Source organism: Thamnophis elegans, chromosome 12 (genome assembly GCF_009769535.1).
Source record: "Thamnophis elegans isolate rThaEle1 chromosome 12, rThaEle1.pri, whole genome shotgun sequence".
Lineage (NCBI taxonomy): Eukaryota > Metazoa > Chordata > Lepidosauria > Squamata > Colubridae > Thamnophis > Thamnophis elegans.
In genome coordinates, this window is record NC_045552.1 from 10,207,410 (window position 1) to 10,347,644 (window position 140,235).

The following is a 140,235-nucleotide window of genomic DNA, read 5'->3' on the forward strand; positions in this document are numbered from 1 at the left end:
CACTTGTCCAGAGAACAGCCATTATGAAGTCTGCTCCACAGCTTGCCCTGCCAGCTGTCTGGATTCCACCGCTCCCGCTTTTCTGCTCTAAGCCTTGCCGAGAGGGCTGCTCTTGTGACAAAGGCTACATTCTCAGTGGAGGTGCATGCGTGCCTCTGAGCCATTGTGGCTGCACACTAAACAACCAGTATTATGAAGTGAGCAGTGAGGAGATCCTGACAGATTCCTGCAGCAAGAAATGCTTCTGTAGGCAGCCTTCTCACCCTATGGAATGCCAAGAGCATGCGTGCAGGGCTCAGGAAACCTGTAGAGTGGTGGATGGCGTCTTGGGATGCCACGCTGAGGAAGTTGGCAATTCCTGGGTGTTTGGAGATCCCCATTATATCACCTTTGACGGAGTGGCATTTGATTATGAAGGGACATGCACGTACACATTGAGCAGGTACTGTGGCCCTTTGAACAAGTTACCGAGTTTTACTGTCAAAGTGCAGAATGAACATCGGACCTCGTTGGCAGCATCCTGGATCTACCAGGTGGAGGTCGAGGTCTACGGGCAGCAGATTGTTATGATGGCGGATCAGTATGACAAAATACAGGTAAGGTCCTTGTTTAACCACTACTCACTTAGCTACTCCCCGTAATTGAAAATGTGTTCAGCATAAACAGCAAAAGTGCCTGTTGTTTTTGGCCTGTGCCTGCAGAACACAATTCCTTGGCTGAGTTTTGTTTTTGTGTTTTGCTGTGGTTATTATTCAATATCTTCTTCTCACTCTTTGTGGTTTCACCGCAAATGTACCACCAAGTCTCCTTGACAAAACTGCAGACCGTTTTCAAAAAGGGAAGCCACATCAGTAAATATTTATTGAAGGTATAAAAATGTTCATTCCTGAAATAGCTTTGACCAAATCCAAGAATAGCTATAGAAGCTGGAACAGAAAAAAAAAAAATCACCAATCTTGCGTCATATAGAGGCCACATGCTTGAAGTTCGTAGGGTCAGGACGAAACCCTGCATTTAAATTTAATCTAAAGCCATGAAATACATATATATATTCACTCATCATCTGTTTGGCGATATTTAGCCATTCCAACTATAATTGCAATTACTTCTGGTGATTATGAAAGTCTCAAGCCAATCCATTTCAAAGAGTGCCATATTGACAATAGCAATAGCACGTAGATTTATATATGGCTCTATAATGCTTTATAGCCCTTTCTGGCAGTTTACAATGTCAGCATTATTTGCATATGGCTCCCAACAATCTGTCTCCTCATTTTATCGATCTCAGAAGGATGGAAGACTGAGTCAACCCCATCAGGATCGAACTCCAGGCTGTGGGCAGAGTTAGCAGCCTGCCATTGTTGCATTCTAATCATTCTTCTTCTTCTCTTCTTTCTTTCTTCTTCTTCTTTCTTTTCTTCTTCTTCTCTTCTTCTTCTTCTTCTTCTTCTTCTTCTTCTTCTTCTTCCTCTTCCTCTTCCTCTTCCTCTTCCTCCTCCTCCTCCTCCTCCTCTTCTTCTTCTTTCTCCTCCCCCCCTCCCCCTCCTTTTAATTCTTCTTCTTTTTTCCTAGTGTATTCCTGCAGGTGAAGGGTCTGCTTTTCAGATCATTGAACACCACTTTGCATGGTCCAGGGCACAGAGTCCACAGCTTCCATATCTTTGTTGATGGTGTCTTGCCATCTCTGTTTTGGATGCCCGCAAGGTCACTAGCCGTTGACTTCTAGTTGGCAGGCAGTCTTGGCCATGGTGGAAGGTCCTGCTCTCTGGACATATCCATATCAGTGAAGTTGGACTTCTCCCATCTTCTCTATAATTGGTGCCACACCAAAATGTTGTCGAATTCTAATCACTGTGCCCTCAGTGGAAAAGGTATTGCGGTTTATTGTGAATGATAAACAATGCTGCCTTGATTTCTCTTCTCCTTTCCACCTCAGGTGAATGGTCTTCTGGTCAACCTGCCATTTGTTCTTCCAGCAGAAAAGCTCTCTGTTTACTACCATGGCTTTTCCGTGCACGTTCAGACCAATTTTGGTCTCTCTGTCTCTTACGACTGGTCCTACTCCGTATCGATGTCTGTCCCCAAGAGCTATTCTGGGTTGCTTTGTGGTCTGAGCGGGAACTTCAACGGGAATCAGAAGGACGACTTCCAAAACCCCAATGGCGGACTTCTTTTCAGCCCTACCGCTTTCAGCAACAGCTGGAGAGAACCGAATTCCCCTTTCCACTGCACAGTTGTTGGGCTTCCACCCTCCTGTGATGAATCTCAGTACTGGCCTTTGCATTCTTGTGGGATCATCCGTGATCCAAGTGGGCCATTTCAGCTATGCGGTGACCCTGCTACTGCTCGAATCCACTTTGAGAACTGTGTGAAGGACATGTGTGTCACCTCTGGCAGCAGCCTATGCAAAACCCTGGGAGCATATGCTCAGCAGTGCCAAAGCCGTGGAATTGCCCTTCAGCCCTGGAGGGAGAAGACTGGGTGTGGTAAGCTGGTGCAGATTTACAACCCTGGTGTCACAGTAATTGTCAACGTCTAGCTCGAGAATCAGTGGTGGATTCAGCAGTTTGCACCTATTCGGGAGAACCGGTTGGTAACTTTCTAAGCAGTTCGGAGAACCGGTTGTTGGATGAAATCTTTTGTTTTTTCCCACTTTACAAGGCTAATCCTGTAAGGAAGGCAGGAAGGAAACATTCTGGTGTTGTTTCTAGCCTAATCTTTATTGCCCTGCTTACAGAAACTGCCTCTCCGGTTCACCCTTATTACCATTGTAACAACTAAGGCAAAGTGCCCATCAACCTGAGTGACATTGACTTGGCCACGCCCACATGAACACATGACCACCGAGCCCCACCTACCCAGCTGGTCATTAGGGCAGAGAACTGGTTGGTAAATTATTTGAATCCCACCACCCTCGAGAATCCAAATAAAACTCTAGATAGGATCATTCCTTTTTTAAAATAGTTTTTATTAAACATTTTTACCTTAAGCACCCACAAAAGAAAAAAAAACAAGACAAACATAACAATATAAAATAGTTATACCGTCTTCTGTATCGGCATTCACATTTAGCCTTTGTAGTTCTCCATTCTCCATTTCCTTCCTTAAGTAGGATCATTCCATCCCACAAAATCTTACTGTTTGTTGAATACACCGCATAGTAATGTCGAGGCAAAACTAACTCTGAGCTTCCTCAAATACCAGCTCCTAGAATTAAACAATAATTTTCCCAGCCGAACCCCCCAGCCTATCATGTAGTCCATTAAAACAAGTTTTCTTTGTTATGGGAACCGCTGGCTTCAACTCTACACCTGTTACGATGTCCTTGAAAGTGTTTCAGGCTCTCATGGTCTCCAGCAGAATCGTAGAAGTTTCATTTCTCCATCTAACCTATTTGGAAGCAACACCTCCCCCCCCCATTATTCTAATGACAAGTAGAAATGAAGGGGGGCACATAGCTGCCCAAAGTTTCACATTGGACAGTAATATATGCATACTCATGCATAAGGTGGTGCAGTGGTTAGGGTGCAGTACTGCAGGCCACTTCAGCTGACTGTTATCTGCAGTTCAGCGGTTCTAATCTCACCAGCTCAAGGTTGACTCAGCCTGCCATCCTTCCGAGGTGGGTGAAATGAGGATCCAGACTGTGCGAGCGATATGCTGACTCTGTAAACCGCTTAGAGAGGGCTGAAAGCCCTATGAAGCGGTATATAAGTCTAACTGCTATTGCTATTGCTATTGTTATAGAACAGCCTTACTTACCTGGTCACCTTCCAGAAATGTGGGACTGCACCTTTCAATAGCTGCAACCACAGATAAACCCAGAGCATCAGTTAAATACAAATTACTTATGCCCATAGAGGCACAAGGGTATCAAACTCATGACCCGGAGGCCAGATCCGGCCTGTGTGGTGCTTAGATCTGGCCTGTGGGGATGTCCTGGAAACAGCAAAGGACCAGCCTCTGCCAGTGAAAATGGAGCGCGGGAGGGTCGTGTGCAGCACACTCAAGCTCCGTTTTTACCAGCAGAGGGTTGCAGGAGGCCGTCGCAGCTGAAAACGGAGCTCAGGAGCCCATTTTTGCTGGCAGAGCACTTGGGCTGCCACAGGAGCCCCCGACACGAATGACATTGAACTGGCATGCCCAGTCTGCCCCCACCCCAAAAGTCAAACACGCCTGATGCAGCCCTCAATGAAATTGAGTCTGACACCCCTGACATAGACTGTCTCATCAATACTTACAAATATCCCTTAACTCACTAGTTCTCAAGCTTTTCTTCACCACAGACCCCCTTCATTTTTCTTAATTGCTCCTCAGGTTGTCTTCCTCTTCCCTTCGGTAAAGCAATAAGACAGGATTTCTACTTCGGCATTCTCAAATGTTGATATGTGTCCATTTTTTCCCTTCCTCCCCAGAGTTGTTGTGTCCTGCTAACAGCTTTTATGATCTCTGTGGACCTCCTTGCTCGTCCTCTTGTGCCTCCTTAGCCACACCTTCCAACTGTCCGACTGGTTGCGTGGAAGGATGCCACTGCAACCCTGGGTTTGTGCGGAGCGGCGTGGAGTGTGTGGACCAAGATCAATGCGGCTGCACTTACGATGGGAGATACTACCTGGCTGGGGAAAGTTTCTGGCCGGGAGGGATTGCAGGAGCTTCTGTAGTTGTAACAGCACCAGCCATGCTGTGGAATGTGTCAACTCCACCTGCGGTCCCGGAGAGTTCTGCGGCACCTGGAAAGGCACTCATGGGTGCCACAAGCTCTCAGATGGTCTTTGTCAGGTGTCAGGGTATCTTCACTACACCACCTTTGATGGGCAACAGTTTGGATTCCAGGGGACGTGCAAATACGTCTTTGCAGAACTATGTGGAAGCACTGCAGGCTTGCCCTTCTTTAGAGTCGAGGTGAAGAATGAGAAGCGAAGTAACCAGCTGTTGCCCATGACATCAGAAGTGTTTGTTCAAGTGAAGGCCCACCAGATACATCTGCAGAGAGATTTCTGGGGAAACATCAAGGTAAAGATCTTGGGCAAGAGCAGCTTTTTCCGGCTAGGTACCTGTGGGACTAAAACACCCAGAACTCCCTATCCCTGTGATCCAATTTGTAGTCCCTACATACCACCCAGGGTGGGTTGCTCCCAGCGTTACTGCCGGTTCGGTGCACACAAAAATTTTGTGCACGTGCGCTTGCTTCACTCGCGCGCATGCCAGATACGCACTCTAGATGTGGGCGCATTTGCACAAAAATAGGTCTGTGCATGCGTAAAACATTAAAAAAGAAAAAAACATTTGTGCAACTGAAATTGTTCTGCACATGCGCAGAACTGAAAATCAAGATGGCGGCCCTGTAGGGGAGCTGGGTCAGGGACCCAAGCCTGGGTTGCTCCCAGTTCCAGAGACCAGGATGCCAAATCACTACCAGTTTGGCCAAATTAGTCTGAACTAGTAGGAACTGTTAGGTAAGCTCCCCATTGGGAGAGCGAGTGCGTTCAGAGAAGCGTTGTAGAGTTGTGTTGGAGAACATACAAACCAGCATACAGAGACACTGCAGTTTAAGTAGGCTTTTACTTTCGTGGAAATAGAGGTATCAGAGTCCATCAAACAGTCCAAGTCATACACGGATGAGACAGTCAGTCATCAATGTCTTTCAGTTAAGGGATAATCCAAATAATATAGCCCAGTATCATACAAACAGTCTGGTACTCAAAGTTTGCTAGCAGTTGCAAAACTTACAATAGCTCACGGCACTTTCTAACAGCCAGCTTCCAAAACACTCAGAACAGATCAGCCCAGCATCTAACAGACAGAGAGCTAACAGTCATTCTGGCTCCCTCTTATGGCCGATTGAGGAAAACAGCAACCAATCACATTTTACAGTATGATTTAAAGATACAGGTATAGCATGGTTACATGATTTATATATTGCCAACCCAACCATTAGATTTATTCCTAACAGGAACCCACCTCTGATGCCACCATGTTGGGCACCAAGAGGGCACCAAGTTGGAGAGAACTCTTCTAGATATGTCTATGGAGTTTCTCAAATCATCCAGGTCATGGTTGTCCCAGAGGTGCTTCTTCCAAAGACAACTGGATTTTCTTGGTTTTTCCCCCCCTTGAAAACATGTTGCTTCTCATCCAAGAAGCTTCTTCAGTTCTTTAGTCCACTAATTCAGAGAAATAAGAAAATAAGTTGAAAATGAAAATGTAGAGAAAATAGAAAAATACAATGACCTCTTTTGCTTTTGAGAGGTTATCCCAATCTTGTCTGTTTAGTTCAGTGTTTGTTTTCAACAGAAGAAACACACAAGCAGGACATCTAAGGAACAACTTTCTTTGTAGCTTGAGGTCTCAGAGAAACACACACTCCAAATAAGGTTGTTCGATATAAACGCCATAAGCTGAAAGCTGTTGAGCAACCTGACCTGTTGATAAAGTTAACGTTGTAGAAAGCCACCTAAAACACTAGCTGGCACCATGACACGTTCCACAAGAAAACTGTTTTCTTTTTTCTTTTGTGGTAGTCGGCATGAGGACCTGAAATTTTAGACTCTCTCTTGACCTTGGAAGGCCAACGGGCTGGTGGGGCTGGGGCTGGTGGGGCTGGGGAGGCATGGCCATGGTGGGTGTGACATGGGGCTCATGTTGGGGGCACCTGTGGTGGCCAAGTGCTAAGGTAGGTCTTCCCTGAGACTCTCCTTCCTTCCTTCCTTCCTTCCTTCCTTCCTTCCTTCCTTCCTTCTCCTTCCTTCCTTCCTTCCTTCCTTCCTCCCTCCTCCCTCCCTCCCTCCTTCCTTCCTTCCTTCCCTTTCTTCTTTTTTGTTCTCTCTTCCTTCTCCTTCCTTCTTCCTTCCCCTCTTTCCTTATTTTCTTTGTCTTTCCTCTTTCCCTTTCTCCTTTCCTGTCCCTTCTTGGATGCTCAAATGCAAAAGGGGAAACACTGAGTTTGTTTGGCTAGCACTTTGCCAGCAAAACCGGAGCTCGGGAAGGCTGCATATGTGCCGGCCTCCTGCAGCCCTTTGCCAGCAAAAACAGAGCTCAGTTTGTGTGGTGTGGTGTGTGTGCACGCACGTGTGCACACCCCCAAGTTCCATTTTTGCTAGCAGAGGCACTGCGGGCCAGTCCTTTGCTATTTCCAGGCAGGCTCCACTGGCCGGATCTAAGCACCCCGTGGGCTGGATCTGGCCTACAGGCCTTCAGTTTGACACACCTGGCTTAAAACCTGCTTAAAAACCTGCTCACTTGAAACAACCAAATAACAACTGAGATTTACTAAGCTTACAAGCGCTTACAGTGAGCATCAGCCTCCCAAGAAATCATTGGCAGTTTGTTGAGCAATCCTAAGCAAAGATAGACCACAACTTATATACCTTTGGCCTACTACATTTCAAAGAAGAAGACAAAGGACAAGGCCAGACATGGTGTCAATTGCAGCATGACATTGGAATGCTTTTGATAAACCTATTTGAATGGCCTTCTCATTATTTGTCCATTCCTACTAGGTCAGCATGCTAGCTATACTATTGATTTCTTTTAATGGAAGTGATACACAATCAAGGGGAAAATAATCCATAAGGACATAGAAGTGGCTGACAGGCTGGTTTTCTACCACAGTGTGGTGCAAGTGGAGAAGGGCAAAAGAAAGGGTGGATTGGTGAATGAAAGAGGGCAGCACAAAAACAAAGGAGAGAGAAAGGGAAGGTTCTCCCGCGGAGAAGCATCTTAACCTTTAAAGCTTCTTCGGATGAGTAAAAATAGATGTTTGTTCTTGGGGGGACTTCCAAATTAACCAGCCTTTCTGTCTTTCATCTTTGCTTCTTCAAATCAGGTCAACGGAGCAACTGTCAATCTCCCAGTGAACCTCAATCAAGGAGAGACCGTCATTTTCCAGCATGGAGCGTATGTCATTCTGAAAACAACATTCAACCTGGTTGTGAGCTACGATCTGATGCAAAACCTCTTCGTCGTCCTTCCTCCCCAATACATGGGACAAACCTGTGGGCTCTGTGGGAATTTCAACCGGGTTGCCCACGATGACTTTGCGATGCCCAACGGCTCGTTAGCAATGGATGGCTTCCATTTTGCGGCCAGCTGGAATTCCGAGAGTAGCTGTAAGGATGTCTCTCCTCCTGGTTCTTACTCAGAATGTTTGGAGAAGGAACAGCTCCTCCAGGCGAAATACAAATGCTGGATCATTCAAAATCCCCAGGGCCCTTTGCTTCTTGTCATTCCCAGGTTACTCCAGAGCCCTACATGCGTGACTGCATGTTGGACCTTTGCATCTCTGCCTTGGAACACAGTGTATGCCACTCCATTCAGAACTACGCAGCAGCCTGCCAACGACAAAATGTAAACATTTCTGCCTGGAGGAACGAGAGTTTCTGCTGTATGTATCTCATCCCTTCATCCTACATGCCATTTTGTTTTCGTACTACTGTATGAGATCTAGGAAGACTAGATATAGATAATGCTCCCCTTCAGGAGATAAATACACTTTTTAGAAAAACGTGCTTTCTGAATCTAGCACCAGACCTCCCATGAAGACCCATCTTATCATGTTCTGGTAACGGTCCCCTACTGTTGTCATCTAGAGCTTGGGTGGACCATATGTAGCTTTCCAAATGTTGTTGCATTGCAGGCGGTGGGCTTGGGCCTGTTTGGCTTGAATTGTGAGCAATAAGCACCATTTCAGGATCAGTGGTGGGATTCCAAATCTTTTCCCACTGGTTCTATGAGAGTGCGCTTTGCGTGTGTGCACAGCACTCAAAGAATCACCCTCGGTGTCAGCGCTGGTGGGCTGAGCTGTGTTTTAGCTCAGCTCAGGTGTGGCAATGCGCAAATCAACTAAGCTAAAAAACAAGGGAATATAGGACAGGGAATGACGCAGGTGGGAGGGCCCAACCAGAGGTGGTATTTGCCAGTTCTTGGAACTACTCAAAGTTTCAGCGATCGGTTCTCCCAAACCGGTCCAAACCGGCTGAATACCACCTCTGTTCAGGATCCTGTACATCTTATTAATCTGGAGGCTTCAGATAACAACTTTCTTTAGCCTAATTTACTGTTGTAGGAATGGCCAAAACCAGTATCTCCTACTCTTTCTAGCACACGTTCACTCTTCTCTCCCCCCTCTCCCTACTTAAAAAAAAAAACAGATCTGGACTTCTACTCATAGGTTCTCCCAACTGATATCTGGAAATTGCTGCTTCTCAGATTATCCCATTCTTTCCCCCTCTAGATTTTCAGTGCTCAGAACGTAGTCACTACAAGCTCTGCAAGAACTCTGTGGATAAAGAATGTTCTGCTAGTTGGCTTCAGGATATCCAAGGTACCGCTTGCTCCGAAGGATGTGTCTGTGATGATGGGTACTATCAGAGTGTCGACAAGTGTGTCCAGCTGGAACAGTGCGGTTGCACGCATGATGGACGCTATTATAAAGTAAGTAGGATTCCTCATCAAAGCCAACATTTTGTAATGTGGTGGAACATATACTTTGCTTGCCGAAAACATTTTTGGGGAAATTAGGAGTGAAGAAGTTGAGGAGAAAATGCCCTAAATCAGATGCCATCTTCTCAGTAAGCCCTGCAGAACAATCTGGAAAGTTGAATAGAGCAAAGGAGACTCAATGAACATTAGAAAGGGGCAACATGAATGGAAGGTAGCCGTGACGATGTTTGTGATGCTGCTTTTCTTGTTTCCTTTTTTTCTTTAGTATTATGAGTTATATTCATCATGTGCAAAAAATAAATATAAAAATATTAATTTAATTAATTTGAGCTAAAGGTCAAGGTTATTTTTCATCCCAACATTCAGCACTTTGAATCCATCCTAATACAGGTTTATTTCAGCTTGTCCATAAAGATCCATTTGTTCAGTAACAATCATGTTCTTGCCTTTGTTCTCACCATTTGCTAATTTGACCACATCTAAATGTGTCATTTATCAATTAGCAAGATACGTCTTTTTTTCTGCGGAAGGACTAATAACTCCCTGGGCTATTATTAATGAAGAAATTATCCAGTAGATCTTACAAGACAGAATTCTAACACAATTCCTTTTGGCTAAAATTATGACTTATAGCCTTGTCAGACGCCTAATTTTCTCAATAGTTTGAATGGAGTATCTTTCCGATCTTTACACAACACAAAAAATATTGAAAAACACCCGCTCTGTTTTCACTGCATCTTCCATATTGACCTCTATGTTCTCCGTGCAGATTGGAGAGCACATCTGGCTGCCGGGTTGTGCTAAAAAATGCCATTGTGACCCCCGTGGCAATTTTCGCTGTTTCCCAGCTAGATGCAAGATGGATCAACAATGCACATTGAAGGGGGGGCAGTATGGCTGCCACAGTCTCCTGACCACCTGCGTCATCACAGGAGATCCTCATTATTTCACCTTTGATGGTGCACTGGTGCACTTCCAGGGTATCTGTGACTATGAGGTCTCTCACACTTGCAACTCCACTCTGGATTTCTCCTTCCGAGTTGTCATCGAAAACCGACACTTCCAGAATCCCAGAGTTTCCTTTGCTTACCGGGTGGAAATCTGGTTTCAGATGCACCAATCAAGTTTCCATGTTTTCCTTGAGCGAGGCAAAGCTGTCCATGTGAGTAGCGATAGACTCATTGACTTATGGACTCATAGAATCATAGGGCTGAAAGGGACCTTGGAAGTCTTCTAATCCAACTCCCTGGACAGGGATATCAAACTCAAAGCCCGGGGACCAGATCCGGCCTGTGGTGGCTTAGATCTGGCCCACGGGGCCACTCTGGAAACAGTGAAGGACCATGTGGCTCTGCCAATGAAAATGGAGCTTGGGAGGGTCGTGCATGGCCCTCCCAAGTTCCATTTTCACTGGCAGGGGTTGCAGGAGGTTATCACAGTCAAAAACGGAAGTTGGGAGCCACTTTTTTCTGGCACAGCGCTTTGGCCACCACCGCTCCCCCAACACAAGTGATGTCAAGCTGGTCATGCCCACCACGGCCATGCCCATCATGCCCCCCCAAGGTCAAATGCAACCCTGATGTGGCCTTCAATGAAATTGAGTTTGACACCCCTGCCCTAGGAGATCTTGTGTCATCCTGTACAAATGTCCAATCATTTCTTTCTAGAAAACCTGGAGCACCCACAATTCCAGGAAGCAAGATGTTCCATTGATTAAACAACTTTTGTTGTTATTGTGGGTCACATATTAATTTGGGGAAAGCAAACGAAGTGAGTTTACTTTAAAAAAAATCCAAATCCCAAACCAGTGCTTCCCAAAGGTATTACCTATTGGGTAAATTATCCAAAATTGGGTAAAAGTTTTTGACACACAAACCCATGACCCAATGACACCAGGTATAGGGATTTTGCATACTTTGGGTAAAAAGGACTTTCTGATGAGCAGTTTTGGGTCAATAAAGGAAAATATGGGAAGCACCATGCTAGAACATCTCTGCTTGGTTGCTGACAGGGTTGGGTCAACTCCTTGTTTAGCAACATAGCCAGTCATTCAGAGAAGACAAAGTTTTTTCCTTCTGTCCTGACCACTTTTTAGAGAGGCACGATTGAGAGTGTTTTAACAAACTGCATCTCTATTTGGTTGGGTGGCAGCAGCGCCTCAGATAGAAAGGCCATACAGAGAGTGGTGAGGACAGTCGAGAAGATTATAGGAAGCTCACTTCCTGTTATTCAGGATACTGCTTATAAGCATTGTTAGAGACCACATATACCCACTTTATGGTCTTTTTCTATTGCTCCCCTCTGTGACGAGATTTCTAAGTATCTATAGCAGGACTGCCAGAGTCTATAACAGCTTTATTTCCTAGGCCATCCATCTGGCAAACTCACAGGATTCTTTCTTTTCGCCATGTACATGTATGCATCCGATCTAGACTGTGTTGTTTCTCTGTTTCACATAATATATGTGGGTACATGCATAATTTTGTATTTATTTACTTTGTTATGGTTTATGTATTTATTGGAGCTGGTGACCCTTTGAGAGCTGTATGCAACAAAATGTCATTTTTTTTAAATTGAAAATTTTGAAAAAAAAAACTTTTACAAATATTTACCTCCCTTCCCCTACCCTCCCCCCACCCCACCCCCCAACCTTCCCCCCTCCAGGCTTTCCAGAACCAATACAGGGTATAAATCTTTAACAAAGATATTCTAAGATAAACTTTAAAAAAAAGTTAGTATCATCTTTCATTTGAGCTTTAACTCCTCTTTGCTAGGCTAGCTCTAAACAGATTATATCATTCATTGTTTAGTCATAAACTATCTGGAATTTCTTAGTCCCATATTTATTTTGAGTATAGTCAATTCATCTTCTCCACTCCAGTTTATAGCTCTCATTTGGTCATATACTGATATTTTAGCCATCTCTGCTAGGTTTGTTACTTTTAATGTCCATTCTTGAATAGTAGGCAAATGTCATTTTAATGTATGCCGATTATTGCACATTCAAAATGATAATAAAGTTATTCTGAGTCTTAACTTAGCACTGCAGGAACTTTTACAGTATTTCTTTTATCAAAGGTTAATGGCAAAAGAACCCAACTACCGGCCAATGTAGGGTCCATTGCTCGGATCCTGAGAGTGAGGAATATGTTGACCGTGAGAACCAAAGCTAATGTGGAAATCCAGTTCAACGGGCAAGTAGTGTCTTCATACGTGTGGGTCCAGAGTATCAGAATCAGCTGTGTGGCATGTGCGGCAACTTCAACGGTGATGCTTCGGATGATAAACTTTTACCCTGGAGACAAAGCCCTGAGTGATGCCCAGTTTGGAAATGCTTGGATATCCAACACCAGCTCTGTACGGTAGGATGAGCCTTTTTCTCTCCCCATCTGAAAAGCTAGAGCGCCCTGGAATCGGAAGAGCCAGAAATTCTGATGGTCCCAATAGATTGCGGGATATCAGGACAACAGCATTTGAGAAGAACAGTGTTTCAAAAAGAGTAATTAAAACGTTTTAATCAAATAGATCAGCTAGTCCTTTACCGACAGCTCAGTCTCTTGGGTGATGAGTAATGATGCTGTCAACCCTGAAGCTGATCTGATTGAAGCCATTTTGAACTGCTTTAAGTGTTGCAACACTGGAGTCGAGGGATAGACAGGGGGGAATTGAGATTGAGAGGAATCTGTAGCCAAAACAATATTTTCTCTTGGGAACCAAGGACATTCTCACACCTGGTCAGAGGAAGGTGGGGTGATGCTACCCGGTTGCCAGTCTACACCGTAATGGGACCATGTGACTGATTATTTTGAGAAAGTAGAAAAACTTTTACTTTTCATTAGGTGAAAACCATGGGGGGCTTCAGAGTCGGTTTTCACCAGATATATGCCAATATGATAACTTTTAGAGTTGGTTTTCCACCAGCTGTGTTGATATAATGTATCCAATAGACATTTTCTTTGAGGAATCTACCTGCCTCGGAGTTTTGCTTGGTATGGATTTATTATTTGGAACTCTGACCTATACCTTTGTAACTCTTTTCTTTGTCTATCTTTTTCAGCTGTAAGAACGACACCAAAGACCTTATTCCTTGTCCAAATCAACACAAGTACAGACAAATGTGTGCGATCTTAATTAACAGCTCAGGGCCTTTCTCCGAATGTCACTGGCTCAATAACCCAGACTTGTATTATGAATCCTGCGTCTATGATTTATGTCAGTACGGATTGGGCAATCGCATGTTCTGCATGGCCATTGAAGCTTATGATGAAATGTGCACCATTACTGGGGTGAAGGTGATGGACTGGCGACAGGCAACAGGATGCAGTAAGCAAAATAAGAAGGGTGGTTTTCCATTAGGAAAATGTCTGTAGATGTATTTGAAAGTCAAGGTGCGACCACTGTATATAACATCTGCCCTTGGAAATGATGGTTATCACGAATGACAGCAAGTGACCATATCTGATCATTCGATATACTGTACGATATTAAACTATCATACAAATTGTCAAGTTTGTACTATCCCACTTAGTTTTTATTGTCAGGCAAAAGCAATAGCAATAGCAGTTAGACTTATATACCGCTTCATAGGGCTTTCAGCCCTCTCTAAGCGGTTTACAGAGTCAGCATATTGCCCCCACAATCTGGGTCCTCATTTTACCCACCTCGGAAGGATGGAAAGCTGAGTCAACCCTGAGCTGGTGAGATTTGAACCGCCGAGCTGCAGAACTAGCAGTCAGCTGAAGTGGTACTGCACCCTAACCACTGCACCACTCGGTTCCAGCAACTGGAACTAGTCTCAACCATAAACTTTATATGAAAAGTTTGAATATACTTTATTTCTGAATTAGTCTCAGCCAGAAACTTTATTGTTAGTCGCCTGTTTTACAAGAATCTCACCAGACTGACTGTATTCCCCTGGGAACGGTCAGATAAGATTTCAGGGATTCTGGGGTGAAGTCACTGTGTCACTTTCTCCAGCGAAAAGACTCTAAACTCAACCCCCTCTTAACACCACCTTCCAGTCTAGCCGGAGATTCTACCCGATATATGTTACAAAAATATGTTGGGCGCATTGTTTTGCCTGATGGCTGGTGCACTCCCAAACCCATTGGATCTTGTTTTTTCAGGCATCACCTGTCCAGTTAACAAGTACTACGACTTTTGCGGCCCAGCTTGTCCTGCCACATGTGCCAACCTCCAGGCCCCTGCCCTTTGCAAAAAACCTTGCGTCCCGGGCTGCATCTGCAGGGAAGGCTATGTCCTGAATGCCGGCGTCTGCATACCTCTGAAACTCTGTGGCTGCACGCTGAATGGCCGCTATTACCAGCTGGGAGAACGAGTGATCCTGGGGGACGCTTGTAACCAAAGATGCATCTGCGTGCAAGCTGCTCACCCGATGGAATGTCAGGAACTAGCCTGCAAAGCTCAGGAAATGTGCAAAGTTGTGGATGATGTACGGGGTTGTTACCCAATGACATTTGGCCTGATGCAACTATATGGCCCTTCAAACTACGTCACTTTTGATGGTGTTCCTTTTAGTTTTCAAGGGGCCTGCAAATACACCCTCGTTTCATACTGTGGCCCTGCAGGAAAGCTTCCCAGCTTCAACATTCAAGTATTAAATATGCATAAGGAGTCTGTCTTGGTATCCTGGATAAAACAGTTGGAACTTGAAATCTATGGGGAGAAAATAATTGTAGCAAAAGGGCAGCATGGCTTAATAAAGGTAAGAGTACTGTAAATTCTAACTAGTTGGTTTGGTTTGGTTTGGTTTAATTTTATTTGTATGCCGCCCTTTTCCCTGAAGGGACTCAGGGCGGCTCACAACTCAAAAAGGGAGGGAAATACAAATACAAATAGAATAACAAAAACATAAAAACCATACATAGTTAAAAGCACAACAATCATACCATTCGAAGTGGGGCAGCGAGTCTTTAGCCCCAGGCCTGTCGGAACAGCCAGGTTTTAAGGGCTTTGCGGAAGGCCTGGAGGGTGGTGAGGGTATGAATCTCCACAGGGAGTTCGTTCCAGAGGGTCGGCAGCCACAGAGAAGGCTCTCCTCCGGATAGTCGCCAGTCGACACTGGCTGGCTGATGGAATTCGGGAGGCCTAGTCTGTGGGATCTAATTGGTCTAGTGGAGGTAATTGGCAGTAGGCGGTCTCTCAAGTATCCAGGTCCAATACCATGAAGGGCTTTGTAGGTGACGACTAGCACCTTGAAGCGTACCCGGAGATCAACAGGTAGCCAGTGCAGCTCGCGGATATAGGTGTTACGTGGGTGAACCGAGGCGCACCCACGATCGCTCGCGCGGCTGCATTCTGGACAAGCTGAAGTCGCCGAATACTCTTCAAGGGCTGCCCCATGTAGAGCACGTTGCAGTAATCCAGTCTGGAGGTCACAAGGGCACGAGTGACTGTTGTGAGAGCCTCCCGGTTCAGGTAGGGGCGCAACTGGTGCACCAGGCGAACCTGGGCAAATGCCCCCTGGTCACAGCTGACAAATGTTTCCATAGGGATAACTGTAGGGTCTAAACAACTGCCTTATAAAGAGTTTCATAGCAAAGCTATGAAATCTAATACTGCTTTTATTCAACATGGCTGCTGCATCTCTGTGCTGCACGCTTTATGGATGGGACTTAAAGGAAAGCGGTGGCTCACAGCTCCTAAATTGTACAAGAGACTCTTTCTGCCCAGGAAGAGCAGCAGCGGAGAGAATCAGCCGCTACCCTGGAGAGCAAAGATGGAGCGGAGGCTGCTCGGTCAACAGTTGCCGCGTGGCAAAAACTGCCCATGTGCGGAAGCTGTGAGCGTGCACATGTGCACACACCAGTGGTGGGTTCTGGATCCTGTCGCAACCAGTATGCTTCGATGTGGCTGGGTATCCACCTCGGGCATGTGTGCTGTGCATGCGTGCACATGCACATGGACCCATTGCCTGCGATATTCCAGATGCTCTGTGGAGGTCGCTCAGGTGCCGTACGCTGCGTGCATGTGCACAAATGGCCTGGTTGTCTTAAAAGCAGGTAAGGAACATGGGTGGGCCCACCAAAAACTGTTCCGGTACAGTGGCCGCTTCTCCCAGCTGCCACCAGTACGCCCGTACCGGGCATTCCGGCCGGAACCCACCCATGCGTTCACATTTTTGGCAAACCGGTTGTTAAGTGGGTTGAATCCCACCACTGCATTTACCCAAGAAGAAGGGTAATTTTCCATCCAGTGATACATCTATCTTGTCACTGAAGATGGAAGGTGTATAGATTAATGAAATGAACCTATCTATGAATTTGACAAGGATATTTTTCCCCTGGCTTTGTCTTAGGTGAATGGCCTCCTAATGAATCTGCCCATCACCCTTGCGATGGGAAAACTCTATGCCTATTCTACTACTGCCTTCCTCACTATTGAGACCGATACGGGCCTCTCTGTTTCCTATGATTGGTCTCACCACGTGTCAGTTTCAGTTCCTGAAATTTACTCGAGGTCCCTCTGTGGCCTTGGCGGAGATTTCAACCAGAATTGCCACAACGACTTCAGGACTCCCAGAGGTTTGGTGGTTCAGGATCCAGAGACTTTGGCAACAGCTGGAAAGATTCTGGCTCCCCATTCCACTGCGCAGCTGTCGGGCCTTTACCAAATTGCAGTGAAACGGAATTGGCCCAATACCGATCTCTGGATTATTGTGGACTCATTCGTGATACGAATGGGCCATTTCAAGACTGTCATGACCTAATGGAGGCTCAGTCTTACACAGAGCATTGTGTCAAGATCCTATGCACAACACGGGGCAGCCACAAGATTCTGTGTGAAGTGCTATCTACGTATGCCCAGAGATGTCAAGCAAACCACATCAAGATTCAGCCATGGGGAAAGATCACAGGTGTGGTAAGTGATATTCATAGAAAGACTGGTTTTATAAACAGAAACATTTGTGCAGGTTTGCAGATGAAATATGGTGTCTGTTAGACATGGCATTCCACTGTCAGAGAATCTCGCTTCTCTTTCTGTAAAATAGTTTTTAAAGAAAAAGGAAGAAAGCGTGAGAGAGAGAGAAAGAAAAAAAAGAAAGAAAGTGGATGGATGACTATATCGTTTGTGTGTGAATCAGACCTTCACTCCTGTCAACCTGCACTGGAACAATGAACAAGCAAAATATTTGGAAGGAAGTGTGTAACAACATCACATAACAACAACTGTGTGTTTTAAATGAAAATCCTTTTTATGAATGAAAGCAAATATATGTGTCCCAGGATAATGTTGCAAGATCCAATCTGGGAATCAACTCTGAAGCGAACCTGCTGAAGCCATCTTTTGCTGCCTCATAGTTGTCACGAACCTTGAGAGGGGGAAGGGAAGGGGGAAATAGATAGACTGCGTAACGGTCAAAACGGAAAGTTTTCTCATGGGAACCAAGGTCATCTCAACAGGTGGCAATTGAAGGGGAGAGAATGACCAAGTAGCCGGCCAGCTACTTTCACTGGACACTGTGACTGGTGACATCTAGGAGGGGGAAACTCTTTTAATTAGGGAAAAACCACAGGAACTTTTAGAGTTGGTTTTCCACCAGCTGTGCTGATATAATGTATCCAATAAACATGTTCTTTGAGGAATCTACCTGCCTGAGAGTTTTGCTTTTGGCGGACACATTATTCGGCATGCTGACGTTGAATCAGTCACCAGGACCAGCTGTTTAATCTTCCAAACTTTTGGATTTGTGCTCGAGTCTGAAAACAAACCAATCAACCAACAGGAAGGTACCCAGTGGTGGGATTCAAAATTTAACAACCAGTTCTCTGCCCTAATGACCATCTGGGTAGGTGGGGCTCGGTGGTCATGTGACTGGGTGGGCAGGACAACTCAAGGTCACTCACGTCGATGGGTGCTTCGCCTTAGCTGTTACAATGTAGTAAGGGTTAACCAAGAGGCTGTTTCTGTAAGCAGGTCAATAAAGATTAGGCTAGAAGCAACACTAGAATGTTTCCTTCCTGCCTTCCTTACAGGATTAGCCCTGTAAAGTGGAAAAAAAAAAGGAGATTTCTTCCAACAATCGGTTCTCTGAACTACTTAGAAAGTTACCAACCGGTTCTCTCGAATCGGTGCGAACTGGCTGAGTCCCACCACTGAAGGTACCACATAAATACGAATAGCCCAGAGCACATATTCCAGTAGAGAGAAGTTCCCTGAAGATGGGCTCCAGCACAAGTTCAAAAGCTCGGAAGACCAAACCTCTGGTCTCAGCGACCGACGCAGATTGGATCTTGCAAAAATAATTTTCATTACTCTTCCTACTCCTTTGTCCCCATTATATTAATTCCAAAATCTGTCTTTGGCATTAAAACAAACCATTCAATCTTTTGCATTTAGAGTTGACTTGCCCGGAGAACAGCCGTTACGTCTTTTGCGGTTCTCCCTGCCCTGCCTCTTGCGCCCAACCCACTGGACCTCCAAACTGTTTCCAGAACACGTGCGTAGAAGGATGCCAGTGTGAAGCGGGGTTTGTGCTGAGTGGCACGGACTGCGTGCCGTGGGAACGGTGTGGCTGCACCTACAACGGACGGTATTACTTGAAAGGGGAAACCTTCTTCCTGGAAGGAGAAAACTGTAAAAAAAAGTATCGGTGTGATGGCGCCATCTCTGCCATTGAAGCTGATGGGTCCTTCTGCGGCCTGGAACAATTCTGTGGCACTCAGAAGGGAGTGTATGGTTGCCACACGTTGGCAGATGGCACATGTCAAATTTCTGGATTTCTTCACTACACCACCTTTGACGGACAACCGTACAGCTTCCAAGGCACCTCTATGTACGTCTTGGTGGAACTGTGCCCAATGTCCAAGATTTTACCCTCTTTCAGAGTTGAAGTGAAGAATGAGAAGACACCTAAGAGGCTTTCCCCTGAGATATCAATGGTACTGGTTCTAGTGGACAACACCCAGATATATCTGCAGAGAGGGCACCACGGGAGGGCCTTGGTAAGGACCATTTTACCTATTTGTGATCTCAAAGGATGGGGTGGTTTCAAGCGTGTTTTTCATTTATTGTTGTATTCCAAGCGGACACGTATTTTAAAAACAAGAGTGTTAAAAACATCCTCCTTTAGCCTCTGAGAGGGTAACCCAAGAACCATAGAATTTATTACTTTATAAGTCTGAGGTTTGAGCTTTAATTTTAGAGGAGAAATATCTCCGTCACTTCCAGCTTTGGAGGGCTATATGGGAAACTCTGATATTGAGAAGGCTAGCAAAAAAAAAAGTAAATAAGTTTACATTGCAATTCTATATATACCTTTGTCAAAGAAATGTCCGCTGATAAAATAGAAATTACATCTTTAGTTCCATAACATCGTGTTTTGACAATGATATTGCACAATAATATGAATTACTTGGATTCTTCAAATCATATGAATTGGCAAAGAAAGAAAGAAAGAAAATATCCTTCAAGCATGTTTCTGAGTTTTCTCTCTAAAAATGTGTTCAGGAAGGGTGTCTTCTTATTCTCTTAATATTAATGTCATATGTGGTAGCATTATTGGAACTAATAAAGTTTTCCCCCTCTCCATGATCTCAGGAGAACTGTCTATTCATGGTTCCTGTTTTAATTTATGTTCCTTTGAGAGAACATCTGCCACTTTTGGTTCTCCACTATTTAACTCTATGCTTCCTTGTTATTTTTGCCACACATGTAATATCCATTGATGTTGCAGAGTGAGTACATTTTGAAAGGTTTTCTCCTTCAGTTCAACTGCCATTACTTTTCATTAGGTGCCACAGCTTATTTTGACTAGAGCCATCATAGGAGGACAATCCTCTGCATGTCCACTTCAGGGCTTATGGGTCCACACTGTTTTGGAGTAAAGATCTATCATGAATGAGGTTGAGGGCCACTAGGAGAGGCTGTGAACCCTAAGGCTTCAGAGTCTCCAATATGCCACCATATTTGGAACGTGTTTATAATAGTAGATCTTTAAATTGTAAATAAGCTTAAAGGAGATATGCAAAAAGGCCTCTGAATCTTCATCCCTGAATCTATCTTTATCTATAAATGCTCCCTAATCAATGTAAGGATCTCCTCCTCCCTCCTCCTCCTCCTCCTCCTCCTCCTCCTCCTCCTCTCTCTCTCCTCCTCCTCTCTTACTCTCTTACACAGACAGACAGACAGACAGACAGACAGACAGACAGACAGACAGACAGACACAGACAAATACATGTCAGGGTTAGCCTCTGCAACTCCTGATGCCTTGACACAATATTAGGGGTATCTAAATTCCTTCTTTCTAAACTCCTTTAGTATCCCATAAAGTCAGTTTCCTAGCAATCTGATCACTGTTTTTCTTTCCCATCATGCCCCATATTGGCCCTGCACCAGAAATTACAGGGAATTAAAATATTGGCTTTGTACAATTGACTGCGATCATCCAGTTCTGAGTCAGGAAAAAAAACAACAGTTAAGTATCCAGAGTAGGCATCATCGGATGTTGGCATGAATAATTCAGTTGCAAAGGTCTTGAAGTCTTTAGGGTCATATTTCCTGCAAGTTAATGGCGATTAGGGTGTGTTCACCATGAAGCAAAGGAAGGTGTCATCATTGGCAAATGGTAATTGAGAAGAAGATGAGTTCTAATAGCAATAGACTTATATACCGCTTCATAGTTCTTTACTGCCCTCTCTAAGCAGTTTACAGAGTCAGCATGTTATCCCCAATGATCTGGTTCCTCATTTTATCGACCCTGGAAAGATGGAAGGCTGAGTCAACCTTGAGCCGGTCAGGATCAAACTCCTGACAGTGGGCAGAGTTATCTTGCAATACCGCATTCTAATCACTTTGCCATCTTTCTTCTTCTTCTTCTTCTTCTTCTTCTTCTTTTCTTCTTCTCTTCTTCTTCTTCTTCTTCTTCTTCTTCTTCTCTTCTTCTTCTTCTTCATATAGATCAATGGTGTAGCTGTGCGCCTTCCTGTCCGTTGAAAACCCAGAAGATTGCCATTTATCAACATGGATTTATGTTGTTTTAACAACTGACTTTGGTTTAACCGTGAGTTATGACCTGGCACACAGCCCTTTGTAACCCTTTCTCCTAAATACCAAGGGCAAGTATGTGGGATGTGTGGGAATTTCAAGAGAGCCAACGACAGCAATTCTAACGTGCAAATCAGCTCCGGAGCAAAAACCCTTGAACCTTGCCAGCTTCTGGAGTTCATCCACGATCACAGGTAGCTTCGTGCCTCCTAGATTGTTAAGGAACATCTCATCATGTCTAAATCCCTGTGCTGGATCATCCAGAATGCTGATGGGCCGTTTGCTTCTTGCCATTCTCTGGTCGATCCCGAACCCTATTTCACGAATTGCATTTTGGATCTTTATGCATCCGCTGGGGATCCGAAAGTCTTGTGCCTTTCCATTCAGACATATGTAGCAGCCTGCCAGAGAGCCAATGTCACCTCAGGCCTTGGAGAATTGGATCATTTTGTGGTAAGTCAATTAACAAAGTCATGAACACTTCTAGGACATTATTTAATATTTGGTTTATGAATAGGTGTGCGCATATAATACTTCACCTAACTTTAAGGTTAAAGAAAAGTCAAGCAAATGCATTCCCATAACATCATAGGTGGTATTCAGCCAGTTCGGACCGGATCATCTGAACCGGTAGCAGAAATCACAGGTAGCCCCCCCTCCCCCTCCCGGCTCTATGCCATCTTATTTAGGCACATTTTTGAGGGCGGGTGCATGCATGGAAGGCATGGCATGAGTAAAGCTCATGCACAGAAGGATGAGCGCCTGCGCGCAAGGGGCGTGCATGTGAAGGGAGCATGCACGTGCGCGGCAAACCAGGGGTATCAAAATTTAAAACCCACGACTGCGAACATGCTAAATTTGGTTACTGCAAATATTGGCTAGTTTGTTAGTGTGTGATGCGAAGCCAGCCTGTATCGTTTGCTTATGGTTCAAGATAATGGGTGAGCCCAGATAATGGATTAATTAAAATAAAAACATGTTTAAAAAAAGAGAGGGGAGGAAAGGGAAGAAGAGGGGAAGGGTAGAGGAGAGGAAGGGGAGGAGAGAAGGGAAGGAGGAGGAGGAGGAAGGAAGGAGAGAAGAAAGAGAAGAAAGGAAGGAAGGAGAAGGAAGAGGAGGAGAGAAGAAAGGAGGGAAGGAAGGGAAGAAGGAGAGAAGAGAGAAGAAGGAGGGAAGGAAGGAGGAAGGAAGGAGAGAAGGAAGAGAAGATGAAGGAGAGGAAGGAGAGAGAGAAGGAAGGAGGGAAGGAAGGAGGAAAGGAAGGAGAGAAGGAGAGAAGAAAGGAGGGAAGGAAGGAGGGAAGGAGAAGGAGAGAGAAGAAAGGAGGGAAGGAAGGAGGGAAGGAAGGAAGGAAGAAGAAGTAGGATTGTTGTAAGATAAGGTGGGTTTATGGGATGGTAAGAAAGCAATTTCAAGTATATTGTTAACTGTGGGTGGAGAAAAATTGTTACAAATACATATTATTAATAACAGTTATGAGATCATATAATTGCGAATGTATATATGAGAAATAAAAAAATTAAAAAATTAAAAAAAACATGTTTAAAAACAATACAGTTAATCAGCAATTTACCTAGGAGCTTTGGAAATCAAATCCATAGCTTTGGTGTGGGGTGCTGGCATTTTTTAAGGCTCCAGTTTGAAGCTTTCTTTTATGATATCCAAGGGAAGAGAACGACTGGTTGATTGGATGAAGGGAATATTCTAGGAAAAAAAACTTCCTCCCGAGCAGACTTGGGAATACTATAACATTTTGCTGCAACCTTGATCATTTTTACATATTTAATGTGAGTATTTGGAATGTTTTCCAGAAAAGAACTGTATTAGATTTATGGCTTTTTCATATGCAAAGGAAGAGCTAAATAAAGGCCACTATCAGGCCTGCAGTCATATTCCTTTTAGTATCTTTGGCCTGCCACACTCTCTTATTTTACTATGCTGTTCATTAGTGGGGAATTGGGAGGGGGGATAGTAAGGAGTAGAATGTGTGTTGTCAAAATAAAACATTCCTTTCTAGAAGCCCAAGGTCATTCATTGTCTCTGCACCTGACCAGAACTAGATGGATGGAAATGCCAGCGTGGCAGAGGAAGATTGGACCATGTGATGGACTTGTGGGTGTGGGGACAAGATCATGAACTTTCAACTGGGTGGAAACCCAGGAAGCTTTCAGATTCGGGTTTTCCACAGATGTACCAACATGTCTGTCTTATTAAATTGGAACTTTGATGAAGGTTATGTCTTGAACTCTGATTTAATTCTGGATGATATTTGGAACGCTGACAGCCACATCATTGTTGTTTAAAATAAAACCCACGAAAATGCATCAAATAGCATCGCCCCTGGTTTTGAAAGGCTGTCTTCTCCTGGATAGCATCACTAGCAAAATTACTGATTCCTCCCCCCCCCCACTTTCTCTTTAAAGATCCAGATTGCCCAGCCAACAGCCATTATGAACTCTGCCAGCCACCCTGCCAGGGTTTTTGTGCTGGGGCCACATTTATGCATCTCTGCAACCCCATGTGCGCTGAAGGATGCGTCTGTGATGCAGGATACTTATGGAGTGGGAACAAGTGCATTCGTCAAGAGCAGTGTGGCTGCGAACACAATGGCCGTTATTACAATGTAAGTTAAGTTCTCCCTTTGAACCAAAGGTCAGTGTGGTGAAATGGGGAAGTTTAAGAGACCCAGATACTACAGGTAGTTCTTGTCTTATGACCACAACTGAATCCAGAATTTCTGTTGCTAAGCAAGACAGTTCTTAAGTGAATCGCGGCACTTGTTAAGTGAAGTCATACGGTTGCTAAGTGAAGGCTCCCCACTGACTCTTCTTGTCAGAGGGGTGCAAGAAGTGATTACAGGACTCCAGGACACTGCCACCGTCATAAATACATACGTAATACATATTACATGCCAGTTGCCAAGCCCGCAAATTTTGATCATGAAACCATAGGGATATTGCCAGGGGTTCGCTGCTGGGGGTTTGCAAGGGTTCAGGAGAACCTCTAGCTAAGATTCTGTGCAGTTCGGCGAACTCCTAAATCCCACTCCTGGCTGGGCCCACCCACCCTGCCCCTCCCATCCCAGCATCCCCAGGTGGCCAGTTTTGGATGCAGGGCTCGGGGAGGCTCAAGGAAGGCAAAAATCGGGCCTACCAGAAGTTCAGGAAGGCTGAAAATGAGCCCATTTCTGGCCACCAGAGGGCCTCCGGAGCCTGGGGTTGTTTTTGCTCTCCCGGAGCCTCGAAGAAAACCTCTGGAGCCCAGGGAGGGCAACCCACCTGCTGTGGGGTAGGAGACCAACTAGGCCATGCCCACCATGGCTACACCCACCCAACAACTGGGCAGAGAACCCCTTGCTAAAAAAATTTGAAGCCCACCCATGGATATTGCAATGGTTGTAAGTATGATAAATGGTCCTAGGTCATGTTTTTCAGTGCCATTGTAACTTTAAATGGCCAATAAATGAATGGTTGTAAGTGGAGAACTACCTGTAGTCCACTTCAACAGTTGGAGCTCAGTCATGACTTTGGACCCACCTGTCAGGCCTGCAGTTATATCCCTTTTGGCCTCTTTGGCCTGCCACACTCTCTTTATTTCATTATGCTGTTTCATTAGTGTAGTAGTTGGGAGGGGGGAATAGAAAGGAGAGAATTGTGGAATGTGTTGTTGTCATTCTTTTCTAGAAGCCAAGGTCATATTTTGTCTCCGTGCCTCTGCACCTGACCAGAAGCAGCTGGATGGAGATGCCAGCGTGGAAGAATAGGATTGGATCATGTGTTAGATTTGTGGGTGTGGGGACAAGATCATGAACTTTCAACTGGGTGGGAATTGTAATTTCCAGAATTGGGATTCCACAGATGTGCTAAGATGTCTGATTTATTAAATTGGAACTTTAAGGATCATTTTGCCTTGGACTCTGATTTAATTCTACATGATACTTGGAACACTGACACCATCATTCTCTCTCAACCCAAAGCCAGTATGGTATAATGGGGAAGGTGCTAGAATAGAAGACACAGGTTCTTGTCCCCCCGTCAGCCTTAAAAGTTTGGTGATTGATTTAAACCAATGCTTTCTCTTTCAGCCCAGCCTGCCTCACAGGATGGCTGTTATAGCAATAGCACTTAGACTTATATACCGCTTCACAGTGCTTTTACAGCCTTCGCTAAGTGGTTTACAGAGTCAGCCTCTTGCTCCCAACAACCTGAGTCCTCATTTTACCCACCTCAGAAGAATGGAAGGCTGAGTCAACCTGGAGCTTGGTGAGACTCAAACTGCCAAACGTCACGCAGTCAGCAGAAGTAGCCTGCAATACTGTACTCTAACCACTGCGCCACCAGAGCTGATAGAGATAAAACGAAGGGAGAGTTTTAGAGATAAAATTACAGACATAGAGATAAAATGAAGGGAGATCTTGAATACACCCATTAAAATCACTTAAGAGCCTGATCTTAAGTACTTAAATCTCATGGGATCTGAAATGGTTCCCAAGAAAGAGTTCCCAAACTTCTCACGGGTCTTTTTCAAATTAGGAAACACGAGCAGCTACCGACGGTGATGAAAAGAGGTACTGTAGAGCCCAAAACAAGAGCAGAGTCAGGGGCAGCATTCTAAGATCAAACATATAAAAAAGAATAAATCCAGTCAGGTAGATTAAACAAAGCCTATTGTTAGCGTTCCAAATATCATCCAAAATTAAATCAGAGTCCAAGGCAGAACTTTCCTCAAACTTCCAATTTATTAAGAGAGACATGTTGGCACATCTGCGGGAAACCCGAATCTGAAAACTTCCTGGGGTTCCCACCCAGTTGAAAGTTCATGATCTTGTCCCCACACCCACAAGTCCATCACATGGTCCAATCTTCCACTGCCAGGCTGGCATTTCCACCCATCCACTTCTGGTCAGGTGCAGAGGTACAGAGACAAAGAATGACCTTGAGCTTCTAGAAAGGAATGTTTTATTTTGACAACAACACATTCTACCTTACTATTCCCCCTCCCAATTCCCCACTAATGAAACAGCATAGTAAAATAAGAGAGAGTGTGGTAGGCCAAAGATCCTAAAAGGAATATGACTGCAGGCCTGACACCTATTTTGCAAAGGTAGGGAACTGATCTGAATAAGATGGGCAGATTGGGGCATCGTGTTCAAGTCTCATCTTGATTAATTCACTGCTGATTTACTCCTCAGGTTGGAGACCTTCTCTGGCTTTCTGATTGCACAAAAAGGTGCAGCTGTGAGAATTCGTCGGCCTTTCACTGCGTCCCAGCCAGTTGCAATCCTGGCCAGCAATGTGCAGTTCAGGATGGAAAGCTGGGCTGTAAGAATCAGCTGACCACTTGCACAATTTCTGGAGACCCTCACTACTTCACATTTGATGGGGCCGTAGCCCATTTCCAAGGCAGTTGTGCTTATGAGATCTCGAAGACACCCAACTCCTCCTTGGATTTCTCCTTCCGGGTTGTGGCTACTAATAAGAATTTCCGGAATCCCCGAGTATCTTTTATTTACCGAGTGGACATTTGGCTTAGCTTCAAACAGTTCAGTTCTCACGTTGTTTTGGAACGAGGAAAAGCCGTGAAGGTGAGAACAACTTCTCGATCCATATCACAAAAAGTGGCATGGGGGGGAGGGGAAGCGTACAATAAACCACTCTCTTGGCCTTCCGAAAAGCCACTAAAACCTGGCTATTCCGGCAGGCCTGGGACTGTGATTCATGAATGAGGTCCAGCCCCACTCAGATGGAGTGTATGGTGTGTTGTTTTTAAACTGTTTCTTTTTAAACTTTTTTTTATTTTAACTCCCCTTTTTAACCTGCTTCTGTAAGCCGCCCGGAGTCCTAAGCGATTGGGCGGCATATAAATTTTATTAAAGTTAAAGTAAAAGTTAAACCAACATAATCAATGGCCCTTTAGAAAATATGGGATGATGATGCTGAGAATGATGTTGAGAAAGGTTTTAAGGAATAATATTTAGTTTGGGAATATCAGATAAGACCTGGCAGGTTGTGAGTATATGAGCAAAGATATGTTATTCTTGAGATGGTAGGATACCAGATTTTAACTGAATCTTATCAGACATTTTTAGTGATAAAAGAAGGTTTACAATGAAATTATCTAATGGGATGTTGACCTCAACTTTGTTGAAAGTCTTCAAGAAGAAGCTGAAATCCTATTTGTTGGGATGTCGTACTTTTCTATATCTGAGTAGGGAAGAGCACATAGAGATCCCTCCAATTCTTTATCTGCTATGATTTTGCATCAGTGAGGAATTTCAATAAAAAACCCCAAATAAATTAGTTAACTGTTCTGACTCCTCTTCTCCGTCCAGGAACAAAAGCCGAAACCAAATGTAAATAAGAATACTTTTAATCAGTCCAGACTCTCGTTGGCTGCAAGCCCAAAATAAACAAAGATATAAGCACTCTGGCAGCAAGTCCTACAAACCTAGGCAATGCAAACAAGCTCTCACAGCAAACCAATTCTCCAAGTTGGTTTCTCTGAATCGTCAACGTTGACTTCTGCAAAAGGGCGTGGCACAAGCAGTCTCTTTTATAATCAGGAGAGGATCTTAATAAGCATCAGCTAAGCGTAATCATTTCCTACAATTATGCAGTTGTTCTTGCCGCTGAGTAGTCCTTCGACGGCATGCATCCCGGAACAACTCACAGGTGATTTCTGGATCACTCACTCTTGTCTCCTCCCCACTGATCCAAGGCTCCGCCGCCACCTGGTGGCCAACCAGTCTCTCCTCGCCCTGCTCGGAGTCGGCACCCTGTCCAGGGTCCTCTACCTCCTCCAGGGCCGACTCATAAGACCCCTAACTTTCGGAGTCTGGCGGCAGTTCCAACGGCTCCTGCGGGCCACAACAGTTAACCAACTGTAGTGACTTTGTCCACCATGATGGAAGAATGTAAAGGATAAAGAAATCTATCACTCTGATGTTAGAACGGGTAGTTTTCCCAAGAACAAGACGTGTTTGACTTGGGATTGAATCTGAGCTTTTCAAAGCATGTTCTCATAATATTGAGATACAGGATATGTGAGATTCAGTTCTATATATCCAGTTCTTAACTCTAATTTGACCTCTAATTATTATGCCTAGTTAATCTATTATTATCCTTATCTTTTCTTCAAGAGAGCTCAAAACAACTTCAGAGGGCTTCTTTCCCAGGTTACCAGAAGAATTAAATGTGTCCCACTACTTCAGACTATCCCCTGTTGCTTCTGCTGAATCCCCTGCAGAATTCAGCAGGTTCTGACTGGTTCTGGAGAACTGGTAGCAGAAATTTTGAGTAGTTCAGAGAACCGGCAAATACCAGCTCTGGCTGGCCCCAGAGTGGGGAAGGAACGGGGATTTTGCAGTATCATTCCTCTGTCATGCCCACCAAGTCATGCCCACAGATCCGATAGTAAATTTTTTTGAATTTCACCACTGTCGAGGGTCTATTCTCACCCTGTGGGGAGCCGAGGTGGCGCAGTGGTTAGAGTGCAGCACTGCAGGCTACTTCAGCTGACTGCAGTTCTGCAATTTGACTGTTCAAATCTCACCGGCTCAAGGTTGACTCAGCCTTCCATCCTTCCGAGGTGGGTAAAATGAGGACCGGATTGTTGGGGGCAATATGCTGACTCTGTAAACCGCTTAGAGAGGGCTGAAAGCCCTATGAAGCGGTATATAAGTCTAACTGCTATTGCTAACTGCTACCCTGTGTCTTCAAATTCATATGAATTGGTCTTTTGCCTTCAATCTTTCCCAGCATTAGGCTCTTCTCCAGTGAGTCCTTCCTTCTCATTAGGTGGCCAAAGTATTTGAGTTTCAGGATCTGGCCTTCTCAAGAGCAGTCAGGGTTGATCTCCTCTAGGACTGATCGGTTTGATCGCCTTGCAGTCCAAGGGACTCGCAGGAGTCTTCTCCAGCACCATAGTTCAAAGGCCTCAATTCTTTGGTGTTCAGCCTTTCTTATGGTCTAACCTTCACAGCCATACATTGCAACTGGGAAAACCATAGCCTAGATGGTACACACTTTTGTCGGTAGGGTGATGTCTCTGCTTTTTTATTACAATTGACTGCTTATACCTAATTTGGAGTTCCACTATATTTTTAGGTTGATGGGAGACCAGTTGCATTGCCAGCAAAACTAGAGCACTTAGCCAACATCACTAAAAGAAGCCAGATGGTAACCGTAAGAACCCATCCCAGTTTGGAGGTCCAGTACAATGGCCGCCATGCTTTGTTTGTTCGTGTGGGTCCTGAATATTGGGGGAAGCTGAGTGGGATGTGCGGGAATTTCAACGGCTATCGTGAGGATGACAAAGTCTTGCCTGATGGGAAAAATGCTAAAAATGATGCTGAATTTGGAAATGCTTGGATGTCCAACATCAGTCCCCCAAAGTAAGTTGATTTATAATTGATTAGTTGATAACCCGGCGTTGCCCGTGTATTTATTTATAGGGGGAAAATGTCCAACCAAATGTAATTTCTAATGTTGGATTATCCCCCTTATCACAGGGAGCCTCATTGTGGAGTACTGTGAAGCCGTACCATAGCCATTCCACTGCACTGTACAGTAGAATCCAGTACAGCAATACGGCACAACAAGCTGTTTCTTAACAGAGCACACACACACACACAAGGGGTGTTAGGGGTGTCTTACCCACACAGTGCTTTTCTCCAGAGAGTAAGTCATCTGTGTACCAAGTTTGGTTGAAATTGCTTAAGGCGTTCCAGAGTTATGCTGGAACACACACACACACACACACACACACACACACACACCTTTATCCTTTATGTTTATTGTCAACCATGGAGCCATCTTTGAGTGTCTTCAGGGTTGCCACAGTGAGGCTGACTGGAACTATGGGAAACGGAGGTGGGAGTAGAGATAGCTGAGAGGAATATGTAGCCAAAATAACATTCTTCTTCTAGGAACCAAGCAATGGTGGGATTCAGTCAGTTCGCATGTATTCGGGAGAAATGGTTGTTAACTTCCTAAGCAGTTTGGAGAACTGGTTGTTGGAAGAAATCTCCTTTGTTTTTTTCCCCACTTTACAGGGCTAATCCTGTAAGGAAGGCAGGAAGGAAACATTCTGGTGTAAAAAGATTATCTATGAAAGAGCTGGTGCCATGCCATTAACGCCCAATATAACGTCTGTATATCATAATGAGCTTTGTCTTGCCTTTCAGATGCACCAATGACACGGGTGCTCTTGCACCCTGCACAAATCACCTAGAATTGAAGCAAAAGTGTGCAATCCTCACAGATCAATCTGGGCCTTTCTCAGAGTGCCACTGGCACGAGGAACCTGATCCCTATTACAATTCCTGCATTTTTGATCTCTGCCAGTACGGACAAGGCCACGACATGCTGTGCGCGGCTATCGAAACCTATGAGGAGATGTGCCAGAGTCTCGGGGTGCAGGTGCTCAGCTGGAGGGAAGAGCTGGGATGTGGTGAGCAAGGCGCCTTTTTCCTTTCGGTCCCTCAAAATGTCCTGCTATGAAAATGTGCTCTCTTTTTTTTCAGTTTTGAAGTATGAAAAGTTTCAGAGATGCAATGCTGGGGTCTCTTGTATTTCCTTTGGAGGTTACTAGGAAATATAAGTAACCTTCAGTGGTAGGTTCCGGATCTCGTTGCAACTGGTACAGTGCCATGGGGCTGGGTGCCCACCATGTGCATGTGTGCATACTTACCTACTCGCCCGCGATACTCCAGCTGCTTGACGGAGTATCACGTAAGCGGCGTACGCTCCGCGCACGTGCACAAATGCCCCGATCGGCTCAAATAGCGGTAAGCGTGACCCGTCAAAAGCGCGAACATCATAAGCGCACCGACAACACCGCGGCGCTAAAACCGCGATTTAAAAGCACGCCGACAACAGTGTGCCGACAACGTGCGCCGACAGAAGCGCGATTTCATTTAAGGTAAGATTTACAGTTAGGTTTAGGGTTAGGTTTAGGGTTAGGTTTAGGGTTAGGTTTAGGGTTAGGTTGAGGGTTACGTTACAGGGCGTTCTGTCGGCGCGCTTTTGTCGGCGCACTTTAGGGCTAATTAGTCGCTCGTTCGTCGCGCGGTTTTGTCAAGGCGCTTTAGACACCGCGGTTTAGTCAGGTGCGCTTTTGTTGTGCGCGCATTTGTGGTGGAACCAGTGGTAAGGAGATCAGGCAGGTGGGGGGCCCTTTGGAGCACCGTACCAGAAGGGTACCTGGTGCTCCCAGCAGGCACCAGTACTCTCATACCAGGGCGTACCGGTTGTATGCCACCACTGGTAATCTTCAACTTAAAAACCATTCATTTAGTGACTGTTTAAGTTACAAAGCAGTGAAAAAGGTGACTTAGAAATAAAATAACAGAGTTGGAAGGGACCTTGGAGGTCTTCTAATCCAGCCCCTGCTTAGGCAGGAAGCCCTACACCACTTCAGACAAATGGTTATTAGGCACATTTTTTCACACTTAAGACTGTTGCAGGATCCTCACAGTCATGCGATCAGAATTCGGACACTTGGCAACTGACTCATATTTATGACGGTTGCAGTGTCCCAGGCTCATGCAATCCCATTTTGTGACCTTCTGACAAACCAAGTAATGAGGAAGCCAAATTCACTTACCAAACTGTGTTATTAACTTAACATATAGCATAGCAATAGCAGTTAGACTATATACCGCTTCATAGGGCTTCAGCCCTCTCCAAGCGGTTTACAGAGTCAGCATATTGCCCCCACAGTCTGGGTCCTCATTTCACCCACCTCGCAAGGACGGAAGGCTGAGTCAACCTTGAGCCGGTGAGATTTGAACAGCCGAACTGCAGATAGCAGTCAGCTGAAGTGGCCTGCAGTACTGCACTCTAACCACTGTGTCACCTCGGCTCATATGCAGGGATTCACTTAATAATGGTGGCAAGAAAGGTCATAAATTGGGGCAAATTCACTTAACAACTGTCTGACTTAGCAACAGATTTTGGGCTCAATTTTGGTTGTAAGTCAAAGACTACTTGTAACTATGAATTGTTTTATTAATACCATGTTCAGCTTTCTAATAAGCATAGTTCCAGTTAAAGGTAAAGGTTTCCCTGCACATGCGTGCTAGTCATTCCTGACTCTAGGAGGCGGTGCTCATCTCTGTTTCTAAGCTGAAAGCCGGCGCTGTCCGAAGACGTCTCCGTGGTCATGTGGCCGGCATGACTAAATGCCAAAGACGCACAGAACGCTGTTCCCTTCCACCAAAGGGGTTCCTATTTTTCCACTTGCATTTTTACATGCTTTCAAACTGCTAAGTTGGCAGAAGCTGGGACAAGTAATGGGGGCTCACTCCGTTATGTGGCACCGGGATTCGAATCGCTGAACTGCCAACCTTTTGATCGACAAGCTCAAGCAACTGAGCCACCCATCCCTTAGTTCCAGCTATGGATTATATTACAAATATCCAGAATGAGCAGGGATGGATGGACACATCCCCAATTCATGGTTTGGTTTTCCACACCGAAGATTTACAGAGCCCTGTTTTAACCGCTTGTTCTCTTTTCTCTTAGCTATTACCTGCCCACCCAATGCTTACTACGATTTCTGTGGCACAGCCTGCCCGCTCACTTGCGCCAACCACACTGCTCTCATCGAATGCCCCACAATGTGCATCGCAGGATGCATCTGTCTGGAGGGCCACGTCCTGAACGAAGGCGCATGCATTCCCCTGGGACAGTGCGGCTGTCGGCACAACGGCCGTGACTATCAGCTGGGAGACGAGATGGTCCTGCCAGACACCTGCAGAAAAAGGTGTTCTTGCAAACAACTGGCCGCCCTTTGGAGTGCCAGGAGCTTACTGTGGGCCTCGGGAGATATGCAAAACCGTGGGTGGCATTTGGGACTGTTATCCTGTGTTACGGGACTGTGGGTATTTGGCTACTTTCACGTTATCACCTTCAGTGGGGCGGCCTTGAGCTATCAAGGACCATGTACATACATCCTCACCCAATATTGTGGCCCACCCGGAAAGCTACCTGCATTCACCATCCGCATAGTAAATGGGCACAGATATTCCATTGCAGCATCTTGGACTAGGCAACTTACGCTGGATGTCTACAGGGAACACATTGTTGTAAAAGAAGGACAGGAAGGCAAAGTGCAGGTAAGAAAGGCTTTCTGCAAACTCCTGGTAGCAGTAGCAAGAGCACTTAAACTTATATAGCGCTTTATAGTGATTTACAGCCCTCCCTAAGCAGTTTACAGAGTCGGCATATTGCCCCTAACAATTTGGGTCCTCATTTTACCCACCTCGGAAGGATGGAAGCCTGAGTCTTCCTTCAGCTGGTGAGAATCGAACTGCCACACTGCAGGCAGTCGGCAGTCAGCAGAAGTAGCCTGCAGTACTGCAATCTAACCACTGCGCCACCATGGCCCAGTAAAGGGGAGGGTTCCTGTCAGCATTACTACTGTTTCGGGGTGCAAAAAATCCTCAATATATTATTTACACATACATAAAAGGAAAATGTCTAATGTCATCTCCTCTTTTGTGCTTGATTACCTATCTATTTTTAAAATATTAATCCAATTCACAACAATAGTATTAGTAATCTCTATCACATTCATCCTCATATTGTTCAAACATACATAAACAAAAATGGCCTAATCCTCATCTTTGTCTCTATCTTCATCTGTATCTGTCTTGTTCAATCTAAACATTTCTCCATTATGTACGAACAAATTTGACTAGATATCATTTATATCAAGGTCAATGGCCTATGGATGAATCTGCCTGTTATCCTGGCTTCTGGGAAGCTCCATGCCTATTACAGTGGATCGTCCGTCATCGTTCAAACTGAGTTTGGTCTCTCCATCTCCTACGACTGGTCTTCCTACGTGTCCGTTTCTGTTCCTGAGACTTATTCTGGTTTCCTCTGTGGTCTGGGTGGAGATTTCATTGAGAACCATTATCAGGACTTCAGGACTCCCAACAGTTCTATAGTTCACGCTAGAAGCATTTTTGGCAGCAATTGGAAGAAAATTGATTCCCCTTCCTTTTGCACAGTGGTGGACATTTCAGCCATCTGCAATGAAACTCAACTAGCCCTCTTCAGATCCCAGAATTACTGCGGGGTGATCAGCGATAGAGATGGGCCGTTTAAAGAATGTGGCAACCTTACGGGTTTTCAAAACCACGTTGAAAACTGCGTCATGGAACTTTGCGCACATCAGGGGGCTCGCAAGACACTGTGTGAAGCTCTCCAAAGCTATGCTTGGCAATGCCAGGTTCGCGGCATCAATATTCAGCCTTGGAGGGAAATGACGGAGTGCGGTAAGGGAATGTAATTGAGTTGAATATAACTGAATGTACGGAATATAATTTCAACTGTTCTTGTTTTTTTTTTTTTTATATAAGTTTTTTTAATTTTCAAATAACCACATGTACAGTATACCATTGCATCATAACCAAACACTATTATGCATTATTCAATATTATATTAATTCCTCTTATCATCAACCCCCCAACAACTATCATTTGCTCTTCTGCTTTCCATACACCATATTTATACCCTGGACTCCTCTCCCTGTCTCCTCCTCCCTACCTCATTTCTTCCTTCTATCATCCTTCTCTTCTCTACTTCCCCTTCCTCTCTCCTTCTCCTTTCTCCTCTTTCCACTCCTTCTTTCTCTCCTCTTTCCCCGCCTCTACCCTCACTCCTAACCCCTCTCTTCAAGGGTGGGTTTCTCGCCCCGGTTCGGTTGGAACGGGGCCGGCGGAGTCCTCGTGCACGAGCGCAGTGCACGCATGCGTACTAGCGTCTGTGCGATGCTCCAGCTGCTCCTGGAGGATCGTGCAGGTGCTGTATGCGTCCTGTGCATGTGTGGAAGCACAGAACTTGTCAAAACCGGGTAAGAAACACGGGTGGGCTGGTGGACCCTTCGGCATTCCCAGAAGTTACTTACTTCCGGGTTCGCCGACCAACCGGTTCGCGGGGACTGCAGCGAACCGCCTGAAACCCACCCCTGCCTCTCTTCCTCCTCTTATCTCCCTTCTCTCCTCCACTCTCTTCATATCGCTTGCATGGTGTATTTCAGCATCTGAGCAGGCTCCATTTGATGTTGATGGTGATAGTAATTTCATTTCAACAAACTCTTCTTGTTTTCTTGTTAGGCAGCCTGCATACATAGGCAGACAGTTACTCTGCATCAGGGGTGTCAAACTCGATTCTATTCAGGGCCGCATCAGAGTTGTGTTTGACCTTGGGAGCGGGGCATGGTCAGGGGGGCATGACTACCATGACATCCCTTATGTCGGAGGGGAGCTTGTGATGGCCCAAGCACTCTGTCAGTGGAAACAGACTCCTGAGCTCCGTTTTCGGTTGGGACAGCTTCCTGCAACCCTCTGCCACTGAAAATGGAGCTGGGGGGCATGTGTGGCCCCCACAAGCTCCGTTTTTCTAGCAGTGGCACCACAGACTGGTCACTTGGTATTTCCAGGGCAGCTCCACAGGCCAGATCTAAGCACCCTGCGGGCCGGATCCAGGCCCTGGGCCTTGAGTTTGACACCCCTGCTCTACCTCATATACTGATAATGACTTATCTTTGGCCAATGACAAAGTCCAGAAGATGGCCTCATTCTGGCAATCTAAAGTTTGATCCAGACACAAAAGAAGGAGAAATTGCTCCACATGTACATCTTTAATCTGCATGTGAATTCAACCTTTGGAAGACCAGAGGTTCTCTCCATGTGCGTTAAATCTGTCTTATTTTCTTTTGCATAAAGAATTTTCTGGCTCATTTCTTTGGGATTGGATTAAATGGCATGCATATGTCTTTCAGAGTTGACCTGCCCACCAAATAGTTATTACGAGCTTTGTGGCTCCCCCTGCCCCGCCTCTTGCACCCAACCTGCTGGACCTCCAAGTTGCTTCCAGAGCGTGTGCGTAGAAGGATGCCAGTGTGAAGCAGGGTTTGTGCTGAGTGGCATCGATTGTGTGCCGTGGGAACAGTGTGGCTGCAGCTACAACGAACGGTATTACTTTAAAGGGGAAATCTTCTTCCTGGAAGCAGAAAGTTGTCGAAAAAGGTATCACTGTGATGGCGCCATCTCTGCCATGGAAGCTGATGGGTCCTTCTGCGGCCCGGAACAATTCTGTGGTACTCGGAAGGGAGTATTTGGCTGCCACAACTTGCCAGATGGCATCTGTCAAGTTTCTAAGTTTCTCCACTATACCACCTTTGACGGGCAGCAGTATAACTTCCAAGGTAACTCCACGTATGTCTTGGTGGAACTGTGCCCGACGTCCAAGACTTCACCTTTCAGGGTTGAGGTGAAGAACGAGAAGCTGCCCAACAGCCCTTTATCTGTGCTGTCCAAGGTTATTGTATCAGTGAACGATACTCAGATATACCTGCAGAGGGAAGATCGAGGAACAGTCAAGGTAAATAAAGTTAAGATCAACACCTGTTCTAGGGGATTGCTTTGTTCTTTGTCCAATGAGCCAGTGGACATTTTGACTGGTGAGGATAAACTCAAGTCTCTCTTAACCTGATGTTCTTCAGATGATACTATGAGCAGGGGTGGAATTGAAAACTGTTAACAACTGGTTCTCTACCCAGTTGCTGGCTGGGTGTGGCCATGTGGGCATGGCTTATTCAGCCTCCTGCACCATGGCGGCAGAGGTGGGGGGAAGGTGTTTTCACTTTCCCCAGGTTCCAGAGTCTTTCTTCAAGTCTCCAAGAGGGCAAAAATGTCCTTCACTGGGATCCGGAGGCCCTGTGGAGGCTGGAAAGAGGCCTGTTTCTGGACTTCCAAGAGGCCCAGGCTTCAAAGGATTTCTTTGAGGCTCTGGGAGGGCGAAAATGGCCTCCCTGGGCTTTGGAGGCCCTCTGGAGACCAAAAACCGGTCTGTATTTGGACAAGTATTTCTGGTAGGCCCATTTTTTGATCTCCCCAGGTTCCGAAGGCTTTTTTCGAGCTTCTGGTAGGGCAAAAACGCCTCACCCGGGCTCCGGAGGCTCTCCGGGCTTGTTTCCGGACTTCTGGGAGGCCCATTTTTCACCCTTCCAGAACCTCCACATAGGCCCTACACTTACCTGGTTTGATGAATGGGCTGCGTGGAGACTCCTGGGAGGGGAGAGGCCAGTCCTTGCAACTACTGGTTCGGCAAACTGGATGTAAAATTAACATCCAGTTTGCCCGAACTGGTGTGAACCGGCCAAATCCCACCCCTGGATATGAGACTGTGTCAGTATATAAGAATTTATGTGCTGGAATAGCCATAACAACAAGTCAGCCAATGGGAACTGTTTGGTGACTAAGAGACAGGATCTGTTGTGAGCCATGTGAGACAGCTCGGAGCCAGGGCGTGGCTTAGCTTAACTGTCCTGTGCATTAATAAGAGTTCATTTGTTCTTGCAAGACTGCACTGCTTCTGGTTCAGCTTCTGGGTCTGGTTCTGGCTTCTAACTTCTTGTCTTTGTACTTGCTACCACGTTGCAAAAGCTGCCTGGGTATTGTATACATGCATCATGTTTTATATTATTGAATATAACCGTGATCCGACAAATGCGCGCACAACAAAAGTGCGCCAACAAAACCGCGGCGCTAAAACTGCGATATCATCAACGCGACGTCATCAACGTAGCGACAACAGCGCACCGACAGAAGCGCAATTTAAGTTAAGGTAAGGTTTAGGTTTAGGTTTAGGTTTAGGTTTAGGTTTAGGGTTAGGGTTAGGGTTAGGTTTAGGGTTAGGTTTAGGGTTAGGTTTAGGGTTAGGTTTAGGGTTAGGGTTAGGGTTACAGCGCGCTTCTGTCACAGCGCTGTTGTCGCCGCGCTTCAGCGCTCATTCGTCCGTGCGCTTTAGAACTCGCGGTTTTGTCGCCGCGGTTTAGTCGAGCGCGCTTTTGTCGTTTGCCCTTTTGTCGGTGAACCGTATATAACAGGTTTCTTCTATAAATGAATCCTGCTAAATTATTTGCTTATGTGCTGGATGAAAGCTGCAAACTCCAGCAAATTACAGTTTGGAGATGCTAGGAATTGCAATTCCACTGCAGTGACACATCAGCTTCTGACATAACACATCTGTTGTTTCTCTTCAACAATCTCTTCTTCCTTAGCTGCTTTGGAGGACTGACACCAATTAATTAGATTCCGAAGCCCCAGTTAATTTTATGTGATTTATTTTTGTGGCGCTACTTGAGTTTTCTACTGGTGGCAATAAATGGTCTTTGTTCTCATCTTTCACACAGATTGATGGAGTGATAGCAAACCTTCCGGGTCAAATCCAGGCTTTAGGAATCGCCATGTATCAACACGGCTTTTATACCGTTTTAAAAACAGAGTTTGGTTTAATAGTGAACTATGACCCGGGTCACAATCTCTTTGTGACACTTTCCCCTGAATATCGGGGCCTGACTTGTGGACTATGTGGGAACTTCAATGAACTCATGGAGGATGACTTTAGGATGAGAAATGGCTCAGCTACAGAGGACATACTGGACTTTGTCCTGAACTGGACATCAGAAACCAATCTTGCCGATACTGGCGAATCGGTTGCCTTTATCCCCATGTTGGAACAAGGAGAAGACCTCACTCGTTTTAAATCTCTGTGCTGGATCATCCAGGATCCAGATGGGCCATTCGCTTCTTGCCAACTCCAGGTTGATCCACTGTCCTTCTTCACAGGCTGCATTTTCGACCTTCATGCCTCCTCTGGAGACCAAAGCACCCTATGCCACTCTGTTCAGATATATGTTGCAGCTTGTCAGAGAGCCAATGTCACCATCTCACCTTGGAGGAGAGGAGACTTCTGTGGTAGGTGGAGAATAGGCATTTCTATTTTTAAACTTAACTTCGATGAGTTTCCATTCAATCTTCTCCTGCCTTCAAGTGCTTTGGGGAATAGTTTGACTCCTTTAGTTTTGTTTGTTTTTTGCCAAATCTTGCTTACTCCTTCTGAAAGCTTGTGGAATTCCCTCATTTTTTTAAAAAAAAAACTTTTTATTTTGTTTTGTGGGAAGTTATCATCCAGCCTTCTCCCAGAAAAAATGAAATATCCTAGGAAATATTGAAAAGGCAGAATATTCCTTTGGATGTGAAAAGAAAGAAAACATGTTTTAAAAGACAAGTAATAGTTGCCTGTAGCTTCCTGCCCATCCCCACTGTTAATGGGCCATTAAGACGGCCAAGCTAGTCCACTTTACATAATAAAGACTTCACCAGCAGCTACAGGAAAGCATGATAATATTGGCCCTTTACTCAACTGACCACATGGCATCTGAGAACTCATCCATACCTGGATTCAAAACACAGCCTAGAGAGTAGCCTCTGCATGGCCCCATGGGAGTCTGACAACCAATCAGAATACATTTCTTACACAGGAACAGGAAACAGGTGGGACTAAACAGGTTATAAAAAGCCTAGCAAGCCCCTCCCTCAGCCCTTCTCTTCTTCTCCACCAACATTGAAGGAGATGATCACCTTTTCTGTTCAGGGCTCAAGCCATGTGGCCCTGTCCAACAATAAGCCATCTTTCCAAGCAGCCTTCATGTCTCTAGTGTCTTTTCCCCCACTTGGAGCTGAACCCAGAAGGACATTTCTTTATCAGTTTATACAAACTTCACATCTTTGCAACACATTAAAATTCTTTACATATCTGTTGTGATTCTTTTATCTGTATAATAAGCCTTTTATAACTTTATTTATGTGCATTTATATTATTTCATACATCTTTTTTCTTCATTCTATATATAACATTCTATATATTCTACGTATAACAACCTTTACTACGTTTGAGTCATTTTTGTATCCATTTCCTATTTATTTGCTACAGTATTTCTATCCTTTCATCATTTTCCGGTTTTGTAGTTGTTTTAATTTGTTGGTCTTCTTCCTTTCTTTTTGCTTTCCTGCTTTCCCCCCTCGTTTTAATGGTACCCAGTTTCTCATGTCTTGAACAGGCCTTGATTGCCAGACTAACAGCCACTATGAACTCTGTGGGGTTCCCTGCCAGGATGTCTGCTCGCATGTTTGGGTCAAGATTCATTGCCTTCCCACGTGCTCTGAAGGATGCTTCTGTGACCACGGGCATTCACACAGCGGAGACAGTTGCATTCCAGAACAGCAGTGTGGCTGCATATACAATGGGCTGAATTATAAGGTAAAATCCTAGATCCTGAGCAGGCGACACCATGTAATATTGGGTGGCTGCCATGGCATACTGTCTCTCCTGAACTTTCCTTAGTTTTGATGTAGAACTCTAATATCCTCCAGCTATGGTCTACAAAGAAGCTATTTTGGGGTTACCACGATAGCTATCCTTCCCATGGATATTCTATTACAGGGGTGTCAAATTCAATTTCATTGAGGTCCACATCAGGGTTGTGTTTGAGCTGGGGGGGGGCAGGGTGGGCATGGCCAGCTTGACATCACTTGTGTTTGGGGTGGTGGCTGTGGGGCCCGAGTGAACCGCCAGCAAAAACAGGCTCCCGAGCTCCGTTTTCATTTTTTTTAAATTGAAAAGACAGTCCCATATCAGGATAACAATTACAAATAAAGCAAAGCCAAAGATAAGTCAATAGTAAATATTAACATACAAGCTAATAACTATAACAGTACTATATTAATAGTAATTACATTAATACGACCAAAACAAAAAGAAAAGAAGGAGAGCTTTAACTAAACTTCTACTTACATTAGCTTATTTACATTTTTCCCCATATTATATCCATAGTTTTATACATCTTTGTTTTCCAAATTAACAATTTGTTTTTCAATTTTAACTGTTTTATTTTTTTATTGAAAAGTTTTAATAAATTTTAAAAATATTTCCCCTTCCTTCCTCCCACTCCAACCCTCCCTCCCTCCGCAACTTCCCAGAGCAAAATACAGGGTATAAACACTTAACAATCATACACTAACATAAGCTAACTGACTATAGCATCCTGCCTTCCTCTTGTACTTTAGCTCTCCTTTTATTAAACTAAATTTAGATAAATTATAACATTCCTTGTTCATTCATAAGCTAATTAAATTTCTTAGTACGATATTTATTTTGAATGTAATCAATCCATCTTCTCCATTCCAACTTATATTTCTCATCTGAATGGTCCTTCAAATATGCTGAGATTTTGGCCATCTCTGCTAAATTTACTACTTTTAACGTCCATTCTTGAATAGTAGGCAATTCTTCTTTCTTCCAGTAACAATTATTGACATTTGTAAACTTCCATCTCATTTCTACCTCTTGTCTCTATCCATTCATAAAATGTATTCCATGTCCTATAATAGCCGAGCTCCGTTTTCAGCTGCGACAACCTCCTGCAATCCTCTGCCAATGTAAAGGGAGCTCGGGAGTGTGACGGCCCTCCCTAGCTCCACTTTTGCTGGCAGAGACATCGCGGGCCGGTCCTTTGCTATTTCCAGGGTGGCCCCGTGGGCCAGATCTAAGCACCCTGCGGGCCGGATCCAGCTCCCAGGCCTTGAGTTTGACACCCCTGTTTTATTAGATTTCAGAACCACAAATATCAAAGGAGGTCTAAGAAACTCATGGGACTGAAAGTAGCCACTGAGCTGGGCTTGTCTGGACTTGGTTAGGACGCTGTTGTCCCAACTTCCTTGAATTCTGGTTGATCTCCTCTGGTTGACCTCCCTTGCTGATGGAGGAAAGAAAAACGAAGTGCTCTGTCCACAAGGGGAACTAGGATCTTTTTGTGATCCTGTTTTACGGGTGATCATATCTGTTTTTAGCAGCGAAGTTGGATTTTGAACTCTAGAACAGGCAGTAAATGTTATAGTTAGCCCAGGCTTTTATTCGGATTATAAATTATGAGCAAACATGTGACCGCAAAGACAGAAGAATAACAGAGCAATTCAGATCAAAGCATAACAATAGACGGAGTTAAAAATAGTGCGTAAAGTATCATGAATACTTTATCAAGTATCAAGCTCACTTCTAGCCCTTCTGGGAAAAATCAGACGTCTGTTTCAAGGGCAAAAGACGGTTCGTTTTATTTGGTCAAATGTTTCCGGCTGAAATAGCTAAACCAGATGCATCTTGGTGAGAGCAGAAATGTTCTTCAAAAGGCATCCAAAAAATAAATAAATAAAAGGAGATTTCATCCTTGCCAAATGTAATACAATAAGCAAGGGCAGAAACCCAACACCCATTTACAGTTAAGAAGATCAAAGCCATCCTTCACATTTTAACTCAATAAGGGCAAAGAGCAATCACGATTCAGAGTTAAGGGCGCAAACATCTTTAGAATTTCTCCAGAGAACATTTTTAGGGGACATTTGTGGAGGGGTATCAAAATGGGCAGTTTAGCTCAGGCCTGAGCATGTTGCATGATACCAAGGAGTTGTGTTGACAGATGTTGCTTGGACTTCATAACCCATTAACAGATTAACAGAGTTGGAAGGAACCTTGTAGGTCCAGGATGGTGAACAGCTCCAGTGCTCATGCCTGAGCGCCTCACCGGCCAGCTGATTTTCAAGTCTCTGCCACACATGTGGGAGACACACGTGACTACGTGTGGGGGGGATGTCTCGCGTGCATGTATGGGGGCAGGGGGGGTCTTGCATGCATGGGCGGGGGTTTCGTAGGGGCGCCTCATTTTCTGTTTCAGGAGGCTTCAGGGAGGCCTGCTAGGTCCAAAATGGGTTGCAGGGGGGATGTGGCATGGGAGGGGGAGCATAGGGGGGAGTTGTGCACAAACATGCAGGGGGGCGGGTGCATTGCATTACGGGTGTGGCCACATGCTCACACGATTTCGGCGCATGAAGACAAAAAGTTTAACCATCACTGTTGTAGGTCATCTAGTCCAATCCCACCCCACCCAAGCAGGAGACCCTACACCATTTCAGACAGATGGCAGTCCAGTCTCTTCTTGAAAGCTTCCAGTGATAAAGCTCCCACAACTTCTGAAGGCAACTTCTGTTCCATTTGGTTGAATGATCTCCTTATTTCCAGGTTGAATCTCTCCTTGGTCAGTTTCCATCTATTATTCCTTGTGTGGCCTTCAGGTGCTTTGGAAAATAGCTTGACCCCCACTCCTCTCTGTGGCAGCCCCTCAAATATTGGGACACTGCTATCATGTCTCCCCTGGTCCTTCTCTTCACTAGACCAGCCACGCCCAGTTCCTGCAACTGTTCATCGTATGTTTTAGTCTCTAGTCCCCTCATCATCTTGGATGCTCTTCTCTGCACTCTTTCTATGAGTCTCCGCATCTTTTTTATAGTGTGGTGACCAAAACTGGATGCAGTATTAGTAAGGTGTGGTCTTACTAAGGCTTTATAGAGTTGTATCAGTACCTCACTTGATCTTGATCCGATGAACTTCATTGTTAACATTTCTTTGCAGATTGGGGACCGGGTCTGGCTACCTGGTTGCCACGAGCAGTGCAGTTGTTACGGCCCCTCTGATTTCCGCTGCGTTGCTGCCAGTTGTAATCCTGGACAGATATGTACTGTGAAGGATGGGAAAGTAGGCTGTCACTCCCCCTGGGGAACCTGCACAGTGAGTGGGGACCCTCATTACGTCACTTTTGATGGGTCGGTGGCACATTTCCAAGGCACCTGTGCCTACGAGATCTCAAAGCTTTGCAACGCCTCTTCTCCGTTCTTCTACCGGGTTGTGGCACAGAATCAGCATCGGGGAAACGCTCGGGTGTCTTTCGTAACTCGAGTGGAAATCATGCTGAAGAGCGGCGTGCTAAGCTTTCATATTGTCCTAAGGAGTGGCCATATTGTAGAGGTACGTGGAATATTGCCGTATGTGATTGCTACATCACAGTTGCTTTTGTGCTTTTCTGTTCTGCCAAAGACCCATTCCAGGGATTTTTGAACATCGAAGAGATGGTTGAAAGTTATTAACATTTATCTTTTCATGAAGAAAGTTCTCCTCATATGGTAGGTGAGTAACTTCTCCAATTAGTAGCCAGAGTTCACACAAATTAATGTTAGAATCCTAGTCCTAGATCACCATATCTTCTGGTTCTCACTAGAATAGGTAAATGGTCCATCTAGTCCAGCATTCTCTTCTCTGATGTCTACTAGATAGTAATAGCACTTAGACTTATATACCACTACACAGTGCTTCACAGCCCTCTCTGAGCGGTTTACAGAGTCAGCCTATTGCCCCTAACAATCTGGGTCCATGTTTGACCCACCTTGGAAGGGTGGAAGGCTGAGTCAACCTTGAGCTGGTGAGAATTGAACTGCCAAACTGCTGACAATTGGCTGTCAGCAGAAGTACTGCACTTTAACCACTGCACCACTGCGGCTCTTCAGATGTCTGTTGGAAGTCTGTTGCTGTCCTGTTTATATTCCCCAGAAAGTGATATTTAGACACAAGTTGTCTTTGAGTTTAGGGCTGGTCTGTGACCATTAATGGCCTTTTTCTTCACTAATTCATTTAATCTATATACAGTATATAAAAAGCAAGTACCACTCACTCATCACGAAATCTCCAGAATTATAAATCCTACAAACTTGAAATTTGGCACTTACATTCCTCTGGACCTCTAGGTGCTCACTAAGAAAGGATTTTTTTGAAATGACCATCAGATCATTAGTATTTCTTGTGCAATAATTAACACACTCTGAATCTGATGCTAAGGAGTTCTACTCCCCCTCCCCACCTGAAAAGAACTCTGTTCCAACTGCCAGTTGCCTCACATTCCATTACCTCACTTCAAACTGGCAGACATCCCACTCCTTCACTTAGGAGCGGTCCGGAGCTCCTTACAGTACTAAACGTCAGTACCTCACCAAAAGGTGTATGCCTTCCACCTATGGAACTGCTTCCAGACTCAAGGTGGCGGGAGCAATATCCCCTTATGTGTTTAAGTCTCCAATCACCACTGAGCCAATGGATTGTCAACTGAATTTCTCCTGCATAAAACACAATCAGAGTTGATAATCTTCAGATTAGCAAAATACAGCTGTCACTGCATTGTGAATGAATACTTTCATCTCCTAAAATTTCCACCCTTCAGCTTTAATGAATGACTCCCAAATCCCAACATTATAGGAAAGGGGGAATAAAAAAATTGCCACATTCATAATTTAGACATGACCTAGCCAGTTCACTTCTCTAATTCTACTTTCCTTTTTTCAGGTCAACCAGGAAATTGTGGAACTTCCCTATACCCTGGAACTCACAGGCTTCATTTCCAAGATAAAAAACATGGTGATTGTAAAATTAGCAGCAAATGTAGAAATCCATTACAATGGCCAACACACTCTGTTCATCAAAGTGGGACCTGAGTACCAGCAGAAGCTGTGCGGGATGTGTGGGAATTTTAATGGTATTCTAGAGGATGATAAAGTGTTGCCCGATGGAAGCAGAGCCCAGAACGATTTGCACTTTGGCAATGCCTGGAAAACCGAGACCAGCCCAGCAGGGTAAGAAAAGATTCAAAGATGCCATGTGAAGCCTCTCTGCTTCGTTGAGTCCAGTGGCATCAAAGTCATTAGACATTCCAAAATAGGTGCAAATAGATGCACACCTGTGTATGAAAGAAATCCTGCCACAGCTTGATGGCATTACGGATGTATTACTAGATTGTGATGTTGACTTTTGTGTGTATTTATTGTGCTAGGAATACATTTTATGCTATTGCTAATAATGCACCACCATCGGAATCAACAACGTGTCTGATAAAACGTCGTTGCTCCGTTTCCTGCATTTGCTAGAGTTGCGTTACTCAACTTTGGCATCTTGAAATTGTGCGGACTTCCACAACTTCCCCTGGTTGAAGAATTCTGAGAGTTGACATCCACACGTCTTCAAAGCTCCTTCTTGTATTTGTTTACATTTTGCTTTGGAGCTTCTAACAAAAGCAAGACCTCTTGTTTTGTTGTTGTTGTTGTTGTTGTCGTTGTTTTATTAAGGTGTTTGGATGACAATTCCACCCTGGAGCCCTGTGAAAACCCGTGGGAATACGAACAGCTCTGTGGGATTTTGGTCAACCAAACGGGACCTTTTGCCAAGTGCTCCTGGCACGTGGATCCTTCCCCGTTTTATTTGGCCTGCCTGTATGATTTATGCCACTACGGGAGGCATAACAACGTGCTGTGCATTGGCCTTGCAGCTTATGAGGAAATGTGCCTCCTTGAGGGAATTCAGATCCCAGGATGGAGGGCTTCCGTTCAATGCCGTGAGTTTCCATCTCTCTATTGTCTAACAAATTTTGGAGGATCTCTTTTTAATGTATATAAATAATTTTATTAAAGTTTATCATTCATTTTCTCTTCTTCTTCTTCTTCTTCTTTCTTTTTTTCTTCTTCTTCTTCTTCTCCTCCTCCTCCCTCTTCTTCTCCTCCTCCTCTTCCTCCTCCTCCTCCTCTCTCCTTCCATATCCATTGTCGGACATTGGCGATCATGCTGCCAATCTTATTTTTATCAACAGCGCACAAAAAAGCGCTGCTGAGTTTTGTCCAAACCAATCCCTTAGATTTTGAAGCCACAATGTTCTTCTTCTGCCTGGACCTCATTTGCCTTCGATCTTTCCCTGGGGGATTAAGTGAAGTATGTCGTATTTTTCCAGGTGTGGCATCACATGTCAGAAATATTCTAGCTTTCACTTTTTTATGGTTTTGATGATTAAAAGTGATAAAAAGAGGTAAAAAGTCCTACAAACTATTATAGAGTAAGGAAGAAAAAGAAATGGAGAAGGAAGCCAAAAGATGGGGGGGGGGGAGGAAGAAAACTAAGCACAAGGAGAAACATTTAGGGCAGGATATAATAATTCAGCGTCCATTCCATAAATCCACTTCCAGTTTTTCTGCCCCCAGATATCTTCAACAGGTCATGTCTTTATTGGCTCCTTTAGGCTGACAAATCTGATGTCAGCGTTCCAAGTATCATGTAGAATTAAATCAGAGTCCAAGGCAAAACGATCCTTAAAGTTCCAATTTAATAAAGCAGACATCTTAGCATTTCTGGAAATGACATCAGAATTCCACCCAGTTAAAAGTTTATGATCTTGTCCCCACACCCACAATCCGTCACATGGTCCAATCTTCTTCTTCCACGCTGGCGTCCACACCGAGCTGCTTCTGGTCAGGTGTAAAAGTGCAGAGACAAAGGATGACCTTGGCTTCTAGTAAAGAATGAAAACAATACATTCCACAATCCTACTCCTGTCTATTTCCCCCTCCCATCGACTATACTAATAAAACAGCATATTGAAATAAGAGAAAGTGTTGCAGGCCAAAATTCTACAAGGAATATAATTGCAGGCCTGACATCTGATTCCTAATGAAGATTCTGGAGAGCTACAACAAACAACCTTGGGATTATTGAAATGCCCTGAATCACTGTCATCATTGCTTAATCCAAGAAAGGGGAGAGGAAAATCAGAAGGGCCAAATCTGTTGCTAGTAAACCTCTTGTTCTTTCTGCAGCTGCCACTGACCCCTGCCTGGACTTGGCTTGTGGAGACAATGAATGGTGTGGGGAAAGGGGAGGAAAATGGGGCTGCTTCTGCCATAAATCTTACAGCCCCACCGAAAGGGCTGACTACGGTAAGCCAAAGCCTGAGCTGATTTCGTTCCCCCCACCCTTTCTACTATTCGTCTTTGAATACAAATTGAGTTTCCTGTTCAATGTTGCTGCAGTAAATGAGCCTGCAGGGGGCAGTGTCCCAAAAAAGAGGAAGCCCAAAGGGCACTGATGATGTTATCTAGTTGGGTTGTGAAACGTCTGCAAGAAAACAACCATGCATAGAGAGAAACCAAGGACCCCCCTCATGCCAACGAATATTCTTTATTGGTACTGGGGACCATGGCAGAGGTGGGTTCCTACCAGTTCACACCTATTCGGTAGAACCGGTTTGTCAAATCTACCGAACCGGTTAGAAGAGGTTCCACCAGTGGACCCGGAAAGCAGGCCACACCTACAGAAGAGGTTCCAAAATTGTTTGAAACCCACCACTGGTCCTTGGATATGATTATTCTACACTATCATGCTCGTATTATAAAACTCAGTGCCTCTGTGAAAGGTAAGGATGACTACTGCGTTTGTGGTGCAATCAGAACATTGCGTTGTGTTGAAGTTGTTTTAACGCAACCAAAGATGCCTTTTAAAAACAAGTTTACATCCTATCTTATGCATGCCAGTGCTGTGTGTGAGGTAATTTAAGGTGGTTCTGACAAGGCATCTTCACATGGGCGGCAAGCCACTCCCACCCGGTCACATGGGCGGCAAGCCACTCCCACAAAAGGACGGCCACACCCACAGAGTAGGTTCGAACAATTTTTGAAACCCACACTGGACCATGGGAAGTGTCTGCTTCATTCACAACATCTAAACATTTCTGTCTGAAATGCAAAGTTAATTATTCTATTGAGGAAAAGGTTCGATTTAGAAAAGAAATCAACCTGACCCTGGTTGTAGCCATTTGGTTCAACAAAGTGCCTCATTTCAGAAATTTGTATCATCATCCTTAAGCGAAATCTCTGACTGAAGAACGGTTGCAGGAACTGGGTATGTCTAGTTTAATGAAAAGAAGGACCAGGGGTGACATGGTAGCAGTGTCCCAATATCTCAGGGGCTGCCACAAGAAGAGGGAGTCAAGATATTCTCCAAAGCACCCGAAGGCAGGACAAGAAGAAACAGATGGAAACTAATCAAGGAGAGAAGCAACTTAGAACTGAGGAGAAATTCCTGACAGTGAGAACATTAATCAGTGGAACAGCTTGCCTCCAGACACTGGAGGTTGTTAAGAAGAAATTGGACAACCATTTGTCTGAAGTGGTGTAGGGTTTCCCTGCCTAAGCAGGGGGTTGGACTAGAAGACCTTCAAGGTCCCTTCCAACTCTATTATCTGTTAAGCCAAATCATTTCTATCATTCCTTTCGCAGATTACCAGCTGACCTGCACGAGCAGCGGAAGCACAGTCTCTCTCTCCCGCTGCCTTCTTTTCACCGACGGATTCCCTGCCGAGAGACTCCACTTGGCTGACCACAGTTGTAAGGGGTCCTTGGTGGGAGACAGACTCGTCTTTCACTTCGACGCGGTGCAGAAAACCTGTGGGACCCAAATGGAGGTAAGGAGAACAAGGTAGCACCTGAAACAGAGAGGTGGCCCCAGTATAGTTCTTCCTTTAGTTTGAAGACCCCGCTGTCAAAAGGAGAAGATGAAGGGCAGTTAAGGTGACTTCTAGGCAAGGCTTTCACAAAATTCAAAGCAGATGAATCAGAATCCCCAATGTGCCATACAGGTAAGCAGTGGTGGGTTCCTACAGATTTGGACCCATTCAACTGAACCGCTAGTGGTTTGGCGGTCTGCGTCGCTGGAACCAGCAGCGATGCAGGCTTCCCATGCCCCTGAACTGGTTCTCTACACAGCGCTGTAGGCACCGCCATCTTGTTTTTTGCTTTTGCGCATGCGCAGGACAATTTTTATTGCACTGCCCATGTGTGCACAGTGCACATCAAGTGCCCGCACGGCGCGCCCGCAAGCGAACCGGCAACAGTGACTGCCGGAACCCACCCCTGCAGGTAAGGTCAATATCTAAGCTGAGCTTCACCATGGAAGATACCAAGATTATTTCCAGAATCCAGAACAATGTGGTATTAAAAAAAACCATAAAGGATGGAGAGAATGGACTGAAAGCCCTATGAAGCGGTATATAAGTCTAACTGCTATTGCTATTGCTAATTGGGGAAAATATGAAAAAAATAAGGTACACCCCCTCCAGTTTTGAGCCTGTTCTTCAACGTTGAAATGGGAAAACGGTACGTTTTCATCTGGTTTTCTGAGCATACGGCTTGACTGACATATTCTAGATCCGTGATAGTGAACCTATGGCATATCTGCCACAGGTGGCATGCAGAGCCCTCTCTGCAGGTACACAAGCTGTTACCCCAGCCCAGCTCCACCACACATGCGCACGTGCCTCCCACCGTCCAGCTGGTTTTTGGATCTATGCTGCGCTTGCACATGGTGGCACATGCGGGAGACATGTGCACATGCGGACGGCTCACATAAGCATGCATGGAGGATGGGATGCATGCATGGGGGTCGCACACATGTGCGAGGGGAGGGACGCATGGGGGGTTGTGTGCATAGTGCATTAAGGGTGTAGGCATGTGCGTGCTTTCGACAACGAAAAGGTTAGCAATCCCTGCTCTAGATAATATTTTTACAACAAGAAGTTGTCCTCTTTTTCAATGTCTGTTTTTTGTTTCATTTGTTCCATTTCCCCTCCTGCTGTTTGTAGGTGAATACAACCCATGCTATCTACACCAACGTGGTGCAGGGTCATCTGGAGAACACCTATGGTGGGACGATCAGCCGAGATCGGTTTCTTTTCCTGCGCTTCTCCTGTGCTTTCCCACTAAACATCAATCTCTCCATGGCATCCGTCATTTATCCCATCCACGAGTGAGTTCAGCTTGACAAATTTTCCAGGGCAGCTATTACACTTGCATTCTTTCCCTTATTAAAACCCCAGACGTTTAACTTTTGTGTCCTTTTGTTCAACTTCCCTGCTGTCTTCCATGTACACTGTACTCACAGTGTAGTAACTGTGAGAGGGATCTCACATTTAAATATGAGCCAGCAGTGTGCAGCAGCTGCCAAAAAAGCCAACACAGTTCTAGGCTGCATCAACAGAGGGATGGAATCAAGATCACGTGAAGTGTTAATACCATTTTATAATGCCTTGTTAAGGGCCACACTTGGTATACTGCATTCAGTTTTGGTCGCCACGATGTAGAAAAGATGTGGAGACTCTAGAAAGAGTGCAGAGAAGAGCAACAAAGATGATTAGAGGACTGGAGACTAAAACATATGAAGAACAGTTGCAGGAACTGGGTATGTCTAGTTTAATAGAAAGAAGGAGTAGGGGAGACATGATAGCAGTATTCCAATATCTCAGGGGCTGCCACAAAGAAGAGGGAGTCAAGCTGTTCTCCAAAGCACTTGAGGGTAGAATAAGAAGCAATGGGTGGAAACTGATCAAGGAGAAAAGCAACTTAGAATTGAGGAGAAATTTCTTGACAGTGAGGACAATTAACCAGTGGAACAGCTTGCCTCCAGAAGTTGTGAATGCACCAGCACTGGAAGTCTTTAAGAAAATGTTGGATAGCCATTTGTCTGAACGGTATAGGGTTTCCTGCCTGGGCAGGGGGTTGGACTAGAAGACCTCCAAGGTCCCTTCCAACTCTGTATTGTATTGTATTGTATTGTAAAAAGAATCTAATTGGTTGTTTCCCACCACATTTCCCCCCTCTTTTTCCCTTCCTACCACACCTCACACTCATGTTCCTGTCTAGTTTCTCTTCTGTGGCCTCCAGCCATGCACCCTGCTTCAGATCACAGCACTGGAAAAAAATATTGATAGCAATGAGACCAGTAGAGGAAGAGTCAACATGCCCATGTTGAGTAGATAACATCTCGAGATCATTCCGTGTTGTGGTTAGAATTTCCTTCTCTACCACTGGGTGGCAGATCTTCCTCAAAAATAGCCCATTCCTTTCTTTTGGAATCTGGGGGAAAAAATAGACCATTGTTACTTACTATTATTTATGATATTGATATAACCACCACAGACGCATGGTATCTCTAGGTAGCACATAGGATTAAAAACTGATGCACTGTAATGCAGTGAGTTGTAATGCATGACATGATATAAAATACATTGCTGGAGTTCACAGATCCTGCTTCCTTGGTTACACGGTGAGTCTATTTGAAGGTTACTCAAGAAATCGAATCATGATCTAATCAAATAGTCTGAGTTACACTGAATTACAAAAAGTCGAACCCACATTTTCTCAACTTTGACAACTTTAAGAAGTGTGGACTTTAACAGGTTGACGAATTATGGGAGCTGAGGTCCACATGTCTTAAAGTTGCCAAGGTTGAGAAACACTGATCTAATCACAGTGAAGCCTTAGTATGTTCTACAAATGGAGCTACTAGTGTTGAAGGACCGTCAATTGTTCCGTATATCCTAAGATCAGTAACCACATTTTTTGCATATACCTGGTCCATAATAAATTCAGGTCATGTTTTCATGCAAAAGGTAAAGGTTCCCCTTGCACATATGTGCTAGTCGTTCTTGACTAGGGGGCGGTGCTCATCTCCGTTTCAAAGCAGAAGAGCCAGCGCTGTCTGAAGACGTCTCCGTGGTCATCTGGCCGGCATGACTAAACGCCAAAGGTGCACGGAATGCTGTCACCTTCCCACCAAAGGTGTTTCCTATTTTTCTACTTGCATTTTTTACGTGCTTTCGAACTGCTAGGTTGGCAGAAGCTGGGACGAGTAACGGGAGCTCACTCCATTACGTGGCACTAGGGATTAGAAGCCCAGACATTTAGCTTAGCCCTAAGCATCCATTAAAGAAGACTCAGAATTTGATCCAGGATCTCCTTATTCCTGTAGACCATTTTACAGATGGGAAGATTTCTTTAGAATTGTTATAGGACTGTTCAACCAACCTTACGGGATCTAACCAAAGGTCTCTGCAGTCCAGTGGTGGGTTTCAAAAATTTTTGAACCTACTCTGTGGGTGTGACCTCCTTTGTGGCGTGGCTTGCCGGCCATGTGACCTGGTGGGAGTGGCTTGCCAGCCATGTGTTTCTTTCTTTCTTTCTTTCTTTCTTTCTTTCTTCTTCTTCTTTATTTCTTTCTTTCTTTCTTTCTTTCTCTCTCTCTTTCCTTCCTTTTGTCTGTCCCTTTTTTCCTTTTTTCTTTCATCTCTCTCTCACTTTTTCTTTCTTTTTTCTTTTTTCTTTTTTCTTTTTTTCTTTTTTCTTTCTTCCTTTCTTTCTCTTTCTCTGTGTGTGTGTGCGCGCGTGTGCGTGTGTCAGTGGTGGGTTTCAAAATTTTTTGGAACTTCTTCTGTAGGTGTGGCCTGCTTTTTGGTGGAACCTCTTCTAACCGGTTCGGTAGATTTGACGAACCGGTTCTACCGAACTGGTGTGAACTGGTAGGAACCCACCTCTGCTGCAGTCTCACCGAGCCCTTCATTCTGCTTTTTCTTAACCATTTTCTTCTTCTTCTCTCTCTCCCATCACTTGTGTCGTCCTACAACACAAGTGATATTGTCCAATTATTTCTGAGCGTTTCCTTAACGCTTCCTCCAAAACGTGGACAAAAAGCATGATAATTCTCTTCTGTTGTATTCCTTTGATAGCATCATTAACATGACCGTCTCCTCCGGCCAAGGACGCTACCAGGCCATCATGACCTTGTACCAAGACCCTGAGTACAGCAAACCGTTTGCTCAGAGCCCTATTGTGCTCACGGTCAACCACAGGGCCTACGTGGGCATCAAGATTTTGGGAGCTGACCCCACCCGCTTTGTGGTCACCTTGTCCTCGTGCTGGGCCACGCCGGGGAGAGATCCTTCCTCCAGCATTCGGTGGGATCTCATCACCAACCAGTAAGCTGTTCATGGGAATTGGAAGGAAACAGATACTTTGGAATGGAGAGGGCTTCTTGTCTTCTCACTAGCATCTCCAGTAGTGAGGATCATTTAGTAACATCTGAAAGAGCAGGTGGGATCCCACTTTTACTTAGTGGGATCAACCATTCAAATTCACCCCAAAGTCTTAGATTTGTGGGAAGAGGAAATACAGAAAATTGAGGAGATACAGCATCGGTTGCCTTTGATATAGATGGTTAAATTCATGTAAAACCTAAGGTAGATTCATCAGAATTTGATGAGTCCTGGGTTGCAAATACAGAAACAGACTTTATTAAAGGCATTAGGTTGACATATAAATCTGAATGCAAATAGTCCTTGACTTACGACAGTTCATTTAGTGGCCATTCAGAGCTGTAATAGTCATATGACTATTTTTCAGACTTATGACTGTTGCAACGTCCCCCACAGTCTAACCAGGTTACTAACCTATTGACTGTAGTGCTTCATTTAAGAACTGGGGCAAGAAAGGTCACAAGTTGGGGCAAAATTCACTTAACAAATGTCTTACTTAGCAACTGAAATTTGGGGCTCAATTGTGGTCGTACGTCGAGGACTAGCCACATTGTATAAATGATAAGGTGAGCCACAGGTAAACAGGGAGGTGATCTTTGATCTCATCGTACCTTCCAACCACTTTCATCCCTCTGTCTGATCTTACCTCTCCCTCTGCAGGTGTCCCAATCCTCAAGATGGCACCGTCCACGTGGAGGAGGATGGAGTATCTCTGTTGGGACGCTTCTCCTTCAGCGTTTTCACCTTCATCGCGGATTCTGAAGAAGTGTACCTGCACTGTCGCATCCGCCTCTGCAACTTCTGGATGGCCAAATGCACCCTGGTGAGAGAGGGAGGAGAAACGGTAGATCAGGTCTTCTCTTTGACATTGTAGAAGAGCCTTGTGGTCTTCATCAGAGGTGGTATTCAGCTGGTTCAGGTGAACCGGTAGTGGAAATTTTGAGTAGTTCAGAGAACCGGCAAATGTCACCACTGGTTGGCCCCGGCCTCTTACCCCTGTAGTCCCTTATCCTATATTCCCTTGTTTTTTAGCTCAGCTGATTTGTTGAACCGAGGTGGCGCAGTGGTTAGGGTGCAGTACTGCAGGCCACTTCAGCTGACTGTTATCTGCAGTTCAGCGGTTCTAATCTCAAAGGCTCAAGGTTGACTCAGCCTTCCATCCTTCCGAGGTGGGTGAAATGAGGACCCAGACTGTGTGGGCGATATGTTGACTCTGTAAACCACTTAGAGAGGGCTGAAAGCCCTATGAAGCGGTATATAAGTCTAACTGCTATTGCTATTGCTATTGCTATTGAAAAATAGCTCAGCTCACCAGTGCTGACACCGAGGGCAATCTCGTGTGGCGTGCATGTAACACACTGTCAGGCACCACTCCATTCCATAATTAGGAAAGAAGACTAAGAGACTCCATGGTTGGAAATCAAAAGTACGTTTACTAATTATAAATGGTAAGCGAGCAGTAGCAAAGCAAAGTCTGCTTAATTTGGCGCGAAAGCAATTGATATATAGAATAGCCCGTTCCCCCCCCTTAGGATCAAAGCTCCAGTCCAATCATAAGTCCTTCAAGTGTCAGGTGTGAGATAACTTCAAAAAGACAGGCCGAAAGATGGAATGTCGAGGCCGTTGATGCAGGCGGGAAACACACACGCATGCGCAATCCCAACGTCCGGTACATCCTAGAACATTCCTCCAGCACATCAATTAACCCCTCCCAAATACAAGCCCCCCCCTTCCCGTTTCATGGCAGCTGAAGCAACAGCAAGGCAGAAGCTGACATCCGGCCGTCCCCCGGAAAAAAGGCTGTCAGGCCTGGAAGAAAAAAACAAACAAAACAGACAAACGACAAAACACAAAAAGAAGAGGGAGGGGGAGAAAAGTCAAGGCTTGTCGGGATAAGAAGCATAAAATTTCTGTAGCAGGCGGGGAGCACGAACGTGGGATTTATCAACCCATTCCGTGTGGGAGGGGGGAAAGTGCTTCCAAGCTACCAGGTATTGGATGCGATTACGGTGCCTGCGGGAATCAAGAATTTCACGAACTTCAAAATGACTTTCCCCATCAATCAGCAACGGAGCAGGCGGAGGTTCATCTGGGGGGCGTAAGTGGGAAACCCGAACAGGCTTGATGAGGTTGATGTGGAACACTGGGTGGATTCGGTTGAGGTGTTTGGGCAATTGTAAACGAACAGAAACAGGATTGATGACTTTCACAATAGGGAAAGGGCCAACATACTTGGGTCCCAATTTCCTTGATTTCTGTGTAGTGTGCAAGAATTTCGTGGACAAATACACCAAATCACCAGGGCGGTATTCATAGGGCTGAGAGCGTTTCTTATCGGCTTGCTTCTTATGGGCCTTATGGGCAGAGTCCAAAGTGGAAAGAGTCAGAGGCCAAATGCGACTGAGACGCTCACTCCAGTCCGCAATTGAAGGGACTCGCGGTTGGTCACTAGGCAATTTGGGGATAGGAACAAAATCTTGGCCGTAAACGACCCGAAAAGGGGTGAACCCCGTGCTGGAGTGAACCGAGTTGTTGTAGGCCACCTCAGCATGTGGTAACAAGTCGACCCAATCGTCTTGTTGATAATTGATGAAACAACGTAAATATTGCTCAAGGACGGAATTCGTACGTTCACAGCCGCCATTAGTCTGAGGATGGTAGGCGGAGCTAAGGCCCTGGGCGGACCCAATGCGTTTGAGAAATTCCTTCCAAAAAGTAGATGTAAATTGGACCCCACGATCGGAGATAATACAGTCGGGAACTCCATGCAAACGGTAGATGTGTGAAAGGAACAGTTTAGCCAATGCCTTGGCGGAAGGAATTTTGTGACAAGGCACGAAATGAACTTGCTTGGAAAACAAATCAGTGACCACCCAGATGACGGTATGCCCCTGGCTTTCGGGAAGCTCAACAATAAAGTCCATAGAAATCTCCTTCCAAGGGGCAACCGGGCGAGCGACGGACTGGAGTAGTCCCTGCGGTTTCCCCGGCGGTTTTTTGGCGGTAGCGCAAACTGGGCAACTGGCCACATAAAGTTCAATGTCCTTTTTTAAAGAGGGCCACCAGAATTGTCTCTTCACGAGGTGCAAAGTTTTGACGAACCCAAAATGACCCGCCAATCTGGAGTCATGAGCGCGACGAAGGACGACCAGACGTAGGGACGCGGGGATGTATAATTTAGCACCAATCCACGGTAGATCGTCCCGCATGGTGCACTCGTCCCGATGGTTCAGAAACCAGTCGTCTTGAGGAAGAGCCTTTTTAAGGTCAGAAAGTAGATCTTGAGGCACGTCCTTCTGAGCTTGGGTCTGCTGACGTGTGAGTACCGGGGCTGCCAGGAGCGGTTGAACGATACTCAGTTGAGAGCAATTATATTGAGGTAATCGGGACAAAGCATCCGCCATGAAGTTCTTTCCGCCCGGGATATACTTTAGAGTGAAATTGAAACGGTTGAAATATTGGGCCCATCGCATCTGTTTGGGGGAGAGACGACGAGGCGTTCGCAACGCTTCCAAGTTCTTGTGGTCAGTCCAAACTTCAAAAGGGTGTTTAGCGCCTTCTAAGAAATGGCGCCAAGTAGCGAGGGCCCAACGGACGGCGAAAGCCTCCTTCTCCCAAACCGCCCAACGCCGCTCCGTGTCAGTGAGTTTACGGGAGGTGTATGCGCAGGGCTGCAAGTTACCTTGATCGTTGGCTTGCAGCAGAATGGCCCCTACGGCGACATCACTGGCATCAGCCTGGACGACGAAAGGCCGGTCGAGATCAGGATGCTTAAGAACTGGTTCAGCGGCAAAAAGGCGTTTAAGTTTCTCGAATGCCGCTTGGCATTCCATGTTCCAGTCTAAAGGCTTATTAGGCTTAGGCGTCGGGTCGCCTTTCGTCTTGAGCAAATTAGTAATAGGGAGGGCTATCTGAGCAAAAGAGGGAATGAATTGACGGTAGAAATTAGCGAACCCCAAAAATTTTTGCAATTGCTTACGAGTTTTGGGCGCGTCCCATTCAGTGACCGCCTTCACTTTTTCAGGGTCCATTTCAATGCCATCAGGGGAGATGCGGTAGCCCAGATAGTCAATTTTCGATTGGTGAAATTCACACTTAGACAATTTAGCATAAAGGTCAGCGGCACGGAGTTTTTTCAGAACAGTGCGCACCAGATTGACGTGGTGGTCGTAACTGCGAGTATAAATGAGGATATCGTCCAGGTATACGATAACGCCCTTGTAGAGATGATCGTGCAAGATCTCATTAATAAGTTGCATGAACACAGCAGGAGCCCCTTGTAGACCAAAAGGCATAACCCGGAACTGGGGATTCCAATAATTAGGAAAGAAGACTAAGAGACTCCATGGTTGGAAATCAAAAGTACTTTTACTAATTATAAATGGTAAGCGAGCAGTAGCAAAGCAAAGTCTGCTTAATTTGGCGCGAAAGCAATTGATATATAGAATAGCCCGTTCCCCCCCTTAGGATCAAAGCTCCAGTCCAATCATAAGTCCTTCAAGTGTCAGGTGTGAGATAACTTCAAAAAGACAGGCCGAAAGATGGAATGTCGAGGCCGTTGATGCAGGCGGGAAACACACACGCATGCGCAATCCCAACGTCCGGTACATCCTAGAACATTCCTCCAGCACATCAATTAACCCCTCCCAAATACAAGCCCCCCCCCTTCCCGTTTCATGGCAGCTGAAGCAACAGCAAGGCAGAAGCTGACACACACTCTCATAGAACTAGTGGGAAAAGATTTGGAATCCCACCACTGGCCTTCATGATTTATTTAACAAGTACAGTGATGTAGGGCGAATACTTCCTGAGTGGGATTTCAGCTGGGGAATGCGGTGAAGAAACATGGGCTCAAAAGAGTGGCAAGTTGGCCATGGACCACGTTGGCCATAACAAGTTGACTGCAATGAGTTGGCCAAGGCAAGTTGGCCAAGGCAAGTTGCTCCATTCTCTGGCTCTGAAGGACAGGAGGAAGGGTTGCTACCAGGACGGTGGTGAGATAAGAGGGGCTTGAGCCTGGACCAAGGAAATAGAAAACAACTTAGCCAAGTCCCTCCTTAGTTCACATGGGACATAACGTGAGGCAGGAGTCCTAACCTATAGAGGTCACCTTAACTTTACCACCACAATGGAACCCAACATTTACGTTGCTGAGTGAGACATTTGCTAAGTGACTTTGGCCCCATTTTACAACTTTCCTTGCCGCGTTTGTTAAGTGAATCATGGCTGTTGTTAAACTAGGAACACCGTTGTTAAGTGAATCTGGCTTCCCCATTGACTTTGCCTGTTGCCAAAGGGAGAACACATGACCCCCTCTGGGACACTGCAACCGTCATAAATATGAACCCGTTGTCAAGCATCTGAATGTAAATCATATGTCCATGGGGATGCTGCAATGGGCATAAGAGTGGGGAAAAAACCTTTTTTTCAGGGCCACTGTAACTTTGAGCAGTCACTGCATGAACTGTTGTAAGTTGAGGACTACCTGTATGGCATTGATTTCTTAGTCTGGTCCATTAGGCTGACACAGTTCTCTTGAGCAAGATAAATGACATTTCATTTCCCCTGTTGCAGAACTGCCATTCTCCAGGCTCTGCGATTTTGGGAAGGAAACCTCCATCAGCCATCATCTCAGCTGGTCCTTTCTTGAAGTACAGTAGCAATTTGCTAGATCCCGGTAGGTGGCTTCCTGCATGAGTGCATTTTGAGTGCAACCAGACACAAGGACAGTTTCCCCCCCACCCCCGAATGCCATCACTCTGCTAAACACCTAATGCCTACAACACTGTCAAATTATTTACTAAGACTGTATTACTATTCTTCTTCTCATCCTAGTACCCATCTCTTCCCCCTTATGGCTATAACCATGTTGCTTGCATCTTTACAATTTACATTGTTTTATTTGTTTTCTAGTACGGTTTGATTGCTTATTAGTATCCTATGACTATCAGTAAGGGTTACATCTTATGGTTCTTGATTAATGTATTTTTATGTACACTGAGAGCATATGCACCAAAGAGAAATTCACTGAGTGTCCAATCACACTTGGCCAATAAAGAATTCTATTCTATTCTATTCTATTCTATTCTATTCTATTCTATTCTATTCTATTCTATTCTACTCTACTCCACTCCACTCCACTCCACTCCACTCCACTCCACTCCACTCCACTCCACTCTCTATTCTATTCTATTCTATTCTATTCTATTCTATTCTACTCCACTCCACTCCACTCCACTCCACTCCACTCCACTCCACTCCACTCCACTCCACTCTCTATTCTATTCTATTCTATTCTATTCTATTCTATTCTATTCTATTCTATTCTATTCTACTCCACTCCACTCCATTCTATATTCTGTTCTATTCTATTCTATTCTATTCCCTATTTCTATTTTTTTCTATTCTATTCCATTCCATTCCATTCCACTCCACTCCACTCCACTCCACTCCACTCCACTCCATTCCATTCCATTCCATTCCACTCCATTCTATTCTATTCCATTCCATTCCACTCTCTATTCTATTATATTCTATTCTATTCCATTCCATTCCATTCCATTCCACTCCATTCCACTCCAGAGCCGAGGTGGCGCAGTGGTTAGAGTGCAGTACTTCAGCTGACTGTTAGCTGCAGTTCAGCGGTTCTAATCTCACCGGCTCAGGGTTGACTCAGCCTTCCATCCTTCCGAGGTGGGTGAAATGAGGACCCGGATTGTTGGGGGCAATATGCTGACTCTGTAAACCGCTTAGAGAGGGCTGAAAGCCCTATGAAGCGGTATATAAGTCTAAGTCTAACATTCCAATCCTCCATCTTCAAATAAAAAAACTCTGCCCAACTCTGCATAAGATGGATTCCATCATTCCATCATTCCATCAACCATTCATCCATCCATCCATCCATCCATCCATCCATCCATCCATCCATCTATCTCTATGGGGAAGGTCATTTCGAACCATCTGTGGACAAGACATGGAGAATCTGATGCTTCCGTGCCTTTTTCTACAGGACTTCAGTTGGCCAATGAAAACTGTCTTCCATCGTCTTTCTTCTCCCTATTTCTAATCCTCAGCACTTTAGTGTCCTGGTGGAATCCCTGCTAACTTCTTTTCCTGGGAACATGGATGGATGGATGGAGATGACAGACAGGAGGAAGACACTGTTCACAGAGAGATTTCATCCTGGAATAGTCTCAGTTGGATCAATGATGAGTAGAGAACATGATAATTCAGGGTGTGGAAAAGGGCGGGGTGATGCCAGGACAAAGGTGTCTCAGACCCTGATTATTCAGTGGCTGAATGTATGTATAATTAAAGTTGTAACATACACAATTTTTCTTCCCTCTGTCCTTCAATGCCATTCCATGCTCTCCACAACTTTTAATGTGATAAAATGACTGCTGTGTTGGAGCAAAGATACACACAGCAGAGCACTCAACCAATCATGAATAGTTGCTCACTTTAAGTTCAGCACCATGGTAGCTACAAGAAAAATAACCCAATTTGCTTCTGCCAACTAGTTTCAAGTATGTTTTCCTAAAAGCCATTTGGAGAAAGAAAAGATGGTCCTTAAAATGAGGTGGTGGCAGAGGTGGGTTCCTACCAGTTCGCACCAGTTCGGTAGAACCGGTTCATCAAATCTACCGAACCGGTTAGAAGAGGTTCCACCAGTGGACGCGGAAAGCAGGCCACACCTACAGAAGAGCTTCCAAAATTTTTTGAAACCCACCACTGACACACAAACACACACACACACACACACACACACACACACACACACACACACAGACTCACAGAGGGAAAGAGAAAGAAAGGAAGATATAAATAAATAAAAAAAGAAAAAAGAAAGAAAAAGTGAGAGAGAGATGAAAAAAAGGAAAAAGGGACAGAGAGACAAAAGGAAGGAGAGAGAGAGAAAGAGAGAGAGAGAGAGAGAACACATGGCCGGCAAGCCACTCCCACCAGGTCACATGGCCGGCAAGCCACTCCCACAAAGGAGGCCACACCCACAGAGTAGGTTCGAAACAAATTTGAAATCCACCACTGGGTTTGGGGGGGGGGGAATGGTTTGCTAGAGTGTTTCTTCAAGATGCTTTGCTGGCTGAGAAATTCTGGGAGTTGAAGTCCACACCTATTCAAGTTTCCAAGTTTGAAAAACTTTGCTTTAAAACAAAGGGACATTTTTTTTAAAAAAAGGATAGCTAGGAATGAATCCTGGCTGGGGAAATCCTGTGATGTGAAGCCTACACCCCTTAAAATCCTCAAGTTTGAAAAACTGAAGTAAAAGAAATCTTTACGGAGATTCTCAATCATCCAGGTCACGGCTGTCCCAAAAGAAAATGGGACTTTCTTGTGTGTCCTCTCCCCCCACCCAAAAAAATGTTTTTCCATGAAAATGTCAATCAACCCATGGAACAGCTAGCACACAGCTTGTCTTCAGAAGTTGTAGGAGCCACATCACTGGAAGCTTTCAAGAAGAGACTGGACTGCCATCTGTCGGAAGTGGTGTAGGGTCTCCTGCTTGGGCAGGAATGGGTGGGGTTGGACTAGATCAGGGGTCCCCAACCTTTCGGACCCCAGGAACCACTAAATTCATAATTTTAAATCCCCTGGACCACTAATACGATCTGCCTAATGACTGTGGGTGGGGCTAGGTGGTCATGTGACTGGGTGGGTGTTGCCAACTTGATGTCACTCACATTGAGGTGTGCTTCGACGGCCTCTATTCTCCCCTCCCCTTCAAGCCACTCCTCGCCTGACTACCCGGGCTCCTTAAGGCCCCAACAGGAAGCAGTTGTTGGAGCTAAGCAGCCACTAGGAGAAAGAGTTGGCAAAGCAGCTCAGTTCAAATTGGATCTGACCAAGAAGGAGGCTCAGAAGAAGCACCTCACTGAGGACTATGAACATAGGCTTTCCAACAGAGGGGAGACCTGCGATAGTGCAAGGCCGGGTACTGGTGCCTGGAGGCTCAGCGGGATGAGATGGTCAGCCAGTTCCAGGCCATGATGCAGTCCCACTGGAACGAGGCCCTCCAGCTCTTCATCACCAGTGGCGCTTCCTTCCAGCCTTCACCCAAAGCCCCACACCAGGAGGCTGAAGCAGATCCCAAGTCAGAATTTCTTCCCCCTCCAATCCATACAAAAAGACCTCGAAGAGAGAGACTCTCTGAAGCAACACAAGTGTTCATTGCACACATCCGGCCAAGGGGCTGCAGATTGATTTACTATAAAAAAATGCAAATAATTTTTCTGTGGGCCACCAAAATTTTCTCATGGACCACCAGTTGGTGATTACTGGACTATAGGGCCTACAAGGTCCCTGCCAAGTCTGTTATTGTATTTCACTTCTCATCCACGGAGCTTCTTCAGTTCTAAATAAACAAATCAATAGACAATATAAATCTGCAAAAACGGGATGACCCCTAGATGGCAGCAAAGAGTTTGTTGTCTGTGTCTCCCAAGTCTGTTGCTTAGAGGATTGACCAGCTGCCTGAGTCCCAAGCATCGCCGCCTTTGGTGTCCCTGGCGGGGAGCGGGGATCAGTGTAGTAGAGACAAGTTGCAGGGCTTGGGGGGAGGGCAGGCAGCCGGGGCCTCAGGTGTCTATAGATTCCATGACGGAGCCGAAGTCTGCCGGCTTTGGACGTGAGGCACTCGGTTGAAAAGATGCATGGGGTTTCTTTGGCCAGCTTTGCCCACTGAGCAGCATGGCCGCGATCCACTAGAGGGCAGCATGCTGTCTCCAATGTCTTCTTGGCTCCCTGATCCACAGCCAGCGGGGAGTTGCACGTCCAAAGGTTGGCGCTGGGGTTTCTTGGCAAGCTGGAGAGAAAGAGCAGAAGCCGGGGCCGGCCTGTGGAATTCCTCTCCTGGAAGAGAGAGAGGCAGGGGTGAAATTCATCAGGTTCTGGAGAACCGGTAGCAGAAATTCTGAGTAGTTCGGAGAACCGACAAATACCACCTCTGGCTGGCCCCACAGTGGGGTGGGAATGGGGATTTTGCAGTATCCTTCCCCCAGGAGCGATTCCCTCCCTCCCTCCCTACTGAGCTCCATTTTCGCTGGCAAAGGGTTGCAGGAGGCCATTCCAGCCAAAAATGGAGATTGGGAGCCTGTTTTCGCTGGCAGAGGCACCGGGGGCTGGTCCACTGTTTCCAGAGCAGCCCCACAGGCCAGATCTAAGCACCCCGTGGGCTGGATACAGCCTTGATGCCTTGAGTTTGACATCCCTATTTTAAACAGTTGCTCACTGTTTGGGCAAGGATAGGACGGAGGTGACCTGATGGTTGGTGTCCCCTGAATGAGGGACTGAGTACATCTCCCACTGTCATGTCCCTGGTCACAGCTAGCAGGAGATCATCTAGAGTGGCTTCCCACCCCCAAAATGGGAATCTGGTATAATCTGACATTAATCCCCCCCATGCTGCAGTAGGCAGTGCAAGATAGAGGCAACGAAAAAGAGAAATCTGGGATGAAAAAACAACACAATCATTTATTTGTTACACTACGCACATGGCCAACGATTGACATTTTTTAGCCATTACGGTATAAGATCAAAATTAGATGCAGGATTGTTGCAGATTTCGAGGAGCAGCAGGATAAGAGGAAGGTCTGGAAAGAATGAAGGGTTGGAGAAAAAAAAATTGGCCTCCAATCGCCACAAGATAAATCAGGAGCAAACACAGGTGAATCACCCCAAATGAACTCAAGGGAGGTTCATGTGGAGGGAAACTTTCTCTGGCATCCTTTGTAAGTCTTAGGCAGCTGTCAGGGGGAACAACAGCACTGGGGGTTTGATTGGGGACAAATTGGCAATCGGGAGCATTAGATGACCTCCCTACACCCAGGGGCCATGCATTTTTTTTTAACCATAGCACAGAAGTACTGACTGTTGGTTTTAGGGCACTGTTTCTTAACTTTGACAACTTCAAGATTTGTGGGCAACTCCCAGAATTCCCCAGCCAACAGTTTAAAGTTGCCAAGGTTGAGAAATCTTTCTTTCTTTCTTTCTTTCTTTCTTTCTTTCTTTCTTTCTTTCTTTCTTTCTTTCTTTCTTTGTGTCGTTCGTGCCTTCCTTCCTTCCTTCCTTCCTTCCTTCCTTCTCCCTCCCTCCTCCTTCCCTCCCTCCCTCCTTTCCTCCCTTCCATCCTTCCATTCTCCCTCTCTCCCTTCTTCCTTCCTTTCTTCCATTCTCCCCCCTCCCTCCCTCTCTCCTTCTTTCCTTCCTTTCATCCTCCCTCCTTTCCTCCCTCCCTCCTCACTTCTCCCTTCCTTCCTTCCTTCTCCCTCCCTCCTCCTTCCCTCCCTCCCTCCTTTCCTTCCTTCCATCCTTCCATTCTCCCTCTCTCCCTTCTTCCTTCCTTTCTTCCATCCTCCCCCTCCCTCTCTCCTTTCTTCCATCCTCCCTCCTTTCCTCCCTCCCTCCTCCCCTTCTCCCTTCCTTCCTTTCATCCTCCCTCTCTCCTCTCCTTCCTTCCTTCCTTCCTCCCTCCCTCCCTCCCTCCCTTCTGCAGTCCATCTTAGAGTTTAGTGTCTTGTGGTGATCTCCCACCCAAGAACCAACCAGCTCCAAACTCACTTTTTTTAGCACAAAGGCAACAAGACGTTTGAGTTCTTTCAAAGACCAAATTGAGGGCTTTATTCCTCCCCCCTTAGTTCATCCTACTGAGCAAAGCGAAAGAGGCTTCGGTAATAAGAGTTTGCATCCTGGGGCCTGCGTGTCACCCTGTTGGCCTCTCCCTGACATCTCGGCAAAGGCGCCACTTGGCTTGGCTGGTTGCCAGGGGTGCCCTCGGAGCCCCTTCTGCTCCGGCTCCCCTGGGTACAGCTGCAATTGCTTGAGAGAACACAGAGTGAATCATCCCATTCTCCAGGCTGGCCTTCGCCAACTCATAAAATGAAACGCTCTCTTAACTCCCAGTTCTGCAGGGCTGCCAAGCAAGCTTCCATCGCTCCTGCTGTCTGTTTCTTGTTAGGAGGAGCAGGCCTCACAGCAGATAATTCATTCTCTTTCTCTCTCCCTCTCTCTCCTTCAATCGCTCCCTCTCTCTTTCTGTCTTTCTCTCTCCCCCTCCCTCCATCTCTCCCTCTTTCTCTTTCTTTCCCTCTCTCCCTCCCTCCATCCCTCACTGTCTTTCTCTGCATTGCTATCTCTTTCCCCTCTCTCCCCTTTTCTTTATTTCCCTCTCTCCCTTTCTCTTTCTCTCTCTTTCCTTCTCCCCCTCTTTTCTCTCCCTCCCTCCTCCTCTCTCTCCCTCTCTCTCTTTCTCTCTCTTTCCCTCCCCCTCTTTTCTCTCCCTCCCTCCTCCTCTCTCTCCCTCTCCCTCTCTCTTCTTTCCCTCTCTCTTTCTCCCCCCCTCTCCTTCAATCGCTCCCTCTCTTTCTGTCTTTCTCTCTGCCCTCCCTCCTCTCCCTCTTTCTCTTTCCCTCCCTCCTTCTCTGTCTTTTTTTGCGTGTCTCTCTCTTCCCCCTCTCTCCCTTTTTCTTTATTTCCCTCTCCCCCTTTCTCTTTCTCCCTCTCTGTCTTTCTCTCCCACCCATCCCTCCCTCTCTTTCTCTCTCTCACATCAGTGCCACCTACACTAAGTGGCTCTCAGATGGCATCTCCAAGCCAAAACACACCCAAGCGAGGAAGGACAGAGGTGGGAAGAAATGCCCTGGGAAGCCTTCATGCCAGCCCAACCCCCCCCCCGCCCCCCACACCCATGTTGTTTCTGGATTTTGTCATTGGCTCCTGGTGCCTCTTCGAGAGCCGGAGGAACAAAAGGCCAAGCCCCCCGCCCGCCTTGCGATGCCGCTGTTCTCACATGGCTCAAAGGATCCCTTGTTTGTCCTCCAGCTTTGTCAAACAATGTCCCGTCTGTCCCAGAGCATCCCAGCAAGAGCCCTGGGTGTTTTCAAAAGTAGAGAGGTCACGGGTGGATTTCAAGGCAGCGGAAATGACCGAGGAAAGGGAAGCTTCTGGGGGTAATTAAGGAGACACCACCCCTCCCCCATATCCCAGGCTGATGCGTTGACCCTGGGCCCACACGACCTGAAGCTTCTTGGGAAATATTGTTGGAAAGAGCTCTCCCTTCTTGGGGTATCCATAGACTTCCAAATTATAATTCACGCGGACTCTTGCTTGGAGTTGATATTATGCCTAAAGCTCAGCTCGACAATCTGCCTGCTCTCAAGGGCCACGCTAGTCCCTGCCACGGAGGCCACAGTTCAGTGGTGGGATTCAGCCAGTTTGCACCTATTCAGGAGAACCGATTGGTAACTTTCTAAGCAGTTCGGAGAACCGGCTGTTGGAAGAAATCTCCTTTTGTTTTTTCCACTTTACAGGGCTAATCCTGTAAGGAAGGCAGGAAGGAAATATTCTGGTGTTGTTTCTAGCCTAATCTTTATTGCCCTGCTTACAGGAACTGCCTCTCCTGTTAACCCTTATTACATTGTCACAGTTAAGGTGAAGCATCCATCGACGTGAGTGACATTGAATTGGCCACACCCACCCAGTCACAAGACCACCAAGCCACGTCTACCCAGATGGTCATTAGGGCAGAGAACTGGTTGTTAAATTATTTATCCCCTACGGGGACCTATTGCAGCTGACTTGAAAGGCATCTTCTTCAAAGGGAGACTTTCAGAAGTTAGATTTTATTGAGGCCCGAAAGATTATCAGCTCTCGGCTTTGAGGATGTTGCAGCCTTGTCTCCAGAGGATTCTGTGTAGCAGCAGGAAGACCAGTCCTTCTGCTACTACTGGGAGAAAGCAGCCTTTTCCACTAGTGAGTGCACTCACTATTAAATGAAAAAGTGGGTACAGAAGGGGGGGAACAGAAAAGAAAATATTAAATATACAAGTATATATTCACGAGCAAGATATAAAGGGGAAAAAAACATAGGATAGATTAGCGAAGGTAGGGGAATAAGACATACTAAATTTTATTTGGGTTTGCAGAAATACCATAAAAAAAATAAAGTGAGATTTGAAAGAGACACCTATAACAGCAGAAAAAGAAAGAGAAAGGAGGAGAGAATGAGAGGAAGAGGGGGGAAATAAAGAGGGAAGGGGAAGCAGAGGGAAGGGAGAGAAAGAGAAGGAGAGAAGGTAGGAAGGGGAAGAGAAGGAGTAGGGGGAGAGGTAAGGGAAAAAGGAAGGAGAAGGAGAGGAGGAAGGAAGGAAGTAGAGAAGGGAGGGAGGGAGAAAAGAAATGGAAAATAAGGGGGTGTTACAACAGGCGGAAGGAATGGTAAATAAAGCAACCCAAACTGTATATTAATTTATAACCTATTAAATGAAATAATAAATGTATAAGAATGACAAACGTAAAGAATAACAATTATGTGAATGTATACTTAAAATGGTATGTAAGAGAATAAAAAATAAAAACAATTGGAAAAAAACCCTCAAAACCAGTGTACCCAAAGGGCATGTATTAGATAACCAGGGCTTTCCCAGCCCTGCAGACTATGAAAAGATTCCACTTGCTTCTGAGCCATGCAACCAGTAAACACCACTGATCCTTTCCGGCAGATCCCCAGAGATCTGAGAATTGCTGCCTCTGAGCTGCCTCCACCCATGCAGCCCTGGGATTTCATTTGTATGCATATCAATGCAGCATATTCCGGGCTTCCTCCCTCTCTGCTCCTAAAAAACGCTGACTTAAAAGCGCAATAGAGAATCACAAGAAGGTGCTGCAAAATAATAAAAAAATAAATAAATAAGACCAACGCACATTCCTTGGAAAAGAAGACGGGGACCAAGATATTTCTGCAGCATTTCCTTTGCAAAAAGGAGACCAGGCGTGCATCTAATCTGCCATTGAGGAATGTGGCTTGCATCCAATTGATGGTTCCGCTCCATTTATTCCTCTTTCACAGTTCTGTATTTATAAGAGTCCTGGATGCTTAGACAGACAGACGCTCGTGATAAAAAAACAAGTAGCTGGTTATCTTTTTTTGGGTAGAGGGGGGTGCCTTCAAGTCAGTGTTGATGCCTGATGGCTGACTGGACAAGCCAGTTTTATTGGCAAGGTTACTCAGAAGTGGTTGGCTATGGCTTCCTTCCTAGGATGGACAGAAAGTGGCCCTAATTGACATTTGAAATTAGAGAACAAGAAAACGAATAATTTTATAAGATACGGGATTTGTTTTATCAGTGGCTGGGAAAAAAAGCCTGGAAATGAAAAATGTTTTACTTATGTTTTAATTGAAGGAGTTAAGTGATAATACAATTATGTTGTGAAATAGATTAATAACGATACAACGAAAGACTGATATATATATATATATATATATATATATATATATATATATATATATATATATATATATATATATATATATATATATGAATTGAATAATTTAGAACTTTTTGTTTTAAAATGAATAAGGATAACAATGAATTTATGTATACTTGATAGAGGATTGGTGATATAATGTATAACTTTAAGTATATATTATAAAGATATATAAGATAAATAATTTTAATAAGGAAGTAATCAAAAATGGGTATACATATGAAGTGACTATTTAGAATACCTTGTTGAAAAATAAAGGAATAACATCTTTGTTTGAATGTATGATGTACAAGGACAATAATGAACATAAGCATACTCGATAGATGATTGGTGGGGTTATACATAATTGAAAATAGTGATATTCAAATATAAATAGTTGGTAAAAAATTTTATATTGTAAAAATATTCAGAATGGGATTATATAAAGGTATATTGTTATTAAACAGACAATCAAGAATGTAAGGGAATTAGGTTTATTGAAAAGAAGGAAATATTAATCGTAATTGAATATATGTTGTACAATGAAAGTGAGGTATTTAGTTATATTAGACGGGAAATCTGTGATTGCATATGTAATTGAGAATATGGATGCAAAAACACTTGTAACCAAACGACATGCTGTATGGAATGGATGAGATTTTTTTATGCTCTTTTTTTTATGTTTAAAAATTAAAAAAATTGCAACAAGAAAAAAAGACAGTGGCCCTAATATTCTCTTTTATGTTCTACATCCGTGATGGCAAACCTTTTTGGCACCAAGTGCCCAAACAGGAACATTCGTGGATGTGCGTGCATGTCCATGTGCCGGAGGACAGAAACCCAAAGATCAAATGACTGGTGTGCACATTTCTGTTTTGGGGGGCATTTTTGGGCTGTTTTCAAGCCATTTTGGGGTTGTTTCTGGGCTGTTTGTGGGTCATTTTCAGGCCATTTTTGAGCCATTTTTCCGGGCTGTTTCATGGCTGTTTTCTGGGCAATTTTTCATACCCATTGTTAGGGGTATTGTTGGGAGACAGAAAGTAGCGCAGCGGAATGTACAGCTAGAGAGAAGGAATGTTGCTAGTAGAAGAAACACATGAATAGAGTCTCAGACACTGCTAGTAAAAACAAGTAGCTTTACTACTAATAATTGTCAGCGTTCCAAATATCATGCAGAATTAAATCAGAGTCCAAGGCAGAGCTATCCTTAAAGTTCCAATTTAATAAGACAGACATGTTGGCATCGTGCTATGGAATCCCAATACAATCAGAATTCCACCCAGTTAAAAGTTCATGATTTTGTCCCCACCCCCACAATCCATCACATGGTCCAATCTTCTTCTTCCAGGCTGGCGTCCATACCCAGCTGCTTCTGGTCAGGTGTGAAAGTACAGAGACAAAAGATGACCTTGAGCTTCTAGAAAAGAATGATAACAATACATTCCACAATCTCACTCCTGTCTATTCCCCCCTCCCATCGACTATACTAAAGAAACAGCATATTGAAATAAGAGAAAGTGTGGCAGGGCAAAATTCTAAAAGGAATATAATTGCAGGCCTGACATTAATAGCTTCACAAGCAGTAATAGTAGGTATTTGTCCAGACACAATTCAAAGAACAAACAATTGCTTACAGTCGCAGTTCACGTTCCAGTCATCAAGCGAGCAAATAGTTATCAAGCATAGGACAAGCAGAGAGAGAGAGAGTGAGCTTTCCTGACTCCCTCTTATTGCAAAGTTAATTACATTTGATTGTAAGGTTAATTACAGCTGATAAGTACATTCACCCATTTAAAGCAACATCGACCACTTGTTATTGTATATGAATCTATATTGCCTACCCAACACTAGGAGTATACTCCCAACACCCATTTCTAGGCCATTTTGGGGGGCATTTTCAGGCTGTTTTCAGGCCATTTTTCATGCACGCCGGAAACTAGAAGAGCAGCTGGCGACGGTGCATATATCCACAAAGAGGGCTCTGTGTGCCACTTCTGGCATGCATGCCATAGATTTGCCATCATGGTTCTACATCATAAGGGACCTCCAAGGTTTCTTCCAACTCTATAGTTAAGTATTCTAATGAATAGAATAGAATAACAGAGTTGGAAGGGAACTTGGAGGTCTTCTAGTCCAACCCTTTGCTTAGGCAGGAAACCCTGCACCACTTCAGGCAAATGGATATCCAACATCTTCTTAAAAACTTCCAGCGTTGGAGCATTCACAACTCCTGGAGGCAAGTTGTTCCACTGATTAATTGTTCTCACTGGTCAGGAAATTTCTCCTTAGTTCTAAGTAGCTTCTCTCCTTGATTCGTTTCCACCCATTGCTTCTTGTCCTGCCCTCAGATGCTTAATGTTTTCAGCACTGTGGATATATTCTGAAAATTGCTAGAGAGGAACAATACCAATAGCACTTACACTATATACTTATATAGTGCTTTTACAGCCCTTTGTAAGCGGCTTACAGAGTCAGCCTATGGCCCTCAACAAACTGGGTCCTCATTTTACCCACCTCGGAAGGATGGAAGGCTGAGTTAACTTTGAACCAGTGAGAACTGAACTGCCAACAGCTGGCAATCAGCAGAATTAGCCTGCAATATTACATTGTAAACACTGTGCCACCACGGCTCCTAGGAGTCTTCTTAATTCTCTTTCTCCAGAACAAACTATTTTAAGTTTCCCTGTCTCTTTGCCCTCCTGGAATGCAGCCCCTCCCCCCTGGGAATCCAGACTACATTCCATCATAGTTACTGTGTTATCTATTACTTGGGTTGTAAATGGTCATTGCACTTCTAGTGGATGCAATTAAGTTGTATTTTGAACTTTCTTCCCAACTCTATGCCTACTAAATCTTTAATTGCAGCATTCATGCTGCTATTTTTTTCCCCCAGTTGGAATAAAAATGGGAAAACCAGAATTAACTCCAGCAGAAAACCTAACTAACTTCTTGCAGAAACATCTATTTATAGGCAGTGAATTGTACTCTCGCTGGGAGCTACCGTTCCATTTTCTTCCTGCATAACCGCATCCAAACTGCCTTGTGCTGGCAGAGATTACAACGCCCTTCTTCCTTACTCTTAAACAATTTCAGGCATCCCTCATTCAAGTCGTCTCCAGCCTGAGCTGGATTTTTTGAAAGGACAAAGAACGGTCCTCAATTACCACTTTGGTAACCGCTGAGAACAGGCTGTAACACAGTCTGGTTTCCACTTGGAAATGTTTTATGATTTGCAGCAGCCAAAATGCCTGATAAGATGCTGAAAGCTGGGCTGGGCAGCAACTGGGTGGAACAGAGTCAACCCCAACCCCATTGAAAGGAGCCAAGAAGACTCTTCCAGAAGGAGGAGGAGGAGGAGGAGAAGGAGGAGGAGGAAGGAAATGGCCTTAGCTCAGACTGCTTGTCCATCTAGCCCAGAGGGGTCAAAGCAGAGGTGGGTTTCTACCAGGGGTGGGTTTCAACCGGTTCGCGGCAGTCCCCGCGAACCAGTTGGTCGACAAACCCAGAAGTAACTAACTTCCGGGAACGGCGAAGGGCCCACCTGCCCGCCCGCGTTCCTTACCCGGTTTTGACAAGTTCTGCGCTTCCACGCATGCGCAGGACGCATACAGCGCCTGCGCGATCCTCCAGGAGCAGCTGGAGCATCGCACAGACGCTAGTATGCATGTGTGCGCTGCGCGCGTGCACGAGGACACCGCCAGCCCTGTTCCAACCGAACCGGTTGGAACGGGGTGAGAAACCCACCCCGGGTTTCTACCTGTTCGGACCAGTTCAGCTGAGTAGGTAGTAACTTGGCCGTCCACTCCTCCGAACCAGTTCTATTGGCGGTAGGCACCACCATCTTGTTTTTTTGCTTCTGCCCATGCACAGAAGCAATTTCTTTTTCCACTAAGCATGAACAAACCAGTAAAAGAATCTGGAACCCACTCCTGGGTCAAATGCAAGGCTGGTGGGCCATATCTGGACCGCAGGGGGCTTACATCCCACCCTGGAAACAGCGAAGGACCGGCCTACAGTGTCTCTGCCAGCGGAAATGGGACCCAGGACATGAGTGGGATTCAAAAATGTTAGCAACCGGTTCTCTGCACAGTTGCTGGGTGGGTGTGGCCATGGTGGGCGTGGCCTACTTGACTCCTGCACCATGGCAGGGCAGGGTGGCGTGTTTTTGCCCTCCCCAGACTCTCAAGGCTTCCCTCACATTTCTCTCATCTATCTACAGTATCTATCTTTCTATCTATCTCTATCCGTCTGTCGTCTATCTATCATCTATCTATCTATCATCTATCTATCTCTATCCGTCCATCCACCCATCTACCTATCTATTTGTCTGTCTGTCTGTCTGTCCATCTGTCCATCCGTCCGTCCGTCCATCCATCTCTATCCATCTGTCCGTCTCTCTCTCTCTCTCTCTCTCTCATCATCGTTATCATCTTTCCCCCCACTTTCTTTTTCTCTCTCTCTCCATCCATCATCTGAGCTGCTACACCTTGGGAAGAAAAAGCCATTTTATCCCTTGTACATTTCTACCATACTACCTTAGTAACCACAACCCCCTCCCTTCCACATTCATCATATCTCGAGCCCACAGTCTGAATCATCTAATACCAGTCCAATTTTTTTCCCTTCTTCAAATTAGGCAGAGAGCCAAGGTGCACAACGTTCATTAAATTCCCCACCCTTTTGCTTAGCTCACAAGGCCAGCCTTGATCAGAAGACTGGTAGCTTCCTGTGGGGAGCTTCCTTTTTATCCCAGGTGAGTGAATAACATACATGCCTTTGACTATTAATTAGCAAATCAGGGCCCTTCAAATGTTATCCAACCCTTCTGATCTCTCTCCCAATCCCTCTGCCTCTCCCTCCCTCCCTCCCTCCGTCTGTCTGTCTCTGTGTCTGTCTGTCTGCCTGTCTGTCTGTGTGCGTGTGTGTCTGTGTGTGTGTGTAAATTGATCAACCTTCCGGAGTTTGATAAGACTACATTGCGGGTATTTATTTGTTTTATTTGATTTGTCAATCGTTTACAAGATAATAGGTATAAGAATAAACATGAATGAGCATGAATGAAATGGGTATGAAAAGAAGGGGATAGTAGGACAGGGATGCGAGGCACAATGGTGCGCTTATGTACTCCCCTTACAGACCTCTTAGGAATGGGGTGAGGTCAACAGTAGACAGTCTAAGGTTAAAGTTATGGGTATATATATCTGTCCATAAAATAATTCTTGTTCCCCAAATCTGTTGGGTGGTTTTGAATTTTGGCTACTCAGAAGTGAGAATCCTATTTGGACTTTAAAAATCCCTTTAGGGGACTCCAGCAAGATCCATGTGACTCTGAAGACCACTAGAGAGCAAAGGCATAGAGGGACAGAGCAGAGGAGAGGGGGGGGGATAATCTGGATTTGTTCATCACAATAATGCACAAAGTAAATGCTCACAGTAAATCTCTGTGTGTTTCTAAAGGAGTAATTTGTGAAAAGGGCTTGAAGACCTGTTGTACCAGCCCAGGGGTGATGGCCTGAAAAAGCATGGTCCCTGCTTTGGGGTGACCCTGCATCCTTGCTTCTTAACCCATGCTGGTTTCAAGCACCACAACAACGAAAACAAAACTGGGGAGTTTTGTAAAACACCCCATTAAGTCCGTCCCATTTGGGGAACCATGGGGATCCTCCTTTAACAACTGGGAACTGTGCACCCCGATTGTCTCTCCCATAGTCCCCCACCTCCACAGGTTTGTACTGCCTGAGAACCATGGACACTGTAATCTATGCCATTCTGAGAATGCCAGGTGGAGGAAGGGGGGGCAGTTTTTGAAGACGGGGAACTTTGTGGAACAGCTTGCCTTCAAAATTTGTGGGTGCTTCATCGCTGGAGGTTCTGAAGAAGAAATTGGATTGTCCCTTGTCTGAAATGGCACAGGGTCTCCTGCTTGAGCAGGGGGTTGGACTAGAAGACCTTCAAGGTCCCTTCCAGCTCCATTCTGATGGAATTGAATTGTGCAACGTTCCTCCCTCCATTCCGCTCTCTTCCTAACGAAGCAGGCGCCCCTTCCTCCTCCCCTCCTCCCTAAAATAAGGAGGACAGGCCACTTCGGCGGCCCCGCCGGCAGGAAAACCTGTTCCTCCGTATACCTGCCCGCGCAGGTTTGGGTGTGGTCTCCCTTGGGTTTTACTTAGCCAGGCCGACAGGAGGGGCGTCCCCGCCCGCCGCTGGCTTTCCGGGTCGTTTGGGCTACCAAGTTGCTTCTCCCAGGTTCTCCCTGCTGGGGTAAGTGGAAGGGGTCGAGAGGAGCGGGGCTGGATCGGGCCGTTTTCCTTGGGGAGGGTCTTTTCTGGGCGACCGAAGGGGAGAAGAGCTGGTTTCCCTGCGGGCTAGCTACGTTCTTGGCCGGGAGAGGCAGCCAGCGAGCCTCCGACTTGGTTTCGCCTTTCGTTTACTGGCGCTTGGGTTTCCAAGCAGGCTGGCAAGGGGGCAACGCGTCTTGCCCCGCGATGCCTTCGGCTGGCACGGGAGGGCCGGGCGAAGCGGGGCTCCCCCATGGGCTGATCTGGGCCTCTCCAACCCGAGAGGGAGGGGGGAGTTTTAAAAAAAACTTTCTTAGCAACTTCTGTAGTTTCCCCGAGAGCAGCGGACAGCGACTTCTTGGATCGCGATTGATTGATGTTATTTTCCCCCACTTTGCAAAACCGCCAGAAGCAAAAGAAACCGACGCCTCGGGTGGCACTTGAGTCATTATGGCGGGCATTAAAACAAACGCAACGCGCGCACACACATCCTTAGTGGCGCTTTGGTGGTTCTCCAAAGTCGCTTAGACACGCCTGGGTTGAATCGGGAACTCCCAGCTCTGGATTTGCCCTCCTTTCACCAAGGTTCCCTTCAGAAAATGGGGCCAATCTCATTTAACCGCTGCCTTGCTTAGCAGGGGAAATTCGGGGCTCAGTTGTGAGGACTGCCTCTCCTTGCAAACTTTGGCCTCCCCAAGTAACCGTGGCGGCTTGAAAAACAAGGCGACTCTCCTATTTTGCATCCCTAGCAGGAAACCCGGAACCTTTTGTCAAACAATTGCATCACCTCTGGCTATTGTTGGTGGAGAAACGCAGAAATTTTTCAGCCTCGCCTGAGCAGGGAGAAAAAAAAAGGGGGGGGGGAGTAACTCCCAGTCCGGATTAACTACAAAAGTGTTTTCTGCAGGCAGGTTTAATGGCCTTCGGGTAATAAAACGGATTATTCTCCCCTTGCTTGTATTCAGAGGTTGATTCTGCTATTGTGTAGAAAGGAAGTCGGACTTTTGTCCTGGACAAAGTTTTATCTAACGACATGGGGTTGTGTGTGTTTTCCTTGATCTTGGTCTTTGGGAGACCTTGTTTCCCTGGGGGGTTGGGGGGGCAGCAGGGGGAAAGAAAGCAGAAAGGAACCAGATCAGAAAGCCAGAGATTTACACAAGGGGTGGGAAGACAAGGAACTTAAGAACATTTTTATCTATCTGTCTGTCTGTCTGTCTGTCTATCTATCTATCTATCTATCTATCTATCTATCTATCTATCTATCTATCTATCTATCTATCTATCTATCTATCTAATCTACCTACCTACCTACCTCTATCCATCCACCCATCTCTTCTGCCATCTGCCTGCCTGCCTATCTCTCTCTCTCCCTCCCTTCATCTCTTCTGTCATCTATCTATCTATCTGCCTATCTATCTATCTATCTATCTATCTATCTATCTATCTATCTATCTATCCATCCATCCATCCATCCATCCATCCATCCACTCATCCACCCACCCATCTCTTCTTTCATCTATCTATCTATCTATCTATCTATCTATCTATCTATCTATCTATCTATCTATCTATCTATCTATCTATCTATCTATCTATCTATCCATCCATCCATCCATCCATCCATCCATCTATCTATCTAATCTACCTACCTACCTCCCTACCTACCTACCTCTATCCATCCACCCATCTCTTCTGCCATCTGCCTACCTGCCTGCCTGCCTATCTCTCTCTCTCCCTCCCTCCATCTCTTCTGTCATCTATCTATCCATCCATCCATCCATCCATCCATCCATCCATCCATCCACTCATCCATCCACCCACCCACCCACCCACCCACCCATCTCTTCTTTCATCTATCTATCTATCTATCTATCTATCTATCTATCTATCTATCTATCTATCTACCTACCTACCTACCTACCTACCTACCTACCTACCTACCTACTACCTACCTACCTACATACCTATCTATCTAATTTGTCACTTATGTACAAGATAACAGGAATAAGAATAAACATGAATAGGAACACAGGAAATGGGTACAAATAAATGGGGACAGTCAGACAGGGACATTAGTCATGCTGGTGCACTTATACACACCCCTATTGACCTCTTAGGAATGGAGTGAGGTCAACCGTAGACAGTTTAAGGTTAAAGTTATGGGGTTTGAGCAATGGTGAGATTCAAATAATTTAACAACAGGTTCTCTGCCCTAATGATTTCTTCCAACAGCCAGTTCCCCAAACTGCTCAGAAAGTTAACAACAACTTCTCCCGAAGTGGGGCAAACTGGCTGAATCCCACCACTGGGTTTGAGGATTTAACATGGTTAAATTTAAATTGAGCCATGGTTAAAGAGAGACAGGAAGATTGGATCTCACAGTACAGTTTGTTTTTTCTATTCTTTTAATGCTGTGCTAGTTAAGAAGTTAAGCCCGGGGTGTCCAACCTTGGTGAGACCTTTTAAGACCTGTGGACTTCCATTCCCAGAATTCCCCGGCCAGCATACCTTGCCATCAAATGCAGATTGCGTGACTTTTGATCTCTTGTTCTGTAAAATTTGAAAGAAATTTTCCTTTGGGGCAAAGTTTCTTTCTCAGGGGTGTGGAAAAAGCTGTTTCAATGAATGGCTATTGTGCAAAAGCCCCAGAGGAAGATAATATCTTGATTAGGCTTTGCCCAAAGTGGCACAAAAGTTATCAGTGCGTTTTCACATTCTCCAGCCTTTTGAATGGTTAAATCAAGCTGGAAGGAAAAGAGCAGAAAGAAGTAAACACATCTATTTAAAAAAAACACTCCAAAAAGGAGCTGAAAGCTTTTTTCCCCTCCCTGCTTTCCTTTCCCTCCTCCTTTCTCCTTTGGTATTTTAATCCTTCTTAAAATTTGCTCTGTTTGTCTTTTTTGTTTTAAGAAACATGCACACACCACATTGATTCACAATGCAACGTTAAGTAAAGTATTGAGACTGAAACTTTTATTGGACAGCAATTACTTCGATGCACCCTGCAGTGGCTTTTAATGATATATTTAATTCTGGGTGGAAAAAAGCTGAATCAACTTACACTCTTTTAATATTTTGCAGCTAGACTTCAGCTTAAATGGCAATTGAGATATAGAAGCCCATCACAGAGCAATGTCATTGTAAAACATGATGTCACGTGACCATGACAATTTCAGCCATCCCTTTTGCATCAATTGCTGTCGTTAAATAAGGACTTTGGGTGAATGTGACTTCTGATTTCCTGTCGGCTTCCCCAGTGATTTTGCTTGTGGGAAGCCAGTAGGAAACCTCAACAGTTGTGATCATGTGATTTCAAGGATGCTGTGCTAGCCCCAGTGACCCACTGTAAATACTCTTTGTTCAATGAGATTGCAGCTTTGAACAGTCGCTCAGCAGACAGTTGCAACCCGAGGACTATCTTTAAATCATCAATAATGCCGTTATAATATTTATTTCTTCTTTTTCTCTTCAATGGATTTCAACATTCATTAATAACATTAAGTAGAGACCATTATATTAAGAAAATGCATTATGTAACTTTCACAAAAATCTAATTAAAATCATTACCATTAAAAAACAACAACTCCAAACTGCTTAGTTGTAAACGATGCTGCTTGACACATTTTTGTCAGTGGGAAAAGTTTGAAAAGATTTTGAAGGGACATTTTTAAAAGAAGCAGCATATGCTTAGTAGCCTGAATTGTAAAGTAACTTGATATTTACGCCAAGGTATTTCAAATTCTGGTAGTACAGGTACTCCTAAACGCACGAACCACAATAGAGCCCAAAATTTAGGTTGCTAGGTGAATTTTGTCCCATTTTATGACTTTTTTTTGTTGTTGTTGGATATCTGGGAGCCAGAGTAATTTAATATAAAATAAGATTGACAAGTGGCTAAATGGTTTGGCTCAGGATTTTTAAAAACTGCTATATTCAAGTTCCTGAATCTCTGACTATCACAGGAATTGATCTCAAAGCTAATATATTTTTTTGCAATGTTTTTTAAATTTTATTTTCCATTTTCATAACATACAATCACATATATACTATACATAGCCAGTATCCTAATTAAATAGTAATTACATCAGTTCCTCTTGTCATCAACACCCAAAAAAATAAAAACCCATTATTAGCTCTTCTACTCTCCATACACCTCTTTCTTCTACCTCTCTCCTACCTCCTATCTTCCCTCCATCATCCTTTCCTACTCTACTTCCCCTTCCTTTCTCCTCCTCTCTCTTCATTCCACTCCTCCTTATCCTCCTCATCTTCCCCCCTTACCCTCTCTCCTATCCCTCTCTTCTCATCTTTCTTCTCCCTTCTGTTTCCCACTCTTCCTCTCATTGGTGTATTTCCGCTTCCATATCAATATACATAACATATCCTAGTTTTAAAGAAAAAATAAGAGAAGACAGTATACATGTGGGATCAAATTACATTAAAATCTAACACCTCTCGTCAAACCTAATATACATCTCCCCTCCCCCCCCCAACCTTCCCTCCTCCGCCTTCCCAGAACCCATACACGGTATAAATCTTTAACAAAAACAGTCTAAAATATATTTGAAAAAAGAATAGAAAATTGGTAACTTCTTTACATTGAACTTAGCTCCTCCATTTTACGACTTTTCTTGTCACATTTGTTAACTGAATCACGACAGTTGTTATATTAATACCACGGTTGTTAAGCAAATCTGGCTTCCCCATTGACTTGGGGAAATGGACAAAGGGGGATCACATGACCCCAGGATACTGCAGCCGTCATAAATGTGGGTCAGTGGGCCTCTAAATAGAAATTTATCTGACCATGGAAATGCAGCAATGATCATAAATGTGAGAGGTGGCCATAAGTCACTTTTTTTTTCAGGGCCGCTGAGACTTCGAACGGTCTCTAAGTGAACTGTTGTAAGTCGAGGAGAACCCGTACTGACTTTAGAAATATATCAGCATTGTCCTGAGACAGGCGGCTTCCAGTGATGGAAGGATGTGAAACTTCTAGGAAACAATCCTTTTTAATAAAAGCAGTTGCTTTCTCACACGGGGCCTCATGTTGATACAACACTTAAAAGATGTGGATAAATAATGCAATAACTTCTCTACTCTGTTGACACTTTCCAGCAAATCTCATTAGGCCAGGCCTTTTAAAGCTATTTTTATTCTCGGCAAGCGTTACACATTGTATACATTTATCAAAGTGGCAGCCTGCTTTGACTGTTATTTCATTTCCTGGTGTGAGCTTTGCTACAGGGCGTGTCTAGTACACAAACTGAGAAGCTGATTGTGCAGATTGTGCAGATTGTGCAGCCACTTTGAAAATGCCATCTCCAATTCCTTTGCGAGATTGGAAGCAGGCTGTAAATGAGAGAGGCTTATGCAACAGGGATAAAGAGCCTGTGTTTTCTGTACAGAGAGTCCTCGACGTACGACCAGAAACGAGACTGTAAAATTGGTCCTTAAGCTATGTGGTGGTTAAGTGAGTCATCACACAACCATGCCCAGTTTTATCCTCTTTTTTGGCATTGGTCATTAAGGGAGACGTTACAGGACTGTGAATGGTGATGTTTCCTGCAGGCTTCCCCACTGACTTGGCCTATCAGAAATTGACTGGGAAAGTCACTAATGATGATCATGTGACTGCAACTGTCATAAGTGCGAGCCAGTTGCCAACCCTCTAGATTGTGATCATCTGTTAAGATCCGTTGTGTGACGACTGGTCGTAAGTCACTTTTTCCAGCACTGTTGTAATTTTGAACAATCCCTAAGTGAATGGTTTTAAACCAAGGACTACTTGGATATTTGGACTACAAGTCTCACAGCTGTGGACAGTTGTATTAGTTGTGACTCATGGACATTTGGAACATCTCTAAATGTTGTATACGTACTGCTCAAGAAAATACTGAGCCACAACTGGCCAGTGGTTTCACTTCATTGAAAGCTTTCAATTCCTTTCTTACAAATCAAGGCTATGTAGTGGAGGAAGGGAGAGCTTCAGATGCTGCAGGCTAAATCATAGTTTGGCTAAATCATAGTTTGTAGTAACTACCCTGTTTCCCTGAAAATGAGACCTCCCTGGATAATAAGCCCAATCGGGCTTTTGAGCGCATGCACTAAAATAAACACTCCCCCCAAAATAAGCCTTCCCTGAAAATATTGCAACACAGCAGCAGCCACGAGTTGACCACGCTCACCACCTCATGGACCTCAAAAATAAGAAGACCTCCGGAGGCTTCGGGGGGAGGAGCCTGCCGCCGTCGGGAGCTCACCGAAGCTCCTCTCAGGGTTCTGGTCTGTATATCTTATAAGATCTATAGATATCTCCCCTTTCTGGCAGAAAGGGGCAGGGAGAAGGTCAGTCGTTAGGATCTCTTTGTAATTCATAGCTTTTTTTTTTTGCTGTGAATGGAGAAGAGGTTCAACATTAGCTGAGCTTTTACTCCAGCCAGTTCTCCGCAGCTGCCTTTTTTGCAGCCCTAGGCAGATTGCCCCCCCCCCCCCAGGACAAAGCTAAGCTATTTAAAAACTAATCCGGGCGGGGACCATTCCTGAGGAATTTCTTTTATTACTATCTAAAATACCAGCTTCAACTTTGCAAAAGGCTCCCTTTTCTAGCTGCGTCACAAGATGGCGATCTTATAGCTTTTCTGTTTGATGTGACGTACTTAGTCAGCCTTACTCTCCTGAAGGCTTCTCCGTATAACTGTTAAAAGATTAACTGAGGGGAGCAGAGACTTTGATTCTTGGCTTGCTTGATTGCTTGTCTTTTATTTTTATTCTGGAATGGCTCCCAAATCTAAGCAGAAGCGCTTCCTTAATAACATATCTCAAAAAACTGCTATGAAGCCGCTACCCTTGCCTCCTACGTCCTCCACTGGAGATTTGTTAACACAAGAATTTCTTCTCAAAACGCTTAATAATTTCAGACAGGAAATTAATCAACTGATATCGGATTTATATGATCAATTTGATGCTAAAATTGCTCAAGCAAAGGAGGATTTGATCGGAGTAATGACAGTCATGACAGATTATATTGCTGAAACGGAGGATAAATTGGAACTTTTGGAAGAAACTAACTTTAATTTGACATCCAAAATTCAAACGTTACAACAGGAAATTGAAAATGCTCAAAAACAACTTGTCATGATAAATTATAATAAGACTGCCTTCGCAATAAGAGTTAGAGGACTGCGTGAAAACGAACAGGAGAATTTGAAACAGATCTTCTTTGAGGCTCTTAGCCGCTCGGTGGGAAGTCCGGGACTTAACTTTGATTGGCAGATTCAAAAAATTTACCGCCAGAATTCGTGGGTAGCAAAACAGCGACAGCTTCCGAGGGACATAATTATATACTTTACCACAAGGGAATCCAGAAATGTGATAATACAGAGGCTTTACAACAAGAGGTTGAGAATTGATGGACAGGACTTGATTGTTTTTAAAGAGATACCATCTCAAATATTAAGAGCAAGGAGAGATTTCATTTTCTTAACTGAAGAACTCAGAAATTCTCAGATTCCATACAAATGGGAAGTCCCAGCTGGCATTACAGTTACATTTGGCAACCAAAAATACCGCATTAATTTTGTCTGTGAAGCCCGAGAATTTTATTACAAGACCCTGAAGGCGGGACTTCCTGACTCATCCGGACCTGGAGAGAGACAAGGAGAAGGAGAAGACAAGCAGCGAGACACGTGGCTACAAGGCGGAGGGTGTTGCTTTCCTCTTCCGGAAGGGCAGAAGAGTAAAGAATAAAGACTTAGCGATGTTCTTAAAACTTTATGATTTCTGCCTGGGATAAAATGGAAAAGTTGTATATCGATGATGAGACATGGAGACTGAAAGAAGCGTTGCCGATTGTGGACACATATTGTATATAAGATTTGCCTGAACTCTAACTCAAACTGCGCATGAATTATTTTCCTAGGCGAGGAGAGCGGAGATCGCGATCTTTTTGAGTTGTGGTCTGGGACGAACGGAGTTGGGAGGCGCGTGGGAGAGGGAAGGGTAGCGAAAGCTTAACTAGACTACTTGGGGCTAGAATGCAAGCTGATGTTTGTATGAGTTGCTATTTCAATATAAGGTTAAGAAAGATTAGTCAGAGAGTCTCCAGGAAGGTGGAGTAAATATGTGAGGAGCAATGGACGCGGATAAAATATATATGTGGATATGGATAAAGGCAGGGCGGAAGGTAAAAAAAATTTACATGTGGATGTGGGTAAGGATAGAAAGGGAGGTGTTGGAAATGAAAAATGAAAGAAGTACTTGAGTTTAATGGTTTTATAGAAAGGTTTGGATATTCGGATAAAAAAGAGATAAATTAAAGGTCTGAATAGATAGATAAAGCAATGAGACTTTTAGTGGGGGAATCCTAATTGATTAACTTACCTGGCTCTAATACAGTTTGAAACCCTGCAAGTAGTAAAATAACCGAAATTTGGAATGAGCTACATTGTTTAAGATTTACAGATGATGGGAAGCTGTGTTAATGTAGTGGGTTTATTGATCTTTCTTGTTTTTCTTTTTTTTGTGTGTGTGTGTGTGTTTTTTTCTTTTTTATTTTTTACTATTCCCTTTTTTTTGTTTTTCTTTTATTTTTTTTAACTTTAAAGTTAGCTGGCTTTATTATACTCAAGTGCTTGTTAAAGAACTATACCGGGTATGGGACCTGGGAAGCCGTAAGGGGGTTAGGGAGGGGGGATTATAGGGGGGAGGGGGGAGGGTGGAATTACAGTTTCAATTCTTAGAACAATAAGAATTCACTTGTATACTGCGGCTCGTTTTCCTTTTTTTTCTTTTTTTCTTTTATTTTCTAAAAAATAAACTGAATAGATTAATTGTAGGGATACACCAAAGTGAGGAGAAGAGGGGAAGAGGGAGAAGTAAAGAGGGAGCGAGAGGGGAATGTAAGGAGGGTGAGATGGAGGGAGGGGGAGATGTCTGAGGGGGAAGGGAAGTAGAAGAGGGGAATGCTGGAGGGGAGAAATGAAAGTTGGAGGGGGAGAAGAAAGGGTGTATGGGGGATTGAAGTATTTTTTCCTTTTTTTTGTTTTTTGTTACGCACAGTATATAAGTGATTGTATAAAATGAAAATGAAAATGAAATAAATAAAATGTATAATAAAAATAAGAAGACCTCCCTGAAAATAAGGCCATGTGCTTATTTTGGGGGTCAAAAGAAAATAAGACCCTGTCTTATTTTCGGGGAAACACGGTACCATTTGCTGGACAAGTCACAATAAAGTCATTTCATTGATACTATAACAGGGGTGTACAATGAGATTTCATTGAGGACCGCATCAGGGTTGTGTTTAACCTTGGGGAGGGGAGCGTGGGGAGGTGTGACTAGCTCAACATCACTTGTGGTGGCGCTAGTGCTCTGCCAGCGGAAATGGGCTCCCAAGCTCCGTTTTTTGTTGCAATGGCCTCCTGCAAGCATCTGCCAGCGAAAACAGGCTCCCAAGCTCCGTTGTTGGTTGCAATGCCCTCCTGCAACCCTCTGCCAGTGAAAATGGGCTCTTGAGCTCCATTTTTGGCGACAATGCCCTCCTGCAACCTTCTGCCAGCAAAAACAGTTCCCAAGCTCCACTTTTGCTGGCAGAGGCACAGTGGGCTGGTCTTTCACTGTTTCCAAGGTGGCCCCATGGGCCAGATCTAAGACCTATAATATGTAATGAGTATCTGCCAAGTTGTAGCTTATAGTTTTTAACTTGGAGTGTTGTTCAGATGTAGCCAGTGATGCTTTTGTCAACAAACCATGCACAAGCCAAGCATTGTTAAATCTACGGTAATGCTCCTACCTGTTAAGCCTTCACAAGTGGTTTCTGGCAGAGATTGGAAGCTGTGTTTCTCAAAAGCGATTTATGAAAGAAAAGCTAAATCACCTTCCTACTTGTGGAGACGTGCATAGGCACAAAGAGACTGCATTCACTGCTTATTGAATTAACCTATTTTTTTTGGGGGGGGGGGCAGTAAATCCTTCCACTTTATTCTAAAATCCATGATTGACATTGTTTTGTCTTTTTTTAAAAAAGCCATCCTGTCTGTATTGATGATGATTGCCATAAATGGTAACACAGTTTCATAACGCAACTTTTTAGTAGTTCTCTGTCTCTTTTTGTTAAGTTTTTATTTTATTTTAATATGAACAATCCATCTATCATTAAACAGTGTCTGGGTACAAGTATTTTGTGTGAACAATTAAAATTTACAATCGTGTTCATTATTTAATCTATTCTTAGCTTAATACCAATACCTTAAATGTCTAATGCTATAACACTCCTCTTCGGGATTTGTTTAACTCTATTAATTCGATTAACTGTTGGTACATTTTCTGTATTTTACACGGCTCCTTTTACTGCTAATTCTTATGTTTATTCTCTCACAATCTTTTTTTAAACTTGGCCCTTGACCTGACTTCATTTGCGGAACATTTTTTAAAAAAACGCTTTACATTTTGGGATTAAAGCTGCCACAATCAGAGCTGGCAGGCTCAGAGCCAAAGAGGCTTCCTGAGCTTGTTGTAACTTGTTTTTCTTCCACAATAATGCTGTCATAATGAGGTGGAAACTGGAGTTTTCCAAGGCGATCATTGTTCTCTGCTTTGCCAATCAGATTATTGCCTTGGCACCTGGTGGCTTTGGACACAAAACTCACAAGTCTCCAACATTCTTCGCAACCTTGGTTGCTCTCTATCCTAAATCTTGCATGAAGGCACCATACAGTTTTCAATAACACTTAGACCAGTGGTGGGTTTCAAAAATTGTTCGAACGTACTCTGTGGGTGTGGCCTCCTTTGTGGGAGTGGCTTGCCGCCCATGTGACCGGATATGAAGATGCCGACGACACTTGTCAGAACCACCTTAAATTACCTCACACACAGCACTGGCATGCATAAGAATAGGATGTAAACTTGTTTTTTAAAAGACATCTTTGGTTTGCGTTACAACAACTTCAACACACGCAATGTTCTGATTGCACCACAAACGCAGTAGTCATCCTCACCGTTCACAGAGGCACTGAGTTTTATAAATATGAGCATGATAGTGTAGAATAATCATATCCAAGGACCAGTGGTGGGTTTCAAAAATTTTTGGAACCTCTTCTGTAGGTGTGGCCTGCATTCCGGGTCCACTGGTAGAACCTCTTCTAACCGGTTCGGTAGATTTGACGAACCGGTTCTACCGAATAGGTGCGAACTGGTAGGAACCCACCTCTGACTTAGACATATAAACCGCTTCACAATGCCCTCTCTAAGTGGTTTCCAGTTCCTAATTTCTACCTCTATTATCCAACAATTAATAAAACAAGTCCCATGTTTGAAAATATTCTGTACCTTCTTTTTCTTGTATCTTTAATGCCAGTCTGTCTATTTCTGCAGTCTAGTCTTTTTTTTAAATTACATCTTTTTCTGTAGGTCTTTCCTCATTTTCCCAGTCCTGTGCAAATACTGAGAATTAAGCTCTTAAAACATGGTGGCTCAGTGGCTAAGATGCTGAGCTTGTCGATCAGAAAGGTCGGCAGTTCGGCGGTCTGAATCCCTAGCGCTGCGTAACGGAGTGAGTGCCCGTTGCTTGTCCCAGCTTCTGCCAACCTAGCAGTTCGAAAGCACGTAAAAATGCAAGTAGAAAAATAGGAGCCACCTTTGGTGGGAAGGGAACTGTATTCCGTGCGCCTTTGGCATTTAGTCATGCCGGCCACATGACCACGGAGACGTCTTCGGACAGCACTGGCTCTTCGGCTTTGAAATGGAGATGAGCACCGCCCCCTAGAGTCAGGAACGACAAGCACATATGTGCAAGGGGAACCTTTACCTTTTAGATCTGTTGAAATGGATTCTGATTCAGAAGCCGTCTTTCTCCAACTGGGGCTGGATGAGCAATCTCTTCCTGGGGAATTCAGGGATTTGAAATCCGCTCATCTTCAAGTTGCCCAGGTTGAGTAACACTGCTCTAGAAAATGATGCAAGGGTGTAAACAGGAAGGGCCCATGTCACAAGTATTTGCGTGGGCAAATTTTCCTCTTTGCACAGATTTTCTCCCCATTGTTTTTCAGAAGTCCATTCCATACATTTTGGAGAAGACTCTTCAAACAGCTGCAGATCTGTCCTGAGAATAAAGCAGCGGAGCACCAGGTATGTAAGCGGACAGGTGCAGAAATCTCTTAGCTGTGTTGGCATCTAGTGGGCATCAGGATTTTGCAACACAGGCCTTGTCTCAAGGCCTTCCATCTCCTGTTTTCGCAGGGTTTACCTCCAGCTTTTGACCCAGAATTGCTCTTGAGATTTAAGGGCCAAGACATTTGCTCTGGAACCAGCTGGTTGTCTTGTTTTCTACACCGGTGAACTGTGTTAGAATAAGAATGGGAATACAATAGCAGAGTTGGAAGGGACCTTGGAGGTCTTCTAGTCCAACCCCCTAGGCAGGAAACCCTGTCTCATGCATTCATCTAAAGAAGGGAGTCTGTACAACAGGCAGAGGCATTGAAAAGACCTACTCAGGATGAGAGCTAATCAAACATAGCATGCCAAGGGAGCCATCGTGGTTTGCAACTATAGAACACAATAGCAGAGTTGGAAGGGACCTTGGAGGTCTTCTAGTCCAGTGTTTTTCAACCACTGTGCCGCGGCACACTAGTGTGCCGTGACATAGTGTAAGGTGTGCCGTGGGAAAATTACTTTATATATAGTCAATATAGGCACAGAGTTAAATTTTTTTGACATTTTCTAATGGTGGTGTGCCTCGTGATTTTTTTCATGAAAAAAGTGTGCCTTTGCACAAAAAGGTTGAAAAACACTGTTCTAGTCCAACCCCCTGCCTAGGTAGGAAACCCCATAATGTTTTAGACAAATGGCTATCCAACATCTTCTTAAAGACTGCCAGTGTTGGAGCATTTACAACTTCTGGAGGCAAGTTGTTCCACTGATTAATTGTTCTAACTGCCAGGAAATTTCTCCTTAGTTCTAAGTTGCTTCTCTCGATTAGTTTCTACCCATTGCTTCTTGTTTAACCTCAGATGCCTTAGAGAATAGTTTGACTCCCCCTTCTTTGTGGCAACCCCTGAGATATTGGAAGACTGCTATCATGTCTCCCTTAGTCCTTCTTTTCATTAAACTAGACATACCAGTTCCTGCAATCTTTCTTCATATGTTTTAGGCTCCAGTCCCCTAATCACCTTTGTTGCTCTTCTCTGCACTCTTTCCAGAGTCTCCACATCTTTTCTACATCGTGGCGACCAAAACTGAATGCAGTATTCCATGTGTGGTCTTACCAAGGCATTATAAAGTATTAATGCTTCCCATGAACACTTCACGTGTTACCTTTCAACATGTTGTAACTGCTCCTCTAACTGTAGGGAGTAGATTATACTCTTAGGTTCCTATGCAACCTACTTTGTTTAGCATTAGCAAAAATTACAAAGAAGCTGGTTCTTACCCATTTCATTTGGCATTTTGTCACATGTTTGCTGTTATTGATTCTCAGCAATTCCTACCTGCTCTTTCTTTTCAGTGATTTAGCTTCGATGGATCCTTTGCAGCCAGTAATTTTAATATAAAAGTCCCTCGGGATTAGTCCCGGACAGATCAAATATTTTCTCTTTCTGTTATCTTCCTGGTTCCTTTTTTAAAAACACCCTTATCTGTGTTTCTTTCTAGCCCTTCCAATATTCTTTGCAGCTTAGCTCTCCCTCCCAAATCTTGTCTGAAGATACTCTCCAGTTTTCAGTGCTGATTATAATACAGCTGGTCCTCGCCTTATGACCACAATTGAGTCCACAATTTATGTTGCTAAGTGAGAATTTATTAAGTGAATTTTGCCCTGTATTAGATCTTTCTTGCTGCAGTTGTTAGGAATTATTAGGTTAAATGATAAACTTCAAAAGGCCCAGCCTGTCAGGGTAGCTGACCAGTTTCCTGTAAGGCTGTAAACTGAGATGATGAACTGAGAATGAGTCGGCAGGGTTACTGCCGCTTTAAGAAGTAGCCTATATAAGGGAGGCCATGTGAGGGTGTATCTCTCTCCTCAGGTATCTATCTCCATTGTAGTTCTCCGTGTAGAGTTGAAGATTGATTGCTTGCCTAGTATTTGCCTGACACATGTATGTATGTATATACAAGTCCTGTATATAAACCACTGTTTGAAAGACAAAACCTCTGTGTACTGTATATTGCTCCTGGGTTGTCTCAAAATAATAGTCATGCTGTGCGCAATCTAACACAGCCGATGCATCAAACGAGTTCCCTGAATTCCCCAGCTGACAGGGAATTCTGGGAATAGAAGACCACACATCTGGAGTAGTCAAAATGGGGTTGAGTAATTCCAAAGCAATTCATCATTCAAAAATGTCTACTGTTCAACAGACATTTAATATTTGGTTCCTATGGGCATCCTGAAAGATTAGAACACTGATAAAGCATTGTCAGGCTCAGGCAACCTGATATTCTTCAAATGTGCTGGAGTACAATTCCCATTCTTCTTGCTTACTGTGGCAAATCCACTTGGCAACAAGGAAGATGTAATCTTCTGGAGACATCAGGTTAGATAAGATGGTCTGTGCAAGAATCATGAAAAAGGGACCTTCCGATTGCAGCTGATGATAACCCAACTATCAGCATTCTCTTAGAATGAGGGATGTGGGCAGTTATAGTCCAGTTCTAGATGCAAGATCAGACATCCCCCATCCCTGATTCTGCGTAAGAGTCTTCTTGCTTCGGGTGTTGGGTGCCTGGAGTGCAAGCATGAAACCTGCCCAGTTGCCCTCTGTCACAATTCCTGCACAAACACACAGCCCTAAAATCTTAAATTATGCAGGAGAATAAAATTGGCAAGGAGAAGATGTTTCCCACCTCCCAAAACACGAGCATCAGAAGATCCCCCTACGAAATCTTTGAAGAATCAAGAGAGACAAAAAGAAATAATTCCACTTTGGGATTTGCTACTATGAAATGTGGTGGAAATATGATTGTGTTACGGCTAATCTTGAGTGTCATTTATTGCCTGGACTTGGGTCTAAGATGGATCAAAAGGGAAGTTATTTCTTTAGTCAGAAAGAAGAAAGGATCCCAGGAGGTATAACTACAGCAAATACTTAGATCCTTGGTTACAATTTTCCATTTATTTAAAAGTGTTAACAATGAACTATACTGTAGGATAGATTAGAGATAGATAGATAGATAGATAGATAGATAGATAGATAGATAGATAGATAGATAGATAGATAGATAGATGATAGATAGATATGGATGGAAGATGGGTTGCTGCTGGTTCAGCTCAGATTGGCTAAACCAGTAGTAGCGGTGGCACGAGGTGCTGCCCACCCGCCAGAAGTGCGCGAGCGCTTGTGGGAACACGCATGAACCAGTAGTAAAAAATTAGCAACCCACCTCTGGATAGATGGATGGATGGATGGATAGCTAGATAGATATGGATGGATGGATGGATGGATGGATGGATGGATGGATGGATAGATAGATAGAGTGATAGATAGAGTGATAGATAGATAGATATGGATGGATAGATAGATGATAGGGATGGATAGATGATAGATAGATAGATAGATAGATAGATAGATAGATAGATAGATAGAGTGATAAATAGATAGACAGATATGGATGGATAGATATGGATGGATAGATATGGATGGATAGGTCCGTGGGTGGGTGGGTGGGTGGGTGGATGGATGGATGGATGGATAGATAGATAGATAGATAGATAGATAGATAGATAGATAGATAGATAGATAGATAGATAGATAGATAGATAGATAGATAGATAGATAGATAGATAGATAGATATGGATGGATAGATAGATGATAGGGATGGATGGATAGATAGATAGATAGATAGATAGATAGATAGATAAAGTGATAAATAGATAGACAGATATGGATGGATAGATATGGATGGATAGGTCCGTGGGTGGGTGGGTGGGTGGGTGGGTGGGTGGGTGGGTGGGTGGGTGGATGGATAGATAGATAGATAGATAGATAGATAGATAGATAGATAGATAGATAGATAGATAGATAGATGATAGGTAGGTAGGTAGGTAGGTAGGTAGGTAGATAGATATAATGATAGGTAGATAGATAGATATGGGTAGATTGATGGATGGATGGATGGATGGATAGATAGATATGGATGGACAGACAGAGAGACAGATATGGATGGATGGATGGATGGATGGATAGAAAACTATATAATCTTATTCAATTAAATTAGCTAAGAACTTGGAGTTGGCTAATAGAAAGTCTAAATTGGCCATTGTTTTTTTTCTTTTTTCCTCCCTAGATCTCTACCAAGATGACATCCACCGCCATGAATATCCTCCTTTGTCTGTTGATTGGTAAATGTTCTTGCCACTCTTCTTCACCTTTGGTCTCCTCTAGGGTAGATTTAGAGTATTCTTGGGAATCTGTCAGGTAGAAAACGTCAGGTCCACCCAATTAAATTGATTTATTGCCTATGCAATAAATCCCAGCTTCCCAGCTAACAATTAGCACTTGGAATTAGATACGGTTGAGAGGAATTTATGGCTGGTTGGAAATAGTTTAGTTTGCTTGTGGCTATGTAAGGATGCTAGGCAGATCCCCTTTTAACTCCACCTCCAGGGCAGAAATTGCGACCTGCATTTTTCTCATCACTTGATAATATATTTTTTTCATCTCATGTTTGCAGGTTTCCCTGTTCTGAAGGGAAATGACACTACAGGTGAGTAACTTCATAGGCTGAGGTCTCGTGGCTTCCTACAAACAGGGCAGAAGTGGGACCTCTTCGAAATAGCAATAGCACAGACTTATATACCACTTTACAGTGCTTTACAGCCCTCTCTAAGCTGTTTACAGAGTCAGTCTCTTGCCCCCAACAATTTTGGGTTCTCATTTTACCCACCTCGGAAGGATGGAAGGCTGAGTTAACCTTGAGCCTGGTGAGATTCGAACTGCCAAATTGCAGTCAGCCGGCAGTCAGCAGAAGTAGCCTGCAGTACTGCACTCTAACCACTGCGCCACCGTCATCGTGAAAAATTAGATCAGGGACCATCTCATGGATGCCTTCTTGATTTGTCAACCTCTAATCATTTATTATATGGAAATAATTTAATAAATACTGCACTACTTTAATTCATAGCACTATGAATAATGATTTACAACCCCTTGGATATCCCATTGACAGTTGGGGAGGGGTCAATACTGACCACTTTCCAAGCATCATCTTCACTGCTGTTGTGTATGCTGGCTTGTATAGTTAAGTGTTGTAGCTGAGCAATATTAGGGAAGCTATTAATTGTCCACTCAAGAATAAAGCAGGGTTCATACCCTTGCAATGTTTTCGTCTGCATTTAAACAAAGAATGATGAACATATTTGGAACTTTTGATTTCTGTCTTAAGCCTAAAGATATTTACCTATGTAGCAGGCTGGGTTGCTATTATCCTTCTCATCTTCTCATCTCTCCCCTATAGTTATGTATGATTATCGCTTGTGGTTGTTTCTTATGATTAATGATTGTAACTGTGAGACAAATTCCTTCTGTGTCCAATCACACTCGGCCAATCATGGATTCTATTCTCTTGTAGGCAGCTGGGAATCCTTTGCCACTTGCCTAGCTAGAGTTTCAAATCCCAAGCAAACAGAATGTTAACTATCTTTCTTTTCCTTTAGCAGATAAACCCGACCCCTTTAATTATGGTAAGTATATCTCATTCTCTGCAATGTTTTAATAGCATGTGGGTGGATGTAGAGCTTATAAAAAGGAGGAAAAAATATGGGGAAAAATTGTACCCCATAATAGCCTGTTTTCCCTAATCCATCCACCCCTGTGGCCTATTTTTGTATGCATCTCCTTCAAGGATGTTATTTTTTCTTCCTTTCCACAAAAATGGTCCCTAAACACGGCCATTTTCTTAGCCAAGTGGAATTCTTCAGCCCAAGGGGAAAGCTGTCCTCACCCCATTTTTTGCTTGTAAAGTGGGCAGTATTGAAGTGAGCAAGACAGACTTTGTGGCTAATCTGAACAAGTCTCCATGGTTTCTTTTCTCTTTTAGATTGGAAGTCGCTCCGTATTAGTGGTATGGTGTGTGCAGGCATTCTGTGTTTTCTGGGAATTGTTGTCCTCCTGAGTAAGTGGAAAACGACAATGAGGGGAAAGAGAACAATTTTGGATGATGGGGAAAATGCTGTGTGTTTGTTTTTCCGTTTGGTCTTTTTTTCTCTCTCTCCCTCCTCTCCCATTCCTCCTCTCTCCTGCTCTCTCCCTCCCTCCTTCTCCCTCCCTCCCTCTCCTTCTCTCTCTCTCTCCTCTCCCCCCTCCTTCCCTCCCTCCCTCTCCTTCTTTCTCTCCTCCTGTCTATCTCTCTCCCTGCCTCCCATTCTCTCCCTCTCTAATTCCCTCCATCGCTCTCCTCTCCCTCTCTTTCCCTCTCTCCTCTCCCCTCTCTCCTCCCTCCTTCCTTCCCTTCCCTCTTTCTCCCTCTCCTTCCCTCCCTCTCTCCTTCCCTATCTCTCCTCCTTTCTTTCTCTCCCTCCTTCCGTCCCTCCCTTTCTCTCTCCCCCTCTCCTTCCCTCCCTCTCGTCTCTCCTCTCCCCCTCTCCCTCCCTCCCTCCCTTTCTCTCCCTCCCTCTCTCTCTATTTACAGTTGTGAAACCAAAGAGAGGCCTGCTATTTTTATAAGTAATTTGATCTGGAAGCCTTTCAGGCTGGCGGCTAGGATGCAAACACTTTAAATAGATTTACACCCACCCCAAACACCGAGAATCAACCACAGCCATCCCAAGATTTTGAGTTTCCTGAGGTTTAAACACAATGTCCCCTCTCACCAATGTGGAGTAGGAAATTCCACGATGGGGATTGTGACTAGCCATTCGTACTAGATGTTTTCTAACCGCTCTAGGAAGACTCAGGAAATGAAGCTGATTGTTTTGCTTGCTAAACTGGCTTAGTATGTCAACTGTTCTGGGTGATTTTGCCTCATTCCTTTTCTTGGTTTAATTGTTGTCCTTCTCATCCTCCTCCCCCCCAAACCAGGTGGAAAGTGCAAATGCAAGCCCAAAAGGAACCGCAGGTAAGAATCTTTTCTAAACTTTTCTAAAACAGTAGTGGGGCACATTAAGCTCACTTGGGTAAGCCCATTTGGGCTTCACACTCCTTGGGATAAGAGTGACGCTGATTGTCCTTTCCAAAAAGGGGGATTGAGGAGGCAAATCTCGCTCCAGCTTCTTCCTTAACCTCCATTTTTTCTCCTCCCATCTAGCGCTCACAGTGGGGTACCGAAGCAACCCCTTACAGGTAAGAGAACCTGCAGGGGATTATGTGTGGATAGAGAATTGCCCTCCCTCTCTCCTGAGTCCAATTGTTATGTGGAGCGAGGGGCAAACCACGCCATTTCTCTTACCTAAAATGTCCCTTGTTCTTTGGTTTTCTCACCCGTGTCTTCTAGGAGCCAGCGAGTGCTGAACGGAGGTCCTTCCCACGATACCACCGGCCCTGACTGTTCTCGGTGAAACGGCCCTCCACCCTGACCAATAAGCCACCGACTTCTTTTATTGCCTTTTCTTCTTACATTACTTTTGTGAAATAAAATCTCACTGCCAGGTTAGAAAGGAATAATGCCCCCAATATATGAACAACTTCACGCTGAAATAGGATTGCTCGGCCACCAGAATGAGTAGAGATCTGCTTCGTGGGCAGTGGTTGGCTTAACTCTGATTTATTAACGGAACAAGAGCTGGGTTGCACTATGCAGAAAATCAGAAGCAAAGCAACCTCGGTTGACTTGTTCCACTAGTCCTTGACTTGTGGCCACAACTGAGCCCATAATTAAGCATGGCAGTTGTTAAGTGAGCTTTGTGACATTTTATTTTTTTTCCACAGCTTTTAAGCAAATCACTGCGGTTGTTGAGTGAATCATATGGTCACTAATTGACTTTGGCATCCCCCATTGATTTTGCTGGCCGGAATCCAGCTGGGAAGGTTACAATTGAAGGATCACATGATCCCAGGATGTTGCATCCATCATAAATACATTCCAGTTGCCCAGTGCCCAAATGTTGATCACATGACCATGGGGATGCTGCAATGAATGGTCTTGTGAAAACTGGCCCTAAGTCATTTTTTTTTTCATTGTAACTTTCAAACGGTCACTACACAAATGGTTACATGTCAAGGACTACCTCTGCTTCATTCTGCACCACTGAGAACATGCCTTGCTCACTTTCTGGATTACCCTTCTGGGCGAACCCTGTCCATGGTGGTTTATTCAATAAATCCTAGTTGAAGAAACGGTGGTTTAACATAATATGTCCAATAGCTATGTTACCTTTTTTGACTCGGTGTTCCAGTGCTTTGACTGTTGCAAAGAGCTTGTATGAAAAGGATTGTGGGTTTTGCTCCAGTTGTTGACTTATGGACAGGGGAATCCATCTCCCGCGGCACACTTTGGCTTTGAGTAGCTTCCTTGAGCATCTGGATACGTGGAGACAACTCCGAACATTCATGAGCCCACAAACAATATATGGAGTTTTATTTATAATGTATTGTGTGTGGGATGCCGCATCGCGAAGGGAAGCCCATAGGAGAAATCAACAAGTCCTTCTGAAGAAACCTCCCGTGGTGTATTTTCTGCTTCAGCTGTGTCCAGCGAGGGGAAAGTATACAATAGAGTGCCGTATTTTGGGGAGTATAAGACACACCTTTTTCCCCTCAAAAAAGAGGCTGAAAATCTTGGTACCTCTTATACACTGAATACAGCATTTTTGGCCTCCTGCCCACTTCACCAAAATGGCCGTGCATAGCCTTTAGGAGGCTTGTAGAATGCTCCTGGGGGCTGGGGAGGGCAGAAATGAGTGAAAAACAGGCCGTTTTTGCTCAATTTTGCCCCCTCCCGCCATCCCAGGAGCAATCTACAAGCCGCCTAAAAGCTATTCATTATGTTTTTTGGAGAAAAAAAGAAGCCCATTTTCATGAAAAACGGGCTGTTTTGGGGAGGTCTGTAAAAAAGCAAAACCTTCTTTTAAAAATTTGCCTCTTCAAAATCTTGGTGCGTCTTATACTCCAGTGCGTCTTATACTCCGAAAAATATGGTAACTCCACTCCTAGAAGGAGATTTGATGACTCTGAATAACACGACGGCTATTTACAGGTTAAAAAATAAATGCCGGACTGTATTCCTTGCAAGCCCACCTCTGTTTCAGCTAACAGTTCTGTTCGGAATGGCTCCCAACTGCCCCTTCTGTCCATGAGTCAGCATATTCCCCCCCCCCCGCCCAACAATCTGGATCCTCAGGGTTCAACTGCGGAGTTCCTGGTCTCTCTGAACTTGGTTGCTTGCTTGCAAAAGTTTCATTACCTAACCAGGTAACCTCATTGGTGCTGATAATGTTACCTCGTTAGGAAATGAAATGTCGGCAAGCAAAACAACAAACGGCACCAGGAACCAAAATTAAAGGAGTCTTTGGGATAATTAACACATCCAAGCCAAGCAAAATTATTGCCGTCTTAGGCTAAGTTGCCAGTGAGATCCTCAAAGCATGTATGTTGCTTTGAGTTTGCCCAAAATAAAGGGTGAATATAAAATCTAATAAACAGCACGTAAAGTTGTGTGGTGAACTTCGGCAGAACCTCCAGAAGTCCAAAGAGGAACCAGAAAGATGTTCCACAAAGTACTCACAGATCGGTGGTGGGTTTCAAAAATTGTTGGAACCTACTCTGTGGGTGTGTGGCCTCCTTTGTGGGAGTGGATTGCCACCCATGTGACCGGATATGAAATTATGAATTAGTACTTAGGTCAGTCCAAGTAGCTATTCAGAAACTCTGGCATTGAAGCATGCAAGTCTTAAAGCTGTCAAGTTACAAGATCCTTGCCAATGGTGGGTTTCAAAAATGTTTGGAACCTCTTCTGTAGGTGTGGCCTGCTTTCCGGGTCCACTGGTGGAACCTCTTCTAATCGGTTCGGTAGATTTGACAAACCGGTTCTACCGAATAGGTGCGAACTGGTAGGAACCCACCTCTGTCACAGATGAAGAAGAGTCTTCAGGCCTCTGAAGGCATTCTTGGAGATAGCTTCTAGTCTGTTTTGTTCAATGAACCTGGAAGAGAAGTCCTCGGAAGTCTCAAGAAAGGAGGAAAAAAGGGATGGGGCAGCGATTAAGATGTTGGACGAAGGATGGGCTAATGTCAACCCTCAGATCATGGGGGGATTTGGGCCAGTCAAGCTTTCTCAGCTCAGCCCGCCTCTCAGGGGGGAGGAGAAAATGTGAAAGGGGAGAACCACTGGTACACACTACACTGCCTTTTGCTTCTGGGAGAAAGGCAGCACCATAATTTGACAAAGAAACATGCAAAACAAAAAGGCAAATGAGCTCTAAATCTGGAATACAACCTTTGAAATTTTCATGAGAAAAGGAAAATAAAGCTGACTGCAATTGTACTGTAGATATTCCCACAACATTGTCAAACTTTCTAAAAAGGCATCATTATTCTCATCTTCCCTATTACCTATCTCCTTATTTTATGACTATAACTTTATTGCTTTTCACTATTGTTGTATGTACATTGAGAGGGAGCCGAGGTGGCGCAGTGGTTAAATGCAGCACTGCAGGCTGCTTCAGCTGACTGCAGTTCTGCAGTTCGGCTGTTCAAATCTCACCGGCTCAGGGTTGACTCAGCCTTCCATCCTTCCGAGGTGGGTGAAATGAGGACCCAGACTGTGGGGGCAATATGCTGACTCTGTAAACCGCTTAGAGATGGCTGAAAGCCCTATGAAGCGGTATATAAGTCTAATTGCTATTGCTATTGAGAGCTTATGCACCAGAACACAAATTCCCACTTGGCCAATAAAGAATTCTATTCTTCCCCCCACCCCTTTTTTCGGTTCTTTCAGGCTTAAAACAGTTCATAGAGCATAGAATCATAGGGCTGGAAGGGACTACTAGTCCAACCCCCTGCTCAAGGCAGTGGAGCTTATACCATCCTGATCAAAAGATTGTGCTGGAGCACTCACAACTCCAGGAGGCAAGCTGATCCGTTGATCAATTGTACTCACTGACAAACAAATTCTCCTTACTTCTACTGTAAGTTTCTCTTTAACAAGCTTCCACACATTACTTCTTACTCCTGCCCTCAAGTACTTTGGAGAAGAAGTCAATCCCTTCTGTGTGACAACCCCTCCCAACAGTTTCTCCATAGGGTTCTGTTCTGACCCCCCCCCCATTCCACACCAAAACACACTCCGAGCCAGAGATAAATTACAGCATTTAATTAACAGACAAACAGGTCCTTGGAAGCAACCCAGCACAGACAAGCTTGGCCAGCAATAAACGCAGATAAGGCTTGGCAGCAATTCAGCCTGCCAAACTCATACAAAGTTCTCCGACATTCGATTCTGTGTTGACTTCTGCAAAGAGGGCATGTGCACAAGTAGCCTTTTTATAGTCTGGAGAGGAGCCTAATGACCACCAGCTGAGTGCAATCACCTCCTGTAATTGTGTAATTGTTCCTGACGCCTAGTAGCTCTTCGATGGCATGCATCCAGGAACAACTCACTACTGGCCTCCAGCTCACTCTCCCTTGTCTCCTCCCCACTGGTCCAAGGCTCAGGTACCTCCTGGTGGCCAACCAGCCTCTCTGCGCCCTGCTTGGAGTTGCAACCCTGTCCAGGGCCCTCCACATCCTCCAGAGCCAATTCAGAGGGCCCCTCGCTGTCGGAGTCTGGTGGCAGCTCCAATGGCTCCTGCTGGGCCACAACAGCTTAATCTCTTAAACCCTACAAGCCCCTCTTTTATGAGCCTCTTCTCTGCAATATACAGAAGTCCAGATGTTGATAGACTGTGACTCCATCTACCCTCATCAAAGTCCTTGGTGGAAGTAACCGATGCTGTCCCATCACATGGGAAGGGGCCGTGCTATCCTGTCCTTGATCGAGATCCTGAGCCTTGGCAAGTTCCTGGTGTCAACCCATCTTGGTCCTCACTGATGTGCTCACTCTTTTCCCACACCCACTGCTGTTGCATGTTTACAGATATCCCAGGTGTATCAGTCCCACAAAAGTGTCATCCCCAATCAGTTCCAGCCAGGGACAAGCTAAGGGAGAGAAGGTAGATACAGATTAACAGAGTTGGAAGCGACCTTGTAGGTCATCTAGTTCAATCCCTCCACCTAAACTGGAGACCCTACACCATTTTTTACAGATGGCAGTCCAGTCTCTTCTTTAAAGGCTTCCAGTGATGAAGCTTCCACAAAGGCAAGCTTCTCCCACTGGTTGATCATTCTCACTGTCAGAAAATTTCTCCTTATTTCTACGTTGAACCTCTCCTTGACCAGTTTCCATCCGTTATTCCTTGTCTGCCCTGCAGGTGCTTTGGAAAATAGCTTGACCCCCTCCTCTCTGTGGCAGACCCTTAAATATTGGAAGACTGCTATCATGTCTCTGGTCCTTCACTTCACTAGACTAGCCATGCACAGTTCCTGCAATGGTTTGTTGTATGTTTTAGCCTCCAGTCCTCTAATCATCTTGGTTGCTCTTCTCTGCGCTCTTTCTAGAGTCTCAACCTCTTTTTTACAGTGTGGTGACCAAAACTGGATGCAGTACGCTAGGTGTGGCCTTACTAAGGCCTTTATAGAGTGGTATTAGTACCTTCCTTGATCTTGATTGTTGGGGGGAAAAGCAGGCAAGATGGTCAGTTGAAAGAAATACAAAGGAGAAACAGCTGGGAATAGAAGACCACACATCTGGAGTAGTCAAGATGCGGTTGAGCCGTTCCAAAGCAATTCATCATTGGAAAATGTCTTCTATTCATCGGACTGTTAACATTTGGTCCTTAAGGGCATCCTGAAGGATTAGAATACTGATAAAGCATTCATTCCGTCTGGAATATCCTGCCTTTGTGCTACCTTGGTTAGGCAGTTATGGATTCTACTTGGTTGCGGGCATACATAGCCATGTATTGTGGCTGATTCTCTTTGAGTCCTTCCTGGATGGTTTCTCCCATATTTATCTTCCAAAACATTCTTTATCATCACTTCTGCATTTGAGTCCTTCTGAGATTGTCACAACAGCGGCATCTACTTCACCAAAATGCATTTTCAAGGCTGTTCCTCCATAAGACCTTTGCATGCATGAAAAATATCCTGTTTGCCATGTGATTTTTAGAGGGGGTTCAAAAAATATTGAATTCCCTCTGCAACCCTCTGATGATTCTTACCTGTGACCTCATCACAATACATTTATTTGACAAGGGAATCAATAGCATCATTTCGATATTATTAGGAAGGGACAATCTGAAAGCACTTCAGGTGAGATCCCCAGCATGAACCTAAGCCAGTATATGGTGTTGTATGAATCCAGCCAGTATAAACTGTGGTTTATAGCTAAAGGTATTAACGATGGCCCAATGCAGTGGTGGGATTAAGCCAGTTTGTACATATTCGGAAGAAGTGGTTGCTAACTTTCTAAGTAGTTCAGAGAATCGATTGTTGGAAGAAATCTCCTTTTGTTTTTTTCCACCTTACAGGGCTAATCCTGTAAGGAAGGCAGGAAGGAAACATTCTGATGTTGTTTCTAGCCTAATCTTTATTGACCTGCTTACAGAAACTGCTTCTTGGTTAATCCTTATTACATTGTAATAAGGATTAAGGTGAAGCGCCCATCGACCTGAGTGACCTTGAGTTGGCCAAGCCCACCCAGTCACATGACCACCGAGCCCCACCTACCCAGATAGTCATTAGGGCAGAGAACCGGTTGTTAAATTATTTGAATCCCACCACTGGCCTAATGGTTTAATATTCAATCATGATATGACTGAATGCACTGTCAGAAACTGTTGTTCTGTGTTAAGTTGTGCATTGTGCATTTAAAAAGGCTTTCGGCTAAGCAACAGAGTCACTTTATCGGTGAGATGGGAAGCATATAAATTTAATAAATAAAAATAACACATTACTTTTTCCCCCAGGTCTGTTAAAAGAATTCCTATCAGAAATTTAATGAAATGCTTCTTAGGTGGCATTTGGTGGAATTTTATGCTGCTGTACTTTTTTTTTTTTTTAAAGATATTTTGTTTTAATTATAGCTTTGCATTGGGGAGCTAATTATTGTCAGCTTCTTCAATTCCCACTTTCTCAACTTTAAAACAGAATTTTAAACTAGCAGCTGAGTCTTTGGGAAATCTTTTGTGACACCACAACTATTTTGCGATGTCTGGCTGAGGTGATCTGATATTCTTCAAAAGTGCTGGACTACAATTCTCATTCTTCTTGCTTACCGTGGCAAGTTGCCAGACCAGCTTGGCAACAAGAAAGATGTAATCTTCTGGAGACATCAGGTTAGATAAGATGGTCTGTGCAAGAATCATGACAAAGGGACCTTCCGATTGCAGCTGATGATAACCCAACCATCAGCATTCTCTTAGAATGAGGGATGTGGGCAGTTATAGTCCAGTTCTAGATGCAAGATCAGAAATCCCCCATCCCTGATTCTGTGTGAGAGTCTTCTTGCTTCGGATGTTGGGTGCCTGGAGTGCAAGCATGGAACCTGCCCAGTTGCCCTCTGTCACAATTCTGCACAAACACACAGCCCTAAAGTCTCGAATTATGCAGGAGAATAAAATGGACAAGGAGAAGATGTTTCCCACCTCCCAAAACATGAGCATCGGAAGATCCCCCTACGAAATCTTTGAAGAATCAAGAGAGACAAAAAGAAATAATTCCACTTTGGAATTTGCTACTATGAAATGTGTGGAAATAAGATGGCCAATCTTCAATGTCATTTATTGCCTGGACTTGGGTCTAAGATGGATCAAAAGGGAACTTCTTTCTTTAATCAGAGGATCCCAGGAGATAGAACTATGGCAAATATTTAGACAATACTGTAGGATAGATAGATAGATAGATATAGCGATAGATAGATATAGCGATAGATAGATATAGCGATAGATAGATATAGCGATAGATAGATATAGCGATAGATAGATATAGTGATAGATATGTAGATATAGCGATAGATAGATATAGCGATAGATAGATATAGCGATAGATATATAGATATAGTGATATATAGATATAGTGATAGATATATAGATATAGCGATAGATATATAGATATAGCAATAGATAGATATGGATGGATGGATGGCTAGATAGATACATAGATAGAGCGATAGATAGATAGATAGATAGATAGATAGATAGATAGATAGATAGATAGATAGATAGATAGATATGGATGGATAGGTGCGTGGGTGGATGGATAGATAGATAAATAGATAGATAGATAGATAGATAGATAGATAGATAGATAGATAGAGATAGATAGATAGATAGATAGATAGATAGATAGATAGATAGATAGATATGGATAGATTGATGGATGGGTGGGTGGGTGGGTAGGTGGATGTATGTATGTATGTATGTATGTATGTATGTATGTATAGATAGATAGATAGATAGATAGATAGATAGATAGATAGATAGATAGATAGATAGATAGATATGGATGGATAGGTGCGTGGGTGGATGGATAGATAGATAAATAGATAGATAGATAGATAGATAGATAGATAGATAGATAGAGATAGATAGATAGATAGATAGATAGATAGATAGATAGATAGATAGATAGATAGATAGATATGGATAGATTGATGGATGGGTGGGTGGGTGGGTGGGTAGGTGGATGTATGTATGTATGTATGTATGTATGTATAGATAGATAGATAGATAGATAGATATGGATGGATAGGTGCGTGGGTGGATGGATAGATAGATAAATAGATAGATAGATAGATAGATAGATAGATAGATAGATAGATAGATAGATAGAGATAGATAGATAGATAGATAGATAGATAGATAGATAGATAGATAGGGATAGATTGATGGATGGGTGGGTGGGTGGGTAGGTGGATGTATGTATGTATGTATGTATGTATGTATGTATGTATGTATGTATAGATAGATAGATAGATAGATAGATAGATAGATAGATAGATAGATAGATAGATATGGATGGACAGACAGACAGACATGGATGGATGGATAGAAAACTATATAATCTTATTTAATTAAATTAGCTAAGAACATGGAGTTGGCTAATAGAAAATCTAAATTGGCCATTGTTTTTTCTTTTTTCCTCCCTAGATCTCATTCTCTACCAAGATGACATCCGCCGCCATGAATATCCTCCTTTGTCTGTTGATTGGTAAATGTTCTTGCCACTCTTCTTCACCTTTGGTCTCCTCTAGGGTAGATTTAGAGTATTCTTGGGAATCTGTCAGGCGCAAAAGGTCAGGTCCACCCAATTAAATTGATTTCTTACCTATGCAATAAATCTCAGCTTCCCAGCTAACAATTAGCACTTGCTTGGAATTAGATAAGGTTGAGAGGAATTTATGGCTGGTTGGATTTAGTTTGCTTGTGGCTATGTAAGGATGCTAGGCAGATCCCCTTTTAACTCTGCCTCCAGGTTCTGCCGGACCTTCTGATCTTTCTTATAAATCTGTGGTCACAGAGATCGCTCCCAGAGATTGCGGTAGGCTAATGTCCAACCTTTATCCCTAATTCTATTTCTCCCAATGGGTGGTGATCTCTCAGCTCAAAGCAAGGAACAACTTAAGCATACAGATTTCCTAATTTATAACCGGTGTACTTGCCATTGGAAAGAGGTAACATCACCGTTTCAGATCCTTCTCCGAGGCAGATCCTTTCCCCAGACAAGATCCAACTACCATGGTAGATTTGTAGAAAGTGGATTTGAAAACCAATATTGACTATCCATTTCCAGAAATTTAGAATGTTTATCTCGTGTGGCCAAGCCAATCATGAGAAGAGAGACATAGTCATTCATGAAACTGATCCTTTGCGACAGTGGTCACCAACAGGGGGTCTGCAAGAAAAAATATTTGCATTTTTTATATCGCACTAAATACTATTTATCTTTTAAAAAAAATCATATTAGCTGTCCGCGGGATTTAAAATTCTGAATTTAATGGTCTCTTGAGGTCCAGAAGGTTGGTGACCCCTGCTTTGGGGACACAATCTGAGGAAGCTGGAGTCCTGAGAAAATTGGGCAGTGTGTTTGAATTAGGGCTGTGTCTCATTAAACCACTCGTTTTGACTGAATGCTTTATCAGCCAATGAGTGCCATCGCCTTCGCAGTGAATGACATAGTGCAGAAGAGATGTGGAGGAAAGGATTGTCTCTTCTCTATGAATCCCTGCATGGTACCTTATCTTCTCAATAGCATCTTTAGAATTGGGAGGTAGAAATTGAGGGCTGCATTTTTCTCATCCTTCAATAATATTATTTTTTTCATCTCATATTTGCAGGGTTCCCTGTTCTGAAGGCAAATGACCCTACAGGTGAGTCGCTTCATAGACTGAGGTCCCATGGCTTCCTATAAACAGGGCAGAAGACCTCCTCGAAGTTCTACTGAAGAACAGGCTAATCATGAAAAACTAGACCAGGGGTCCCAAACGCTATGATTACCACTTGTGGTTGTATCCTTCTGTGTCCAATCACACTTGGCCAGTTGTGGATTCTAGTCTATTGTACGTAGCCAGGAATCTTTTGCTATTTGCCTAAGTAGAGTTGCAGATTGCAGGCCAACAGAATGTTAACTATCTTTCTTTTCCTTTATCCAGATAAAAATAGCCCCTTTTATTATGGTAAGAATATCTCATTCTCTGCAATGTTTTAATAGCATGTTGGTGGATGTTTTGACCGAGGCTTCCCAAGAGCATGAAGCAAACTCCTTGTCCCGACAAAAAACCCTTTTATTAATTGACTGTGAATTCTGCTCATTCACATCCAGCGAAGTCTTTCAAAGGGAGGATTTACAGCCACAGGCCTTATCTGGCTTGGGGAGCTGACAGGCCGATATCTGCAAAACTTGGCAAGGAGTCTTGGAGAGTCACAAACCAATTAAGCGAACTAATTGTCTCCTGCAAACTCCACTCCCCTTTCGCTCCTCTTTTATTTCCTCTGAGAGGGGGCATTTATTGTCCACCTGTGACCTTACTCCCAAGTCGACCCCTGTTCTTTAGCTGTTCCCTTCGTCTAGCAACACTGCGCATGCACACACTGGGAACAGGCTCCAGCTGTTCATCTGCTTCACTGATGTCTGACTCTGAAGGCAGCTGATAACTGTCAGACGGCCCTGGCCCTCTCTCTGCCTCTGACACAGAGCCCTCATCAGAGCCTTCCCCAGACTCCAGGACTGGCCCATGTTCCTCCCCAACCAGGATCCTCACTGTCTGAATCTGCTGCTAACTCTGTTGGCCACTGGCGGGCCACAACAGTAGGGTTTATAACAAGGAGGAAAAAATATGGGGGAAGATTGTACCCCAAAATAGCCTGGTTCCCCCCATCCATACACTTGTGTTATTATTAATTTTTCTTTCCACAAAAATGGTCCCTAAACATGGCCTTTTTCTTAGCCAAGTGGAATTCTTCAGCCCAAGGGGAAAGCTGTCCTCACCCCATTTTTTTTCTTGTGAAGTGGGCAGTATTGAAGTGAGCAAGACAGACTTTGCGGCTAATCTGAACAAGTCTCAATGGTTTCTTTTCTCTTCTAGATTGGCGGTTGCTCCGCGCTCGTGGTTTGGCCTTTTCAGGCGTTCTGTTTCTTCTGGGAATTGCTGTCCTCCTGAGTAAGTGGAAAACGACAATGAGGAGAAAGAGAACAATTTTGGGAGACAGGGAAAATGTCGCCTATGTAGAGTCCTTTCGGTCTGGCTGTTCATAAGAAAGGCTTTTCAGGGGTCGCATTGTTTTATAACGTATGTTTAGGATCAGATTCTTCCCTGGGCTAAATAAACGTCCTTTCTCAGTTAAAGCATCAGAGTATTTTATGGGGATCCTGAGAGGAAGCATTCATGTCCTTCCTCCCTTTCTTTCCTTCCTAATGAAATGATTATTGTAGGTGTTTGATTTCTCTGTTTTTCCTTTGCTTTCTCTCTCTCTCTCTCTCTCTCTCTCTCTCTCTCTGTCTCTGTCTCCCTTCCAGCCCTCCCCCTCTCATTCTCTCTCTCTTCCTTTCTCTCTCCCCCTCTCCCTCTCTTTCCCTCCCTCCCTTTCTCCCTCTACTCCTCTCTCTCTCTTCTGCCCCTCTCCCTATTCCCTCCCCCCACCCCTTCCCTATCTCTCCGTTCTCTCCCTCCCTCCCTTTCTCTCCCTCCCTCTCTCTCTATTTACAGTTGTCAAACCAAAGAGAGGACTGCTATTTTTAAAAGTAATTTGATCTGGAAGCCTTTCAGGCTGGCGGCTAGGATGCAAATACTTTAAATAGATTTACACCCACCCCCAAACACCGAGAATTAACCACAGCCACCCCAAGACGTTGAGTTTCCTGAGGTCAAGGACTAAATTTTTGTTTAAACACAATGTCCCCTCTCACCAATGTGGAGTAGGAAATTCCACCAGGGGGATTGTGAAATACGTAGCCGCCTCCTTCAAAAGAGAAATCGCTGGGAGCTAAGAACTACTACAGGGAGTTACAACGGTGCTGAGGAAAGTGACTTATGACAGTTGCTCGCACGTACGACCATTGCAGCTTTCCCACGTGATACAAATTCAGGCACTTGGCAGCTGACTCATATTTATGACAGTGCCATGTCCCGCGATCACCTTTCCGAACTTGCAACTAGCCAAGTCAATGGGGGAAGCCAGATTTCCTTCACAACCGTGTTACTAACTTAAGAACGGAAGTGATTCACCGAATAAGTGTGGCAGGAAGGTTTGTCAAATGGGGCGACATTCACTTAACAACTGTCTTGCTTAACAACAGGAATGTTGGGCTCAGCCGTGGTCTGATTACCTGCAGTTGGTACAATGGCCCACTCCTATCTTCTACCATCATTGTCTTCTGGAAGAGAGCCCAGGTCTACCTTGCCCAGTGTCTACCAACCTTAGGCATTTTATGATACGTGGACTTCAACTCCCAGAATTCTGGCCGGGGAATTCTGGGAGTTGAAATCCACTTCCCTTAAAGTTGCCAAGGTTGGGAAAGACTGATCTAGCCCAGAGTGTATTGCAACACAGTGGCATTCCTGCTTCCAACTAGATCAGAGGTGTCCAAACTTGGGAACTTTAAGACTTGTGGACTTCAACTCCCAGAATTCCCCAGCCAGCTGGGGAATTCTGGGAGTTAAGTCCACAAGTCTTAAAGTTCCCAAGTTTGGACACCCCTGAACTAGATGTATTCTAGCTGCTCTAGGAAGACCCAGGAAGTGAAGCTGATTGTTTTGCCTGCTAAACTGGTTTTGATATATCAGCAGTCCTCGGTGATTTTGCCCCATCATTTTCTTGTTTTAATTGTTGTCCTTTTTGTTCCACCTCCCCCCCTCCAACTAACCAGGTGGAAAGTGCAAATGCAGGCTCAAAAAGAGCAGGTAAGAGATCTTTTCTAAAACAGCAGTGGGGCGGAAGGGGTGGACTCCCGTTAAGGCAGTGTTTCCCAACCTTTCAACTTTTAAGATGGGCGGACTTCAACTCCCAGAATTCCCCAGCCAGCATGGAATTCTGGGAGTTGAAGTTCACCCATCTTAAAAAGTTGCGAGGTTGAAAACCACAAGGTTTTAAGCTCACTTGGGTAAGCACCCTTGTTTCGCTCCAGCTTCTTTCCTAACCTCCATTTTTTCCCCTCCCATCTAGCACGAATATCAGTGGGGCACCTAAACAATCCCTTGGAGGTAAGAGAACCTGCAGAGGATTCTGCGTGGGTAGAGAATTCGCCTCCCTTTCTCCTGAGTCAAATTTTTATGTAGGGTGAGGGCAGTGGTGGGATTCAAATTTTTTTACTACTGGTTCTGTGGGCATGGCTTCGTGGGCATGGCATGGCTTGGTGGGCGTGGCAGGGGAAAAATACTGCAACATCCCCATTCCCTTCCAATCAGTTGGGACTCAGGAGGCAGAGGATAGATGGGGCGAGGCCAGCCAGAGGTGGTATTTATCAGTTCTCCGAACTACTCAAAATTTCTGCTACCGGTTCTCCAGAACTGGTCACAAGCCACTGTATACCACCTCTGGGGGAGGGGCAAACCACACCATTTCTCTTACCTAAAATGTGCCTTGTTATTTGGTTTTCTCACCCGTGTCTTCTAGTAGCCAGCGAGTGCTGAATGGAGCTTCTTCCCACGATACCACCGGCCCTGACTGTTCTCGGTGAAACGGCCCTCCGCCTGACCAATAAGCCACCGACTTCTTTTGTTGCCTTTTGTTCTTGCATTGCTTTTGTGAAATAAAATCTCACTGCCCGGTTAAAAAGGAATAATGCCCCCAATATATGAACAATTTTATGCTGAAATAGGATTGCTCGGCCACCAGAATGATAGAGATCTACTTTGTGGGCAGTGGTTGGCTTAACTCTGATTTATTAACTGAACAAGAGCTGGGTTGCACTATGCAGAAAATCAGAAACAACGCTACCTCGGTTGACTTGTTCCACTAGTTCTTGACTTGTGGCCACAACTGAGCCCATACTTAAGCACGGCAGTTGTTAAGTGAGCTTTGTGCCATTTTATTTTTTTCACAGCTTTTAAGCAAATCACTGCGGTTGTTAAGTGAATCATATGCTCACTAATTGACTTTGGCTTCCCCCATTGATTTTGCTGGCCGGAATCCAGCTGGGAAGGTTACAAACGGAGGATCACATGATCCCAGGATACGGCATCTATCATAAATACATTCCAGTTGACAAGTGCCCAATTGTTAATCACATGACCATGGGGATGCTGCAGTGGTCTTGTGAAAACTGCCCTAGGTAACTTTTTTTCATTGTAAGCTTCAAACGGTCACTAAATGAATAGTTATAAGTTGAGGACTATTGTTCTGACCCAGGCTTCCTTAAAAAGCAAGAAGCAGAGTCTTGGTCCCGGTAAAACCTCTTTTATTTACATGACTGTGAATTTCTTTCATTCAGTCAGCAAGGCTTAGCAAAGAGTCTTTCAGAGGAATGTTTATCAACACGAACCTTATCTCATTTGGAGAGCTGCCAAATAACTAGTTTCCAAATGCAGGGCAAGGCAAAACTTGGCTCCGAGTCTCTTGTAGTCACAAACAGAACTTTCCACTTTTGAAATGACCGAAGGAACAAATTGTTTCCTGCAAAAAGCCCCCTCCCCATTCACTCCTCTTTTGTTTCCTATGGGAGGGGCCAATCACCTCCAAGGTGTGACTTTACTCCTAAGTTGACCCTGCTTTCTTAGTTGTTCTTGTCTTCTGGCAGCTCTGCACATGTGCACACTGGGAACAGGCTCCAGCTGTTCCTCTGCCTCACTGCTGTCTAGTTCCCTCTCTGCCTCTGATGCAGAGCCCTCATCTGAGCTTTCCTCAGCCCCCAGGACTGGCCCCTGTTCTTCCCCAACCTCCTCACTGTCCGACTCTGCTGCCAGCTCTGTTGGCCGCTGGTGGGCCAGAACAACGATCTGTGCTTCATTCTGTACCACTGAGAACATGCCTTTCTCACTTTCTGGATCACCCTTCTGGGTGAACCCTGTCAATGGCGGCTTATTCAATAAATCCTAGTCAAAGAAACGGTGGTTTAACATAATATGTCCAATAGCTATAGTACCTTTTTTTGATTTGGTGTTTCGGTGCTTTGACTGTTGCAAAGAGCTTGTATGAAAAGGATTGTAGGTTTTGCTCGTGTTTTAAGGACAGGGGAATCCTCCTCCCCACTACCCTTTGGCTCTGAGTAGCTTCCTTGAGCATCTGGATATGTGGAGACAAGTCCAAACACTCACGAGCCCACAAACAATATATTGACTTTTATTTACAATGCAGTGTGTGTGGGATGCCGCATCGCGAAGGGAAGCCCATAGAAGAAATCAACGTATCCTTCTGAAGAAACCTCCCGTGGTGTATTTCCTGCCTGAGCTGCGTCTCTCCCAGTCCAGCGAGGGGAAAGTGTACAATAGAGTAACTCCACTCCTAGGAGGAGATTTGATGACTCTGAATAACAAGACGGCTGTTTACGGTTTGAAAAATAAATGCTGGACTGTATTCCTTGCAAGTCCACCTCTGTTTCAGCTAACAGTTCTGTCCAGAATGGCTCCCAACTGCCATGAATCCATGCACCTCTTATGTTACTTTGTTCTCTCTCTGTCCCCCCCGCCTCCAAAGTCCTCCTCCAGTTGATCGAGAATTCATGGGACTCCTTGTGTGCTTAATGCTAAGCTTGTGCTTCGGTCATGTCTCTCCCTGACATAATTTGATGGCAAACATTGTGTATGTTTATATAGCCTTAAACTGGGGAATAGAAAACAGGCATTAAAACGTACTGGGTGCAACCAGCAGATGACTGTAACATTACTTGATGTAGATCTGCTTTGGGAAAAACATCTGCTGAACGCATTAAAATGTTCACCAGAAAATGCAGCCTATCTCAGTGAAAGGTTGAGACAGGCTTCTAGTCGGACAGAGTGGGAGGCAGACCAGTTAACAGCCTGGGCTGCTAATCCCAGTTGAGATCAACGGGACTTATTCCTAGGGACGTAGCAACAGCACTTAGACATATACCGCTTTAGAGTGCTTTACAGCCCTCTCTAAGCGGTTTACAGAGTCAGCCTATTGCCCCCAACAATCTGAGTCCTCATTTTACCCACCTCGGAAGGATGGAAGGCTGAGTCAACCTGGAGCCTGGTGAGATTCGAACTGCCAAACTGCAGGCAGCCGGCAATCGGCAGAAGTAGCCTGCAGTACTGCACTCTAGCCACTGCGCCGCCGCAGCTCAAGTATAACATACAAAGCTTATATCATAAGACATTTAAAGGGGTTCCAAGATTCTTTGGCTGAGTTCACACAACGTTTTGGGCCCATGATTTGGGATAGCCAACCCTCCCCCACCCCCCCAAAAAACCCCTCATATGATAACTTAACACCGTGGCCTGGTTTCCACACTAGATTAAGATCTCCCCCATCAAAAAAACCCTGAATCCCAGCCGATCAATTCCCTTCTACATGGCTCTGTCCGCATTGTGTGAATTCAGCCGTACGTTGGTGTTTTGAGCAGGCACGCATAGGTTACAGTTATCTGATGCAGGATTGCACAATTTTTTTTAAAAAAAAGAAATGTTTTCAAAAGAAAACAGAGCCGTACAAGCAAGCAGGCAAAATAAGCAAAAGTGGGGAAAAAATGTTTCCAGGAATCCATTAAAAAGGGAAGAAGAAAATCCAACCGAATCAACCTCATCCTTGTTAGGGTGGGGAGGGGGAGAAGGAAGAATGGAAATTCAGAGAGAATTCTGGAGAGGATTCACCTCCCTATAAAGCCAAGTGTCTTGTTGGTGAGGGGTTTTCTGGCTTAACCCCACTGTAAAACTGCCCTTTCCGGCAACGGCAGCCTCAGTTTATCATCATTTGGCAGGTCGGAAGGAAACAAAAAACCTGCTGGCTTCTGCTCCCACTCCGGTTGCATTTGCTAGTGATTGATTATGGCTCTTAAGTCGCCCAGCTCCCACCTGCTGGCCAGCTGTTATCTCCGGCCATTGGAGAAGTGCATCCTCAACAGCATCTGGTGTCCCCCTAGTGGATGCCTCTGGTACTGCACTTCCCGGGAGCCAGCGGTCTTCTCCTAGGCTGCTTCTCCCTGCGGTAGCTGCCTCCTACCTGCGATCAATGCCCTCCCCCACCAGCCCCACTGTCGCTGGGCTCAGGCACTCAGGTCAATGATGAGGTGGCGGTAAATGTGTGTCTTGCCCTTGAAGCTGGAGGCAATCAGGAAGTCTTGCTTGTCAACGTTGAGGTGGGCAAAGGAGCGCGGGGCCTGGGTGTTGAGCTCCTGGAAGTGCTGGAAGAGGCCAGTGATGGGGTCATAGCGGTAGACTTTGCTGAAGGAGTAGTCATTACCAAGGAAGGCGTAGCGATATCCGGAGATGCTCAGCGGTTGGAAGACCATGGAGCCGCGGGAAGGCATCTGCTGGACATCTCGAAACATGGAGCCGTCCCAGTGCATCACCTGTGGAGAGGAGAACAGGACTCACATGCAATTTCTGGGAGATGGTTTCAGTCAAAGGGTGTACAGGTGTGCAAGCCCAGAGCTGCTACTAAAACCGCAGCAAGTCTTAGAAAGGTGGGAGTGTTATTATGGGGGGGGGGGAAGGAACCTAACGTTAAATCCAGATGCAAGGACAATGGGAAAAAATGGGAATCAACCGAGGGGAGGGATTTCGTTTATTTCTCAGTGAGCAATCTACCTGATTCATAACCGATGACACATTGGAAAAGAAAAACCGATTTATCTTGTTCCAATAAATTAGATTTGATTGAGCCAAGATTGAATCATGTGCCTTGGCATTTTCTCTTCTCCAGGGATCAGACCTAGCAAGAACCATTGGCATAGATTTAATGTACTTAAGGTAAAGGTTCCCCTCGCATATTATGTGCTAGTTGTTCCCGACTCTAGGGGGCGGTGCTCATCTCTGTTTCAAAGCCAAAGAGCCAGCACTGTCCGAAGATTTCTCCGTGGTCATTTGGCTGGCATGACTAAATGCTGAAGGCACACGGAACGCTGTTCCCTTCCCACCAAAGGTGATCCCTATTTTTCTACTTGCATTTTTACATGCTTTCAAACTGCTAGGTTGGCAGAAACTGGGACAAGTAACGAGAGCTCACTCTGTTATGCAGTGCTAGGGATTCGAACCGCCAAAGTTCTGACCTTTCTGATCGACAAGCTCAGCATCTTAGCCACTGAACCACCACGTCCTTAATGTACTTAATGTAGGAACTCATTAAAATCCCAGAATTTCTAACTGGAGGCCTTATAGGCTAAAGACGGCAAAGACAGCACAGGTGAAATTGGGTTAAATAACCCAACTCTCCGATCTGACAATGGGAAGGAGGTGCCTGACTCAGCTTTGTCTCTGAATGGACAGAGTTGTTTTGAACTTGAAGAGAAAGGACGAAGAATAATCACCTGTATCCATCATCTTGCCAGGATAAAACTAAACAAGTATACAATAGCAGTCACACTAACTTCAGATAGCTTATTCTTTGGACCATCATGTACGTATGTATGTGCTATTTATCATTTGTTCAATTTATCGTTGCTTTGTCTGCTTATGTGCTTCCACTACAAATGGTAGCGTGACATAATGGCCACCAAAAGGACTCTCATCAGAAGCTCATCAGATAAGGTTCTGCTTTGCCTTTACAAACACTACAGAAATACACATTTGAGTAAGGCTGTGTAAGTGCAGGAATCCAGATTTATGGGTCAATTGATGGCTGCCCAGTCTTGTACTCACGATCTTCCATCAAGAAGATGGGATGGCAGGATTGGTGTTCTGAGCATTTGGTACCATATGTTAAGTCTTTTCAACTATTGTAGGCTTTCCTAATCATCATCATTATCTCCATTTTACAACCCCATAATCCCTTGTGGGGTGGAGTCTGGGCAATGGAGCTAGCTGAGTGTTTTACTGGCTGGATGCACTCCCTGTTGGCAATGTGGAGTTTTGTTCAGCATACACTGTATATATTCTCAGTGTGGCCAGAGAGAGAAATATCTGCCTCTACCTAGGATAGAACTCACGGCCTCCACCTCTAGGCCACCACACCACTCCAGAGGCTTTCCTAACGATGGGTAAGAATTAAGAAAGCTGTCATTCAATGTAACTGGAGGTCACTTCTAGATCTCCCCAGCTTTCAGGACATCAACTTGAATAAATTGTGCTTCTCACTGAGACATGTTTTTAAGTGGCAGCAGATAAAAAAAGTTTTCACGAAGCACAAATATATTCCCCTACAGGCAGTGGTGGCAGTGGTGGCAGAACCAGTTGGTAACTTTCTAAGCAGTTCGGAGAACCGGTTGTTGGAAGAAATCGCATTTTGTTTTTTTTCCACTCTACAGAGCTAATCCTATAAGGAAGGCAGGAAGGAAACATTCTGGTGTTGTTTCTAGCCTAATCTTTATTGCTCTGCTTACAGAAAATGCCTCTCTGGTTAACCCTTATTACATTGTAACAGCTAAGGCGAAGCGCCCATCAACATGAGTGATGTTGAGTTGGCCATGACCACCCAGTCACATGACCACCAAGCCCCACCTACTCTGCTGGTCATTAGGGCAGAGAACCAATTGTTAAATTATTTGAATCCCACCACTGCCTACAGACTATGTTCAAAGCTCCATCAAGTTTACCTTGAAAATGCCTCCAGATCCTAAGGCCCACACATGTCACTTATAACCTCTGATCTACAAGCCACAATGGTTGGATTCCCCCAACCTGCTAGGCCAGTGATGGCGAACCTTTTCAGCACCGTGTGCCCAAACCAAAACGCTTGTGCATGTGCGTGCGCCAGAGTGCCAGAAAACTGGAGACCAGCTGGCTGGTGCCTGTGTCCTGTTTTATGGCCATTTTGGGGGTCATTTTTCAGGCTGGTTTTCGGGCCATTTTGGGGCCAAAAATAGTCTGAAAACAGTCTGAAAATGGCCCTAAAACAGCCTGGTTCTCTGGCCATTTTGGGAGCTGTTTTCATGCCATTTTCTGTGCTCTGGTGCCCACAGAGTCCAGCTGGAAACCATGTGCACCCGAAACCAGAAGAGTAGCTGGCAACGGCGCGTTTCCCCCCAGAGAGGGCTCTGTGTGCCACCTCTGGCACCCATGCCATAGGTTCGTCATCACGGCGGTAGGCCAAATAGCCACATTCCTGGAGGTTGTAGATAAACCACATCGGGGCTGGGTGAAATCCATGACCCCAGTGAAGCAGGTAGTGTACAGAGCCGACTAACCACCCCAACCTCCAATCTCACCTTAGAATCTCCAAGGAAGCGCGTCAAACAAATGTACACGTCGTCCTTGACCTTGAAATGCTTGACAGCGTAGACGTCATCCATATCAGGAATGTCCGTGCGGCGCACGAACTGCTGCTTGTTCCACTGGTAGACGACAGGGCGCTGAGAGCTGCTGGCCAAGATGAGGTGCGGCTTGCCTGCAATCTCCAGGAATTCAGCATCCGTGTCACGATACCAAGAATGCAAGGACTGGTGGGAATAGAAGCCGTGGCCGTTCCAGCGGTACAAGGTGGTCGAGCCGGCCTTGGAACTGTCAGCCATGATGAAATACCAGTCTCCCTCCATTCGGAAGACCTCGATGTCGTTGGGCTTGCGGATGCGTGAGCTCTCGATGACCTGGGTGTGCAGGAACTGCCCTGTAGCTTCGTGTCGCTTGTAGATGTGGGACCCTCTAAAGAGCTGAGCGACAACTACAAAGAGTTCTCCCTCAATCACCAAGGGCTTGCAGACCACGGTGGAAGAACCTGAGAAGGAGAAAGGTGGAGTCACTCAAATGTGATGCTGGAAGTCTTCTTACATTGCAGTTATCTATTTAATTGCTGTCACGTTGTCTTAATTATGACATTGCCATTCGGATGACTAGAAGATCTTCAAGGTCCCTTCTAGGGATTGATTGACTGGATTTGTACTGTTTCTCTCAATGCTTTGGAGGCAGCAAAGAATGTAGAAGGTCAGATAAGAATGTCATGTCCTCCAAGTACCGTATTTTCCAGATTATAAGATGCACATAAGACGCACCAAGATTTTGAAGAGGTAAATTTTAAAAGAAAGTTTTTGCACTCTGCAGGCCTCCCAAACCCTCTGCATGCCTCATTTGTTTTGCAAAAAAAGGGGGGGGCATGGAGAGGCTTTAGGAGGCTTGTAGAGTGCTCCTTGGGGCTGGGGGCAGCAAAAATGAGCAAATACGGCCCATTTTTTGTTCTTTTTGCTCCTCCTCAGCTCCCAGGCGCACTTTGCAAGCCTCCTAAACCCTCTGCACGTCCATTTTTACAAAGGGTGTGCAGGCGGAATATAGCAAAAGTGCTATATTCAGTGTATAAGATGCACCCAGATTTTCACCTTCTTTTTTTGGGGGGGGGAAAGGTGTGTCCGAAAAATATGGTAAATGGTTCTTGATACCCTACTCATATTCAAGACAATTCAGGAAGCGATCTATTTGTTTTCGAAGTGTGATAAGCCCTTCTAATAGTGTACTGTTATTTTTTCCCTGCCCAAATCTCAGTGGCAACATGGGCCCCTCCCATTTTGCTATGAAATGGCAGTACTTGACAGCTGCAAAGAATCAGCGTGTAGCATAGAACAGTGGCCCTCAGCCTCTTGGGCATTGGGGACCAGTTCCACGGAGAGCGTTTTTGCATGCTGTTTACATCCCGCAGATGGGGCTTCATCTGTTTGCAGGGACCAATTGCTGGCATGCCGCAGACCACTTCCAGTCCATGGAGCAGGGGTTGGAGACCCCTGGCATAGAAGATTTATTCAAGCCTATACACAACAACCCGGTTAACTAAAGTTTAACACTAAACTGGCGTCAGATAAAGGTCAACAGAATTCAGGATGGGCTGGGTTTGGAGTGCCTGTGGGAATTGAATTGAATTGAATTGAATTGATTTTATTTGTAGGCCGCCCTTTTCCCCGAGGGGACTCAGGGCGGCTCACAGAAAACCAGGGAGGGGGGAATACAGCACTAAGACGACAACACATAATAAAATAATAAGCAACATGCATACAACATTCGGGCGGGGTAATGGTCCTTATCCCCAGGCCTGACGGGTGAGCCAGTTCTTCAAGGCTGTGCGGAAGGCCTGGACGGTGGAGAGGGTACGAATCTCTACGGGGAGCTCGTTCCAAAGGGTCGGGGCCGCTGCTGAGAAGGCCCTCCTCCTTGTGGTTGCCAGCCGACATTGGCTGGCCGATGGAATGCGGAGGAGGCCTAACCTATGAGATCTTATAGGTCGTAGGGAGGTAATTGGCAGAAGGCGGTCTCTCAAGTATCCAGATCCACTGCCATGTAGGGCTTTATGGGTGATCAATAGCACCTTGAAGCGCATCCGGAGATCGACAGGTAGCCAGCGCAGCTCGCGGAGGATAGGTGTAATGCGGGTGAATCGGGGTGCACCCGCGATCACTCGCGCGGCTGCGTTCTGCACTAGCTGAAGTCGCCGGATGCTCCTCAAGGGCAGCCCCATGTAGAGCACGTTGCAGTATTGCAGTAATGCAAGGATTCTAATCTGATGACATGCTTAACTCCACCCTCCAGCTCCGACTTATTCATTATGGGGTGTAGCAGTGGTGGGTTTCAAAAAAAATTGGAACCTACTCTGTGGGTGTGGCCTCCTTTGTGGGAATGGCTTGCCAGCCATGTGACCTGGTGGGAGTGGCTTGCCAGCCATGTGTTTTCCCTCTGTCTCTCTCTCTCTCTCCTTCCTTTTGTCTCTCTGTCTCTTTTTTCTTTTTTTCTTTCATCTCTCACTCTTTTTCTTTCTTATTTATTTATTTATTTCTTCCTTTCTTTCTCTTTCTTTCTCTCTCTGTGTCAGTCTGCTGTCTGTCTGTCTGTGTGTGTGTGTGTGTGAGTGGTCGGTTTCAAAAATTTTTGGAACCTCTTCTGTAGGTGTGGCCTGCTTTCCGGGTCCACTGGTGGAACCTCTTCTAACCGGTTTGGTAGATTTGACGAACCGGTTCTACCGAATAGGTGCAAATTGGTAGGAACCCACCTCTGGGGTGTAGGTTGGTGCTGCTGAGTGATACCCATTGTATGTTTCTGAACAATGAAGTGTCAGGCCTGCAGCTTTCTTTTGGATCTTTGGCCTGCCACATCTTCTATTATACTGCTATGCATTTTCTATTGTGGGAAAATGGGAGGGGGGCTTGTGTGGAGTTATCTACTGTGTAGCACAAACAAAATTCTTTCCAGAAAATCAAGGTCATCCTTTGTCTCTGCACCTGACCGGAACTGGATGGGTGGAACTACCAGCATGGCAGTGGGAGATTGGACCATGTGACGGAGTCGTGTGTGGGGGCATGATCTTGAACTTTCAACTAGGTAGGGAAAACCCGGAAGCTTTCAGATTCGGGTTTTCCCAGATGTGCCAACATGGCTCTTTTAAGAAATCGGAACTTTGAACAATACTTTGCCTTGAATTCTGAGTTACTTTTGGATGCTATTTGGAACCCTGGCATGAAAGCAATATTTCCACCTAGTAATGCTGGCAGGAGAAAAGTGATTGTGCTGTGTGTTTCTGGGTTCCTTACCATTGATAGTGGCATAGCTGCGAAATTTCCCACTCACGTGGTCCCACTCCAGGAAGTTGCACCGTCCAGTAAAGGGCTGTGCAATCACCAAGTTCTCTTCATCATGGTAGACGAATGTTTCTATTGAAAGAGACTGCTCTGGCAACGTGTCAAAGAGGACAAGTTCTGTGGGGAGAGGAAGGTGGGAATTAGCATTCGATCAGGGGTGGAATCTCGCGACTCTGGTGGCCCTTCAACTATTCAGAAAGGGAAACTCACTTGGCAGCCTGGAATGCAATTAATTAATAGATGCATTTAAGCAAGGGCCGATGCTGGGTTTAAAGGTTCCATGCACAACATCTTTGATTTGCTCATCATGGTTTCATTTTGCTGTCCCTTATGGCTGATCCACAATGATGAATCCTGCTGGGTCAACCCAGAGCAAGGGAGAAGTATTTGCAAGCCTGAGTTTCTTGCATCATCACCTTGCAAAATTTAACTGTGTCTTCACGCCTGGCCTGACGTTGCTACTGAATGGCTTGTTTTGAATGCAACAAGGAGCCAAATTTAGGTTTCTTCCTGGCTCTTCCCAATTCTTGGAATTGCATCCCCCAGCATGCTTCCCAAAAGTCAAATTCAGCTTTCAGACTAACAAAAGAGCCAAGTATCCAGAATATTGCTTCCAACAGTGGCAACCAAATGTCTATGAGATGCTCACTAACAGGTCATGAAAGCAATTAAGCTACGGTCCGCCACCAACCTACAGCACCCAGCATTCAAGGAAATAAGACCGCCAGAAATAAATGTTGTATATAATCATCATTGTGATGAATAGTCCTTGCAGAGTCCTCTCCCAGCCTCTCCTCCTGGGATAATAAGTCCTCTCCAGAAGATTCTGAGGATAAGGACCATCAAGGCAACACATGACATCAGACCAATGGGCAAGAACACACTTCCTAAGAGCCGCTGCTCAGCCTGTCATTCAAAAGAACCCAAAGTTATTTAAATTAAAGTAGGCACCTTGTGAATATAAGCCAACACTGACTTCAGCAGGATCATCCAGTTTGGGAAATATAATGAAAAGAAGTCTGGGAAAAAGACACTACAAAGCCAAGCCAATCTGTTGTGACCCAGCAGGAGCCGTTGGAGCTGCCACCAGACTCCGATAGCGAGGGGCCCTCTGAGTTGGCTCTGGAGGATGTGGAGGACCCTGGACAGGGTTCTGACTCTGAGCAGGGCGCAGAGAGGCTGGTTGGCCACCAGGAGGCACCTGAGCATTGGACCAGTGGGGAGGAGACAAGGGAGAGTGTGCCGGATGCCAGCAGTGAGTTGTTCCTGGATGCCCGGCACCGAAGAGCTACTAGGCGTCAGGAACAGTTGCGCAGTTACAGGAGATAATTGCACTCAGCTGGTGGTCATTAGGCTCCTCTCCAGACTATAAAAAGACTGCTTGTGCACACGCCCTTCTTGCAGAAGTCAACACAGGAACAAATGTTGGAGAACATTTTTGTGAGCTTGGCAGGTTGGATTGCTGCCAAGCCTTATTTATTTATTTATTTATTTAATTTATAGGCCGCCCAATCCCGAAGGACTCCGGACTTATCTATGTTGGATTGCTGCCCAAGCTTGTCTGTGCCGGTTTGCTGCCAAGTACCTGTCTGTCTGTTAATTAAATGCCGTAACTTATCTTTGGCTCGGAGTGTGTGTTGGTGTGGGATAAGGGGTATCAGAACACAATCTCTGCCTACATCAAATTTCCCCTTTCTGTTGGCCACAAGATGTGCTTGTATGGGACTTCAACTCCCAGAATTCCGAGGTTTTTCCAACACATCTGAAGGATGCCACTGATTTAGATTAGAATTACTACATTTCCTAAAAGAGATAGAAGCTTCGTAAGTATCCACACATCACGAACCACTTTCATTTGACAAATCTGGACACTTTCTAATAAAGGAGAATTGGTATTTTCTTAAGCACCCTCTCCACCAGCAATCAGCACCAAAACCAGCACAGATGAACTCCAAGATTCACGTCAGACCATCAATCAAGTAAACAAATACCCCAATTAAGAAATTGCCAAAGAGCCAACGGTAAACAGTCCAACCAAAGAATCTCTAAAACCACCCCCACCAACATCAACAGGGCAAGCCACCAGAATATAAACTGACAGCAAATCCCACTCCTTACTGGCACTGATGACGTTACCTAGTTTGGGTAATGAAACGTCTGAAAGAAAACAAGCAAGCTCAGAGAGCACCAAGGATCCCTGTACCCTTTCTGTTTGTCTCATCTGAGATTCATTCAAACTTCTTCCATTTTCATAGCTACAAATTCCCTTTTGGGAATTGGCTGCTTGAATCAAGCCTGCAGATCAGTGGTGGGATTCAAATAATTTAACAACCGGTTCTCTGTCCTAATGACCAGGTGGGTAGGTGGGGCTTAGTGGTCATGTGACTGTGTGGGCGTGGCCAACTCAACATCACTCAGGTCGATGGGGGCTTTGCCTTGGCTGTTACAATGTAATAAGGGTTAACCGGAGAGGCAGTTTCTGTAAGCAGGGCAATAAAGATTAGGCTAGAAACAATACCAGAATGTTTCCTTCCTGCCTTCCTTACAGGATTAGCCCTCTAAAGTGGGGGAAAACAAAAGGCGATTTCTTCCAACAACCGGTTCTCCAAACTGCTTAGAAAGTTACCAACCGGTTCTCCCGAATAGGTGCGAACTGGCTGAATCCCACCAATGAACTGTGGCCTCCATGGCAGGGACTAGCGTGGCCCTTGAAAGCAGGCAGATTGTCCAGCTAGGCTTTAGGCATAATATCAACTCCAAGCAAGAGTCATCTTGAATTATAATTTGGAGGACTATGGATACACCAAGAAGGGAGAGCTATTTCCAACAATATTTTCCAAGAAGCTTCAGGTCGTGTGGGCACCAGCATGTTTCCTTCCTGCCTTCCTTACAGGATTAGCCCTGTAAAGTGGGAAAAAACAGAAGATTTCTTCCAACAACCAGTTCTCTGAACCTCTTAGAAAGTTAAGAACCGGTCCTCCCAAATAGGTGCGAACTGGCTGAATCCCACCACTGCTGCAGATAGAACCTTTTCCCTACAAGTCAAAATAAATAAAGGTCTTTTTTGATACTCAAAGACAGAAAATGCCGAATAGTCAGAAGGGCCACTTATGAGCAAAAAATAGCCAACAAAGACCATTCTTCTCCCCCATTATGGAGAGACAAAGGAAAGAGCTAACCCATTTGGCTGACCCTTCCAGGATACCGTAGTAATACTTGCTGATTGAGGCTGCTCTCTGTCTTTGACTCAGGGTAGGGTTGGCAGTCCTTCCTCGCTGGAGGGAACCCAAAGCACAAAGGATGACCTACCAGTGGTGATGCAATTGAACCCTCCAGGCCTCAGTTCGCTGAGACTTGTGTGGTTCAGCTCAGCCGGCGAGTGGCACTCGATGGGCTCCACCAAGGCGCTGGTGTGGCTGAGCCATTCCACCAGCCATTTCAGCTTACAGTCGCAGTGGAAAGCATTTCCCCGCAGGTCCCTGTTGAGAAAGAAGTTGGTGGGTGATCAATAGGAGGGCAGATGGCAGCAAAACCTTCACCCGAGGCCAACTTCGTGTCTTCTGGGGTTGGGGTGGGGTATGCCTTCCCATGCTTCAAGCACTTGGAGCTGAGGATGGTTAATTCTTTTGCCAGCCCAGCTCTCTCTTGCTATAATTCACACCCTTCTGTTCTTCCTCCAAGCCAAAACCAGGAAAAAAACATACATCATAGAATAATAGAGGAGATTATGAACGCAAGATAGAAATGTATAGAAGGGAAAACATTAACTGCAAAGAAACCAATTCGGAACTGCTGTATGATATACGATGGAACTTATTGTTCCTATGTTGTTTTTAACTCATGTGTTTGTTGATGTGCTTATATGTTTAAAATAAAAATTAATAAAAAAAAGAATAATAGAGTTGGAAAGGGAGTTGGAATGGACCTCGGAGGTCTTCTAGTCAAATGGTTATCCAATCTCTTCTTAAAAACATCCAGTGTTGGAGCATTCACAACATCTGAATGCAACCTGTTCCACTGATTGATTGCTCTCACTGTTGGGAAATGTCTCCTTAATTCTAGGTTGCTTCTCTCCTTGGTTTGTTTCCATCCATTGTTTCCTGTCTTGCTTTTTTTGGAAACTAGTTGGACTCCCTCTTCTTTGTAGCAGCCCCTCAAACTGCTATCATGTCTCCCCTGGTCCTTCTTGTTAGACTAGACATACCCAATTTCTGTAACCATTCTTTGTATGTTTTCGCTTCCAGCCCCCTAGGCATAGCCCTCAAACCATAGGCAATCTTGTGGAATCTACAAGCCGGCCAATCAAACTCTGATAGTAAAATTGCGAGCGGGCTTCTATTTCCTTTGTGAAAAAATCTTTTGTTAAATTAACAGTATGAAAACCTACTAAAACTACACTTTGGGAACTTCCATTCAATCCTTTGGCCATCAACTGTTTTTGATTGGGAAGTTTCGTTTCGTTTCATTTATTGGTTTTGTATTTCCCTCCACTCCTGAAGGACTCCGGGCGGCTCACAATGAAACGGGGGAGGGGATAAATAAGACAAAACAAACAATATTAAAAAGCACAACAGTCACAGATGAGGCGGGGCTGGATATTTCAACAGCCCCCAGCCTGCCGGAACAGCCAGGACTTAGTAGCTTTACGGAAGGCCGGGAGGGTGGGTAAGAGTCCGGATCTCCACGGGGAGCTCGTTCCAGAGGGCCGGAGCAGCAGCAGAGAAGGCTCTTCCCCGGGGAGTCGCCAGCCGACATTGGCTGGCAGATGGAACCCGGAGAAGGCCGAGCCTGTGTGATCGAATCGGTCTTTGGGAGGTAATTGGCAGGAGGCGGTCTCTCAGGTACCCAGGTCCGATGCCATGCAGGAAGGCAAAAGACCTTGTGCCCTTTGGTAGACCTCACGTTAGGCTGAGTAACAACCTTTTCTATCCAAAACCATACCCTTCTTTCTTTCTCCTGGACCCACACAACTTACACTGAAGTCAGTGAATCCAGGCCTCGGAAGAGGTGCCTTGGTAAGGTCTGCAAGTTGTTGTTGGCTAAATTCCTGTGAAAAATGGAAAGGGAAAAGATATCGTTCTTTTTGAAAAACATATACGGAGTCGAGCTCTGTAGCTCAATGGTTAACACATCTGCCTAAGAGGCGATAGAGCACAGGTTCGATTCCCAGCAAGGGCATGGCTAGCTGATGAGAGCTAAATAGCTTGAAATAGATCTATACTAGTCTCCCTTTATTTATTTATCAGCACAAACATAACATACATACATACATACATACATACATACATACATACATACATACATATATATATATATATATATATATATCAAAACAAACATACAAATCCTCCTTCTTTACATACTGTAGAAAGTGTATCAGTTGGTTACAAAAAGGCTTTCATTCATCTCTTCCACCGTCATCAAATATAATTCATATTAATTCTAATATCTTAACTCGGATATTTATTATATTACCATCATCATACCTCCACTTTTATTTGACTATGATTATTTAAACGTCCTTCATCATAAAATATACCATGATTTAATACATAACCACATACTGGCATTTCATTTACTAATTTATAAAATCCTCCATTAACATTAAATCCTCATATCCTGTTCTAGCTAAACATCCATAATATTTAATGCCAAAATTTTCTAATCCTCCTTTCCAAAAAATATCCTTCTTAAAGCAAGTTGGCAAGTTTGGGAACATCATGTGTCTTGCATGATGGCAATAAAACAGTCCCAATGGAAGAGAATATTTGTGGTTCAGGGCTGAAATGCGGAGTCTCTCTGAGCTTGCAGAAGTTTCATTACCTAACCAGGTAACCTCATTGGTGCTGATAATGTTACCTTGTTGGGAAATGAAAGGTTTGCAAGCAAATAACTTGGAACAGCACCAGGAACCAAAAATAAAGGAGACTTTGGGATAGTTAAGGAATCTAAACCAAGCAAAATTATTGCCATCTTAGGCTAAGTTACTAGTGAAATCCTCAAAGCATATATGTCACTTTAAGTTTGCCTAAAATAAAATCTGGATATAAAATCTAATAAACAGTAAGTAAAGTTTGCCAGAACCTCCAGAAGTCCAAAGAGGAACCAGGAAGATGTCCCACAAAGTACTCACAGATGAAGAAGAGTCTTCAGGCCTCTGAAGGCATTCTTGGAGATGGCTTCTAGTCTGTTTTGTTCAATGAACCTGGAAGAGAAGTCCTCGTAAGTCTCAAGAAAGGAGGAAAAAAAAGGACGGGGCAGGGATTAAGACGTTGGACGAAGGATGGGCTAATGTCAACCCTCAGATCATGGGGGGATTTGGGCCAGTCAAGCTTTCTCAGCTCAGCCTGCCTCTCAGGGCTGTTCCTGCGAGGAGAAAACCAGGAGGGGGAGAACCTCTGCTACACACTGCCTTTTGCTTCTGGGAGAAAGGCAGCACCATAATTTGACAAATAAACATGCAAAACAAAAAGGCAAATGGGCTCTAAATCTGGGACCAGCCCAGAGGTGGGTTCCTACCAGTTCGCACCTATTCAGTAGAACCGGTTCGTCAAATCTACCGAACCGGTTAGAAGAGGTTCCACCAGTGGACCCGGAAAGCAGGCCACACCTACAGAAGAGGTTCCAAAATGTTTTGAAACCCACCACTGGTCCTTGGATATGATTATTCTACACTATCATGCTCATATTTATAAAACTCAGTGCCTCTGTGAAAGGTAAGGATGACTACTGCGTTTGTGGTGCAATCAGAACATCGCGTATGTTGAAGTTGTTGTAACGCAAACCAAAGATGCCTTTTAAAAAACAAGTGTACATCATATTCTTATGCATGCCAGTGCTGTGTGTGAGGTAATTTAAGGTGGTTCTGACAAGTGTCGTTGGCATCTTCATAGCTGGTCACATGGGCGGCAAGCCACTCCCATCCAGTCACATGGGCAGCAAGCCACTCCCACAAAGGAGGCCACACCCACAGAGTAGGTTCGAACATTTTTTGAAACCCACCACTGGACCAGCCACATACAACCGTCTGGATGTTGGAATGAAGTTTCATGAATAAAGGAAAATAAAGCTGACTGCACATTTTACTGTAGATATATTCCATTTTTTGATTCCTTTCGGACTTAAGACAGTTCATAGAACATAGAATCATTGACTGGAAGGGACCACAGAGGTCTTCTGATCCAACTGCTGCTCAGGACAGGTGAGTTTACACCATCCTGATCAAAAGGCTGCCCTGTCTATTTTTGAAAACCTGGAACCACAATCCTGGGAACCAAGGGGGTCCACTGATTAATTGTTCTCACTGTCAGAAAATTTCTTCATACTTCTAGGTTGGATCTCTCTTTAACAAGCTTTCACACATTACTTCTCAAGTGCTTTGGAGAATAAGTCAATCCCCTCTTCTCTGTGACAGCCCCTCCCAACACAGTCCCATAGCTACAACTCAATCTCTTAAACCTTACAAGCCCCTCTCTTCATGAGCTACAGTCCCTGCCTCTTCTCTGCAATACAGGTGAAAGTCGAAAAATTTGAATATCGTGCAAAAGTTCATTTATTTCAGTAATGCAACTTAAAAGGCGAAACTAATATATGAGATAAGACTCATTACATCAAATAAAGCAAAGCAAGATAGTACAAGCCGTGATTTGTCATAATTGTGATGATTATGGCTTACAGCTCATGAAAACCCCAAATCCACAATCTCAGAAAATTAGAATATTACATGCAATCAATAAAACAAGGATTGTACATAGAACAATATCGGACCTCTGAAAAGTATAAGCATGCATATGTACTCAGTACTTGGTTTGGGCCCCTTTTGCAGCAATTACTGCCTTAATACGGTGTGGCATGGAAGCTATCAGCCTGTGGCACTGCTGAGGTGTTATGGAAGACCAGGATGCTTCAATAGCGGCCTTCAGCTCTTCTGCATTGTTCGGTCTCTTGTCACTCATCTTTCTCTTGGCAATGCCCCATAGATTCTCTGTGGGGTTCAGGTCAGGCGAGTTTGCTGGCCAATCAAGCACAGTAATCCCACAGTCATTGAACCAGGTTTTGGCAGTGTGGGCAGGTGCCAAGTCTTGCTGGAAAATGAACTCAGGATCCCCATAAAGCTCATCTGCGGAAGGAAGCATGAAGTGCTCCAAAATCTCCTGGTAGACAGCTGCGTTGACCCTGGACTTAATGAAGCACAGTGGACCAACACCAGCAGATGACATGGCTCCCCAAATCAACACAGACTGTGGAAACTTCACACTGGACTTCAAGCATCTTGCAGTGTGTGCCTCTCCATTCTTCCTCCATACTCTGGGTCCTTGGTTTCCAAATGAGATGCAAAAGTTGCTGTCCTCAGAAAAGAGGACTTTGGACCACTGAGCAACATACCAGGTCTGTTTTTCTTTAGCTCAGGTAAGACCCTTCTGACGTCGTTTGTTGTTCAGGAGCGACTTGACAAGAGGAATACGACATTTGAAGCTCATGTCCAGAATCCGTCTCTGTGTGGTGGCTCTTGATGCACTGAGTCCAGCCTCAGTCCACTCCTTGTGAAAGTCCCCAACACTTTTGAATGGCCTTTTCCTGACAATCCTCATCCCTGCTGCTTGTGCACCTTTTTCTTCCACACTTTTCCCTTCCACATAACTTTCTATTGATGTGCTTTGATACAGCACTTTGGGAACATCCAACTTCTTTTGCAATGACCTTTTGAGGCTTTCCCTCCTTATGGAGGGTGTCAATGATGGTTTTCTGCACAATTGTCAGGTCAGCAGTCTTTCCCACGATTGTGATTCCTACTGAACCAGACTGAGAGACCATTTAAAGGCTCAGGAACCCTTTGCAGGTGTTATGGCTTAATTAGCTGATTAGAGTGGGACACTTTGAGCCTAGAATATTGCACCTTTTCACAATATTCTAATTTTCTGAGATGGTGGATTTGGGGTTTTCATTAGCTGTAAGCCATAATCATCACAATTATGACAAATCACGGCTTGAACTATCTTGCTGTGCATATAATGAGCCTTATCTCATATATTAGTTTCACCTTTTAAGTTGCATTACTGAAATAAAAGAACTTTTGCACGATATTCAAATTTTTCGAGTTTCGCCTGTACACAGCAGTCCAGATGTTGATAGACTGCGGCTCCATCCACCCTCACCAAAGCCCTTGGTGGAGGTAAGAAATGAGGGTCACTGTCCCATAACACGGGAAGGGGTGGTGCTATCCTGTCCTTGATCGAGATCCTTGACATCAACCCATCTCGGTCCCCACTGATGTATTCGCTACTATTTTCCCACCCACCCCGCCCCACTGTTGCGTACTTACAGATATTCCAGGTGTGTCAGTCCCACAAAAGCGTCATCCCCAATCAGTTCCAGGGAGTTGTAGGTGATCAAGCTAAGGGGAGAAGGTTGGGGGGAAAGCAGGCAAGCTGGTCAGTTGAAAGAAATACGAAGGAGAAACAGCCACTTAGAGGGTTCCCCAAAGGAAATGCCACCTATATGATGAATAGAAGTGCTCTGAACAACCAGGAGTGTTGCAGGATGGGAAGATAAGAAGACCCTATGCTAAGGGTTAGGGAAGTGACGGCCTATGGCAGAGGTGTCAAACTCAATTTCATTGAGGGCTGTGGTTGACCTTGGGAGGGGGCGCAGGTGGGTATGGCCAACTGTGTGGTTGTGGTCAGCTTGGTGCCACTCACTGACCGTGGCTGACTGTGTAGGCATGGCCAACTGTATGGTCGTGGCCAGCTTCACGCCATTCCCCAAACTGCTGGGATGTTTCCTCTTCACATTGGGTAGACTGGGACAAAGCAACATGGGGCCGGCCCCTTCCATTTTCCAGGATGGGTCCTGTGAGCCACAATTTTTTTAAAAAATTATTTTAATTTTATCAATTTCATATATACATTCACAATTATATGATCTCATAACTGTTATTAATAATATGTATTTATAACAATTTTTCCCTACTGTTGACAATATACTTGAAGATTGCTTTTTTAACATCCCATAGATCCATCTTATCTTACAATGGTCCTACTTCTTCTTCCCTCCCTCCCTCTTTCCTTCCCTCGTTTCTTCTCTCCTACTCCCCTTCCTTCCCTCCCTCCTTCCCCTTCCCTCCTTCCCTCCTTCCTTCCCTCCTTTCTTTTCTCCTTCTCTCCTTCCTTTCCCCCTTCCTTTCCTCCTTCCTTCCCCCCTTCCTTCTCTCCTACATTCCCTCCTTCCTTCCCTCCTTTCTTCTCTCCTTCCTTCCCTCCTTTCTTCTCTCCTTCTCTCCTTCCTTCCCTCCTTGCTTCCCTCCCTCCTTCCTACCCCCCTTTCTTCTCTTTCTTCTCTCCTTCCTTCCTTCCTCCTCTCCTTTCCCTTCTCTCCTTCCCCTTCCTCCCCTTTACCCTTCCCCTCTTCTTCCCATTCCTCCCCTCTTTCCTACTCTTACATTCCCTCCCATTCTTCCTCTGCCTTTCCCTTTCTCCTATTCCTCTCCTTTCTCCTCTCCTTCCTATCTGTGAGCCACAATTGACCACATCAGACACAGGCCTTGTGTTTGACACCCCTAGCCTAAGAGGATTCAGGCTTCAGGCTAGAGAGGAGCCAGGGTTGAGGAGGCCTTGAGGACAAAAGGTCTTGAAAAATCTGTGGGGAGATGGCCCAGCAAAACTGGGATTAAAGCTGGCAAGAGGTAAGATCTGATGCCTATAAAGCTCCCTGCAGCTAAACATCTATGGGGATTCTCAGCCATCCAGGTCACGGTTATCCCAAAGGGGCTTTTTCCAAAAGGCAACTGTTCTTTTTCTCTTTGAAGAATGTTTTATTTCTCATCCAAGAAGCTTTTTCAGCTCTTACAGGGTTGTGGGGAATGGAAGGATTTACATTCCTCGCAGACAGCTGGTCATTTGCATCCTTTTTATAGAGTCGTCGAGGCCACTTGGAGGTCTATCTGTGCCGTCAGGGTCACCTGAGCAGTGCAAAGGGGCGTGGAGCCTTCTTGGGAACTATTGAAAGGTCTGCGTTGTGGACTTGTGCTTTCTGCAGGATGTTTTCTGCCCTGTGTCCCTTCACCACTGAACATAGGGACAGGCTGTTGGGGGTGCAGACAACACAGGCTCATCAATCCTTCCATTCCCCACCACCCAGTCAGAGCTGAAGAAGCTTCTCAGATGAGAAGCTAAACGTCTTCAAAGTCCAGTTGCCTCTTGAAAAAGCACCTTTGCGGGGCAGATGTCACGGGCCGGACAGCCTTCGATCCGACCGAAGCGTAGTGCATAAAATTATCTGCTACAACGTCCTACCTGTCAATGACTACTTCATCTTCAACCACAATAATACACGAGCATACAATAGATACAAACTTAAGGTAAACCTCTCCAAACTCGATTGCAGAAAATGCGTCTTCAGCAACAGAGTGGTCAACACCTGGAATGCACTACCTGACTCTGTGGTTTCTTCCCCGAACCCCCAAAACTTTAACCTTAAACTGTCTACTGTCAAACTCACCCCTTTCCTAAGAGGTTTGTAAGGGGCGTGCATAAGCGCACCAGTGTGTCTACTGTCCCTTTCCTAATATTCCCTTGTATTTATATTCATTTCGTATGCTCATAATCATGTCTATACTTATATCTGTTATCTAATTCATGTTTGATGAAATAAAATACCGTATTTTTCAGAGTATAAGACGCACCGGAGTATAAAACACACCAAGGTTTTGAAGAGGCAAATTAAAAAAAAAAAACTTTTTGCACTCTGCAAACATCCCAAAAACGGCCCGTTTTTCACGAAAATGGGCCCGTTTTTTGTCCCCAAAAAAGGTCATGGATATCCTTTAGGAGGCTTATAGAGTGCTCCTGCGGGCTGGTGGGAGGGGAAATTGGGCAAAGAATGGGTCATTTTTTGCTCATTTCTGCCCTCCCCAGCCTTCAGGAGCACTCTGAAAGCCTCGTAAAAGCGACGCATGGCCATTTTGGTGAAGAGGGTGGGGTTTTAGGAGGCAAAAATTGCTGTATGCAGTGTATAAGACGCACCCAGATTTTCAGCCTCTTTTTTGAGGGAAAAAGGTGTGTCTTATACTCTGAAAAATATGGTAAACACATAAATAAAGCAGCATCCGTAAGAAAGCCTGGGACAAGATGACCTGCATCACAGGTTTAGTGACGATGGTCCTGCTCGACAGGTTTCCTCCCATCCCAATCATAAACACCGTCCCCATTCCGTTCCCCCTTTATAATCAACCACCAACTGGTTTGGGCTGAAAATATTTGCAGATATTCATCTGCGCATTAAACCCGGATTGTAGAAACGATCTAATTGTTTCCCTTGGTCTAGCAATGAGTCAGAGGTCATGTAGAGTTTTTAAAAATCCATTTCTCAACCTCGGAGATGAGTTTCGGGAGCACATGACGTGGGGGGGGGGGAACATAGCATGTCTTGAATGAATGCCTTTCTCGGAAGGGTATTTTTAAATCAGGGCCCATCTGGATAGGCACATGGGATCAGGAGGCTTCCAAGACCCAAAATATCCAAGATTAGTAGGCAGCTCATTGATAAAAGAAGAAAAGAAACTAGCCACTATTGCTTTCCTAACGTCTGTTTCCTAGGTTGCAAATGGGGGGGGGGGGGAAGCCATATTTTTCATTATGCATGTTTTCCATTAAAATAAGTTTAGTTACAATGGCTAACTAGTTCAAAAGCAGGCCCAGTTTCATATGTGGAAACCCCAATACCCTCCTTTATAGGATGAGCACATAGGTAGTCCTTGATTTACGACCACAGTTGACCCCCTCAAAAATTGCTGTTGCTAGGCGAGACGTTTAAGTGAATTTTGCCCTGTTTTACGACCTTTCTTGCCCCAGTTGTTAAGTGGATCGCTGCAGTTGTTAGTGACAGGGTTGTTGAGTGAATTTGGCTTCCCCGTTGACTTTGCTTGTCAGAAGCTCTTAAAAGGGGATTCACGTGACCCCCCCCACTCCCCGGGACGCTGCAACCGTCATAAATATGTGTCAGTGGCCAGGAATTTTGATCACATGACCACGGGCATGTTGTAGTGGTCATTAATAGCAATAGCACTTAGACTTATAGACCAGTGGTGGGATTTACTTATCTTCCCTATTGGTTCGCAAATGTGAACCCGCTCGCTTAGCTTGCACATGCCACCTTCTGCGCATGCGCAGAAGATCGTGCATTACGTCGGCCGGGTGGGCAGAGCCTCCTGCAGCCGCCACTAATGGTTCGCCCAAACCAGAGAACCAGAGAGAACCGGCTGAATACCACTTTCGACATAGATTTATATACCACTTCACAGTGCTTTACAGCCCTCTCTAAGTGGTTACAAAGTCAGCCTATTGCCCCCCAAAAGCTGGGTTCTCACTTGACCCACCTCAGAAGGATGGAAGGCTGAGTCAACCTTGAGCTGGTCGGGATCAAACTCTTAGCAGTGGGCAGAGTCAGATTGCAATAGCAATAGCACCTAAACTTATATACTGCTTCACAGTGCTTTTACAGCCCTCTCTAAGCGGTTTACAGAGTCAGCCTATGGCTCCCAACAATCTGGGTCCTCGTTTTACCAACCTCGGGAAGGATGGAAGGCTGAGTCAACCTTGAGCTGGTCAGGATCAAACTCCTAGCAGTGGGCAGAGTCAGATTGCAATAGCAATAGCACCTAAACTTATATACTGCTTCACAGTGCTTTTACAGCCCTCTCTAAGCGGTTTACAGAGTCGGTTCCACCACAAAACCGCAGTAAAGTGCGTGTGACTAAAGCGCGGTGACAAAACCGCACCGTCAAAACCGCGCGACAACAGCGCACCGACAACAGCGCGCTGACAGAAGCGCACTGTAACATAACCCTAAAAATAACCCTAAACCTAACCCTAAACCTAACGCTAAACCTACCCTAAACCTAACCGTAAACCTAACCCAAAACCTAACCCTAAACCTTACCTTAAGTTAAATGGCGCTTCTGTCGGCGCGCTGTTGTGGGCACGCTGTTGGGGGCGCGCTTTTGACATCGCGGTTTTAGCACCGCGGTGTTGTCGGTGCGCTTTAGTCTACCGCGGTTATGTCGTGCCACGTACAGAGTCAGCCTATTGCCCCCAACAATCTGGGTCCTCGTTTTACCAACCTCGGGAAGGATGGAAGGCCGAGTCAACCTTGAGCCTGGTGGGATTCGAACTGCCAAATCGCAGGCAGCCGGCAGTCAGCAGAAGTAGCCTGCAGTACTGCACTCTAAGCACTGTGCCACCATAGCTCATTAAGTGTGAAAAATGGTTCTGTCACTTGTTTCAGTGATGATGTAAGTTTGAATAGATGAACGGTTGCAAGCCAAGGACTGCTTATATTATGTATGCCAGATGAAAAGCTTATACATGTTGATGTTCCCAGGGATGCTAATTCACAAGCGAGAACAGGTAAAATAGCAATTGGCCCGTTCCCCAAATCCACACACATGGGAATTTAGATGGTTGCTGAATGAAGCTATGTAGCAGCTTTGCAAAATATACTCATCCAAAGAAGTCTGTATAACAGGCAGAGGCATTGAAAAGACCTACTCAGGATGAGAGCTAATCAAGCATAGCATGCCAAGGGAGCCATCATGGTTTGCAACTATACAATACAATAGCAGAGTTGGAAGGGACCTTGGAGGCCTTCTAGTCCAACCCCCTGCCTAGGTAGGAAACCCCATACCGTTTCAGACAAATGGCTATCCAACATCTTCTTAAAGACTTCATGTGTTTGGGCATTCACAATTTCTGGAGGCAAGTTGTTCCACTGATTAACTGTTCTAACTGTCAGGAAATTTCTCCTCAGTTCTAAGTTGCTTCTCTCCTTCATTCGTTTCCACTCAGGTGCCTTGGAAAATAGTTTGACTCCCTCTTCTTTGTGGCAACCCCTGAGATATTGGAAGACTGCTATCATGTCTCCCATACTCCTCCTTTTCATTAAACTAGACATACCCAGTTCCTGCAACTGTTCTTCATATTTTTTAGTCTCCAGTCCCCCAATCATCTTTGTTGCTCTTCTCTGCACTCTTTCTAGAGTCTCCATATCTTTTCTACATCGTGGCGACCAAAACTGAATGCAGTATTCCAAGTGTGGCCTTACCAAGGCATTATAAAGTGGTATTAACAGTTCATGTGATCTTGATTCCATCCCTCTGTTTATGCAGCCTAGAACTGTGTTGGCTTTTTTGGCAGCTGCTGCACACTGCTGGCTCATATTTAAATGGTTGTCCACTAGGACTCCAAGATCCCTCTCGCAGTTACTACTATTGAGCAAGGTACCACCTATACTGTACATGTGCATTTCGTTTTTCTTGCCTAAATGTAGAACCTTACTCTTTTCACCATTAAATGAGAATTGAACTGACTGAGAAAAATATGGGTTTAAACACAACTCAACAGATAGACAAAGCCTAGAGATATGCGTTGCCCTGTGAAAGGTGCCAATGGATGAAAGCTCAGGCATTCATCAATTAGCAGCACAATTCTAGATTTGTATTTGTATTTATTTGTCTTGTATGCCGCCCACTCCCGAAGGACTCCGGGCGGCTCACAATAGACAAGGGAAGGGGGAAGACTAGACAAAGAAAACACTTTAAAAACAAAACCACAACATTCACAATTTCCGCGGGGCTGGATGTTTCACAGGCCCCCCGGCCTGCTGGAGCAGCCAGAACTTGGTGGCTTTGCGGAAAGCCGGGAGGGTCGTAAGGGTCCGGATCTCGACAGGGAGATCTATTAACTTTGCAGGGAATCTTACTGAAGTCAGGACATGCTAACTTCATCAAACCTTTAATGGATTAAGTATACCAAGTATTCACCCTAGAGCAGGGGTCACCAACTTTTCGGACCTCAGGGACCACTAAATTCATAATTTTAAATCCCCCGGGCCACTAATACGATCTGCCTAATGACTGGCTGGGTGGGCATGGCTAGGTGGTCATGTGACTGGGTGGGCGTGGCCATCTCAATGTCACTCACGTCGAGGGGTGCCTCACCGGCCTCTACTCGCCCCTCCCCTCCCCGCCACTCCTTGCTTCCTCAACTTAGGGCCCCAACAGGAAGCAGTTGCTGGAGCTAAGCAGCCACCACGAGAAAGAGTTGGCAAAACAGCTCAGTTCTAATTGGATCTGACCAAGAAGGAGGCTCAGCAGAAGCACCTCACTGAGGACTACGAGCATAGGTTTTCCAAGCAGAGGGAGTTTTCCTGCAGGAGTGTAAGGCCAGGTACCGGCACCTGGAGACTCAGTGGGGATGAGATGTCAGCCAGTTCCAGGCCATGATGCAGTCCAGGGGTGGGTTTCTGCCAGTTCCAACCTCTTCTATAGAAGAGGTTCTACAAATCTACAGTGCCATTTAGAACCAGTTCCAGCTCCCTGCCCCCACCCGTCCGCACATCCTCAAGATGAAGAGCGAGAGGAGGAATTCTGGGAGTTGAAGTCTACAAGTCTTAAAGCTGTCAAGTTTGAACACCTTTTTCCCTAAACGATTAGGGGTGCAAGGGTCTTGTAACTTGACAGCTTTAAGACCTGCACACTTCAATGCCAGAATTCCTGAGCCAACATTTTAGTTGCTAAGCAAGAGTGTTGTTAAGTGAGTTTCACCACATTTTACAAGTTGGCCACACCCACCCAGTCACATGAATGCCAAGCCACTCTCACTTGGTCACATGGCCAGCAAGCCACCCCCACAAAGCAGGCCACACCTACAGAAGAGGTTCTAAAAATTTTGAAACCCACCACTGATGCGGTCCCACTGGAATGAGGCCCTCTGGCTCTTCACCACCAGCAGCACTTCCCTCCAACCTTCGCCCAAAGCCCCACACCAGGAGGCTGAAGCAGACCCCGAGTCGGAATTTCTTCCTCCCTCCGACCCTCACAAAAAGACCCCCAAGGAGGAGACTCTCTGCAGCAACACAAGCGTTCATTGCACACATCCTTCCCAGGGGGCACAGTTTGAGGACCCCCGATTTAGTGCAATATAAAAAATGCAAATATTTTTTTCTGCGGACCACCGAAACTTTCTCGTGGACCACTGTTGTCATATAACTCCTTGTGTAGGCGTGGCAGTCACCCATGGCACAGTGCATAACAGGGCATGCAGAGCCACGCTGAACCACACAGGAAAAAACAAACTCCTAAAAGAACATAACATCCTGATAGTTTACTCTAGATGTGCCTTACCCAACGACGCCCAGGATTTGACCATATATAGACAGAACTTCCCTGAGCAGTAGATTAGCAATTGTAGTTTGACAGGCTGTCTTAAATCACATGCTGATTGCTCCTCCTGCCTTTGTCCTATCTCAATAAAAGGGGCTCCCAGGGTCCAATCTGGGTCGCCTCATCCCGAGAAAGCTCGTGTCCGTGTCTTTTCTCAACATTGGCCTCATGGGCGACCCACGGGTACTTCACAGACCACTAGTGGTCTACAGACCACCAGTTGGTGACCGCTGCCCTAGAGCAAGGCTTCCCAAACTTGGCAACTTTGAACACGTGTGGACTTCAATTCCCAGAATTCCCCAGGAAGCCATGGCTTGAGAAAAACTTGTCCTGAAGAGTCTCTTCTTTTTTTTCCCAATGGTGTAATCGTTCTGCAATGTGTGCAATTTGAAAAAGTGCACACTCTGTTTTTGCTCCTTCAGGAAGAGGAGTGATTGTCCTAACATGCCATTGGTGCCTGTTATAATTATACGTAGAGAGTTTGCGGGTATTTTTGTTTTCTTTTGCTTTGCATAGGCTGATCTGCAGAGACAGAGGTATGCGCAAATTTGCTGACTGTTTAATTGGCTGCTGCTAATCGTCAATTAAAATGACTTTGCCGACTAATCCTAATCTTGTAACTCCAGAGGGAATAATCTCATCCTTGCTTAACATCCAGATGTGATGAAATTGCAGCCTTGAGGGGAGGCTGATTAAATATCTGAAGAGCTGCAGGCTGACACACATAGTCCTCGACTGAGTTTTGTGCCGTTTAATGACCTTTCCCCCTGCAGTTGTTAAATGAATCACTACAGTTGTTAAGTTAGTAATACGTTTGTTAAGTGAGCCTGGCTTCCCCATTGACTTTGCTTGTCAGAAAGTCATAAGAGAGGATCCCAAGCGACCCCAGGACACTGAAACAGTCATAAATATGTGTCAGTGGCCAGGCATCCGAATTTTGATGACATGGACATGCGGCAATGGTTGTGTGAAAAACGGCCATGAGTCACTGTTTTCAGTGCCTGAAAATGACATTAAACGAATTGTTGTAAGTCAAGGACTACCTAGGGAAGGGTGTCAGATTGGGAATTCTGAAACTAAGTCTTGCAGAATCCAGATGTGTAGGTAAACAGAATCACATCATTCCAAACACTTTGCATAGTGAGTATTGCTCTCCTTTCCACTCCCAAGTCCACATCATGCCAAACACTTTGCATAGTGAGTATTGCTCTCCTTTCCACTCCCAAGTCCACAGGGAGAGCTTCCAAGGTGGACTGATGGATCCACCAAGAACGATCAAAAGGAAAGGAAACAAGTGCACATACCTCTAGAACCAAAGAAGGGCACAATCCTTGCCAGCCTCCTTATCAGAAATTGGGTGAAATACTAGGCAGTTACACAATTAGACCAAGGAGTCACATTCAGAAGGCTTCTTGGCAAGATCCTTGGACTGGGAGATTGGCTAGCAAAACAGAGACGGGTGCTCATGTACCATACACACCAGCTGAGGGACACTTAAAAGTACACACGTTTAGATGCATGCCACAACACTCACAACCGAGAGGATCCTTACAGCAGCTGGAGAGACGGCACCTGTTGAAAACTGCCTTCCAAGACCTCGGTGAAGCCAGAGCGAATGAGACACCTGAAAGAGAGAGAGAGAGATACAGAGAGAGAGAGAGAGAGAGAGAGAGAGAGGAGGGAAAGATGGAGGGGGAGAGAGATAGGAAGAGGAGAGGGGGAAGGAGAGAGAGAGAGAGATAGGAATAGGAGGGAGAGAGAGAGAGGAAGAGAGAGGAGGGAATGAGGGAGAGGAAGAGGATAGAGAAGGAGGGAAGAGGAGAGGGGGAAGGAGAGAGAGAGAGAGATAGGAATAGGAGGGAGAGAGAGAGAGGAAGAGAGAGGAGGGAATGAGGGAGAGGAAGAGGATAGAGAAGGAGGGAAGAGGAGAGGGGGAAGGAGAGAGAGAGAGATAGGAACAGGAGAGAGGGAGGGAGAGATGGGTGGGAGGGGGAAAGAGAGAGGAGGGAATGAGGGAAAGGAGAGAGGGAGAAAGAGGATAGAGAAGAAGGGAGGGGGAGAGAGGGAAGGAGGGAGGAGAGAGGGAGGAAGAGGGGGAGGGGGGAAAGAGAGAAGATGGAGGGAGAGAGAGGAGGGAAGGAGGGAGAGAGAGGAAGAGGAGGGTGGTAGGGAGAGAAGGGGAGAGAGGGAGAGAGAGAGAGATTCTCAGCAACAAAACAACTGTACCATCACCTGGTCCAAAGGGAAGGACCACATCAATTCCTCCTCGCTTAGCCAGAAATCTACCATCAAGAGGCTCCTTGGATAGCAATCCACAATTCTGAATGTTCCCATCTGAACCCTCCCTCCCCTGTGAGGGGACAAGAGAACTTTCCTGGAGCCAGCTTTACCTGGAGAAATTTACCTGCATCACCTTGAGGCGCATTTGTGTGCATGGAGGTGTTATGTCTGGCAATATTCCAAGTTTCAAAGGGGGGGGGGGCTTTGTCAAGCTGCATCCAATTTCCTCAGGGGATCTGCAATTATTTGGGCACGGTGGGGGGGTGGGAGGGAACGCTCGTAGCTGCCAATTTCAGCAATGCTGCCCATCCTGTCAAGGAGGGACATCTTTCCATGATTTAGGGATGCCAGCGTGCTGCTGTTACCGATTAAGATCCGGATGAGAGAAATCTAAATTGGCATTTTTTCCTGACTCAGGTTGAACCTGGACCAGTGGCTTTTTCCTCAGCCTCTCTTCTTTCAGAAGGTTGTTGTTTTGGGGATCCAGTGATGCAAGATTTGCTGGAAACTGCCCCGTTACCATAGATATTCCCCCCCCCAAAAAAAACCACACTGGAAGAAAACAGGAAACAGCTAGATGTTAAGGTACCCTACTTTTAGGAGGTGAGTCCCTAGGAAGAAGGGAGAGGATGCACACTGAATTTCAGCCCTCCTCAAACAGAATTTGTGTTTTTTTGGGGTGTCCTCTGGATTAAAATCCATGTCTCCCCAGCCACATCTCCCTGCTAACCTGCTTTCCATCATTGCACCAGAGGTGCAGCAAAGGACTAAGGGGAAGCAGTGCACTTCCTGGGGCTTCCTGCTAGCTCAATGTCCCAGCTTCTTCCCCGCCACTTCCAGCCCCCTCTTCCTCCCCTCCCCATCCAGAGACCCCACAAAAGTTGCCCTCAACTCTCCAGGCAAGGCTAGCCTTGAAGTAAGAGTTCGGACTCTGCCAGAAGTGCAGATCTTGGGCCTGTTCCCACGACCCCTTTCATGGCAGTTTTTAGAAGATGGGGAGAAGGGGCAGCCCAGGGGGGGGGGGGGAGGTCTTCCTTGGGAGAAGGGGGTGTCTATTACTCCTGGGAAGCCCCCCCCCCCCGGCCCCCAAGCTTTAATCTTGGGAGAGGGGACCATGTAGCTGTGAGCCTTGATCTTGGAAGAGGGAACCAAGTAGATTTCAGCCTTGATCCTGGAAGATCTTGGAGGGGGTAGATTCAATGTGTATCATCCGGGAGATCCACTAGCTCTTTTGCTAAGCAAGGAGGGATTTTTTTTAAAAAAAAGGAAGGAAAGTAGATGAGGGGGGAGGTTAAAAGAAGCCCCCTCCCCTCCCCTCGCCCGGAGAAAGCTTACAGGGAGATGAGGTTGGGGGGCAGATCGCGGGGGATCTCCTTGACTCCCTCGCACAGCGCCGTGTCCTTGGTGCAGGTGCAGCCCGACGCGCATCTTCTCTTAGGAGGTTTCCGGCCGGCGCTCGGCTGTTGCCCGGCCAGGAGCAGCAGGACCGCCAAGACCAGCAGTAGCGACGGAGCTCCGGTTCCGACGAGCCTCCGGCTCCAGCAGCCCATCTTGCCGGCCGAGCGGAGCGGGGGCGCAGCGACAGGGCTCCTCGCTGGTTCTTTCGCGGCCTCCCCCCCCCCCGCTTTGCCCCGGGGGGGTCCAACCGCAAAGCGGAGCGGGGGCGCGCGCGCGCCCGGCTTGCCGCTTTCGCTTCTCCTCCTCCTCCTCTTCCTCCTCCTCCCGCGGGCTCTGCTCCTCAGCCGAGAGCGATCCACGCGCCGGGCTCCCAGGCAGCTTTGGCACAGCCGCCACCTCTCGGCCGGCTCGAGCCGCTGCCTGGCCCCATCCCAGCCTCCCGGGGAGGAGGAGGCGGGAGGCCCGCCGCTGCCGCCGCTTCCTGCGCGCCCTGCCCTCCCCTGCCCCTCCGGCGAGCAGGCTGCGGGCTTCTCTCCTCCGCTCGCCGAAGAGAGAGAGGGATGGAGAGGAGGGAAAGAGAAGGAGGGAGAGAGAGAGAGAAGGAGGGAGGCAGGGAGAGGAAGGCAGGAAGAGAGAGGAGGAGGGAGGGAGCGAGGGGGAGGCAGGGAGAGAGAGAAGGAGGGAGAGGAGGGAGGAGAGGGAGACAGGGAGAGAGAGAAGGAGAGCGGGAGAGAGAGAGAAGGAGGAAGAGGAGGGAGGGAGAGGAGGAAGGGAGAGAGAGAAGGAGGGAGAGGAGGGAGGAGAGGGAGACAGGGAGAGAGAGAAGGAGACAGGGAGAGAGAGAAGGAGGAAGAGGAGGGAGGGAGAGGAGGAAGGGGAGAGAGA

General features: G+C 45.1%; 4 protein-coding genes across 5 annotated transcripts in view; 3 read left to right on the top strand and 1 right to left on the bottom strand.

Moving 5' to 3' along the window:
* The first annotated feature begins 1,957 nt into the window (after nucleotides 1–1,957).
* LOC116515441 (IgGFc-binding protein-like) lies at nucleotides 1,958–19,400 on the top strand. The gene is made up of 10 exons (XM_032227484.1): nucleotides 1,958–2,486; nucleotides 4,416–5,013; nucleotides 7,826–8,383; nucleotides 9,233–9,432; nucleotides 10,211–10,603; nucleotides 12,520–12,803; nucleotides 13,499–13,764; nucleotides 14,568–15,166; nucleotides 16,760–17,322; nucleotides 18,802–19,400. Exons 3-9 carry the CDS (start codon nucleotides 8,143–8,145, stop codon nucleotides 17,168–17,170), a joined length of 2,394 nt encoding a protein of 797 aa, XP_032083375.1. The 5' UTR covers nucleotides 1,958–2,486; nucleotides 4,416–5,013; nucleotides 7,826–8,142; the 3' UTR covers nucleotides 17,171–17,322; nucleotides 18,802–19,400.
* Nucleotides 19,401–21,366: 1,966 nt separating this feature from the next.
* Nucleotides 21,367–61,191, top strand: LOC116515438 (alpha-tectorin-like). The gene is made up of 20 exons (XM_032227480.1): nucleotides 21,367–21,900; nucleotides 23,871–24,070; nucleotides 26,639–27,031; nucleotides 29,553–29,839; nucleotides 30,632–30,897; nucleotides 32,973–33,565; nucleotides 34,168–34,732; nucleotides 36,241–36,842; nucleotides 38,656–39,220; nucleotides 40,366–40,565; nucleotides 43,767–44,159; nucleotides 45,525–45,811; nucleotides 46,301–46,566; nucleotides 47,816–47,935; nucleotides 49,274–49,458; nucleotides 50,635–50,798; nucleotides 53,554–53,802; nucleotides 54,520–54,682; nucleotides 59,434–59,536; nucleotides 60,933–61,191. The coding sequence occupies exons 2-20, from the start codon at nucleotides 23,948–23,950 to the stop codon at nucleotides 60,938–60,940; spliced, it is 5,532 nt and encodes a 1,843-aa protein (XP_032083371.1). The 5' UTR covers nucleotides 21,367–21,900; nucleotides 23,871–23,947; the 3' UTR covers nucleotides 60,941–61,191.
* A 12,628-nt stretch (nucleotides 61,192–73,819) lies between these two features.
* FXYD3 (FXYD domain containing ion transport regulator 3) lies at nucleotides 73,820–95,103 on the top strand. Its single transcript, XM_032227499.1, has 9 exons — nucleotides 73,820–73,870; nucleotides 87,443–87,521; nucleotides 91,675–91,729; nucleotides 92,062–92,094; nucleotides 93,047–93,070; nucleotides 93,427–93,501; nucleotides 94,407–94,443; nucleotides 94,633–94,667; nucleotides 94,819–95,103. The coding sequence occupies exons 3-9, from the start codon at nucleotides 91,687–91,689 to the stop codon at nucleotides 94,833–94,835; spliced, it is 264 nt and encodes an 87-aa protein (XP_032083390.1). The 5' UTR covers nucleotides 73,820–73,870; nucleotides 87,443–87,521; nucleotides 91,675–91,686; the 3' UTR covers nucleotides 94,836–95,103.
* A 15,910-nt stretch (nucleotides 95,104–111,013) lies between these two features.
* Nucleotides 111,014–140,235, bottom strand: part of LOC116515442 (leucine-rich glioma-inactivated protein 1-like) — a 31,509-nt gene continuing 2,287 nt past the window's right edge. The window contains exons 1-9 of one of the 2 annotated variants that reach the window (XM_032227485.1): nucleotides 139,288–139,903; nucleotides 137,225–137,296; nucleotides 127,780–127,851; nucleotides 124,591–124,662; nucleotides 123,433–123,504; nucleotides 121,767–121,936; nucleotides 118,410–118,574; nucleotides 115,116–115,621; nucleotides 111,014–112,322 (exon numbers count right to left, since the gene is read on the bottom strand). In XM_032227485.1, the coding sequence (XP_032083376.1) occupies nucleotides 112,017–112,322; nucleotides 115,116–115,621; nucleotides 118,410–118,574; nucleotides 121,767–121,936; nucleotides 123,433–123,504; nucleotides 124,591–124,662; nucleotides 127,780–127,851; nucleotides 137,225–137,296; nucleotides 139,288–139,502 (1,650 nt within the window). In that variant the 5' untranslated portion in view covers nucleotides 139,503–139,903 and the 3' untranslated portion in view covers nucleotides 111,014–112,016. Of the gene's footprint in view, nucleotides 112,323–115,115; nucleotides 115,622–118,409; nucleotides 118,575–121,766; nucleotides 121,937–123,432; nucleotides 123,505–124,590; nucleotides 124,663–127,779; nucleotides 127,852–137,224; nucleotides 137,297–139,287; nucleotides 139,904–140,235 lie in introns of those variants that run through there. The other variant, XM_032227486.1, reaches the window with a different exon arrangement.

Coding starts and splice junctions, on each gene's coding strand:
- LOC116515441 (XM_032227484.1), top strand. CDS start 8,143: ATGTTTGGAGAAGGAACAGCTCCTCCAGGCGAAATACAAATGCTGGAT. Junction 8,384..9,232: donor GAGGAACGAGAGTTTCTGCT/GTATGTATCTCA, acceptor TTCCCCCTCTAG/ATTTTCAGTGCTCAGAACGT. Junction 15,167..16,759: donor GGCAGCATGGCTTAATAAAG/GTAAGAGTACTG, acceptor GCTTTGTCTTAG/GTGAATGGCCTCCTAATGAA.
- FXYD3 (XM_032227499.1), top strand. CDS start 91,687: ATGACATCCACCGCCATGAATATCCTCCTTTGTCTGTTGATTG. Junction 91,730..92,061: donor CCTCCTTTGTCTGTTGATTG/GTAAATGTTCTT, acceptor TCATGTTTGCAG/GTTTCCCTGTTCTGAAGGGA. Junction 93,502..94,406: donor GGGAATTGTTGTCCTCCTGA/GTAAGTGGAAAA, acceptor CCCCCAAACCAG/GTGGAAAGTGCAAATGCAAG.
- LOC116515438 (XM_032227480.1), top strand. CDS start 23,948: ATGCATCTCTGCAACCCCATGTGCGCTGAAGGATGCGTCTGTGATGCA. Junction 27,032..29,552: donor AACGAGGAAAAGCCGTGAAG/GTGAGAACAACT, acceptor CTATATTTTTAG/GTTGATGGGAGACCAGTTGC. Junction 50,799..53,553: donor GTCATTTATCCCATCCACGA/GTGAGTTCAGCT, acceptor TTCCTTTGATAG/CATCATTAACATGACCGTCT.